Source organism: Pteronotus mesoamericanus, unplaced genomic scaffold (genome assembly GCF_021234165.1).
Source record: "Pteronotus mesoamericanus isolate MK-2021 breed Mesoamerican mustached bat unplaced genomic scaffold, CSHL_Meso_final scaffold_167, whole genome shotgun sequence".
NCBI lineage: Eukaryota > Metazoa > Chordata > Mammalia > Chiroptera > Mormoopidae > Pteronotus > Pteronotus mesoamericanus.
In genome coordinates, this window is record NW_026555308.1 from 14,639,501 (window position 1) to 14,748,687 (window position 109,187).

At 45.9% G+C, this 109,187-nt stretch overlaps 1 protein-coding gene across 1 annotated transcript; it reads right to left on the minus strand.

Annotated features, from left to right (window-relative positions):
- Nucleotides 1-7,304: 7,304 nt before the first annotated feature.
- SYT17 (synaptotagmin 17) lies at nucleotides 7,305-74,753 on the minus strand. Its single transcript, XM_054589244.1, has 6 exons — nucleotides 74,605-74,753; nucleotides 68,655-68,803; nucleotides 66,439-67,058; nucleotides 42,730-42,850; nucleotides 37,249-37,404; nucleotides 7,305-7,848 (listed from the first exon to the last, which is right to left on the minus strand). The coding sequence occupies exons 2-6, from the start codon at nucleotides 68,800-68,802 to the stop codon at nucleotides 7,652-7,654; spliced, it is 1,242 nt and encodes a 413-aa protein (XP_054445219.1). The 5' UTR covers nucleotide 68,803; nucleotides 74,605-74,753; the 3' UTR covers nucleotides 7,305-7,651.
- Nucleotides 74,754-109,187: the final 34,434 nt, after the last annotated feature.

A 109,187-nucleotide genomic window follows, 5' to 3' on the forward strand; every position in this document is an offset into this window, starting at 1 on the left:
GTAGACGGTACTTGGCAAGAAGAAGTGTCAACAAAGAGAAGCAATGTTATCATTAATAATAGTTTTAGTGTGTGATTTGCTCAGACTTACAAGCCTTAAATCCGCTGGTGTTTCATGGGGATTTCACTGCATTTATGGAGAATTCATATAGCTAAAAACCGGTGTTTTCCCTGCCCTGGCCGGTGTGGTTCAGTTGGTTGGAGTGTCCTCCTGTACGCGAAAAGGTCATAGGTTTGCCTGTCTTGTAGGTTCGGTCCTCGGTTGGCATGACTGAGAGAGGCAACTGATAGATATTTCTCTTTCTCTCTCCCCCTTCCTTTCTCTCTAGAATATGTGTGTGTGTGTGTGTGTGTATGTTAATCATGTAACACAAATTTTAGCGTCAGGTTTATATAAAGCAGTGCCTTAAATTAAAACAAACAAACAAAAAAAAACAACAGACCAGTTTTTCCCTGAGTTCGTGTGTCCTCAGGCAAGTCACTTTGGCTCTCTGAGCCTCAGTTTCCTCCTTTATAAAATAGAGCATGGTAACTGCACCAACCTCACAAAGATTAAATGAAATAATTTGTTTATAATAGTAGAGATGCTGGAGAGTAGTAGATGTTCAATAAATGATAGCATGTTTTGTTACAATTATCACTGATCCTGTGCAAGCCTTTTTCTGCCCCCACCCAACACTCCCGACCCTGCACTGCCCCCTTCCTTTCCTGAAACCCTCAGCCAGGTGCTTTGACACTTGGTGCACCGGGCATTCACAGGGGGGATTTGAAATACCCCAGTCACGTCTTTTCTCCCTGGGACTCTCACTGGTGTGCCTGCAAGAAATAACTTAACCTCTGCCCATGCAGGGCGCGTTGTTCTGCTGGCACTGGGGCTGAAAGCCTGCCTGGCAAGGCCTGACTCAGGCCCACAGCGCGGCTCAGGCCCCATTTCAGCAGGCGGCATGCCTCGTCACCAGTTGCCTCAAAACTTCATGCTGGTGCACATTTATTATTTATAAATGATAAACATTTATCCTAGAAATGATGTGCATGTGTTACCTACTGTACTAATATACTATGTTTGTTATAAAACACCTTTCCCCCAAACTGACATTTTTAAAAGTTGGTACAGCCCTGGCTGGTGTGGCTCAGTGGATTGAGTCCTGGCCTGCGAACCAAAGGGTCACTGGTTCAATTCCCAGTCAGGGCATACACCTGGGTTGCAGGCCAGGTCCCCAGGAGGGGATGCGCAAGAGGCAACCACACACTGATGTTTCTCTCCCTCTCCTTCTCCCCGCATCCCCATTCTAAATACATACATATATATATATATGAACAGATAAATAAAAGTTGGTACAAAATATAAATAGACAAGAAAGTTTGGACATTCTCTCCTCACTCCCCATCAGCTGTTGTGCTCTACTTTGGGGGCCCTGCTATCATGGAACTCACTCTCTGAGTGTGAACAAACTAGGTGGGAGAAGGCGGGTAGTCAGACAGACAGGCTGCTGGAAGTCTTTTTGAAACATGAAGAATCCTTTGATTTGGCAAATAAACCTCCTAAATGATCAGTGTTGATGTGCAATAGCTGAAGGTTTGGTGAATGGGTTCCTCTCTAGATGGAAACACAAAGAACTTGTTACATGCTCAACTGCAAGTGTCTGTGGACCAGCAGCATCAGCATCGCCCCAGAGCAAGTTAAACACGCATGCTCTTAAGCCCCAAACCAGACCTGCTCAATCAGAAGGATCTGCTGTGTGACTAGGTCCCAGGGGGTTGTAGCTGCGTTAATGTTTACAAAGATTTGCTCTAGACAGGGAGAGGCAAGCTTTTTAAAGATACTCTATTTTTTAATCCTCATCCAATAATACTTTTTATTATTGATTTTAAAGGTAGGAGAAGGCAGGGAAGGGAGACAGACAGACAGACAGACATCAATGTAAGAGAGACACATCTATTGGTTGCTTCCCATATGCTCCCTGACCAGGAATCAAACCCACAACCTAGGTATGTGCTCTGACTGGGAATCAAATCCTCAGTCTGTTTGTATATGGGACAATGCTCCAACCAACTGAGCCACCTGGCCAGAGTTAAATTCTATTTTTTAATAAAATTGTATATATTTAAGGTGTACAACAGGATTTGTTATACATGTACATAGTGAAATGATGCCACAGTCAAACCAATTAACATGTCATCTCTTCATGTGGTTACCCTTCTTTTGTAATGAGAGCACCTGAAATCTACTCTTAGCAAATTGCTAGTATTCAATATGGTGTTATTAACTATAGTCACCTGCTGTACATTAGATATCTAGAACTTATCATATATAACTGTAACTTATCATATATAACTTAAACTTCTTCTGTAAAGAGCCAGACAGTAAATATTTTAGGCTTTGCAAGCCTTACGGTCTCAGTCACAACTATTCAACTTGGCCAGAGCCTACAGGAATGGGCCTGACTGCGTTCCAATAAAACTTTATTTACAAAAATAAGCAGGATTTGGCCCATGAGCCATAATTTGCCAACCCCTGCTTTAGATCTCAAATTTACTGGCCAGAAAGTAGACCATTTTTTCAGCATATATTTTCTGGCTTCCTAAAATTGTATTTATCATGTGATGGCATTACCTGCCCTTCCCCATTCCACACACACACGCACGCACACACACTTAATCACATATGCACTGTACTAATGGTGGTCTGAGGTTCAATTTCCTCCCCTTCCTTCCTTCCTGTCTTTTCTTTCTTTCTCTTTATTTTTTTCTTTTTCTCTTCTTTCTTTCTTTCTTCCTTCTTTCTTTCATCTATCTTTCATCTCCTTTAATTTCTTAGCTTTTAAAAAATGTTTTCTATTTATTAATAAAACAAAGTCCCCTGCCTCTCACCACCATTATAAAACAATAGAGGCTAGTTCATTCATGGCTTTCAACTCTGGCAGATCTGTGTTCAAATCCAGACCTGCTACTGTGTGACCACACACTGATAATTTTATCCCTTTAAGCCTCAGTTTCCTCATCTGCAAAATGGGAACAAACCAATACTTCCCTCACACAAGTACTTAGAACAATGCCTGACACATGATGAGCGCTCAGATCACTATTGGACCCGCAAAAATCCTGCATAGGATGGTATGACACTGAGTAGCAAAACAAATTCCTGAAGGATAACCCTGCCAACCTTTAGGACAATGCATTCCAGTCTTCTTTCTTAGGCATACATTTTTAGTTTTTACACAGTGGCGATCATTCCTGAGTTACTTTAAACAGTATTTTTTTTAACATGGAAAAGAACAAGTATCCCACTGGCCATGGAAGACAGTCCACACAGAAAGAAGAATCTTTTCTCTGTCCCTTGCAGTGATGCCCAGCTTTCTGGGAGTGAAATGTCAGTGCCCAGAAGAGCTGTTTGTGGTGCCCTGGGGACCATCATGTCTGAGCAGGGCTGGGCAGAGGTCATAGTTTTTGTCAAGTCCCAGGGGGTGGCCTGGAATCCTGAGGGGTCTGGAGTCCCTAGAGATGAGAGGGCCCAGGGACTGGCCCTGGGAGAATAGACAAGGCTTTAGGACTTCACACCACCACTCCTATCCCGCCTCCTCCTTTGAACTGAGGTCCCAGCACCCCCAAAACGGTATGTAGGTGGCCTGTGCATCTCCTTTCCCATCTCCTAGATGATGAGGAGGAGGGATGTTAACTAAAACGAGTGGGAAGCCCACAAAAAAGCACCTTGGGCCCAGGTTTCTATAGAAACCAAGTCACTCTCACTTTTCAATGCATTTCCCTGTTTCCTGACAGACTCTAGCCTAGGAGATGTGGACACCTCTGACATCTATGCTACTCGTCCTGTTAGTCAGCCAGCAACACTGCCTGATGTGTGCTGAGTGGGAGTAGCCTTCGAGTGCTGTGTGTTAAGACTTTGCAAACACGATTGTGGCTAATTCTCATGTCAACCATCAATGGTATGGGGTAAGAATGGTTATTCACACCAGCTCTGGATTAGTGACCTAGGGCTGCCACAGCGAAATACCAGACTGGGTGTCTTTAAAAACAGAAATTCATTCTCTCAGTTTCAGAGGTCAGAAGTCCAAAATCAAGGCATCAGCAGAGTTGGTCCCTTCTGAGGGCCATGAGAGAAGGGGCTGTTCCAGGTCATTCTCCTTGGCTTGTTGATGGTCATCTTCTCCCTGTATCTCTTCACGTCATCTTCCCTGTGTGTGTCTGTTGGTGCCTGTGTCCTAATTTCCCATTTTTATAAGGACACCAGTCGTATTGGATTAAAGCCCACCCTAATGACCTCACTTCGACTTGATGACCTCTGTAAAGTGTCTGTCTCCAAATAAGGTCACATTTTGAAGCCCTGGGGGTTAGGACACAAACATACCTTTAAAAAAATATTTATTTTGAGAGAAGGGGCAAGAGGGAGAGAAACATCAATGTGTGAGAGATACATCAATCGGTTGCCTCTTGCATACCCCCAACCAGGAACCTGGCGTGCAAGCCAGGCATCTCCCCTGACTGGGAATTGAACCAGCAACCTTTTGGTTTGCAGGCCAGCATTCAATCCACTGAGCCACACCAGCCAGGGCAAACATACCTCTTTTGAGGGGTATGTTTGGACACAATGCAGCCCAAAACTGGCTCTGGAGTCAGAGGGGCCTGGGCTGGCATTCTAGCTCTATCACTTGCTGACCACTTGATCTCATCAAACCTTGGCTTCCTTCTTTGTTGAAAGAGGAATACCATCTCCCGCACGGGTTGCTGTGTAAGGACTAAAAGATATTTGGCACTCCACCCACTGTTAGCTGGCCCTGTTGTCATTGTCAAGGGCGGTGGATACTGGGCATGCCCCACCTCATCGGCCCCAGCCCACCTGGGTCCTCCGGGGCTGTGGCGGACCTGGCTGGGCACACAGGCACTTACCTGATTCAGCACGTGCACCTCGTTCTCTGCCTGGGGATTTGTCGGTGCTGTGGGAGCTTGCTCAGCCCACACAGAACAGTCCTAAAGCGCCAAACATTTAACGCCTCCAGGGGCAACCCTCAAACCCCAAGGGATGGGGTCAGCAGTTCAATACTCCAGCCTCCCTATAATAATTCTCATGTACTCCCCATGGGTCCCCTCATGATTGAGCCCCTGCTGCCCACAATGGTAGTTAATGCAGCCTTCATCTACTTTTCAGCTTCCCCTGAATAAGCCTTCCATTTTATGCTTCCTGCAGTCACCTCCCAAATAAACTCTCTGCATTCAAGTCTTTGCCTCAAGGGCTGCTTTCGAAGTATTCTGAGAATGAAGAGTTAAGGCTCAGAGAAGTTATGAGGCTTGTGCAAGGGCACACAGTGAGGGAGTGGTGGGCCTGGGATTTGAACCATGACTTCTTTGGCTCCAAAGCCCATGGGCCCAATCAGTGAATTACCTCAGCTCTAATCCTGATGCCTGTATGTATCGGTCTGTACCTGTCTCCCCTCATTCTGTTTGTTCTCTCATACTTTCATGCTCTGTAAGAAAACCATTTTATAGAAAAGGAAAACCCTTCTCCTTTTCTATCCTGACAAGCATAACCTATCCCAGACCTCCTGCCTTTCCCCCTTGACCTCCATGCCACCTCCACTCCGCAGTGGGAGACACCAGAGGGCCACGAGAGGACCCTGCAAGGCCCCACGCGGCCAGGAGCAGAAAAGTCATCTTAGCTAATTTCTCAGCTGAGGGGCATTTACGGGGGTCAAGCCCTGAGCTGCGCATGGTCAATAAAAAGCTGAGTATCCATGGATCCTGCCCTGAACAAAGGGGCAGTTTTGTAATAGAAAAGAGCCTCAGTTTCCTCATCTGGAAGGGATAATAAGAGCTCTTACATCAAAAGGTTGTTGTGAAGACTGGTAGTTGTGATTACAAGAGTTAATAGAAACCTAAGGTTCTTGCTGTACGGAGATAAAATTTAAGCTGGATATTGATGAGGAGTATGAGTTGGGACTCTGAAGCTGCTAACCATGCTGTTCACTGAATGGGGAGAGCCTGTGCAGGAGGTGAGAGTGATAAACAAAGCCCTGACGACCTCATTTGAGCATGTGGATTGAGTGATGCCTGGAAGCTGGCCTTCTTTTTTATTTTTTCCCTCTTGTCCCTTCTCTCTCAAACTAGTTTGTGTTAAGACCTTGTCCTCTCTTTGTATGGGTTCTCTTGTCCGTCGTCAGATTAATATACTTTAATGTTTTCAACTGTTCTTCCTTCTAAGACCACGTGCTGTTACTGACAATGTCTAGCATGCCTGGCTGTCTGGTTCTACCCACTGAGGCCCTTGAGTTACGGCTGAGGGCTTAGGTACCCTGGAGCAGAGACGAGCCATCCCGGATGCGTCTGGTCTCACTTCTTGACCCACAAAACCCATGAGCATAATAAATATAGGTGCTTTAAGCCATCGGGATGGTTGGTTACACAGCAGTAGTAACGGAAACACCCTCCCATCCCACCCTCTATGCCCCATGTTCCTGAAGAGAAAAGATACCTCAAATACATGGCACAAATAAATAATCTTTAATTTCAACAAATAGCTCCCCAGTATACCAGACAATAGGCTGTGGGAAAAGATACAGAAGCATCCAATAGAGAGAGCTATTCTAACTACGCTAATTCCTTAGCACAAGAGAAATGACTTTGGTTCACACACAAATATAGAAAGCTCCTCGGAGTGTGACAAGGAAGGAGATCATCCTGGATGAGGGTGCGGTGGCCGTTTTAATCCATGTCACTGTCCTGCGCAGGTCTTCTGAGAGTCACAATCACCATGATTTAGGCAAAAAAAGGTTGCTTTTGCTCTATCATATTCTATTTTCTTGACATACACACACGCTACTGTTACTAGAGATGGGGTCTTGCCAGACAGGACACTGGGTGAAATTTCACTGACAGGAGAGGCAGAGGAGGGAATGCTCAGGATTGAGGTCCTGGCCCACTGCCTTGCTCACCAAAAGGACACACAGGCACACGCTCACGTTCACCTGTAAGGGCACACGCACGAGAACATCCACATACATACCCACAGGGAGTGCCCAGGAATAGGCTAACACAAGGAAAACTCATTTAAGCCAGAAGAGGTTTCTTACACTGGAATATTGTTTTGTTGCCAAGTGGTTCTCCAAATAGTCTAATCTATTTATCATGTCCACGAAAGAGAAGACAAAGTACTTACACTTTGGAGGAAAGGAATCAGGTTCAAAGAACCCCAGGGAACAGCAGCCTGTTCCAACGTCACCCAGTGGGTATGCATTTTGGGCGTGGGGGTTGGGCCTCCCCCACATTGGCCAAACTCTTGGAAAATTTCATCTTGATGGAGGCCAGCACCCTTTGGGAGGCCTATTCCCTGGCTTGAAGGTTGAAAGTGCATTTGGGGGGATATCAACAAAAGCAAGCACTGCCAGTAAGTCTCACAGCAGCGCCGCTCAGGTTGCGGCATATGATGGGGCTTCCAGAAAGTTCTCAGGCCTCGCTCATGGAGGGTGCCCATTTGTGATAAATAGACAGCTTCTTCTCAGTTCTGAGAGAATATGGGGTGAGTATACATGTGTGTGGTGAGTGTGTATGCAGGAGTGGATGTAATAGGTAGAGGACACATTTTTTTTTTATCTTCAATTTTTTTCTTTTTTTTCTTCAAATGACACCTGCCTTCCCTGCAGCCTTCAGGTCACCTCCAGTGAGGCAGGAGACACACGGTCACACTCGGCCCGGGACCTTAGGCTGTGCCACTGCTCCACGGCCGTACGGTGAGTGTTGAGCATCCGCCGCCAGTGGTTGGATTCGGAGGGGCCTGAAGAGTACTGGCCGATGACAATCCTGCCGATGAAGTCGTTGCTGCTCTTCATGTTGTGACCGAACACTAGAGAGTCACAGAGATGGGGGTGGGGTAGACGAGGAAAGGGGATGGAGGGGAACAGAACAGGAGGCAGGAACAAGACAGAGGCCATTAGTCCACACATTCCTCTACTGCAGACACAGGGTCCTTGCTTTTAGGACATTGTCTGTTTCTTTGAATGGCGAGAATTCCCTGATTCCCTCAGTTTGTTCTCCCACAGGTTCTGTGTTCCCGTGGCACTGGGTTTCCTGTTGCCTCACACTGTGCCAGGCGTGTCCTGCCTCCCAGCCTTTCTCTGTATTAGCTGTTCTTTCTTCTGGAAAGTGACCCCCTCACTCCCAGCACGGCAATATGCAATTTGAAACTTATGGCCAGTTGCCACACTGCCTACGGAGCTCAATAACTAGCTAGTTCTAGTGGACACTCAGCCATCACGGGAGCCCAGTTAAGGAGTTACACCAGATTAGTCACAACACGACTGACATCTGGGGCTGGATCAGTCTTGGTTGTGGGGCCTCTTCTGCACCTCAGGCCTCTACCCAGTAGGTTCCAGCAGCACCCATCCCCCCAGTTGTCAGAACCCAAAATGTCTCAACACATGGCCAACTATCCCTGGGGTGGGGCAGGGCAAGTCATTCCAGATGAGGACCACTAGCTTATGCTGTGGGCCATGGGGCCAGACATCCTATGTGAATCCCGGCTCTGTCATTTGACTAGCTCTGGGACCCTGAGGCACACGAAGGAACTCCTCTGACAGTCAGTTCCTTCGATGGTTCAGAAGAGAGAGAGAGAGAAAGAGAAACATGGACTTATTATTCTACTTACTTATGCATTCATTGGTTAATTCCTGTATGTGCCCTGACCAGGGCTTGAACCGGCAACCCTGGCATGTTGGCATGACACTAACCAACTGAGCTACCCGGCCAGGGCAGTTCGATAGGAATCTTAATAGTTCTTTACCTCACAAGTTGTTGTGAAGTTTCGATGAGTAACACTCTCAGCACACAGTGCCTACCTAGCACATAGTAAGCGCTCATTTAATGTACTGCTATTTCGAGTCTATATTTCTGTTGACCTTTTAAAAAAGAGACTTCATATTTCCTCTGTTCTAGGCAACAGAGGTGAGTTTCTTGAGAGATGGCTACAGCAATTTCTTCTATCTCTTGTTGTACTGTATGTCTCTTTGGAAGGCTTTTCTGTTAATTCCAGTGCAGGCTTAATTTGTGTCTTTCAAGTCTAATGAGATAGTTAGCTTGATTTATCTTCCAAGCCAAGTTCCGCCTAATTCTTTATCTGTGTGTGGGTAGTCCAGGCATGCCATCTCATTACCGGGAAAGCAGGCTGTGTCTGTGTTATAAATGAAGGGCTACAGAACGGGAAATATCACAGATTCACCCAGCGTGAGCCCAGCAAAGGCGGGCTGCATCCCAGGAGGGAAGCCATTATCAAATAAACCAGTTAAAATATGCAGCCCCAAACAGAGCTTGAATGCTAACGAGCCTCTGTTCTCCCCTGTGGGGTTCACAACAAGAATTCCAAATGATAAAAATGGGGGGTGGATGGAAAAACAAGAAAACCTCATCTATTGTCTAAAAACCGAAACGACTTAAGAGTGAGTGAGGCTGAGGGAACTAGGCTAAGTGAAACGCGGTACATCTCAGTCAAGAGTGTCCCGTACCTGCCAGCTCCAAGGACAAAAATTGGACCATGTATATTTTTTGTACATTTGGTAAAGTGTTAGGTATGCACTGGTGGATCTCATTTACATCAAAATTAGGAATGGAATCTTTGCTTATAAAGAAAATTGTGCCCTGGTGGGTGTTGCTCGTGGACTGAGTGCTGGCCTGCAAAGCAAAGGGCTGCTGGTTCGATTCCCAGTCAAGGCATATGCCTGGGTTGCAGATCAGGACCCCAGTAGGGGGCGTACAAGAGGCAACCACACATTGATGTTTCTTTCCCTCTTTTTCTCCCTCCCTTACCCTCTCTCTCTCAAATTAAATAAATAAAAATCTTTAAAATAAAAATAAAGAAAATTGCTAAGGAACTCTGATGCATTTCATAAAGAAAAATTGTTTTTGAATGAGTAACACTCAGGGCTGTTTTGAACCAGGGCTGGTGGGCAGTGTAAGGTTTGATCTCACCAAATGAAAACAAGTTTACCAGAGTCCCCTTTCTGTGGGCCTTAAATCTAAAGCAAGATACTATTACTTATTTAGCAAGATATTATTATGAGGCCATTTTAGACCTATTTGGTTTTCTTCTCTGGGGGCAAAATATCCTCTTCCTCTGCCTCACCAAGGCTCAAATGAAAATGCAGAAACTTCTTGGTAAATAAGCATAAGTTCTGCTTCCCTGGGGAAGGGATTTTAAGAAAAGAAATCTCAAATGCTCTTATGCATTGTTGGTGAAAGAGGAAGGTGGTTCAACTTTTGGGGGACCTTCATGGTATCTGCTCAAAATAAAAATATTTTAACTCGTGATCCAGCAATTCTCCTTCTAGGGATTTACCCACAGAATTATCTGCACAAAGGGACAAAAGATATACATATTTTCTGCAGCAGGGGTCGGCAAACCAGGGCCTTCAACGAAATCTGGCTGCCACCTGTTTCTTCTAAGTTCTGCTGGAACCCAGTCACAGCCGCTTGTTCACATCGGATCCCCGGCTGCCTCTGCACAGCAGTGGCCCACCTGAGTAGTTTCAACAGAAATCATGTAGCCCAAAGCGGAAAATATTTACTGCCTGGGATTTTGTGAAAATGTTTGCTGATCCCTGCTCTGGAACATTGTTTATAAGAATGGGAAACGGAAATGACAAGAATGTCCGTGAGGAAGAGTGGCTGAGGCTGTTGGTGCCTGCCCACCCCCTCAGCCCACCCTGCAGGCCACCAGTGGACAACGTCCTACCACCAGTGCCCACCATTCTCTGCCTGTGCCACACTAGTCTCTGCTAATAGTGTGATTTATGGTGGGGACCCTTGGGCCACTCAATATCCACTTGACTTTGCAAGGGGTGGGAGACTAGGGTAAGCCACTTGCGCGGTCAGCCATGCCTCCGCGACCGAGCCCACGTCAATATTCTGAACACCAAGGCTTGAGCAAGCTTCCCTGGTCGGCAGCACTCTGGGTGCGTTGCCACGCACTGCTACTGGGGGAGTTAGGTGCTGTCCATAGGACCCCCCCGGGAGAGGACGGCTGGAAGCTTGTGCCCGGGCTCTCCCCGACTCTGCCCTGCACACCCTTTCCCTCTGCTGGTATCAGTCTGTATCCTTTTGCTGTAATAAATTGTAGTGAGGGTGACAGCTTTTCTGAGTTTTGTGAATCCTTCACATCACTTAGCCTGACGGTGGTCTTAGGACCTCCTGAGCTGCAGTTACACACTCATCAAAAGTCCCTGACTGGCCTGCCTCCCTGCCCTACTGACTGACCCTTGCTTTTTGGGACAACCTTCTCAGCAGCCTGCCAGCACCCAAGTCACTGCCTTAGGATTGGATTTGGGAGGCACCCAGACTTAGGCTGGAGGGGACTAATTTGATCATTTCTGATGTAACAATAGCATGGAAACCAATGTCACTGTTAAAAATGAGAGAGACCTATATATACAAACAGGAAAACCTCCAAGACCTACTATTGCTAGGAGACAAAAGCAAGTTGCAAAACAGTATATGTAAACACAATCTCTTTTTGTTAAAAATATATTAATATATAGAATAGAAACAATATCTGGAGAAATGTTGACCAAACTGTTAAGAGTGGTTCTTTCTAGGGCGGGGAAACAGTGGGAAGTTTTCACTTCTTATCTTGTGTTAGTATGTACAGTTTAAACTTCTTACAAATGCATATTATTTTGGAAAAAAATAAGTCTCTGTTAGAGAGTCCACATCTAACTCAACAGAACAGGAATAAGTCTAGAAGCACGTCATAGCCTACGCTTCTTATCCCAATCTGCAAAGTTACTTGTCTTGGTGAATCACTCGGCCCTTGGAAGGTGGGAGCTTCGGAGTGAATCAGCCTGTCTGACTGAGAGCAGCCGCTGCTGTGGCCATCTGAATTAATTGGCAGGCTCTGGCACTTGCAAATCACTTGGTAAAGTTGTGGCAATCTTAACAGTCTTTCAAAAACCAAACATTTAAAATGCAAATTATAATAAGCTGAAGCTGCATAAAACTAATGACATCTATTACAAAAGCTGCCTGGGAGAATAACAAGATTTGCTGTCACTGTAAATTCTAGGGAGTGTGTTGCTGGAGAGGACAGGGGATGAAGGCTGGATGCCTGTAGAATACAGAAAGGGGCTCAGAGACAGTGGGCCAGGTACCCCTGCCCCTCACCCCCGACTTCACAGAGCTGGCTGGTGATAAACTTGTAGTATTTGCAGCAGATGACCTTGTAAAGGAAGCCAATTGCTCTTACCTAGATCCCTCCAATCCTCCTCTTCAGAAACAATCCCATTAAGAAATTTTGCTGTAAGGCACCCCAAATATCCACACTGGCTGTGACGGAGAACTCGTTTTACTACAGTCACTAGTATATTACTGACAATATACGTACTCCACGCACCCTGGTCATCTGGAAGAGACTTCCCAACAACCTGTACAATCCAGAGGGCGGCAAAAGGCATCTGAACAGTCAGAACAGATGTCACATAGTCCATGCACGAAACCCAGGAAGAGGGTTCCTCACATTTTCTCTAGGACTCAATGTCCTATTCGTGGATTTAGAATAAACCCATGATTTATTCCAATTTTGTATAAGTTTGGTCATCTGGGTCCCCATTTGCAGTAATTTAAATTAATTTAGTGGACTGTGACTACCAGACAGATACAGAACTTAAAAAAGAACAGTAGAATGCGGCCCGTTTGGTGATGGGCAAACACCCTTAACTCCTTCACAGAGCCCAGGGATAGTGACTGTGTGACCAGGCTTTGAAGAAGTGTGGAGAGTTACTGCTTTGTTAGGCACCTACTTTGTGTATGGCCCAGGGCTAAGCAAGCACAGCATGTGGATTAACTTAAATCTTCACATCAACCCTCTGGAGCAGGGATCCTCATCCTCAGCACTACCGACACCTTGGGCCACATCATTCTGGGTTGAGAGGGGCTGCTCTGGGCATTGTAGGATGTTTAGTAGTCCATCTGACCTCTACTTAGTAGACGCCACTAGCAGCCCTCTTCCCAGTTTTGACAATAAAAGTTATCTCCGGACATGGCCAAATGTCCCCAGGGAGCATAATCCTCCCCCTCCCACCTTCATAGAGAAGCCCTGCTCTAAGGGAGCCGCCATCACCGGTCCATTTGTGGGTGGGAAGACCGAGGGCCTGCGAGGCGCAGGGAGAGCACTCACTGCTCCAGGTACGACGCAGTTGCCCTGACTGAGGCAGGGGCAAGCCGAGTCTTTCACAAGTTGATATTTGAGTAAAAGTGAATTTGTTCTTCGCTCTTAGAGCTAAACTCTTTTGCTTTCTAAATTAGTGTGCCAAGATGATTCTGAAGGGGAAGCTGGATGAGTTAAGAGTGTGGGTGAGATAAACACAGCAGATTAAAAGGGAAAAGAAATCTTTATCTTTACCAGTGGGGGACCAGACATGACAGCTCTCCATTTTGCATGTTTGGTTCACAAGGTGATGCCCCATATGCAGCTCTGGGCCTAACAGCACAGTGCAAGGGTGACCCCAGATCATGCCTGTCCCCCATAATCTACCTCTTAGGTGCTGGGTTGAGCTGCTCCCCATTTCTGAAAAGATGCACTAAGCCGGCAAAACCCATCCTGGGCTGTTTCACCGCGGAGGGATCCCCAAACTCTTTGGGGTGTTCATCGGTTATCTCAACCCTGGGAGGAACCCCAGAGCGTCTACCCATTCCTGCTTCCCCCTTGCCCGCCCCACAGGCCAGCTCTGACACACCCTGGCAAAGGTGGTGCCCATTCTTTTTCAACTTTTGCTAAACTTTCCCAAACTACATCACTCCCTCTTTTTTCTTTTCTCTAGAAGCTGTTTCAGTTTTTTCTTCAAAACAAGGTAGATCACACCCCTTCCCTGGGCCTCAGTTCCCCCACTTATACAATGGGTGAATGTCTGTAGGTTTTAAGGTTCCTTTTAGCTATGATGTTTCTTTGGTTCTAAGGATCTTCATCCATGACTTAAGGGTGATGTGTTTTAAGTTCTCTGGGCTCACTTTGTGATTTATAGCAGCTGCTAGGAGAGAACTTTTTTCTCCATGTTTTTTCTTCCAACAGGCAAAATGACAATTTAGACAGCAGTATTATAATAATTAAAAATCAGCAACAGTGAATCCTGAGTTCTGTAAACCAGTCCCTGGCCAAAGTACTTTATGTAACATTTTTTGACTTAATTCAAACCACAATCCCATTAGAGAAGGTACTGTTTACATCCTCATGTTGCTGATGAGGAAGCGGAGGCTCAGAGAGTAAAGAGGGTGAGGGCGCAAGGTCACACAGCCACACGTGGCACAGCAGGAGCTGCAACTCAAAACTCAGCCTCATTTTTCCTTCTCCTGCCTCAGAAAGAACTCTCTTCCCCTCTTCCCTTGGCCCTGACATGTGGTTAAGGACAAGATTAGGAGGAGAAACTTGTACCTGTGTGTGTTTGAAGGGAGTTAGATCCTCAAGCCAGCATGTAAGGCAGAGGTGTCAACAGCCAGAGTGGCCCCCAAAAATCCCTCACAAAGGTGCCATGTTGGAGCCCTTATGCCCCATCTCTAGGGTCCAGGATGGTCAGGTTTGCCTCCGATATCTGAATGGATGGCTGCTTTTTAAAGCAAGCAGCAGACCAGGAAGTTGCCTTATGTTTAGGGACTATTGATATGAATAAAATGATAGAAATAGGCACCTAACAGATAGTGCTTATATGTGTTTAATCTACTGAATGACTCGACTTACAAGTTAAGTACTATTATCTCCTTGGGCCTAGAGGACACATGCTGGCATCATGGCGGCCTTTCTGAGGATGGGCCTAGAGAAAGCCCTGAGCAGGCCCTAGAAACCAGCTTGGGTCATTCAGGTGGGAAATTCTGGGATCCCAGAACTTGGAGGTGATCTAGAAAGGAAGGCATGGGCTCCAGGTGGGCATGTCTGCTTGACTCCTTGGCCTCCCTGTCTTCAGGCCCTCACCCCATTGAAAGCACAAGGTCCAGGGCAGAGGCCCCGTTCACCCAGGTCTATGCGCAACACTGGCTTAGAGTGAGCTGGATTCCTTTCATGTAGTGGTTCCCAGCTATGGCCAATTTTGCCCCCAAATTTCGCAGTGAGGAGACATTTGGGCTGTTGCAATTGGGGGTGGTGGTGCTATTGGCATCTAGTAGACAGAGGATTATATACTCTACCAAACATCCTACAATGCACCAGACCAGCCCCCACAATAAAAAAATTATTTGGCTTAAAATGTCAACAAGTGCCCAGATTGAGAAACCCTGACTTAAGGGAAAGGCATGTGTGATAGAGTTTCCTTCCATTAATACCTAATCCTCTTCCTCCTCTTCCACCACCACCAAAGGAAAGTCACTGAGGACTTCCGGCCAAAATGGAGGTGTAGGTAGACACACTTTGCCTCCTTGCACAACCAAAAGAAGGATAACAAATTAAAAAACAAAAAACAACTGGAACTGCCAGAAAATTGAACCGTATGGAAGTCCAACAACCAAGGAGTTAAAAAAGAAACATTCATCGAGACTGGTTGGAGTAGGGGGAGACAGGCTGCTGGGGCAGAGATGACCGCTGCAAGGCGGAGGCTGGAGGACCAGGCAGGCAAAGTGGTGGCTGGCAGTCCCACACTTGCATGTGGATAAACTGGGAGGAACAACAGAGGAGTGAGAGAGACCACACAACCCAGGGTTCCAGTGATAGAAAAGAAAGCCTCAAAACCTCTGGCTGTAAAAATCTGTGGGGGTTGTGGTGGTGGCAGAAACTTCCAGCCTCACAGGGTCCTAGTCCGTTGGAGAGGCCCACAGGGTCCTAAAACGTACACAAACCCACCCACCCAGGAATCAGCACCAGAAGGGCCCAATTTGCTTGTGGGTAGTAAGGGAAGTGACTGAAAGCTGGCCGAGAGCTAAGCAAGTGGCATTGTTCCCTCTCTGACCCCTCCCTCACATATAGCATCACAACGCAGCAAAGTGGATTCCCCCCCCTCCGCCATGAATACCTAAGGCTCTTCCCCTTACAACATAACAGGTGCACCGAGACAAAGAAATATGGCCCAAATGACAGGACAGATCAAAACTCCAGAAAAACAACTGAGTAAAGAAGAAATAGCAACCTATCAGAAGCAGAGTTCAAAACACTGGTAATTTGGATGCTCACAGAAATGGTTGAGTATGGTCACAAAATGGAGGAAAAAGTGAAGGCTACGCAAAGTGAAATAAAGAAAAATATACAGGAAACCAACAGTGAAAGGACAGAAACTGGGACTCAATTCAACAATCTGGAGCAGAAGGAGGAAATAAACATTCAACCAAAACAGAATGAAAAAACAAGAATTCAAAAAAATGAGGAGAGGCTTAGGAAACTCTGGGACAACTTTAGATGTTCCAACATCTGAAATATAGGGGTGCCAGGAGGAGAAGAGGAAGAGCAAGAACTTGAAAACTTATTTGAAAAAATAATAAAGGAGAACTTCCCCGATCTGACCAACGAAATAGACCTCTGGGAGATCCAGGAAGCTCAGAGTCCCAAATAAGTTGGACCCAAGGAAGCACACACCAAGGCACATCATAATTACATTACCCAAGATTAAGAGGAGAGAACCTTAAAAGCAACAAGAGAAAAGGAGACAGTTATCTACAAAGGAGTTCCTGTAAGACAGTCAGCTGATTTCTCAAAAGAAATCTTGCAGGCAAGAAGGGGCTGGCAAGAAGTATTCCAGGTCATGAAAGGCAAGGATCTACATCCAAAATTACTCCATCCAGCAAAGCCATTATTTATAATGGAAGGGCAGATAAAGTGCTTCCCAGATAAGGTCAAGTTAAAGGAGTTCAACATCACCAAGCCCTTAGTATTTGAAATGTTTGATCTAAGAAAAAGAAGATCAAAACTATGAACAGAAATGACAACGAACTCAACTATCAACAACTGAACCTAAAAATAAAAAAAAACAAAACAAAAATGGAAACAAACCAAGCAAACAACTAGACCAGGAACAGAAATGGAGATCACATGGAGGGTTATAAGTGGTGAGGGGAAGGAGGGAGAATGGGGGAAAAGGTACCGGAAATAAGCAGCATAAATGGTAGGTACAAAATAGACCGGAGAAGGTTAAGAATAATATAGGAAATGGAGAAGCCAAAGAACTTAACATGTATGACCCACAGACATGAACTAAGGGAGGGGGAATGCTGGAGGGATGGGGGGTACAGGGTAGAGGGGAATAAAGGAGAGAAAAAAATGGACAACTGTAATACCATAATCAATAAAATGTAGTTTTAAAAAAAAGTAAGTCACTGAGAACCTAGAAGCTTTGCTGATCTACTGGGAAAAACAGCAGGAGACTTGGGGATAGGGAAGTTGGGAAGTCACATCATCTGAGCTGGAGAGGGTTTGGGTGCCCAACATAGATGAAATTCCAGAACAAATTCAGGGTGAGAGAAAATTGCGAAGTGGAGGAAGGAGCTTCTGAGAAATGCTGCTGTGGCTTATGAATGCTCTCTCTCCTCAAGACATAAACGTCAAGTTTGAAAATTCTTTTGAAATTCCTTTGCACCTTTGCTGGACCACTTCTGCACGCGTCTGTGTGGAAACGGCCATGTGGAACCTGCGATTATGAAGCCAGCATATGGTTTGAAGAATCACTTTCAGATCTTTCAGATGGTGAATCACACCATCTTGGGGGAAGCATTTAAAGTGTGACTATAAAGTAATGTGCTTGTTTTTATATGAACAACCAAAATTTACGTATATGAATGAGGATCGTCTTTGTACATCTGTTTTAGAGATGCTGGCAGGGCTTTGGGGGGAATGTTCACCACAAACTGTCTCCAGGACACTGATCGAAGCTTTATGGGGATAATCAATCAAATCTTCCCCCTCCATCTTCTAAAATAATTGAGAAGATAAAGTAAACATGTCATGAACATGAAAATCACTTGTGTGAGAGGTGACATGCAGAGAGCCATATTAAAATTGAGCCAGAGTAGCCAGTTCATAGAAACTGCCCATCACATCTTATTTTCCAAACTGGATTAAACTGCCATGTTCTGACAAGTCAGTAAGAATGAAAACAGCCTGACAACACCAGACTCTGTGATGACCAAATCACTAACCACTCAGTGAAGTAGAAATCTAGCTTTTTGCCTGAAGGCCAAATCTCAAGCCAATGAACAAATTTAACCTTACCTCATCTTTCACCAATGAACTCTTCTTTAAAGCAACTTACCTCATTTTCTTCCCTTTTTATCATAAAAACCCTGGGCCCCACTCCAGCAGGGACACTACTTGGGTTTCTCCCTGAATCTGTCTTTCCAGAATCGCAATTCCTTTGATCCCAAATAAATGGTTTTTGTTAGACTATTACCTCCTAGATATTTTGGTTGACACTTGGAAGACTTTTAAAAAATACCAGTGCTGGGGTCTTATCCCAAGAGGTTCTGTTGATTGGTCTAGGGGTGAGGGACTTGAGGTTTTCAAATGCCTCTCAGGCAGTTGTCAGGTGGTGAGGTTAGATACACTGCGTTAGATGCAAATCAAAATATTAGTTGGATTGTAGAAAGGGGCCTGACCCTACTATGTGCTCTCCTTGTATTAAACTTCTCTGAACTACAGAGTTAAGCCTGACCAGTAGGCTCGCTAAGGAAGTGACAGAAAATACTGCTTTTGGTGGGCAGGTGGGGCCTCGAGAGAGGAGGGGGACCTTTGACACCTTTCTTGTCCATCAGAAGACTCTGGACCTCCAGGTCTGAACTCACCTAGTTCCCAATCCGATAAGTCAGTTCTCCCTGGGAAGAGTGAATAAAGGCTAGAAGAGAATAAATTAAATAATAAAAGAGAGCCCAGAGGTGTTACTTCAGGGCATGGATAGGCAACCTCTTTCCATAAAGGATCAAACAGTAAATATTACAGGTTTGCAATTACTCTGCCAGAATAGCAGAAAGCTACTATATTAGCCACAGATAATATGTAAATGAGTGAGCGCAGCTATGTGAAAAAATAAAAATATGAATATTTGGCCTCTGCTCCCACTTCCTGGAACAGAGCTCCCAAAACCCTTGTAATTTCCTGAGAGACAGGGGTGAGAGACCATCTTTTGTTATATTTGGTCTTAGTCCCTGGTTCATGACACAAGAGCTTCTAGGACCCCCAGATTCCTAGGAGTGATAAGACTATCTTCCGGCCCTGGCTGGGTGGCTCACTTGGTTGGAGCACTGTCCTGTACCAAAAGGTTAGAGGTCTGATTCCAGGGCGCTGGCGCGTGCGTGCATGCATGTCTCTCCCCACGTCCAAACTCAATAAACATTCTAGAGTGAGGGTTTAAAAAAGGAGAATGTCTTTTATATGCTAACGAGATGACTGGTGGCTGGGTCTCCACATAGTTTCGGGATGGAGGCTGGTTGCCAGAAACACCAAGACATGATTAGGGGTTGGAACCTTGAGCCCCGGCCCCCAACCCCACCTCTGGAGAGAGGAGAGGGTCCAACATTTTCATCAATCATGGCTATGTAATGGTTTTCTCTATGTGTGTATGTTACACTTCGACCAAAAAGCCAACTTTAAAAAACAAACGAATGGGACTAATACCTGCAACTGACCTTGATATCCATGAAAAAAAGTGAGTTGAGAGGTCAATAGAGGATAGATGTGTGATAAAGGAAACAGGACAATTTCATTGTAGAATCTAGGTGTTCTGAATAATTCTTTCAGATTTTTTAAGTTTTTTAAAAAAATGTTGGGGTTTTAAAACTCGAACACACAAACAGCCAAACAGCTCAAATTGTCCTACTTTTATAGCCTTTACTTGCTTCTTTGTGCCACAGAAATATCAATTTCCAGGCCTATGCTTGCTACTCAGTTCACAGGCTGGCCACAGAGGGCGGTTGGATCCTAGAGCAGGAAGGGGACTCGGTGAACCACTGGGGACATGGGAGTGAACAAGAGAGGCCTATCTAGAGAGATGGTGAGAAGCTCCCAGTGGGTTCTGCTGGGCTATCCCACTGAGCACAACCACCAAAACCACACATGGCCAGAGACACTGCCCTGGGCCTGAACTGAAAGATCTTGCACCCTGATTTTGGTCTACTCCCAACACCAAACAAAAATTTCAACTCTTCTTTGGACCAATGAACATACTGGATCCTGCTCAGAGTGTGCCCCTGCCTCCTTCTACATAAAAAATATCCCATACCACGAGTCATCGGAGAACTGCAAATGAAAAGCACAACCTCTTGTTTCATTTTTTAAAAATTTGCCCTCAATGTTGTTTTCTAAAGTTGTATTTGTATGGAATAAAATCCATCCACTTTAAGTATACAATTGGATGAATTCTAATCATTATATACAAATGTGTGACCACCATCATAATCAAGGTATAGTTCTCTCCCTAAAAAAGTTCCCTCTTGCCCCTTTCTCCTCCGTCCCTCCCCACCCAAGCAGGCCCTCCACCCAGGCAATCACAGATCTGCTGTTTTCTGTCACTATCCTTTTTTGCCTTTACTAGAATTCCATAAAAATCAAATCATACATTATACAGTCATTTGCATAATGTTTAAAAAATTCACCCATGTGTATTTGTATTGGTATGTCCTTCTTTTTTATTGCTGGGTAGTAGTTTAAGGTATGGATGTATTACAATTTGTTCAGCCATTCGTAAGTTGATGAATATTTGTATTGTTTACATTTTTTGGCTATCACAAATAATGCTTCTAGAAACATCTGTGTACATAATTTTTTGTAAACATACGTTCTCATTTCTCTTGGGTATTTACCTCAGAATGTAATTGCTGGCTTGAAAGGTAAATGTATATTTAAATATATACGGCAACGGCACACAGTTTTCCAAAGTGGTTACAGCATCTTGCATTTCCACTCACTTTATTACTTTTTCACTCATTTTAGTAAAAAAAAATTCACACCCCAGTCTTTGGAAGCCTGCAATCATTGTAGAGCTGCTTTGTCTATGCCAACTAAGAAATAAAACCTAATGTCAAATCTGAAGCAGATCTGGGGGTGGGGAAGGGTCTATGGCTGCTTGTGATTGTTTTTCTGTACATTTCCACATTTGAATTATTATATAATATGTAGTTAAAAATGAGAAATATTTCATTTTTAAAAATATTTTATTTATTTTTAGAGAGAAGGGAAGGGAGGGAGAAAGAGAGGGAAACATCAATGTGTGGTTGCCTCTTGTGCGCCCCCTACTGGGGACCTGGCCAGCAACCCAGGCATGTGCCCTGACTGGGAATCGATCCAGCAACCCTTTGGATTGCAGGCTGGCACTCAATCCACTGAGCCACACCAGCCAGGGCAAAAAAATAAAAAATACTTTAAAGGTTAAAAAAGAATGATTAAGAAATCACCTCATACTTGTTCAGCACCTAATAATATTCAAAACTTTTATTTCATCCTTACAAGAATCATTCTGGAGGGGACCAGGAGTTGGGGCCTCCCCAGGCCACAAGGGGCCAAAACATTTGCCCAAGTCATCTATTTCAATCGCATGCTTCAAGAAGACACAAAAGACTAAACAATTGTGCCAGTTTTTGGAATTGCAAATTTTGACACTAGCTAGCAAAACTGACAAACGCATATGCACTTTAACGGAGCAGTCCCACTGCTAGGACCTTAGCTCATGGTACACTTGGACACACAGGCAGAGACGTGCACAGATGCTCACTCCAATAACGTTTCTAACTGCAAGTAACAGGAATTAACCTCAATGTTAACAACAGGGGACTGATTAAATAAATTGTTCTTCAACTCATAGGCTTAATGGAACATCATGCAGCCATTACAAATAATTAGGGGGCCCTGGCTGGTGTAGCTCAGTGGATTTAGTGGATTTAGTGGATTTGGGTTGCAGCCTACTGCGAACCAAAGGGTTGCCGGTTCAATTCCCAGTCAGGGCACATGCCTGGGTTGCAGGCCAGGTCCCAGCAGGGGGCGCGGGACAGGCAGCCACATGTTGATATTTCTGTCCCTCTTGTTCTCCCTCCCTTCCTCTCTCTCTGAAAATAAATAAATAAAATATTTTTTAAAAAAATTAGGGGGACCTACACTTCACATCAGCCACACTGATCTCCCTCCATTTCCCCCATGTAAGGGCCCTTGCACTTGCCATTCCTTTTGGCTATAAACATCCACATAAAACATCCCTCATCTCTCACATCTTGGCTCAAATGTCACATTCTTTGTGAGGCCTTTCCTGGCCATCTTTTGAAAGATTGTAACCCTTCACCCCATCCCTCACTATCCCCTTTCTCTGCTTTTGTTTTCTCCTTAGCGTGTAACATCATCTCTGCACAGCATAATTCAGTTATCTGCTTTGTCTATTGTCTGTCTTCGCACATTCAAGTGTTAGCCTGCTGAAACTGGGATTTCTGTCTAATGTGTTCACTGCTGTATCCACAGTGCCTGGCTCCTAAGAGGTTCTCAACGAATATTTGTAGGAAAAAAACATATACATATGCTGATATGGAAAAACATGCAAGATACATTAAGTGAAAAGGACAAGTTGCAGAAAAGTATACATATTTTGGATGCTAACAACAGAGGATAGAGATAGATACATATACACATACAGAGGCACACATACCACATATATACCTATATATGTACACACACACACACACACACACACACACACACATATACATAGGAGTTCAAATGTTTCTGGAAAGAAGGCTACAATAAATTGTTGAGAGTAGTTACCTTTAAGGAGGGGGAATTAGGGATTTTTACTTTTGAATTCTACTCTCTCCTGTATGGTTACATAATATATATCGACGTACATCTTTTATAATAACAATACTGAAAGCCATCAGTCCTCCTTTTCCTATGTAACCCCTTCACGTTACCACATGCACCCATTAACCACCTGCCCAGGCCACACACCCGGGACACGGGACTCGTTTGCAGAGCAAGATGTTTCTGTCTGCCCAAACTTTTTTTAAAAAGATTTTATTTATTTATGTTTAGAGAGAGGAGAAGGGAGGGATAAAGAGAGGGAGAGAAACATTGATGCGTGAGTGACACATCGATCAGGTGTCACTCACCGGATCCCTGGTCAGGTCCCTGGCTGGGAAGCGTGAGCGAGGCAACACATCAACCGGTTGCCTCTCTCACACGCCCCAACCAGGGACCTGACCTGCAACCCAGGCCTGTGCGCTGACCGGGAATGAAACCAGTGACCCTTCTCTTTGTGGGACGATGTTCAACCAACTGATCCACACCAGTCAGGGCTGTCTGCCCAACATTTTATGGGCAGAAACAAGGAAGTCATTTGAAAGATCTGCCCAGGCGAGCAGGAATTCACTACAGGCTCTGCCTCTGAATTCGGCACACTCTGGCAGCTAAAGAGAAACCACTGGGAATGACGAGAGGTTAAAATGCCATAAGGAGAATAAACAAGCCTCAAATAGGCACATAACAAAAGCCACTGGCTCTGAGCCCAAGCCAACACGCCTCTCACTGCTGCTGGCACTGCCCCGCCCCTCCAAATTCCAGGAGGCTCCCGCTCAGGGGGTCTCAGCCTCAGCACCCCCCGACATTCCATTGTGGGGTTGCCCTGCGCACTATAGGATGTCTGGCAGCATCCATGGCCTATATCCACTTGCTGCCAATGCAACCAAAACTGCCTCCAGACATTGCCAAATGTCTGCTGGGAAACAAAATCAGCTCTGGCCGGCAGTCACTGGTATAACTGCGTTTCAGTGTAGGCAGGTACCTGAGGCTTGCCAGCCAAAAGGTATTTGGGTGAATTTTCTGCAGGGACAGCTCTTGTTGGGCTGCATTCCCCAAACCTGGAGTTTGGTGGTGTGGAACCCCCCATGTTGACACTAATCATGAACTCAGAGGCAGTGGACACTCAGGGAGGCAGTGGAGCAAACTAGTCCAGGGTCCAGGTTGGCTCTTTGATTTGTCCCTGTGGGTACCCGTGGTACCTGTGTCTGTGTAGTCACCAAAGCCTTCTCTTCATGGACAAGTCGCTGGACTACATTTCCCAGCCTCCCTGGCAGGGAGTTGTAACCAATAGAGCCTGAGTGAAGTGGAAGTGATGTGAATAACGTTCAGGTGTGGCCTACTAAAATTTCCCAAGCAATCCTCAACTCCCTCTCTCCCCCATCCACTGGCTGAAGGCGAAACCCGCCCAGGCCCGAGAAGATGGCAGAGCGATAAGATGGAAGGGGTCTGGGTCACTGAACCATCACATGGAAGGCCACTCATAAAAGGACCCACAAAGGACCATGTGCAAGCAAGAGGCCGCTAGTGTGTTAAACCACAAAACCTTGGGGGCTGATCTATTACACCAGCTAGCCTTACCTTAACTAAGACGGTGACTTTCAGCAAGTCACTCAAATGCTCTGAGCTTTAGTTCATTCCTCTATAAAATGGGGATAATGCCAGCTCCTACCTCATTTTGCTGTGGTGAGGATCAACTGCAGTAGTGCTTGGGACAGTGACTGGAACAAAGATGGGCTCTTGTTATTTGTGGGAAGAAGAGCTACCACAGAGTTCCTGTCTCTTCATTATCCCTTTTCACTTCTTTCCCAAGTCACACTCACTAACTTGGAAAAGAATGATTTGTCCCCATCTTCAAATGCCCTAGGGACACAGTGGGTTTTAGGGATAGTTAGTGAAGCAGAGAAACCTTATTTTATCATATGGTTGGATCCTAAAGGGTGTGGCCAACAGTTAAGCCCCCAAGACTCTCCCTGCCCTGGCCAGTGTGGGGCACCTTCTTCTAAAGACAGAGGGAAGGCCAAGCTCTTTCACTCATTGCTTATTCTTCACCCAACTGTTCAACCTACGAACAGGAAAACTGAAAATGACACTGACATGTGCTATGTGCTGAGTGTCCTTGCACACAAGTCAGCTCATCCATCCTTCACGAAGGCAGGAGGCACATGTGTCCTGTTCACTTCCATTTCCCCAGCACCTAACAGCCTTCATAATAGGTGCTCAATAAACACCATCTAAGCTCCTTACCATGGACCCTACTTGTTGCTCTGAATTCATTGGTCTTCTTCCTCTTCTTTGAATGAAATTAGCTAACTTTTGCCCCAGGCCTTTGCACTCGCCATTCCTCTGCCATTCCTCTGCCTAGAACGCTCCTCTCCCCTATCTTTGACAGCTGGCCCTCTCTCAGCTTCTGTTACCCAGTTTAAAGCAATGCTCCAGGTCCTCTCTGTTGCCTTCTTCTACTATTATTTAGGTGTTTATTTCTTGTTTGTCTCGTCCCAACTAGAATGCCAGCATAACAATGGATGAATTATTCCTGTCTTTCTGCTATTTCTCCAGCACCTAGCACAGCACCTCAGCATAGAAGGGTCTTCATCAATATTTGAGGCTGTGTAACCCAGAGACTGAGAGACCAGATTCTGGATTCAGGAAACCTAAGTTTGAATCCTGGCTCCAGGATCTCAGGCAAACTACTTACCCTATTGTTGCCTCAGTTTCCTCATTCATAAAATGATGATTCCTACATCATAGTGCTGCTATGAGGATTAAATGAGTGAATTCATGTGAACTACCTGGAGCAGGGCCTGGCTCGTAGGAAGCACTGTGTATGTGTTTGCTATTATTGTTAAAAACTGAATGAACAACCCTGAGGTCCTTCATTTATGATATGCATTTGAAAGATGGAAAACGGGTCCTGCTCCAGATGACAAAGCAATCGAGCTCTGGGAATCTGGTTTTCTGATTCTTAAGCCACAGTGCTTTTTCCTACACCAGAAGGCTTCCCTGAAATGTATGGCAACTGGTGACACCACCACTTGTTCCCTGAGGGCTCGGGCATTTTAAAGGGGAAGCACTCCCCCCCCCCCTCGCCCCCCGCCGCCCCGGGCTCACAGGCAGCTCTGGATTGATGAAGTCAGGGCCGGGTGGTGAACAGAAAGGATACTCTGGGTTTCTGATTTTATCCCATGCACAAGCCTTCATCTCACGCCCACCCGGATGCTGGTCTTGGCTGCTGAGCACGACTGCTTTTAGCCAGTGCTGAGGCACAAGGCAAGGCTGAGCACGGCCTCAGCTGGCTCCCTTTCCCACAGTATCTACCTCAGCCTCTGCGGGGACATGTGGGGTTGGACAAATGCCCAGTGCCCTGAGGTTCTCTCCCACGAGGATTTGCCTGGAATGAGGCTCCATCCAAAGGCACCCAAATCATTAGGCAGCTATGAAAATGGGACAAAAATCCCAGGAGTCCTGGCAGCTGGTCCAATCTTCAAAGCCTATCATTGGAACCCAAAATGAATTTTGAAGATTCAGCCAACTTTTACCGCCTGGGTGGACTAGGGCAGCCTCAGGGAGCTCTCTGGACGAGAGGCTGAGGTGGGGGTGCCACTGTGGGCTCTGTGCTCTGTCAGGAGGGCTCCCCAGGTCGACAGGTCTCTGCTTTCACACCCTGACCACTTGGCTGGAGTTCTGCCTCTGCCCACATCCAGGTTCGGTGCTGCAATCCACTGAGCCTCTGCAGAGGTGGCACTGTGCTAGCACATTACACGCATCATTTCCTTTTGTCCCCAAAACACTCTGTGAGGTGGCAACTGAGATCTCCAGACAAGGAAATCCTGGTTCAGAGGAGTTAAGTCACTTGTCAAGAGAGGGAATGGTTCTTTACAACTAATCCACCAGCATGCTCTGCTGAATCTTCCTCCAGTATTATATCCCACTGAGTTGCTTCTCTGAAACCCTTTGCCACCTCCCTGGTCCAAGCCACAGTTACCTTTCTCCCCGACCTGCACCATGGCCTCCCAGGTGGTTACTGGCTCCCCTCACCCTTGCTGTTCTACAACCCATTCTCCACTTGACAGCTAAAACGATGTTTTAAAACACTATCCAGATCATATCACTTCTCTGGTCAACATTCTCCAAAGGCCTCTCACTGTACTTAGAAAAAAATACATACTTCTTACCCTACAGGTTCTCCTCGATCTGCCCTCAGCTACTTCTCCATACTCACCCTGCCTTCCCTGCTCTGGACATACTGGGGCAACACGGGAGGACAGAGGAAGGGCCTTCTTGCCAATCAAACTGTGGTCCTCAGACCAGCAACAGTGTCACCCAGAGCTTATAAGAAATACAGATGCTCAGTGCCCCCACCCCGGACTTACTGACTCAGAATCTGCATTTTAATAAGATCCCCAGTTGATCCATATGCTTGTTAAGTGTAGTGGTTAAGAGTGAAGAAGGTTTTGACACCAAATGGCTTGAGGTGAAGCTCAGCTCAACCACTCACCTGCTAGATGACTTGGCCTAAGGGATGAGTTACTTCCTGTGTAGTGAAGAACTCACCTAACCCAAAGAGAGGTCTAGTCTTTGCTCCTGGCTCCTGGGAGGTGGCCTCCAGGACTCTGGGATGTCCTGCAGAAGAGCCTCTGTCTGCCTGTGGGCTTTGGCCACTGTACAGTCTAACAATGTGATTTATGATGGCAGCTTGAGGGCCATGCAGTGTCGGTTCAGACCTCTGGAGAAACTAAAGGTATGAGGCACTGGAGACGGAAAGCCAGCTGCTGGACAGTATGTGACTGAGTCCCAGTAAAAACTCTGGACCCCGAAGGCTCGGTACTCTTCCTTGGTTGGCAATACTCTGTGCATAATGTCCCACATAGTGACCAGGAGGAGGTAATGCCGCCCCTGCCTTCTCAGGGAGAAGGCAACTGGAAACTCCGCATCTGGACCCCTTGTCCTGTGTATCTCTTTAATGGGCTGGTTTTAATTTGTACCCTTTCACTATCATAAAACTGTTGTTAAAGTAGTGCTGTCCTGAGTTCTGTGAGTCATTCTAGTGAATTACTGAACCCCAGGGTGGTCACAAGGGCCCCAAGTTTGTAGCCATCTGGCCTGGAGAGTGGTTCTGGGGACCCCTGAATCTACAGCTCATGTCTGACATGAGGCCAGTCTTGTGGGGACTGTTCTCTCAGGCTTTGCAGTTTCTCTGATCTCCAGTTTCCCCAACTGAAAAGTAGGCATAAAATACATCATGCCTTATGTGTTTGCTGAAAGATTAAATGAGATCATGAACACACAAGAGGTTCATGTTAAATATAAGTAGTACTGTTCCCATCATTCGGACAAGGAACCTGAGGCGCAGAGATGTAATGTACTCTGCGCATGGTCACACAGTCTGATGCCAAGTCTGGCTGACTTTGCCCTCAGTGCACTACTGCTTCCTCATGACTTGCTACTACCTTCTGGAAAGGGAAGGGCAATAGCGGCTCCCCTGAGCCAGGCACCCAGCAACCTGCTAAAGAACTCAGGGGTCCTCTGGGGGCGGGTCACCACCACCCCATCCCAACGCTTCCAACTGCTTCTCTTCTTTCCTTCTGGGACCCACGTGACAGGAACATTGGACTTCCTGATATTACTCCATAGTTCTCTTTTTTCTCTTCTGTTATTCTTTCTCCTAACCGTTTTACTGTCTGTTGCTTAGATGCATAATTTCTCTTGATCTGTCTTCAAGTTCTCAAACGTCTGTCATCTCCATTCTGCTATTGAGCCCATCCAGTGAATATTTTATTTCAGTTATTGTACTTTTCCATCCTAAAATTTTCATTTGGTTCTCTCTCTATATATACATCTTCTATTCCTCTATTAATCTGCTGATATTCTCCAACTTATCATTCTTTTCAAGAGGGTTCACCCTTACTTCTTGGAGCATGGTTATTGTAACTGCTTTAAAGTCTTTGTCTAATAATTCCAACATCTGGGTCATCTTGTGGTTGGTGTCTACTGATTATAGTTCCTCTAAGAATTGCCAGATTCTTCTGGTTCTTCTAATTTTGGATTGTATTCTGGACATTTTTAACATCATGTTACAAGACTCTAGGTCTTGTTTAAATCCTATTTAATATATTGATTTTTTTAGTTGTAGCTGGCAATTGACCAGGTTAGTTTCAGACCAGAAGTTGTAACCAGCCTTCTGTACGCTGTTGTTCCAATGCCAATTCAGTTTTCAAAGCCCTTGCAGGCTATTTATATCAGCCCCCGCCCCCCGCAGGGCCAGAACCTGGGTGGTGGTCTACCCTGTAGTTCAGTTCTCAAAGTCTCTGATGGACTGTTGAAGGTCATCCATTCACATGTAGCTCAGAAATGGGCCCAGCAGTTTATATGTAAATGCATGGGGTCCCATCTTGAGCTGCCTCCTTTCTGCAATCCTCCCCACACTTCTGGCTCTTAGGGGCCTGCCTTCATGCCCCTTTGGCTAGAAAGCAGAGGCTTTTGTGTCCCCGCTCTGCCTCTCACTTCCCGTGACCGGGTCTGGGCTTGGAGCCAAGTGCCTACTGCCAACCCCTTTTGCACACTGCCAGGACACTGCTGGGAGCACAAAGTGGTCTGGTTCTGTGGCTGGTTGGCACATCTTTAGAGTCATTCCCTGGCTCCTGGACACTATACCAGCTGGCAGCTCTGGGATGATGGTGATGAGGTGAGAAAGACGCTAGGGAGTCAACCACAGGCAGCTGGGCTGAGCTATTAATCTCAAAAGTGCCAGCATTTCAACTCTCGGACACACTGCAATTATTAAAACAGCAAATACGATTTTCCAAGTGACTACTTCTGGGATGGACAGGTCCACATGCTGATTAACCTTTAATTCCCTTCTTACGAATCATCTGCTACATTTTATACAAGAGAAAGTTGAGACTCAGAGAGGTGGAGTCATTTCCTTGAAGTCACACAGCTGGTTAACAGTATGGCCCAGGTGCAAACCCCAGTGTGTGTAATTCCAGGGCCTCTGGGGCAGGGTCTGTCAGTATTATCACCATCACCATCATCATCCTCTTTGTCGTCGTCGCCGTCATCCTATCTGGTATTTCCTGAGCACTAACTGTGTGCAGGGCAGGCCCTGCCTAAAGCTTTTTATCTGAAGTATCGAGATTGGAAATTTGTAACAGAGAAGGAAACTGAGGTTCAAAAAAGGGATATCATTCACCCAAGGTCACACACACTTGCTAAGCGGTAAAGGTGACATTTGAACCAAAATGTATCTCTCTCCAATCCATGCTTTGAATGGCTGTTCAACAATGTCTATAGGAGGCAGAGCTGGACCTGGTACTCAGCAAGTCAGGCTGGGAGGGGATAAGCCAGAGGCTGCCGGAAGGCTGCAGAGAGGAGGCGTGGCAGGGGCAGGCTGAGGCCAGATGTGGGGAACATCTGTGCCCCAGCACGAATCCACAGCATCTCTTGATCTCAAGGGAGCTTCTGGCTTTCGCAGAATGGCTATACCCCTCTCACACCGGCTTCCTGTGCTGGAAAACCTCCGCTTCTCCACTGCCCCACTTCCCAGGCCCGACACTTCTTCAGCATGTTCGCCGATGCCCATTCCATCCTGGGGTTGTCCCAGGCAAGAGGGTGGCAGCACTGGGCCCCAGGCCTCCCATCCCATTCTCCGCCACACCTCCCTCGCCAGCTCATCTCACCAGCAGATTCAATTAACTAATTTGATGCTACAGCTGCAGAAAGCCAAGCAATTATGGAAAACAGACCAAGTGCCTTGGAACTCACTCAGAGAGGGGCCTGAGAGGCCTCCAAGCAGACAGCCGGGTGGGGTGGAGGCAGAACAGTGTAGGCAAACACTTGCCAACCCAGGCTGCACAAGAGAACCGCCTGGGAGCTTTGAAAGGTACAGCCCCTCCCCCCAGTGCAGATGCCCTGGCTGATTCAGTTGCTCTGGGCTAGGACCTCGGCATCAGGATTTTTAAAGTCCCCACACAATAATACGAACGCAGAGACATTCAGATTATGTGGGTTAGGAAGTCTAATGATGTGCAGAGGGAGGGGTCACTGCTGGACAGTCTGATTCTAACAGGTGGAATGCCTGTCCCCCTGCTGCACTCCCCGGGCCTTCTATGTATTGGCTTCCGCACGTGTGGCCGGCCGACCCACAGCATCAGCATCACTTGGGTGTTGTCAGAAATGCAGAGTCCCAGGCCCCACCCCGATTGAGTCAGAATCTGCATTTCAGCAACCCCTGGGAGACGCCTATGCGTGTTAAAGTTTCAAGTGCCATGTTCTCTGGTCCTGGCTGCAGGTCTGGGCTTGTAAGGAACTGGGCCACACAGCAGGAGGTGAGCTTGAATGTAATGCACTTGAATCATCCCAAAACCATCCCCCGACCCTGGTCCATGGAAAAATTTTCTTCCCTGAAACTAGTCCCTGGGGGCAAAAACGTTGGGGACCACTGATCTAGTGGACAGTGCCAGGCATATAGTAAGTGCTCAAAAAAATTCAATCTTTGGGGATTGACACGACCTGGTCAGCTCTTGCCGCAGAGGACCGGACCTGCCCCCACGCCCCCACCATCGGACGTTGTCTGCAGGCAGCAAGCCCTGATTCCTGCTTCCTCCAGGCACTGGGAACCTTTCCGAAGCAAACTGCCCCTTGATCAAGATCACCAGATAAGTAAGAGCTTTGAATGCTTTTCAGAAGGCCAGGGAGCCCAGGGTACTTAGTGGAAACCAAGGGAGGTTCAGGGCTAGAGAAGCATGACATGCATTTAGTTCCTTCTAACCTCACGATTTCCCCAGAACTTCACCCCCAAGCAGAGAGAGGGTCTTCCTCTGATGCTGGGAGGGAGGGGAGCAGGAAGACAATATCCCACCCAGGTAGGTCTGTAAAGTAAGTTTTCCTTTCCCTTTTGGGGTTTCCCACAGAATCTCAGGCTCTAAATTGACAAAGTTGGTAGAATATATTATTTAGTTATGTATGTATGCCCCATGTTCTTTCAGAAAAGCCTTAAGGTGATCTCTGGCTACATAATTTGGAGTCCTTTGAGTAATAATAATAACAGCTAATACTTACAAAGCACTTTCTGAGCCAGCACCGCTCCGAGCCTTTACACATATTAAGCCACTTTGGACTTGACAACAATCTGCAGAAGCAAGGACCCCATCCCCATTTTATGGACGAGGAAGCCGAGGTGCACAGTGGCCAGGGGAAGGGCCAAGGTCACAGAGTGAACCCCAGAGGGTCTTGCCCCAGCCTCTATACTTACCCTGTTAGAGTGGCAGTGAAACAACAGTGACTTGTCTTGGGGAGGACAGTTTGCAGGGGTCCAGCCTCGGCATCCAGGTACCATCCTCAACTGCTCAGAGGAATTCTGGGTTCTGTGGACCTCGAGCTGCTCCCCTCCCTCCCTCCCTCCTTTCCTTTCCTTTTCTTTTTCAAATTGTAGTATGATGCATGTAACATAACATTTACCACTTCAACCATTTTTTTAGGTAAACAATTCCGTGGTATTAAGACAATTCACATTGGTTGTGCATCCATCACTGCCATCCACCTCCGGAATCTTTTCGTCTTCCCGAACTAAAACTTTGTACCCATTAAACAATAACTCCCCATTCTCCCTCCTCCTCTCAGCCCCCGATAACCTCTATTCTACTGTCTGTCTCTATCAATCTGACTACCATTAGTACTTGGTAACTCACATAAATGGAATCATACAGTATTTCTGCTGTCATATCTGTCTTATTTCACTTAGCATAACATCCTCAAGGTTTATCCATGTTGGAACAGGTGTCAGAATCTCATTCCTTTTAGGGCTGAATAACATTCCACCATCTGTACAGACCACATTTTGTCTATCCATCCACTGATGGACACTTGGGTTGCTCCCTCCTTTTAGCTATTGTGAAAAATGCTGCTATGAACATGCGTATGCAAGTATCCGAGTCCTGCTTCCAATGCTTTGGGGTGTATACCCAAAAGAAGAATTGTAGAATCCTATATGGTAATTCTATTTTTAAAAGTTTTAACAGCCATCAGCAAGCTGCCTTTCTTTTTCTTCCTTCTTTTCTTTCATCTCCCTACTTCCAATCACAGCCCAATAACCACAGTGTAAGTCTACTCCACATTCCTGGACACTGTGTTGCTGTCTCAGGAGTTGTAGAGCAACTCCCCCCTTTTTCTCTTTAAGCTTCAGCTGCAGAAATTACCTGATTGAAAATTACAGAAGAACCCTCGTCCCACACAGGAAAGGAACTGCTCAGAAAGCCCAGCCCACCATCTAATTACAGGCTTTTACCAGGAGTCTTGGCAAACGCTTAAATTGCACATAAACCTTACTTTTGTTATGAAGTGTTTGGAAACAGGTTAATGGGCTGGGTTTTCAGATCCTTAGCTTGGAGGTAACAGCTCTTTCCCCTAGTCGATAAGTAAAGCAAGTTAGAATGTTAAGGAGCTGGATTCAGAACAGTAGCTTTGTCTAGATATGTATCAGCTCAGTTCTTATTCTTTCATTATTCCAGCCAGTGCCCCTTATGAAAAAATGCTACCCCAGCTGGGATTTCCACTTAGAGCTGTGGTTCTGAACCCAGACTGAGCATTAGAAATATCTGAGGTACTTTAAACATATAGGTATCTATAAAGAGGCCAGGACCCCAGCTTGGTCCAACTGAATCAGTCTCTAGGGTAGGGGCATGGCCATTAGAAGCATTTTAAAGTTCCCAGCTGATTCTAAAGTGCAGGCAGGGCTGAGAATCCTTATAAGGGGACAGGGAAGCCTGCAATCAATCTCTCCTTGTCTACATTTTTAAGTTTATTGATTTTTAGAGGAGGTTGAGAGAGCGAGGTGGAGGAGGCGGGGAGAGAGAGACAGACAGACAGACATCAGTATGTTGTCCCGCTTATTTATGCATTCATTGGTTGATTCTTGTATGTGGCCTGACTGGGGATCAAACCTGCAACCTTGGCATATCAGGACAATGCTCTAACCAACGGAGCCACCTGGTTAGGGTCTATACAAAATATTTTCAATGGGCTTTTAACTTGAAGAGAGGGAACCCTGAGTTGGGGGCCCAAAACCTCAATGTTTAAAAGAGAGAAACAGGTCTTCCAGGAATGGAGTGCACAGATGGGTGCAGCTGACAACAGCCACCTCAAGTTCTGTGGGTGGACTGAGAGATGGGTGGGGGGTGAGCGGTTGGGAGTGCCGCTCCAGTTTGAGGCTTCTGCCTTACTAGGTTCACATATGGGGTTCAAGGGCTTCAAAAAACCTCTAAACTATATGCAAAATTTTCTGTTCTCCTGCCTATTTCTCTAAGGAGAGTCCTCCGGATATCATATCACATTCTTTAAAGCTCTGTCATACACCCCTCACCACCCCCCAACACTGATGAATAACCTCTGCTTTTATCATAGTATTCCACGCAGTGGTATTTTAATAATGCTCTTATTAAAACTAAAGAGTTAGATGCTCTGTATTTACATTCACCTGAAGGGACTGAATACATTCATTATTAATGACACAAAAACAAGTTTCAGAGTGATGTCCACAGAATGAATAGTCTGGAAACACCCACAAGAGCAGGGATGATCTACTTTAACTTTGTTTTTTTTTAAGAGATAGGGGAAGGGTGGGAGAAAGAAAGGGAAAGATGAATGCAAGAGAGAAACCCCAACTGGTTGCCTCCCACATGCACCCCAGCCAGGGGACTGAACCCGCAACCCAGGCATGTGCCCTGACTGGGAATCGAACGAGCGACCTTTTGCTTTGTGGGATGACGACGCCCAACCGAGACACACCAGTCAGGGCAGTGATGGTCTGTTTTGTTCACTGCTATATTCCAGTACTTGGGAACGGTGTCTGGCACAGAGAAGGTGCTTAATACACACTTCTCGAATTAATGAATACATTTTTGAAAGAACTGAATCCACATGTGGATGATGATTATGTGAACAAGGACAAGTGTGTGGAATGATACACATCAGGACCTTAAAGGTGCTGACTTCAGGAAGAAGGGACTGGAAGGAGGATGATGAAGACAGTAAAACTTCCTTTTAATAACAGTTAACAGTTATTAAGTGCTAGCTGGTGCTAGGCACAGTGCTCAGCATTGATTATGGATTCCCTTCATTTAACCCACATAACAATCCTTGAAGTGCTCTTGTACAGCAATCTCCATTTTACAGATGATAAAACCTAAGCACACAGCATCTCGTGCAAGCCCACAAAGCCAGGAGCCACACACAGCCCCTGCCCTCCACAGCCAAGCTGATTCCTTGTCCTTACACATCTTTGGGTTGTGTCACACATTGTAACAACCATGTGCTACACTTTTCATGACATATAACAGTCAGAGCTTTCCACATGGGCTCTCAATACCCCCTCCCGCCTCTGCAACCCTCCTGATCTAAAGGTGTAACATTAAATCCTTTGTTCTCAGTAGGGACTTAGGAATCAACATTCCACGCTTGGATCCAGTTTTGGTAAATATAGAGTTGACCCTTGGACAAAGCAGGGGTTAGAGGCGCCCACACAGTCGAGTGTAACAAGTCAGCCCTTTGCATCTACGGATTCCTAACTGTGGATTGAAAATACAGTTGACCCTTGAACAGCACAAGTTTGAACAGCATAGGTTCACTTATTATGCAATTCTTTTCAATAAACACTTATTGACTAAAGTATAAATACTAAATACTTATAGAAATCAGTAAGTATTTATTTAATAAGGTTCCACTGCAGTTTCCACTGTCTGCCCTCCACCACTTACTGATTCAGTGAAATCACTGTCTTTTGTCTTGACCTAAAATCTTGGGAACGGTGTCTGGGAACAACAGGGTCCTTGCACAGCAGCCACACAGGCTGTGCCACATAGAGTCCTTATATCTGCTTAGGGCAGGTGACCCCCAACTGGTTGCAGACTCTCCCAGTGACAGGTCCTAAGGAAACTGAGAACCGACCTGCCGGGTCGGGGCTCAGAGCACTGAACATTTGCAGTCTTGATGATGAGAAGCAATAAGCTCGTGAAGAAGAAGCCATACATGCAAGAGGTTTTCAGCATGGCCTGATTTCTTGGGAGGCCTGCAGCCAAAGATTTTAGCCTAGATCTAAACAGATGAGAGCTTGCAATTACCCTGGAGCAGGACTCCTCAAAGTATGATGTCAGATCCCCAACGCCAGCACTACCTCCGTGCTTGAGGAAGTGCAGATCCCTTGATCTTAGGAGCTAACAAGACCAGGGCTTGAATCCTCTCTCTGCCAGCTTGAGATGTTGAGTGGGTTGTTTAGGTTTTAAACTTCAGTCCCTGGCCCTATAAATTAATGAGGATAATACTGACTTGACAGGGTAGGTTCTAATGAATATTAGGAATAATACTGGTGAAGCCCCTGCAGTGAATAGGACCCAGGAGATAATAACCATTACCTCTATGAACTCTAACCTGTTGTGGTGGGCAGCTTCTAAAATGACTCACCATGGGCCCTTATCTCCCAGTATTCATGCCCTTGTGTAATCCCCTCCCCTTGACGGTGAGCTGGACCAAGTGAGTTGCTTCTAATGAATAAAAGGGATAGGATGTCATTTCTGAGATTAGGTTACAGAAAGACTCTGGCTTCCCTCTTGCTCATTCTCTTTTGTTCCCTCGCTTGCTCGCTCTGATGGAAGTCTCCTGCCATGTTGTGAGTTGCCTCACGGTGAAGCCTGTGTAGTGAAGAACTAAGGAAGGTCCACTGGCCCGTACTCAGGAAGAAACTTGGGCCCCCCAGCCTAATAGCCTGCAAGAAACTGAATTCTGCCATCGACCGTGTGAGTGAGCTTGAAAACACATCCCCCGTGTGAGCCTCAGCCAAAACCCTGATGGCCGCCTATCAGAGAACTTTGGCCAGAAGCACCCAGCAAAGGTATGCCTGGATTCCTGACTCATAGGAACTGAGATAACATATGTTCACCATTTCAAGTCACTAAATTTTAGGGTGATTTGTTATGCAACAGGGGATAACCTATATACCCTGGAAACAACAGATTAAACTCAACTACAGTAGCACATGGAGCCTCTACTTAAACACTAAATCCTCTCGAATCCTTTCAAAATCCTCCTCTCTGAGGATTCTAAGGCCCCTATTTTCTCATGCTTCCCTAATAGGCTGTAAACTCCTTGACGAATATCATGAAAGCTTATAGAGTGAGTACTTATTATTATTCCAAAGTTGTAAGTCATTTAATCTTTACAAAAAACCGAGAAAGCAAATACTATTATTACCCATATCTTACAGATGAAGAAACTGATGCTTAGCGGGGTTAGGCTGCCCAAGGCTTCAGTAATTATTAGAAAGTGCCAGGAAATGTGGTTCCAAAGTTTACATTTATAACAATTATACTATGTGACTCTAAGAGTCTTGCTCAAGTTCACAAATGGTTAAGTAGATTCAAAGGTAGGTAGCTGACCACCAGACATGAAGTTTTAAAACATTATCCTTTTGGGTGCCTTATACACCTAGGATAGTAAGTTGAACACACCTCAGCTGGGGGGTCAGCAGGGTCTACCTACCTGTAAACACTAGGCTGGCGTTTTCCAGTTCTTCTTGGGGAACTTTGAAGCTGAAGGATTCATTATAGAAAGGATCAATTGTACCTCTTAAGAAGGATGTCTTCTTTGTTTTCACAAGCTTGAGTCCATGTACCAGCTGGATTTTCACAAAGGGGTCTGAGAATTGGATACAACATCACAGAATGTTAGAGACCATGAAACCCAATCCATCCATCCATTCATCCAATCAGCTTCTCATCCATTCATTCTTTTACTTATTCATTTTTCCTTCCTTCTTGCCATCCATCCATCTTCTCATCTGACAGCCCAATCACCTATCCACACTTTTATCTATTTTTCCATCAATCCACCCATTTTCCTATCCACCTCCCCTTTCATTCATCCATTTTCCCACCTATTTATCTACTTTTCATTCCTCCTTTTCCCTTCCTCTCTTCCTCTGGCCCTCCGATATTTATGGAGCTCCTCCCATGTGTTAGGCATTTTACAGATAAAGAAACTGAGGACTCAAGATGAGAAATTACTTGCTTAAGATCTGGCTAGTGGAGAAAGAGCCAGACCCAGAGCCCGTCCTGGCTTTCTGTCCTGGAAACCCATTATCATGTCATTGAGTCCACAGCCCATACACCGAATAGAGGTGGCAGAGTTATACCTATCATTTGTAGATCATTTTATAGCTTACAAAGAGATTCATATACATTATCTAACTGAACATTGTTTAAACAGCCCAGTGAGATGAATACTGTTATTATGTCCATTTTTCAGATGGAGAAATTGGGGCTTTTAGAGGTTAAGCAACTTCCCCAAAGCCACATTATTTGCCAGCGTTGGAGAATGGGATTTGGTTCCGGGCAATTTGTCTCTGAAACCCGTAATCATTTTATCATATTGACTCTCCCACTGTGGTGAGTCTGAAACTCTGCAGCCTTAATACCATTTCTTCCACTGGCCCCTTCAAAACCTGTTTTCTGTAAAGTGATTTTTGAGAATGCAAGCTGTCTTCTAAATTCAGCTGTCACCTTATAGCAAAAGAAATGTATTCTAGCTATTGCACTTAGAGAAGACAGTATTTCCACCACTGGGCTTAAGAGATCCCAGAGACCATGGCTGCTTTCATGAAAATATCCTTGCTGTCATGAGAGAAGTTACATACAGATGGAATGTAATCTGTTCCATTAATTAAAAGTCATGTTTGAATTTGGTTTGCTATAAAATAGACACTTTAAATATAACAGTCTTTTCAGAGCTGGGATTTGTAAAGATTTATGGTACACTTGAAATGAACTGGGAAAAAAACCCTTAAGGTGTGTACACCACTCTCACTGATTAGGATGCATGGACAATGCACACTAACGCCTCCTGGAGGATGGTGTCTCTATTGCAGGCATAGCAACTCGGAAGGCAAGTCACTTCCTCTGGGCTGCTTGTGTACAAAGAAGATCTAGATTTCAGTAGTTGTCACACCTGGTCTCAGTCAAATCCCCAATTCAAATGGGGTTATGAGGTGGCATTGTTAACCTGCCTCATTTTAAAAGACATCTGATTATTTTTCCTCTTGAAATAACGTCTAGTCCTTTAACAGGGTGCAGAGTAAGGAGTCTCCAAAGTCCCCACAGCTTATGGCTGGGGGATAGAGGAAGGAAATGATACAGCTTTTAAGATAATTTGCATAACAGAAAGGCAAGCTAATAGCTGTGCTTCCGCCCCAAGCAAAAGTTGCCTAGGTGACTCTGAGAGCATCCTGGCTATGACACAGCCAAGGGGGCCGAATGCCCTCCCCAGAATCCCGCAAGTCACAGGAGGTCTTGCCCTGACTGATAGCAGCTGAGAGAGGACAGAAGATACGAGAAACTGGCAAATGTAGCACATGGTGGGAGGAGCCAGATAGGAGGTCATGTAGGGAGCTCCGGGTCAGGATTTAAACTAAGGGCGGGCAGAGAGAGGAAGGCTGGTCTGCTAAGAGAGCTGAGTGGGCAGGTAGCAGCTGTGCCGGGCTGTAGTGAAGAGGGCCATGTGAGAGATATCCGGCCATGCTGCTTGTAATGAGAGAGGAGTTACGTCTGTTCCTCTGAGGATTCGGCCCTGTGGCCCGGTGTAGTAAGGGAGGAGGCATGCTGCTGCTGCTGCTGCTGCTGCTTGGATCGTGCCCACTCTGGCTGACTCTGAAGCCATCAAGGACTCTGCCTTGGAAGACACTGACCTGCTACCTCACAGACCTGGATTCTTTTTTTTCTTTTCTTTTTTTAGAATAGTTAAGAAATAACTGAAAAACTTTTATTTTCTTTCGGCTTTAATTTTTAAAAAAATCATGTTTATTCTATTACAGTTGTCTCAATTTTCCCCCCTTTGTCCTCCTCCACACCCTTCCCCCCGCAACTCCCTCAGTCAATTCCCACACTTTTGTCCATGTCCATGGGTCATTCATACATGTTCTTTGTCTTGTCCCTTCCCCTTCTTTCCACCATTGTCTTCCTTCCCCATCCTCTCTGGTCACTTTGAGTCTGCTCCATGTTTCCACGCCTGTGGTTTATTGTTTGTTAGTTTATTTGGTTGAATAGATTCCACTTACAGGTGAGATCATACGGTATTTGTCTTTCACCAACTGGCTTATTTCACTTAGCATAATATTCTCCAGTTCCATCCATACTGTCGCAAAAGGTAGGAGTTCCTTCCTTCTTTCTTTCTTTCTTTTTAAATGTAGGTTGATTTTATTTATTTTTTAAATGTCAAAATCCATTTGAAAATATTAAAGAATTTAAATCCATTATAAAATCTCAGCAATTAAAACATGATACCAGCACAGAAATAATCAAGTAGATCATGAAAATGAGCATTCTAGAAACAAACATATGTATCTGTCTAACAATGTAATATATGATTAAATGTATATTTCAAATCAATGAGGAAAATAAGGCTTACTCAACAAATAAAGTGCATGGACCACTATTACTTGAAATAAAATAAATACAGAGCCCTATTTCACACAAGATACAAAAAATATTCAGGTGAGTTAAAAGTCAATATGTAAAATCTAAGGAATTGTAGGAGAAAATACAAAATACTATATTTCTTACCCCGAAGTAAAACATTTAAACCCAAAAGCTATAAAGTAAAATATTGACAATATGACTATATTGAACATTAAGACTATATAGTAATACACACATAAAAAAGTTAAAGGACAAGTAATAGAATAGGAAAGTATTTGCAACACATCTAAAAAAGGGTTAATAGTTTTCTTTTAGGGAAAAAAATTCTATAAACATTTAGTCAAAAAATGGATAAAGAATACCAAAAAGTCATTCAAAGCTTTTTAAAAATAATAGAAATAGGCAATAAATATCCAAAAACAGGTTTAGTTTCAACAAATAATAAAGTAACAATTAAAAAAACACATCATTGTCAAAACTGATTAATAAGTATGAAAAATATTGGTAATATCAAGTATTGGTGGCTATGAAAGGAGCTGGGTATTCATAGACTCTTTTTCTTCATCTTCTTAAAGCAGTCCCTTAGCATATCTTGCAGTGCTGGTTTGGTGGAGGTGTATTCTTTTAGCCTTCTTTTGTCTGGGAAACTCCTTATTTCGCCTTCCATTTCAATTGAGAGCCTTGCTGGGTAGAGTAGTCTTGGCTGCAGTCCTTTGCTTTTCATGACTTGGAATATGTCTTGCCATTACCTTCTGGCTTGTAGTGTTTCTGTTCAGAAGTCAGCTGCTAGCCGTATTGGGGCTCCCTTGCATGTTACTGCCTGTTTCTCCCTTGCTGCCTTTAGGATTCTCTGTTTGTCTTTGGTATTTGCTATTTTAATGATGATGTGTCTTGGAGTGGGCCTCCTTGGGTTCCTCTTGAATGGGACCCTCTGTGCTTCCTGGACTTCCGTGACTTTTTATCTCCTCCAATTAGGGACGTTTTCCATCATTACCTTTTCAAACAGGTTCTCTATCCCTTGCTCCTCTTCTTTTCCTTCTGGTATCCCTATTATATGGATATTATTACATTTCAGGTTCTCCTGCATTTCCCTGAACACCTCTTCATTCTTTTTGAGTCTTTTCTCATTTTCTTGCTGTTTCTGGGAGCTTTTTTCTACCTTATCCTCCAGCTCGCTGACTCGATCCTCTGCTTCATTAAGCCTGCTTTTGATTCCTTCTACTGTGTTCTTCAATTCAGAAATTGTATTCTTCATTTCCTCTTGTGTCTTATTGGTAGTTTCTATGTCCTTTTTCATGCTGATATAGTTTGCAGTAAGTTCCTCGTAGTTTCCCTGTAGTTTTTGGTAATTCTCTCTGAGCTCACTGAGTTCACTAAGCTTCCTTAGAACTGTTGTTTGGAACTCAAAATCTGATAGTTTACTTGCCTGTATTTCAATTAGTTCTCTTTGTGGGGATTCCTCCTTTCCCTTCGACTTGGGGGTATTTCTTTGTCTTCCCATTATTTGAGACCCTTCTTTTTTGCTTCTGCTTCTTAAGCTGATCTGTCTTGATTTCCTGACTTTGTGGTGTGAACTTCTATGGTAGAAGACCACTGTTTTTTCTTTCTGGATCTGCCTCTGATGATGTCAGATGTTGACCCCCAGACCTGGACTCTTATCTGGACTCTTGGGACTCAGCACAGAGAGGTCATTCTCTTGGGACTTGTGCATTCCTGGACTTCACCATGATCCAGTGCAACAGAGCACGTGTTTTCCTGGACTATTACATACAGGCTGAGGACAATGTACCCCAGATCCTGAAGGAGAGAGCTGATGCAAGAGGATGGTGACTCTGAAATCCACAACTGCACGTTCCAGAGGGGATGGAGAACTGTTTGCTTCCAGAGGGGATGGAGAACTGTTTACACAGCTGGCCTAAGAACAGGTAAGGAGATGGGGAAGTATTGGGCTTGGTTTTGGCTTATAGCCTGGTGGGGAGCAGGGGAAGTGCTCGGTCTTGTGGGAGAACAGGGCTCTGAACAGAAGTGCTCTCAGCTCCCCCAAGGTTTCACTCCTGTAAATAAAAACCTGTTTCCTCCAACACTAATTGTTGGGTCATGCATCAGGGGCCACATGCACAGGCCCCGCTTCCCTTGGTTACAGTGCTGGATACTATCTATCCTCACAGGGTCTTATCTTTTTTTTTTCTTAATCCTTACCTGAGGATATGTTTATTGATTTTAGAGAGAGAGGAAGGGAAAGAGAAAGAAACATCGATGTGACAGAGAAACATTGATTGGCTGCCTCCCATACCCACCCCAACCGATATCAAACCCGAAACCTAGGTATGTGCCCTGACAGGGAATCGAACCCAAAACCTTTCAGAGCACTGGATGACGCTCCAGCCAACTGAGCCACCTGGCCAAGGCAGGTCTTATCTTATTAATAGTATCCAGGATGCAGAAAAAAAGAAAACTGGGTCCTTTGTGTGAAAAATAAAAAACAAAGAAAAAAGAAAAAACAGATGCTCCATTGAAGAAATGGGGAAGGAGGTAGGGAGTCACACCTCACCTGAACCTTGGCTCACATCTGTCTGTAGGAGTTGCTTGGCTCGAATGACATCAACATTTAGTCTCCCAGCACTTGGGAGATAGTTCAGTGACAGAAGCAGCTCCCCGAGCTCCACTTCATTCTGCAAAGAAAAGAAGTAGTCAAGAAGTTGCCTTTTTTCTTTTATTTTGCACCTACCATGCAGGAAATTGATCCCAGAAGCTCACAATTGGGCTTCAGTGGATGGATCAGTTGACAGCGGGTACCTCTCTTTTGACTTCTTTTAGACTCTGACCCTGATTATTTTTTTCTATCTTAGGAAGTTTCTTCTGCTCTTAGAACACTTAACAGCAGCAACAACATAGTAATGACAAAAGCATCAATAATGATATTAAGTAAATGTTACGGGGCAATCGAGTACTGTGCTAGACACTTTACATGTAATAACAGGTTTGATCTTTATAATGAGTCTGTGAGACATGAGTATTGTCCCATTTAATAGGAAACAGGCTCTGAAAGGTTAAATACTTGTCTAAGGCCAGATAGCTGGAAAGCCGCGGTGCTGGCATTTGGACACAGGGAGACTTAATTGCATGCATTCTGACCACTATGGTTAATAATTTGGATTTCTAAAATAAAATAGTGAGGATTCTCCTTACAAATAACATTACCCTCACTCATTTGCGTTCCTGGTTTTGTGTGTTTGCTAAGTGGGAAAGATAATGCTGACTTCCCACTTGGGCAGAACTGGCATGCGCTCTGGCCCCCTTGAAGCAGAGTATTCCCCTCCACTTCAAATAAAGAGAAATATTATTTTCTCACAAGAATATTTGGGATATTTGGTATTTCAGAAATAATACTGACATAATCATTGTGGGAAACTTAGACCACTGCTATGATTTACAATTGACAATTATTATCTTGATCGACATATGATAAGCTCCATAATCTTCAGGGCTTAGGGTATCAAGGTCATATTTTAACCCAGCCCTGGAGAAAGTGGAGGGTCCTCTCTTTCCCTGCCCCCGAATGTGTGACACACAAGAACAGCAGCATCTGCATGGCATCAAAAACTGCAGCTCTAAACATCCTGAGGGCAAAACTGCTCCTGAAGAGCTCCTGAAGCCAGTGTCTTTTGGTCTCCCTTCCCTAGAAGATGCTACATTTAAAAGCTGACCAGCAGCCAACTGGTAAGAAACTTAGGGTATGGGAACAGAAAGCAGGACCAGCTATTCCCCAACATGGCCCCTCCCCAAAGGACCATGGAATTTCTGGCAACCTTTGTGGACATTTATGAAGTATTGGCACAGTAAATTTACATGAACCTGAGGCAATTTTATCCCCCCACCCCGACTTCCTACCTCCAGGCACATTTGGCCATGTCTGGAGACATTTTTGGTTGTCACAACTGGGGAGGGGGCTGCTTCTGACACCTGGTGGGTGGAGGCCAGGAATGCTACTAAACATCTTACAAAGTACAGGGCACCCAACCCCCCAACACGGAATGATCTGGCCTAAAACTTCAATAGTGCTGGGTCTGAAAAATCTTAACTAAACCATGAACCTTGGGCTGGTTCAGAGTCTTCTCTTATACATGATTTTAGCCTGAAAAAGTGTTAATAGCAACCAAAGGCTGAATTTTTCTCCAGACCAGAAAAACTCAAAGCACCAGCTCCAAGCCAAAGATCAAGCTTCAATTTCCATCCCTCTGCTTCCTCCTTAGGGCTCCCTTTGCTGAGAACAGAAACCCAGGCACCAGACAAAATTTCCCGGAAAGTAGGCTCAGCTGCTCTTAAAGAGAATGGATTGCTTATTCTGAGAGGACCTCCAATTCTTTGAAGCCTCCCTTCTCCTATCCAGATTTAGCCTGATAAGGTTGTCCTGTATGACCTGGAATAACATGGTTCAATACTCTTAGGTTTATAGAGGAAAACTGAATCAGGCCATTCTCTCACTTTCCTGCTTAACACCTTCATCACTCTTAGAATGAAATCCAAAATCTGTGGCCTAGTCTGCAACAGTGCCATTTTGGGCTGAATCATTCTGTGTTGGGGGCGGGGGGTGCCATGTGTGCATCGTAGGATATTTAACAGCAGCCCTGGTCTCTACCCACTTGATGCCAAATGCCTACTACCCCCCAACTATGACAATCCATCCAAAATACCTCTAGACATCATGAAACGTCCCAAGTGAAAAATCGCCCAGCTGAGGACCACAGGTCTGCCAATATCGAAATAATTTGGCCCTGCCTACATCTCAGACCTCAACCAGCAGCCACATCAGTCTTCTTTCTATTTCTCGAAAACACAAGGTCTTCTGGCCTCAGGGCTTGCACCTGCTGTGCCCTCAGCTTGGGAACCTCAACTGAAATGTCACGTCCTCATGTAAGGTTTCCACCAACACCCAATGGAAAAAGAGTTCCCTGCCTCCATTGCTTTCCGTCACATCCCCATTTTATTTCTTCCGTGGAACTGTGTCCTTACTGGATATTTTTTCATTTTCTATAAAAGCAAAGACAGCGTCCATCTCTCCACCACTACGCTCACAGCACCCGAACAGCTTCAGCGGATGACCATGGGAACCAGCTTTGCAGCCCCAACACGGTGGCTCCACTGCCGCACACGGTGCCAGAGGAGTCATGGGCATGGCATCTGTCACCTGCCCTGTCCAACCTCAAGAGACTGGAAGGAGAGGTGGAAGAAGGAACTAGGTGCCACTTCTACTTTTTCCCTTCTCAAGGCAATTTCACAAATAAACAGCCGTCGTTTCCTTTTTCAAGATCTTGATGAGCTTAATTTGGTTGAACCACGCCGGGTAGCTTGGGAGAACCGAAATAGACTGTAAATTACTCAAATGAATCCAGAAGGCACCCTGCAAGTTCCTAGCAGCCGGCTTGTGCAAACGCTCCACTCTCTTCCCAGACAAAAATTCTCTCTCCCTGCAGCCTTTGAACACAGCTAAGTTCTAATCAATAAAAAGGGAATCAAAGAAAACCATCTGGGACAAAAGGCACTTTCTGGGGAAAACAACAGCCCGGCTCTCCTCCTGCCATACTTCCTTTGAAGTGCTTCTAAAGAGCAGGCTGGCTCTCTCCCCAAGCAGAGGGTTTCAGGTGCCTGCGCACAACTTTACCCCTCTCTCGCCTGCCTTTGTTCTCAGGGTTGGGAGAAAGAGTTTGTCTCTTCGTTTACTGCACTGACAACATTAAAATAGATATACATTTTTAAAAAACAAAACCCAGTCACAATCCTAGCACTTTACGCATTTCCTCAAATGCTCTCTTTCCTCCAGCCCACGGCCACTCGGGTGTTTTTCTAGTCCTTGTCAATACGTCAAAACTGTATTTGCATAGCTGACAACACAGGCGAATTTTGAAACCTCTCCATCCCCTTTAAACTTAAATTGACACACATTTTCCATGTCACTACTTAGATGTGTAACGTATCATTTTAAATATCTACACAGAATATTCCATTAGGCTGCAACTATAACTCACTTTAACCTCTTTCCTATTGTTAGGTACTTAGGTTGTTTCTAATGACCTAAAATTGGGCACTTTGGTACTGTTTTTTAGATTACATCATCCTAATAAAACCCCTGTGATCACTAGGCTAAAGAATGTATCAAGATATATAAAAAAATACCCAGATCTTTTTCTGCCACTCAGTATGAAATGACAGAGCATTGGCCAAAAGGGCTAAATGAACTTCACAGCTACTAACAAGGGGAGAGAACAGAGGCAGCACTGGGTATTAACATTCTGACAGATGGCCTTGTCAGTGTGGTTGTTAAAATATTTTTTGTTCGCATTTCTTTGAATATCCAGTCGTATATCCATTTAACTGCATTTCCTGTTTTGCGTGGAAAGGTTGACTTTCTGATTTTCGGTGTGAGGTCAACACCTCTCGTCAATATGTACATGCTGTGGCTACAAGATTCATCTCGCACTGGATTGTTGTTGTCTGTTACTGTCCGGCTTTCTAATTATTTCTGTCCATTGGCTATTTTATTGTGATTTAGCTTGTGTCTCCCTGACTGCTTGAAAGGTTGAGCATCTTTTCATGCTTATCAGCTATTCTCTCCTTTAAAAAATTCTGTTTTCATATTGCCTCGTTGGCAAATATCTATTGGATATTTGCCTTTCTTTTATTAATTTACAAAAAGGCTTTTAAATATTATGAATACTAGTACATTATTCACCAGTTATGGGTTGAATTGTGTCCCACCAAAATCTATGTGTTTAAGTCCCAACCGCCAATGTCTCAGAATGTGACCTTATTTGAAAATACGGTCTTTGCAGAGGTAATTAGATCAGATGAGGTCACGCTGGAGCAGGGTGTGCCTCCAATCCAACATGACTGGGGTCCTTGTAAAAGGGGGAAACTTGGATAGAGATGTGCACACACGGAAAAGACCATGTGAAGACTGGGGTGGTGCTGCCACCAGCCAAAGAACAACCACAAGCAAAGAGAGGCTGAACAGACCCTTCCGAAAACCTTCAGGGGAGCGCGGCCCTGCCGAATCTCCAACTGCTAGACAGGAAATTTCTGTTTAAGCCACTCCGTTGTGATACTTTGTTACAACAGCCCTAGCAGACTAATATATGTGTGTACAAACATATTCTCCCAGTTTGTGAGTTGCCTTTTAACTTTTTTTTTTTTTTTACCCTCTTTTCTGACGAGTGGAATGTGTAGTTTCATTGCAGAATGCATCTGTTCTTTTCCTCTGTGGTCCACACTTTATGGCCTTTCTACATGTGCTTCGCTACATTAAAGTCTTAAAGATTGTTTCCTTTTTATCCTTCTAAAACTTAGTTTGACCTTTTAAAGGTAAGTCCTTGGACTACCTGGACTTGATGTTGGTGTATGATGTGAGATAAGGCTCTGTTTTCATTTTTGAGGTAGCAACCTTCTTTTCTCCTGTCTTTCGGCCCCACGAGGCTGTGTGCTCCTTGAGGGTAGTGACCTTACATTGCTTCCTTCCGTCTCCCCAGGTACAGAAAACACCCCTGGTGAATGCTGGCCAAGGGAAACATTTGTCCATGCCCTTCCTAAGAGGCTATACCTTCGAGGGAAGATGCAAGAGAAGCTTGATATTTTGATGTCGGAGAGTTTATGTCTAGGACTCAATGGCCATCCAAATTAGATCAACCTACTTCAGATCCACTCAAGCTTCTCGAAAGAGATATTGATTCCAACCTCAAGTGGGCTCCCAGTGTGGCAGAGATAGCTGTTTAGCAGAGATTGCTCCAGAACCTGCAATGTTTTAGTCCAAACTAAAATGACAGGCACGAAGCCTTGCCTCCAGCTACCCAGTGTTCATAATGAAGCACCAACAGAGCACAGAGGATGTTAGGGTGAGTCCCCCTCGAGCAGTAGTAGTGGCTGACAGGATGGACCAGGGCATTTACGAAGAAGCAGCTGGGAGCAGCTCTGCCGGCTACAGGAGGGCTCTGCCAGCAGAGTCCAGCCCCCAGACTCGTCTTCCATCCACTCATTCCATTTCTGCATAGAGAGCCCCTTATGTTTCTCTGTGTCTTACCCAACCTCAGATCCAGCCCAATTACCCAGTCAAAAGATGTTTCTAGAGTACCTCCCACATGTCAGGACAGGGCCGGTACACAACAGGTGGGCCATAAGGATCTACCGACTAGGTGACTGTACGAGGCACAAAGGGCAAAGCAGTGCACAAGACAGGCAAGGTCCCGGTGATGCAGCTCCTGAGAGTAACCATTATTTAATTATTATGCATAACTAATTATGAGGTGATTGAATCAGTACCATGGTGGGCACTGTGGGAAGTGACCTTCCTAAGCCTCCCCTGCAGGAGCAGGAGCAGGAGTTAGAGGGCCCAGGGGCACAGCACACACACCCAACAACTGAAAGGGCCAATATGGACAAGTGAAGACAGGGCAAAGGTGCGTGGGCTGGGGTGGGGGCAGGGGTGCGAAGCTGAGGCGGGGAAACCACAGGCCTTCGTGCCAGGTAAGGAGTTTGGACTTACCCTGAGGAATAGGGGCCTCAGAAGGCTTTAGGCAGAGAGTCACATAATGAGACATGCATTTTTAAAAGATCCCTCTGGCTGCACCTCTTTCCTCTTCTGATGGTTCTAGCCATCTTTCCTTCATGTTGTAATTATTCACTTCTCCGTGGTTCTCACAGCAAACTCTTTCAGGAGGCTATTTTACTTTTCACGCACTATAATTTCTCCAGGGAAGGACTGCATCCTCTATGTTCCCACCCAGCTCTCCTTCGTGGCCTCGTAACTGAAAGTGGCACGGTTGGTGCGGGTTGAATTCTGTTTCCCAAAAAGATATGTTGACGTACTAACCCCTGGTACTACCTATGGATGTGACCTTATTGGGAAATACGAATTTTGCAGGTGTAATCAAGTTAAGATGAGACCATGCTGGAGTACGGCACGCCCTAAATCCAATATGACTGGTGTCCTAATAAGAGAGACAGAGAGGGAAAGGGAACACCATGTGCTGACAGAGGCAGAGATTGAGGTGACACAGCTACAAGCCAAGGAATGCCAACAATGGCCACACCACCAGAAATTAGGAGAGAGGCATGGAACAGAACCTCCCTCACAGCCTCCAGAAGGAACCCACCCTGCGGACACCTTGATTTTGGACTTCCAGGCTCCAGGGCTGTGAGAGAATCCCTGTCATTTTAAGCCACCCAGTCCGCGGTGATTTGTTATGGCAGCCCCAGGACATAGAGTGGCGACTGAGCAAAAGGACTGAGCCACAGACTGTGCGGAAGGCCTGGGAAATAGTATTTTAAACAAGTGCCCCAGAAATACTGATAACACAGGTGTTTCAAGCTCTGGATCTGAGATCACTTAGGGGTCTTTAACCTAGTGCACTAGAAATGTCCACGTGGATATACCATGGTCATCCTTAACACCCCATATCCCAAACTAAACTACTCATCACCACCCCCAGCCCGATTTCACCTGCGCCTCCCACTTCACTGTCCAGAAGCACCAACCAGCAAACCCATCAATGTGGCAAACTAAGTAAGATCCTGGGAGGTTCCCTCTCCTGCTTCCCTCCTGTCACTTCCAACTCCTAAAAATCCTCAACTCCAAGTCCACCCCCTGACATCAGTTCTACCTACCCACCACAGTCAAAGGTCACCTGTCCTCACATACCTCTAAAACAGTGGTTCTCAACCAGGTGATTGTACCCCCAGGGGACACACGGCAACATCTGCAGACATTTTGGTAGTCCCCACTGGGGGAGGGGGTGCTACCGGCATCTAGCGGACAGAGGCCAGAGGTGCTGTTGAACATCCTACAATGCTCAGCAAAGCGCCTTCCTAAAGAGAGTGATCTGGCCCAGGATGTCACCAGTGCTGAGGGTGGATCTAACTCATCTTGTCTAAATCCAGCTCACACACTGCCCCAGATGGGGAAATCTAAAGTGCAAACCTGACCAGGTTTCTCCCCTTTTTATCTTTTAATGGTTCCTGCCCCCTGCAACTCCCCCCGCAATAAACATTGTCTATGAGGTTCTTCATCCCCCAGCTTTGGTTACCCTCAATCTCATGTTGTGACATTCCTTACGTGGTCAAATTATGTACCAGGCAAAGGGAACGTACAAGACTGCTCACTCTCCCTCCCGCTCCTGTCACACACCCACAAGTAGGGCCCAGGTGCCCCTCCCCTGTGCTCCCACAGGTCTCAGACTTGCCTCTTAGAGAGAACGCTACCAACAGGTCATTCCACAAAGAGAAGCTCTATTCTGAGCCAAGTACTTGCACAGCACTGGGGGTACAGTAGTGAATGAGATCCCCAGGAACCCTATCCCAGGGAGGTGTCAGCATAGGGCATGACTTAGGACTTTGGGTTCTAACTGTTACCTTCTTTCTAAACTGTGAGCCCACACTAGAGATGACACATGGGAACCCTCCTGGCATGTTCAATAAATAAATAACCACAGCAGAAAATAATGATTAAGTACTTCTGTACCACCCATGGGGATGAGCATTGGGCATGCATTATCCTATTCAGTTCTCAAGAATCCTTTGATACCGATGATGTCAACGATGGTGTTCATGATGATAATGTTGATGACTGCGCTGCTGCTGATGACATTGATGATGGTGCTGATGATGACACTGATGTTGATGATGATTATGATGATGTTGATAATGATGATGTTAACGACGATGATTATGATGGTGCTGCTGATGGTGATGATGTTGATGATGGTGTCAATGTTGATCATGGTGTTGATAATGATGATGATGTTGATGATAATGATGGTGTTGATGATGTCGATGATAACTGATGATGCTGATGATGATGGTGATAATGATGACAATGATGATGATAACCAACATCACTGAGAGCATATACCACCTGCCTAACACAGAGCATTGAGTGCTTTCTGTCATTTTTCCATTTAGTCTTATCTTCACTACAACCCTCTGGGAGAGGGACTATTATTATCCTCTGTGTACATATGAATAAACCGAGACACTGGAAGGTTAAGGTTCATGTTTTACATCACACAATGAGCAGGAAGCAGAGCCAGGGGGTGATACAATAATAATAGGACAAAAATAAAAAATAAATAAAGGTATTGTGAAAGAAAATTTAAAAAAAAGAATATATGAGGCTATGTCCAGAAAGTATCCAGCTATGCACTATGAAAAAGAGACATTTATTGAAGAAGACACAAGATACAATAAATATTGTACATAGGACAGTGATGCCTCAGTCCCTTTCAAAGTAGGCACCTTGGGACCTCACACAGTTCTCCCAACTGCCATCAGTGGCCCCATCGTATTTTCCTAAATATCATCCACGGTCTGAAATCGCTTCCCTTTCAAAGGTGATTTTAGTTTTGGGAAAAGCCAGAAGTCACAGGGCGCCAAATCTGGGCTATAGTGGGGCTGCATCACCTGGTTGATTTGATGTTTCACCAAAAAACTGCACAAGATGTGATACATGGGCAGGCGCATTGCCATGATGAAGCTGCCAATCACCAGCTGCCCGTAGCTGCAGCCTTCTGAATCATCTGAATAATTTCCATGGAGGAATGTTTAAGTTAATGCAAAATGTGATGCAGATTCATTGCTCTGCTTGCTCAGTCATTTTGAATACAATGGCCACATAGTACACATGCTCACTCAACAGTGTCTACAGCTCCCACTGACTAGTACAGTGAAGTCATCATTATTCACATATGCACATTCCAGTACACTCTCCTTGGCTGCCAAGTTACATCGATGTCACACAAACTGTTCTTGCTGTATTAATAATGGCTGGACTTTTTCTGGACAGACCTTGTTGTATTTGCTCTTTGTCTTCAGTTCCTGGCACACAGCTCCTAAAATCCTTGGAATCTCTGGAGTGATAAGTAAGAGTGTCTTCTGTATGCTAATAAGATTACTGATGCCTGGAGGTTTCTAGGTAGCCTCAGGACGGTGACTGGTCACCAGAAAGACTAGATCATGATTAGAGGGTTGGAACTCTCAGCCCCAATCCCCATCTTCCAGGGAGGAGAGGGGAGCTGGAGACTGAGTTGAATCACCAATGGTCAGTGATTTAATTAATCATGCTTGCATAATGAAGCTTCCATAAAAGCTCCCAAATAACAGAGTTTAGAAAGCTGAGTGAACATTTAGAGAGCTGGCACTGGAATATGCCCAGAGAGAGAAGGGGAGCTCTGCACCCATCTCCCCTAATACCTTGCCCTATGCATCTCTTCCATTTGGCTGTTCCTGAGTTGCATGCCTTATAATAAACTGATAGTAGTAAGTAAAGTGCCTTGCTGAGTTATGTGAACCATTCTAGCAAGTTATAGAACCTGAGAAAGAGGTCACAAGAACGCAAGTAACAACCTAGGACTTGTGATTGGCATCTGAAGTGGGGGCAGTCTTCTGGGACTCAGCCCTTTCTCTGTCATTCTGAGCTAAGTCCAGGCAGTTGTGTTAGAATTTAACTGAATTGTAGGACAACCAGTAGTGTCTGGAGAAATGGGGAATTTGTCGGTGTGGAGAAAAAACCCGTATGTTTGGGGTCAGAAGTGTAAAAGCAGTTCATGGGGTATGAACCTAAGGAGGCTGACTCCAGTTTGTACACTCTTTATTGAAATTTGTGCTATTTGGCTTTTATCTTCACTTTCCCCCAGGAAAGCGGAGGCTTGGAGATGTCAGCTAACTTATCTAAGGTCACACAGTAAGCGTCCCCTGTGGTAATACTACTGCCCTGCCCAGGTGCTCAGTAAATATTTACTGAATAGATGAAGGTGTAAGTGATCAAATCAAGGTTTGAACTGATTGGTCAGACGACAGAGCCTACCCTCTTACCTAGTCCAGGGACTGGCATGTGGTAAGAGTCTAATTAACAACTAATTGATTTAAAAGGAAAAAAGAAAAGCACAAGCCATCCCCCATAGCTACTTATCTTTCCTATATCTGTTGCCCTTAAAAGCCCCCCCAGTTAATGAAAAACTGCACTTTCTATCTATTCAGAATCCCTGCCCCTTTCTTCTGGAACCTCTTTAGAATGGTTTGGGTGGGGCTAACCCTGGGCATTTGACCCCCCTGGCTGGAGTATCCCCTCCTTTCCCTGGCCAGGTGATTGGCTTACACATGGCCATGTGACCAAACCAGCCAATTACAGTCCTCTCCCATGAGGAGCATGGGGCGCCAAATTCTAAGATGACTCCCAAGACTGGAGCCTTCTGGTACTCACCTACACTGATAACAGCCCCAGGTCACACCACTGGAAGTGAGTGGCATGACTGTGGCTTGAGGATTACGGGACTGCGGGGCAATGCTCCTGACTCCATAGGCACCACTGTATACACGTGCCAAGTTCTGTGCTTTGAGCCTCCCGTGAACTAGCTCTCTGACCGCCAGGCAAACCCTCTGAAGTACTACCATGACCAGTGGTGGTGCTGGTAAATGTTTAACTCTCCAGGGGGCTGGAAAAGGCTCTGATTGGTAGCATTTGTCAATTTCATACGCAAGGGCTGATTTCAAGCTACCAATGGAAACTTAGCAGCCTGAAAAACACCCAAAATTTTAACAATGGGCTCTATGAGCAAGTACAAGCTAGCTTTTGCACACAATCCTCATTTTATAGAGGAAGAAACTGAGGCTTAGAGATAGTAAGTTAACTCTTCCGTGCCCACACCTCTAGAGGGTGGCAAAGCTGGGACTTGAACCCAGGTCTGTATGACTATAGGGCCTGTGCTCTTAGCCACAATAGATCCCTTCCCCTGGGGCGGGGTAAAAGCTGTGTGCACAGCAGCAAGACCTCCCGCCTGGAAGGCAACCTAACTCTAGTCTCACTTCCTTCACTGAAAGCTGTGTGACCTTGCACAAGTCACTGAACTTGTCTGTGCTGCAGGTGTCTCATCTATAAAATAGGGTTGGTCCAAATCACCTCTGACTCCCCTTCTGGTTCCCATTATAATTGGAAATGTAAAGCTCATGTTGAGGACTGAAATGTAAACTCTGTTTCTATTTCAGGAGAAGGAAAACAAGGGCCACATGAAAAAAAAACCACAAAAAACCTGGTAGCTTATGTTGCCTTTTAAGGTTGGGGCCTAAGCCCAGGCCGGACGGCACAGTGTTGCCCAAACACTGCTATTCACCAAAAACCTGGGCGGGAAACCTTTTAGCACACACACAGTGGCCAGGAGTCTGCCAAGAGCGTCAGGGCCGAGAGCAGTTCCGGGCAAGTGAGAGATTCTCATTAAAGAAAAACTGAGGTTTGCCTTGTCAAGGGCCTTGCCTGTTACAGTATCAGGTGGTGAATGATCTCAAAACACAAAGGCCACGGGAATGAGTCACACCAGACAGTTTCCAGGTACTGGGCCCAATCAGCACATAACTCTGGGTGCTTAGAATCATCTACAATTTTCCTTTTAAAAAAATGTTCCAAATTCCATCTGTCTTCATCTGTCTGGGGCATGGTTAAGGCCAAAGTAGCCTATACGGAAAGGCAAGTAGGATTCTAAGGCCAATTCCTCATTCTCAATTGCCTGCAACCTCACCTTCCTCTTTTTGATGTCCTCCCATCTCAGTTCCCTCCCCCACCCTCCAGCAGCCTCAGCTCCCAGTCACCACTCAGTGGATGATTACACACCAGGAGCTTTGCCTGCCCGATCTTGGTTTACCAAGAGGTGATGCAGTGGAACCAAACGGGTAAGGGCACAGACTCTGGCGCTGGACAGCCTGGATTCAAATCCCAGTTGCAGCCTTGCACATGTTACTTAATGTATGCCTCAGTTTCCCCATGTATAAAATGGATGATAGCTAATACAAGATCATCATCCCAACCGTCATGCCTGGCATACAGTGCGTGTTACGTAAGGGACAGCTATCATTACTGTCATCTTCACATACTCCCCACCTCCCCGTGCAGTGAGCAATATCATCCCCAATTTACGGGTGAGGAGCTGGACCTAAGTTCACGCAGCTGGTAAATGGTGAGGCCGGGCCTTAACCAGGTCAGTGTAACTCAAAACCTAGTGCTTTTTACATAATATTTACTCAATTCAAAAACCATCTACCAAGTTCTTTGCCAAAGATACTGAGAATAAATAACAAAAAAGCTGACGTTATGGAGGGTCTGGCCAAGCCTTTAGCTGTGTGTTGACAGGGTGCACAAGGGGACTTTTCCAGCTGACCCCAAAACTGGCTGCCTGGGCCCAAAGCTGGGGACGAGGGAGAGGTACCAAGGAACCAGCAACAACTGGGGCAGCCCTCAGGAATTCTCCACAGGGTGGAGACCAGGTCCTGCAGTATTCACACCATCCTTGTTCCTCGCCTCTATAAGAGGGGGAGGCGCTGGCTGAGAAAGGAGAATTGGAGATTGTCCTTGCCCACCCAACAAAAGCTGACAGTGGCTGCAGGGTCACTCACAAAAAGCAGACGCTTCTACAGGAAGCGGGGACTGGAGCTATTTCTCTATGGCGATCTGCTTAGCCAGGGCCTTGCCCATTGCTCAGCACCTTCCCAACCAGAGGAAAGCAAAATGGAGAGGTGGCCAGCAGAGAGAAGGAGGAGCACGGAAGACACTGCACTTGGAGCCCTAGAGGTGGCAAGGGCTGGGTGTGATGATGCTGAAGGTGCAACTCGAGCCCCAGCCCTGACCCCATCACTGCCGAGACTGCCCGCCCTGCCCGCCCCTCTCGCCCTGAGGAGTCTCTCTGGCCACCGGAGTCCTTGCCTCTGGTGTCCATGAGGCAGGCGGGAGGAGCCCGGGGAATTAAAGGCTCCTGCGCCTGCTGAGAGCTGGTGAATAAACACCCCCATGTGCTCACCCCTCAGGCAGGCTACACCGAGTACCCAGGGGGACGGAGCACCACCCAGCTGCTCACAGTGGTCATTTGCCTGCTAACATGCCTTTCATGATAGGTCTCATTTCCAACCCCCCTTCCGTTCTGATTTTTCTTGGCATCAACCACCCCTCCCCCTTCAAATAAAATACTCGCACTCAAATCTTGGCCTCAGGGTCTGTTTCTAGGGGAGCCCTGCCTAGGATAATAGATGACTTTCCCATGGGTCGCTGAGTCCCAGAGAAGGTAGCTGGGTTTGGGCCATCTGACCAGGGCCCAGCCTTGATGGCTGCTCCCCTGCTGATGGGACCCCATAGTAAGAGGCCATGGGACACACTCCCAGCACCAGGGCAAACCCCATCCACTGCCAGGACCTTGCAAATAGTTGACATCTGCCAGCTTGTGAACCCCTGCCTGCCAAGGTGCTCCAGTGGGGATATTTGCCAGAGAAGCGGCAGCAATAACAAAGAACGGCAGTGGGACAGCTAAATAAGGAGACCTCCACCCTTTTCCCTCTTAAACCACATTCCCTCCAACTTCAAGGCCCCCAGTGGTGAACCCTGGCTGGACCATGGATGTGGTGCAAAGCCACCTTCCGCCATGCGGATGTGGGTGGGACTCGAAGGAGAAAAGATCCACGACATGAGAATCCTCCCTGGGCCTGGAACTCTCGGAAGAGAGGATCTCTTCCCTACCCATGCGGCCGGGCTGGTAGGAGAGAAGCCTGGCACAACTCCTGGCCATTTGTACTTCCCCATGGGAAGTGCCCTCCTGAGAAGAAAGGCAACAGAGGAAGGCGGGGCTGAGAAACCTTCCGGCTGAGGACTCCCAGGGCACGATCGGACCCCAGGCCCAGCGGTGCCTGAAGCCCACAGGACCACAGGCCTCCTTCCTCCAGCCAAAGCGAGTTGGGGATGGATTCTGCTAGTTTTAATGAAGATTCCTCATAAAAATAGACATTTTGTAGGGGGTATAAATTATAGCACAGGGAATAGGGTCGATAATATTGCAGTAACTATGTATGGTGCCAGCTGGGTACCAGAAAATCCAGGGGGAACACTTTGTACAGTATATGATTGTCTAACCACTCAGCTGTACACCAGAAACGAATACAGAATAATACTGAATGTAAGTTATAATTAAAAAATTAAAAATTTAAATTGAAAAAATGAATGTTTTGGGGGCCACCCAAGAAAGTAAATCTCTTCACTTCAGAATCATACAATTCTTTTTTTTTTTTAGGCATCACTACCCTTTGATAGTTGAAGCTTCTTTTTTAAATTTTTTTTTTAAGAGAGGGAAGGGAGGGAAAAAGAGAGGGAGAGAAACATCCATGTGTGAGAGAAGCATCGACTGGTTGCTTCTTGCACACACCCAAACCTGCGACCCTGCCTATAACCCAGGCACGTGCCCTGACCAAGAATGGAACTGGCAACCTTTTGCTCTGCGGAACGTGCCCAACCCACAGAGCTGCATCAGTCAGGACAGAATCATACAATTCTTTTTTTCTATTCTTCAACTAAAACAGCTGTTCCCACACTGACAACTATCTTGATTACCAAATCCGACTGTCCTTTAGCCATTTCCAAAAACCCAATCAATGTGGTGTTCCCGAGGACAGCCACAAGCACACCCATCAGGCTCTGAAGGCTTTCCTTCCTAAATGATAGGCTCTGAGCAAACGCAGAATTCTCTCTACGGGAACAGTTCCAAAAGTGGTGGAAGGAAAAAAAAATACATGTTAATATAAAAATGTGAACATACTTCTGAACAATCAGTCTTAGCACACTCAAGTTACATGGGGTAGACCAATTTACAATTCCTCAGACAGGACTTTCCCTAAACAGATTATTGCTTTTCTTTTTTTTTTATATCCTTCCAAGGACATTTTTAAATTGCTTTTAGAGAGAAAGGAAGAGAGAGAGTAAAGGGAAGAAGCATTGATGTGAGAGAGAAATACCGATTGGTTGCCTCCCATGCACATGCCCCGCCAGGGTATCAAACCCACAACCTTTCAGTTACAGAATGACGCTCCAACTGAGACACACCAGCCTGGGCCCTCAACAATTATCATTATTATCATCCTCACTTGAGGACATCTTTTCATTGCTTTTAGAGAGAGAAAGGAAAGGAGAGAGAGACAGAGAGATAGATATCGATGTGAGAGAGAAGCATTGATTGGTTGCCTTCTCGTATGCACTTGATTGGGAACCAAACCCACAACCTGGGTATGTGCCCTGACTGGGAAATGAACCCGTGACCCTTCTGTCTACAGGATGATGCTCCAACCAACTGAGCCATACCAGCCAGGGCTTACACAGATTATTTCTAGCAGTCATGGGTATGGGCTTGGAGTCAGTCTCAGATTCAAGTCCCCATTCTAGCTGTGCAACCTTGGCTAAGTTCCTCACCCTCTCTGAGCCTTGGGGTCCTAATATATAAAATGCAGGTGCCATTACTATCCATCTGGCAGGGTAATGTGAGTACTGCACCCAGTAATGTGTTCTGGTGTGTGGTGAGTACCGAAACACATTTATTGCTACCATCTCTGAATCTTGGCAAAGGCAATGCACACAGGCTTCAGTGCTAAGTCACAGAGCCATGGATTCTAAGCATCCAAAGTCTAAAAGGTGTTCCTTTGGACTGAGCAAATCTCAGGTAAAGCAATTTTCCGAAACATAAATATCCAGCATTCCAAAGTGCAAATGCCACTTTTGACTAAACACATTTTCTTCTTCTTTGCCCAAATCAAACATTCCTCTTCAGTGAGAATCTGGCTTGGTAATAAAAGATACTACACCCCAGATGACTCGGAACTATACCTGAAGAACCTCTAAAAACACTTAACCTGAGCCTGCTCCTTCCCTGAGTAACTCCATCAAACATAATCCTCATGGCAGCCTGTACAGGGCACTCAGGCAGCCACGGTGGCTCATTCAACCACCTCGACAGCCCACCAGTGGGGTTCACACCCACCTGGCCTGCTCCGACAGCCACACCCTTTCTGCCTTCAGCCAGCCAACCACCTGGTGTTTCTCAGAATGAGGTCCACAGTTCACCTGCATTAGAACCTCCCGTAACATTCACTAAAGTGTAGATTCACCCAAGACTTAGGAAATTGGCGTCTGTAAGGCTGGGGTCTGGGAAAACCCGTGGTCACAGCTCCCGGCTGATCCGGATGTTGTGAAAGGAAGAGGCCAACAGAATGACCGAAGTCCCCAGTCTGTCCAACAGCATGTGTTTATAAAGCCCCTGAAGCTTGAGTTTAATGTCTACGGGCTGGTCCTGGGCATCAAAGGCTCTGCCTACAAACTGCTTCCCACGCTGGCCCCCTGTCCTGTCCCTGATACCCAGGTCCAGGACATCACCACCTCCCCCTAGGAGACGGCAGCAAATGACTCCTAACTGGTGCCTCTGCTTCTTCCTCTCTTTTGCTCTCAACATTTTATTTTGAACATTGTCAAATACAGGAAAGCTGAAAGAACTGTACAGCAAACCCCTTTATATATACATCACCAAGATTCTACAATGAACATTTAATACTAATAATCCTAAAATATTTTTAAGATATGCAGTATTCGCTTTATCACATATCCAATGATCTCTTTTGAATTTTGAATGCATTTTAAAGTAACTTGCAAACACAGTGCACTTCCCCTTAAACACTTCAGCAGGCATATCATTAACTAGAGCTTAATGTTTGTTTTTGGCTTTTTCTCAGATAAAATTTATATACAATGAAATGCACAAACCTGAAGTGTTCTAGATGAGTTTGACAAATGCATACATCTGTGTATCCCGAGCTCTATTCAGATGTGGAACAGCACTGAAATTATTAGTCCAGAAATGTCCCTCTTGCCTCTTTCCAGTCAGTCCCCTTCCCCACGCCCCCAGTCACAACCACTGTTCTGATTTTTTTCACTGTAGATTAGTTTTGTCAATTCTCAAACTACATATAAATGCAACCATATATATGTGCCTTCTTGGGCCTGGCTTCTACTTGGCATAATGTTTGTGACATTTATCCACGCTGTTGTGTGCATCCATACTTTGTTCCTTCTTATTACTGAATAATGTTCCATTATATGAATAAACCATAATTTGTTACTCTTTATCCTGTTGATGGGCACCTGGCAACTTCTAGTTTGGGCTATTATGTGTAAAGTTGCTGTGAATATTCATGTACAAGTTTTTAGGAAGACATAACATTTTCATTTCTCTTAGATTAACACCTAGGATTGGCATTGTTAGATCACGGGGTAGATAATGTTTAGTTTTACAAGAAACTATCAGAACTTCTTCCTAAGTGGTTATACCACATTATGTCCTCATGGCACTGAGAATTCCAGTTGCTTCATGTCCTTACCAACATTTGGTGTTCTCAGTCTTTGTAATTTTAGACATTCTGGATATTGGATGTGTAATGGTATCTCACTCTGGTTTTAATCTGCATTTCCCTAATGATTGATGATGTTGAGCATCTTTCCATGTGCTTAAGGACAATTTGCGTCTTCATTTGTGAAGCATCAGTTCAAACCTGTTGCCCATTTTAAAATCGGGATGTATCTTTTATTTTTGAGTTGTTGGAGTTCTTTCTATATATTTAGATATAAGTACCTTGTCTCTTTAAATGTGTCCCCAATGATTTCTGTCCAGGGCTTCCCTCCTCAAAACTTTCTAAGGCTTCTCATTGCACTTAGGAATAAAAGCCTACCAGATGGATGGGAAGCAACTTTTTATACCAATTCAACCTCACCTCCTACAGCTTTCCCCCTTACTCACCCTATTCCAACTGTCAACATGCCACTCCAACTCCTGCCTCAGGGCCTCTGCACCTCCTGTAGTCACTTACATGTCATCTCCTCACCCATCTAAAGGGCTTCCCCGTTCTCACCACCCAGCCAGCCCTCTCCAGCCCCTTATCCTGTTTGATTTGTCCTCTTGGCACAGACAATGCCAACACGGCATCATTTGTTAATGCATTTGTTTGCTGCATATCATGCGCGACTAGAGTGTAAGTTCCATGAGGCCAGGGAGGTTTTTTTGCTTGCTCTAGAGGACCAGTCTAATGTCTTGGTTATGGAACATCATTTTTTAAGCCGAAGAGCCTCAGTTCTACCATTTAGTAGCAAGAATAAGTTACTTAACTTCTCTCTGTCCAGTTACCCACTTTGTAAATGGGTCCTTGTGAGGATAAAAGAGTTAGCATATGTACATCATTTAGAGCACTGCTTGGCTCATTGAAGACACTGATGTATAACTATATTAGTAGCCCCAGCCTTTGGGCTGTAAGAATAAGCACCTAACAAATATTTATTAAGTTAATCAATATTTTTATATATACAATATTTTTATATTTATTGTCTACAATATATTCATTATTGCCCTCAATTTGGGGGACTTTCATTTCCAAAAGCTACTTTCTCCAGAGAAGATTTTATATCTCTACAGATGCACTGCAAGGAGGGAAGGCAGTAGGTACTATGTCTCCACTTGACATGAGCAAACCAAGACGCACAAGGTTACATGATTCCAGTCACAACTGAACTGGTGGAAGGTCTGGAACAAGAATTCTTGTCCTCCCCAATGCTCTGTGAGGTTCCCTCATGTCCAAGGGGCATCTAATCTCTCTCCCTCCCTCATCCTTCTTCCGAAAACCGTGATCTCAACAGAAAATGAGCTACCTGAATCCCGGATATATTTCTGGCTCAAAAAAGAGTTGAATGAAGAAATACGTATACACCCACGTTGACAGCAGCGTTATTCGTAATAACTGAAATCAATGGATGAATGAATGGGCAAACAAAACGTGGTTTACACATTCAATGGAATATTATTCAGCCTTCAAAATGAAGGCAATCCTGCCACATGCTACGATATGGATGAACCCTGAGGACATCATACTAAGTGAAATAAGCCAGTAACAAAAAGACAAACATTGCATGATTCCACTTATATGAGGTACCTAAAGAAGTCAAATTCATAGAGACACGAGGTAGAATGGTGTTTGCCAGGGCCCGGGGGAATGGCGAGTCAGTGTTTAACAGGGAGAGTTTCAGTCTGGCAGGATGAAAGGGTCCTGGAAATGGGTGGTGGAGATAGTCGCACCACACTGTGAATGTACTCACTACTACTGAACTATATACACTTAAAATTGGTGAAGATGGTAAATATTATATGTATTTTACCACAGCTACTAATAATTTTTTTTAAAGAGTTGCACCTACATGGGTTTCACGTCCAATGGCCAAAGCATCAGTTCACCTTGTCCTGCTTGGCTGAGCAGACTCTCTCTTTGTGACCAATGTAACCCGACACCTATGTCAATCACCCCGCGCTCTTCATATTTCTATGTCTTTATTTCCATTATCTTATCAGTGAGACCAAAAAATATGCAGTAGCTTCATTAGCTGCTAATTTCTTGAATGCGAAGATCAAAGACACAACGTTCAAAGGCACAAGACGTCTGGGACATTCTACTATGAGCCAGAGGATGCCTGCATGCGGGCCCCACCAGCCGCCCAACCGCGGGCTCTCCAAGGCAGAGAATTAGAAGTAGGCCCTAGGAGTTAAGTTACTCTGATCCCAGACATCACGAAGTCAGGATGAGCACGGAAAACTAGTCTCGGCTTCTGCCCCGTACAAACGGCATCTTACCCCCCCATTCCAGGGACCAACCAAGCTGACGGTGAAGGCGGACGCTGGTCTCCAATGACAAGCAGCAATGACATCCATTCTAATGGCCTCAGAGCATTGTGTGAGGATTCTGTTTTCTGTCTCCAGAGCAGGCCTGTTTTGCTTGATCTGGATTTTTGTTCAGAACCAGTATCATCTTTTCCACATAAGGAATGAAAGCAAAGCAGTTACCTGGATATCGCCTCCTCACACCCTCCATCCTTGGCTCTCCCACCAACAACGGACTCTCCCTGAAAAACCCTCTGCACCCTTCAGGGACCATCTTGCCTGCTCTCACTTTGCCTGTCACAGCAGATCCTGCTGCTTGTCCCCCAACCTCCATTCCCTGCTTCCTCCACAGCAGGATTCCTCATTCCGTGTCAGAACTGTTCACATTTTTGGTTGGATCATTCTCTGTCGTGGGGGCCTGTCGTGCGCATGGCAGAGGTGTTGCGGCGTCCTGGGTCTCCACCCACGAGATGCCAGTAGCACCTCCCACCCACCAGACCCAAAATGTCTCCCAGCACTGCCAAATGTTCTGAGGCGCAGAAGTGTCCCTGGTCCAGAACCACTGTTAATAGTATAGGAGCTTTAGGCAGGCCCATGGTTGCCCGGCTGAAAATCAGATTTCCTAGTCCTGTTCACAGCCAATGATTGACTCCCTTGTTTGACGGAGGAACAATACTGCAGTGCACCCATGGTCCGCAGTCCCTGCTCGAGCACAGATCAAGCTAACACTAGGCCTTCCTTGACACCTGGCTGTCACCCTTTACCTAGACTGCTTCACTTTCTCCCCTGCAGGGTTTTCTCTTGAATCTTGTTTGGGGTTGAATTGTATCCGCCCGCCCAACAAAAAAAAAGATATACTGACATCCTAACCCCCAGTATCTCTGAATATAACCTGATTCGGAAATCACATTGAAAATGTGATGATGTAAGATGAGGTCATACTAGAGCAGGGTGGGCCCCTAGTCCAACATGCCTGGTGTCCTTGTAAGACGAGAAGAGACACAGACACACAGAGAGAGAATACCATGTGATGGCAGAGGCAGAGATTGGAGAAGTGAGCTTCAAGTCACCATGGTCTGCCTGCAACACAAGAAGCCAGAGAGAGGCAGGAAGGATTCCCTTATGGGTTTCAGAGGGAACACGGCCCTGCTAACACCTTTGAGCCTAGACTTCTAGTTTCCAGACCGCGAGATGGTAAATTTCTGAGTTTTAAGCCACCCAATCTGTGGTGCTTTGTTACAGCAGTTCTAGGAAAGGAATGCACACTCACATTCCTACCTCAGGCTCTGCTTCAAGGAAATCCAAGCACAGACACCTGGCCTTTCCACTCAAAGTGCACAAACGCCAGAGCAAGCCTGAGGCGGGAAACAGGAGTCCCTCCCCCTCAGTTCCCATGAGCCTTTCTTTGTGTGAGAAGGAAATGAAGAAAGAAGGGAGGAAGAAAGGAAGAGACAGAGGGAAGGCAAAGGGGTGAGAGAGGGAAGGAGGGAAAAGGGAGAAAAAAGAGAAATTCACTTTGGGGAATCCTTTCTTCCTTCCATCCTTCATTCATCCAACAAATAGCACTGAGCACTACCGCAGGCCAGGCGCTGCTCTAGGTGCAGGGGATAAGACACGAACACGAGAGACAGTATTTCTGCCCTCATGGGGTTTACCAATGAACATGGAGGGCAGACCCTAAAGTGTATGGTCTATGGGATGATGATTAGTGCCATGGAGAAAATAAAGCAAGGGAGGGCCATGTGGAGTATCCAAGGTGGAGGCAGACACATAAACAGGGTGGCACAGCGTACACAGCCCTGGTGTCAGCTACAGACGCCCCCGCAGTCCTGCTTGGTGTGGTCTCAGCTCAGGCAGAGAGCAGGACACCTGGCCTTGGCCTCTTTCTCTTTTCTGCCCCAGCCCTTCCCTGAGGTTTGGGGAGCCCAGCTGGCCAGTGTGCAAGGGCAGAGTCCACGCTCCAGCAGACTGAAAGTCCGCGCCCACCCCGTTGCCAGAATGGAGACTTTAAGAACAACCACTGACCATCAACATTCCCTCCTTCCTGTGTCCTTCTTCTCAGCCCTCACTCCTGCTTCCCAGGATTACCTCCCAAATAAACCCACGCCCAGGTCCTTGCCTTGGCTGCAGCATTCAGGAGAACCAAACCAGGGCAGGTGTGCCAGGGAGGCTTCGCTGAAAAGAGGATATCGTAGCCAAGACCTAAAGGGCAACCTGATCTGGTTGTCCAGGTTCTCTGCATCCCCAGGACCTCCCACTGATGGGAAGAATGAAGCCCGGCCATAAAGGAATTATTTTGTTGAGTGTAAACTCTCTTGACAGGTGAAAAGCCACTGATATCAGATACTGAGAAGGATACATGGAAAGCACCCAGTGCATCCTGATCATGTGACAGGAAGGAGGATTTGGCATTAGAGCAGACACTGTCAGCACCTGGCCCACTGTCTCCTGGCCATGACCACTTCTGTACACACAGGCCTGTGTCTGGCTGCCAGCAAGTGCACTTTTTCGCATTTGTGGATGTCAAAGGTCTCCTTATCTGACAGTGTAATAGGCCAGAAATGCCCGGAACGTGCCTCCGCGTCCCTCAACAGCCCTCATTCAATGGCTGATAGTAGTGTATAAAACCCCCGGCTCCCTTGCCCCTCAGACGGATAGGCTCTCAGGTGCGTGTCTGACCTGGCTCCCGGTTTTCCCAGCAGGTTTCAACTCCAGTGACCCACAGTGCTACCAGCCCCAAAATGCATCCTTTCTGTGACTTTCCTACTACCTTCCGGTGTTCCCTCCAGTGTCATATCCCTAGTAAATGATTTCCCTTACCTCAAGGTCTTCTTCTCGGGGAATCCAAACTAAGAGATGGGCAAACCGCCTCCCTGTGAAGATGTGGACAGACACACACACTGACAGGGGCAGGCCCTCCAGTCTGTACCCCAAATGGGATGCTGGATCATTAAATCTCTGGCCAGTAGAGATCAGAGTTAGGTGTGTTTGATGCAAAATAACCCCACCTATGTTATACAGGGTTGTTGTCTGTAGCATGGATGGGCTAGACCGGCCTCCACTGGTGGGGTCTTTTCCTTCCCTTGGGCTCCCACCACTTTCTGCCCCCAGAGTGGGTGCCCTATTGTCCTTCAGCCCACAGAACGCCCAAGGGAGGGACTCTTAACAGCCACTGGGGACAGGGCCTAGTCCATGGGTGGCGTCTCAAACAGCTTTGCATGTCCCTGAGCTGGAATCTCACAATTTGCCTGAAAAACATTTACCTATCATCCTGCTGTTCAGTCCTCATTTTATTTTTCCCAAATCAATTTCTGAAAGTCAAAATACCCAGGACAATCACTGTCCTTATTAAATAACCCAGCATCAATGACGCAAGAGTTCCCAGAGTGGTGGTGGCTACCTGAGTCTATATATGTGATACCATTTCATCGAAGCGCATGCACACACAGCAGTGCATGAAGAAACTGGTGAAAAGTGAGTAAGTTCTGTAGCTTAGCTGCCAACATCCATTTCCCAGTGTTGCTAATTACTCCGGTTGTGTAAAATTTATCATGGGGTTGCTGGATGAAGGGTACATGGGAACTCTCTGTTTTGTGTTTGCAACTTCTTGTAAGCAGAAAATTATTTCAAAATGAAAAGTTTTAAAAATGCAACATTTTAAAAAAATAAAATAAAAACTCTCATTTAAAAAAATAAAAAGAGCCCTCAGAAGAAGACACCACAAACCCATCCCTTACCTGGGAACTGGGAATCAGCGCCTTCCACCAGTGCCCGCCTTTCACCAGGTCAACCTCGCACAGAGGCACGGACACTTTCCCAATGACACAGTGGCGTGAGAACTTATCGAAATCCACCACGGTGAGGAGCAGGGTCCTCCTCTGCGCTTCTAGGAAGGGGATCTCGAAGGTGTAACGCTCCTCAAACACGGGCTTCTGGGTCTTGCGTTTGACCCCCGTCTGCTTAGAGTTCTTCTGGTCTGGCAGGAGGCAGATCTTGACGTAGGGGTTTGAGTGAGCCATGTCCTGGCGCGAGCCATCTTGGGAGATGGGGGGCGGCAGGTCCCGGGCCTCGATCACCCGCACCGTCAGGTGGTTGTGCAGCAGGTCGTACTGGGTGCTGAAGTGCAGCATGCCCAACTGGTACTTGGACAAGATCTCCTCGTCCGTCAGAAAGTCCACGTCATCGTTGTTGGAGTCGAGAGAGTACAGCCGGGGCTCAAACTTTCTGAAATAGTCATCTGGGGTATAGGTCCGTCTGAGCACTGAGGGCTGGATGGGCTCCTTCTTGGCACTGAGGACGCCAAACTCGATAGGTTTAATATCGATGAGCGGGGAGCTGGGTCGTCTGGACTCAAGACCTAAAGAGCAGCCAGAAATAACAATTAACATCACCACATAGGGGACAGGACCTGGGCCACTTCAGGAGGTGGGCAATGTTTCCCAGATTCTCACATCATCCACTCTGCTGCACAACGCTCTTGACCACCTGCTCTCCACACCTTGAAAGCCTCTTATTTATTCTCTGAGAGGCAGCATGGCGGCAGCATCAGCTTCATCACATAATCGCTGCAGCTAAGCGCCAGGCACTGTTTAAATGCATATATCAAGTCATCTAGTCTTCACAAGGTTATTCGCTAATGACTATTCCACAGCTCATCTCCCCATAGCCATTTTACAGATGAGGAAACACAAACTTGAATTAACTCCCCGAAGGTCATACGACTAGTAAGAGGAGAAGCCAGGAATCCAGCCGGGCCCGTGTGGCCCCAGACACTTGATTCTAACCTTTACCCTATACTGCCTCTGCTTTCAGAATGGGACTCTGGGGCCAGAGTGCCGGGGTTAAATTCCAGCTCAGCTACCTACTAGTGAGCCATGTGACTCTGGGCACATTTTTAAAACTCTCTGGGACTGAGCTTCCCCATCTGTGAAATGGAGCTGATAACGGCACCGACCTCAAAGTACCTGTTGTACTTCTTCAAGGATCCTGTTCAGGAGTCCTTGGGTTTTACCCTCCTTCTTCCTCCCCACCCAAATCATGCCATTTAGCCAAACACATACAGAATATCAGAGGGGACAAACTGGGTGGTCTGTGGGCCAAATTCAACCCATAGATACATTCTGTTTGTGTTTAACAGAGTTTCACCCTGGCTGGTGTAGCTCACTGGATTGAGTGCCAGCCTGCAAACCAAGGGGTCACCGGTTCGAGCATGAGTTACAGGCCAGGTCCCCAGTAGGGGGTGTGTGAGAGGCAACCACACATTGATGTTTCTCTCCCTCCCTTCCCCTCTCTAAATAGAAATAAATAAAATCTTTAAAAAAAAAAAAAAAAGGAAGAGAGTTTCATATGAAAACCCAGATTGCCAGTTTCTCCTGAGAAAAAAATCAGGCAACCCTGGGCCCGCCATCCCACAGGGCTACGGCTGAAGGAGAGCAGCTTCCCTTTCAACAGCGCATTAGCTTCCCAGTTGGCCACACCCTGCCCCACCCCAGGACCTCTCAACCCAACCCACCTGGATCCTGGAGTCACTAGAATTTGCAGGCCCTTCTGTGTAACATGGTAACACTTGTCTTTTGGGGTCTGAAATAACAGATGCTGATAATGCCAATCAATTAAGCCAATTCAATGAAAAGTGATCAGTGAAAACAAAAATCAGTCAAAATGATCGCTTCTGCCTGAAGTCGGCAGACCATCAGGTACAACGCACTTCTGTCACACTGTCCTATCTGTCATCCTGTCTCCTGGACTTTCATCCCGCTCTGCCCCCTCCCCAGGGACAATCTTGTCCTGGGCATCTTTCCTTGGGGGTGCTGCTGCGTGTCTGGGAAAGTCGGCTCTCCTCTTCTGTCCTGGGAACCCAGCTAACAGGATTTTAATTCATGGACTCTGAAGGCAGGTTAAGCGGCACAGGATTGCGCAAGCCAGGCCCCCCAGCCACAGCAGAGATGCTCACTTGAAATCCGCCGGGTCAGGCTGTACGTAGACTTCGATGTGTCTGAGGACGAGCATCTTCGATCTGGGGAGTTGGTGCGTGGGGTCAGCGGGACATCACTGGCTGTGTGGACAGAATCCCCATCCTTCTCACTGCTCCTGCTGGCCATCCTATGGGAGGGAAGAGGTCTCAATGGCTGTCAAAGAATCACCAGGGACTGGCATCTCTGTCCTTTGGAGAGGAGACCCATGAGGAAACAGCTCTCAGGCCCAGTTTATGCAACTTGGAATAATGCAAATTTGAAATACTGTGGTAGCTCTAAACTCTGAACACTGTCTTGCCTTTTGCACAAAATGTGAAATGACATGAATACATATTTCCCAATTTAGAACAATCAGTCAAAGCTGGGGCTGGGGGGAAGGGATACAGAAACTTAGGATATGGCCAAGGTGGTGGGGTGTGGGGGCCACTTTGACTAAGTCAAGAGAAGACCCATCAACCTTCAGCCTGGAGGAACCATGTGGCTGTTTATGTGCATCTCAACTTTTGCAAGTGGCTCTTAGTGAGAAATGCCCTGCTATTTCAACGCTGTGTCTATAATTTAACATCTTTTAGAAATATCCTAAAACAATGTCACTCAAGGGTTCTTTAGTGGCAGGGCTATGGTTACAAGATAGCCCAGAGAATCAATGATTGAAGAACAACACTTTGAAGTAAAGAAACAGGTAGGAATTAGTGGCAGACACGCTTCACCACGCTCCCAATGAAAACATGAAAAGCCCTCGGTTGGAGGGTGGGGAAATACGGAGCAGTAATTAAGGTGCACAACCTCTAGGTCTGAACCCTGGCTCGGTGGCCTTGGGCAAGTCCCTTCCTCTCTCTATGCCTCCATCTCCCCATCTGTAAAATGGGAATGATAATAGTGCCCGCCTTGCATGGTTGCTGTGAATACTGAATGAGTTCACACATATAAAATGTTTAGAACAGTGCTCGGTATTTCGTAGGTAGGTGCCAAATATATTTCAGCAAGTAGTGTTATAACAGGGGTGGCTTTAAGATTCCTCCAATATTCACAATGCTACTAGGTTAGGATGCTGGGGGATGGGAAAGGGAATAGGAGGGGGAAAAGCTGGCCAAGTGGCCATCAGATGGATTCTGCTCACAACATGCCTCAAGCTATCACGGCTGTGGATTGATACGTTCTGAGACTGCATCCCCCAACTTGACATTTAAGCCTGCAGGGAAACTAGTCCTGAAAAATGCAAGTTTTGAATTCTCTGAGGTTTTCTGATGCATCCTATGCATGAAATGAGACAGATTTGATATACTTCCAACGTGATAATAAGGGTCACAGTGAGGACAAGACCGGATGTGTTACAAGAGGAGGAAACACACAGTCCTCGTCTGCCTCCTGCTCCTGGTCTCTGGAAGGTGAACAAAGCAGATGAAATGCGGGGCATGGGAAGTAGGGGAGGGCACAGAAATAGGATCACATTGTACCAACCATTCTTCTAGCTCTCACTTAAATGAAAGTTGTAGCATCTTCCAAGGAAGGCAGCACCAAACATTACGGTCACTGAGGCACCTCCACCTGCACAGCCTGTTTCCCGGCTGTCACACCTCTGTGGCGGTCACTGCCAGCTGGAAGTCCCATCCAGCCTTCAAGGATCAGCTTAAACACCATCGGCCCCTGAAGCCTTGGATGAGCCCTCTCAGACCCAGGACCAGTGTATGCCTGAGCCACCCTGTCTCCTTCGCAACCACCGGGCCTCCCTGCCCCTCCTCCAACACGCCGAGCCATGCTCTTCCCTCTGCCCGACTGCTCTTCCAGTCCCCATCACCTGTTCGGTTCCTTGTCCTCATTCAAGTCTCTCCTTTAACAGCATCTCCTCAGAGAGGCCCCACCCTGTCCCCTGTCACCTCCTCTCACCCCTTTCAGCCTTATTCCTGTACCTGCTTTTTTCCCTCTTTGACACTGCACACAACTTGTCTTTAGTTGTGGCTTGCTTGCTTTTCTTCTGCATCTGACACCAAGCGGTAGCTCCATATATGTAGTGACAGTATCTGTTGTAGTCTCCACGGCCCACCTTGCCCTGGTACGTGGCATGTCTGGAGTGTTCCACTTTTCTTAGTGAATGAATGAGTATAACCTTCCTGTGATTCTTATTCCATTTATCTTGTGTCACAATGATCTGAGTGCATGTCTTTTCACCCCTCCTGTAGCTGGGCACGCTTCTTAATGGTGAGGTGTGTACTTATTATGATCATAGGTACCAGGTGCTGAGTGCCTACTATGGGCCAGGCACTGGGCTAAATGTATGTATGAACCATCTCATTTCACTTGTAAAACAATCTGGGAATTAGTTGTTATTAATAACCCTGTCCCTTTTACAGGTGGAGAAATGGAAGACCTGGAGTAAGGTAGGGGGAAGGGTGGATAATTAATTGACAGCACTGTTAATGGAAGAACCCCGACCGGGTCAGGCAATAACAGACTCTGGTCACAGCTCCGCACTTCTGAGCTGGGCATCCCCCGCAAGGCCTGTAGAGCTCTGTACACAGTAGGTACTCAGTACATGCTTGTTGGACAAACAAATAACTTGACTTTAATTCACTCTTCAGTGAGGGTCTTTCTGGCATTGCCCCAAAAGGAGCCAGCTGGATTATACAGTTTTTCTGCCTCTCACCAGGCCAGTCCAGCCAAGGAAAGCTTGGGACCCACATGACAGAAGCACGTGTGACAAAATAGTGGTATGTCCCCTACACAAACAGCTAGCTCATCTGCCACCCCTGTGGTTCTGAGCTCAAATGTCACAGCAGGAACAGTATTGCAAAGCCTGTACACTTGACATTTCTACTTCCTGCCTGTTTGATAACATGCCACTGCCCACTTGGTAAATAAATCTGGGGAATACACAAGTTGTAAATTCGCTTTCTGAATGATTTAATGTGCTTCCCCTTTACAGATTTCTCTTAACATTTTGCACTGTGCTGAGAGGTAAAAGTGCACTAAGTGATGCCCAGGATTCAAGGAAGGCCTGGCCCAGCCCGGGCAGCACGCAGGTCACACACAGCCGCGCAGGCTGCACAACTCCAGGAGGTGCCGTTCCCAACAACCACCCCGTGAGGGCCGCCTCCTGAAGCTCTGCTAGGAAGTTTCCGATTCACTTCTCTAAATGTGGCAAAACCAAAAGGGCTGCCTCCTCAGAGGGTCCCATCCTTTGCCCCCCAAAAAGCGTCCTTTGCTTGCCCAAAGGGTCAGCCGCCTGTCAAACACAACTGCCATCCAACTCAGAGGCTGGGCATCTGTAACACTCCATCTGGGTATCAGGGGGCAAACATGTGATTTTCAATGTCCATTAGTTCAAAAGAAAATCCAAATTCCTTAATCTGGCATTTAAGACCTTAGACAATCTGCTTACAGGCTCATTTTCTACAATCCCCACAACAATTCCGAGATGTACTGTCGGGTGTTTGTCTGCCCTGGATCCTGTTATAGCACACAAATTGTCTATTACAAAGGTCAGCAAACTACGGGGCCAAATACACTGCCTGATTTTGTAAATGAAGTGTTACTGGAACACAGCCATGCCCATTCATTAATGTATTGACTATGGTTGCTTCTGCACTGCAACGACAGGGCTGACCAGGTGTAACAGAGACTAAGCCCATGAAGCTGAAATATTTACTAACTGGCCCTTTACAGGTGAAGTGTGACAACCCCTGTTCTACTTGCTCAGTTCATGTGTTTCAGGTGGGGAGGACCCTTTTCCCAGTTTCAGGATGGTCAGGCAACCCAGGCATGATCCTACCACCATTTCCTCAAAGGAAAAGTGACCGGGTTGTGTATCTGGCACATTTATATCAAGCCAGGGCAATGAGAGCCTTTCCTGGAGTTTCTGCTGCCGCTGTCAATGAGGCAAAGAAGAAAGCAGGCTTAAGAATAAGGCCAATACAGAAGAAACAGAAAGAAAGAGAGAGAGTACATGCCATGTACACCCATGACATCATTTAAGCCCCTGGATCCAGCTATGCCTGAAGCCAGTCCCCCTGGATTTTTTTTTTCCATTAAAAATCTCTATGCAGGACTGTCCTATGGAAGTACAGGGTGTGAACGCACAGCTCTGGGGGTGACGGGACTCATGCATTCGCCTTATCTCCTGTACTGGATTTTAAATCCCCTGAGCAGAGTAATAGGACGCCATCAAGCCTGTGTGTTCATGGTGCCTGCAGGGAGTGTACTCAAGAAATAACTACCAAAGAAACTAAGTAACTTTTTAATTGGATGACTGGCACTTTCAGGATTCAATTTCTGCCTGTAGGTTAACCAGTTGGTCAGCAATTATTTTTTTGGAGTAAGACAGATGAAAACCCTGCCCTCACAGAGCCAGCACTCTTCTGAGCGTGGCTTTAAAGAAAAGATACCAGATGGGCTAAGCCAACCTCTTCCCCGCAGGGCACTGGAAAACGGGACTGAGCTCTTTATTAATGAATTAATTTCACCAAACAGTTCAGCTCTACACACACCTGCAAGATAAAGGCTACAATCTATGAGTAACGGAAGAGCGTCTTGCCATTGCCTTTAATCAGTTTAAAGAATCCCTATCAATACCAAATAATGATAGAAATGAATCCTTACTAGTGCAATAAGCATGGTACATGCATATCTCATTACTCTTAATAACAGCCCTACAAAGGAAGTCCTATTACTGTTTCCACTTTCTAGACAAAACCGAGACAAAACAGGGTAAAAACACTCTCATTTAGGATTGCCAACCAGGTGTCAAGCATTCGTAAGTCCTTTTCCATATCGTAATTCATGCAATCACCACAACAACACTACTACTATTTTTATCATTCCCATTTTACAGATGGGAAAGTCAAAAGCACAGACAGCTCAAGTAACTTGCTCAAGATCACAGAATTTTAAAAAAGTAGAAGACATGGGATATCAACTCACAGAGCCTGACACAAAACCATTTTGTTGTGGAAATATTCGATACTTGCTTCTAAAGAAAACAAGAGGAAGGACTGAGGCATGACCCCCTGATATGGAGGGAAAGATTGGGCACCAGAGTCTTCTGGAACCTCAGCCCAAGGATTTAGCGGATATAGCACTGGGTCCCCACTGTGGCTCCAGCTGTGGGCCCTTGCACTGCCTCTCTCCTCTCTGGGTCTCCTCCTCTATAACATGAGAAGTTGCACTCGATTATTCCCAGACCCTCAAGGCTCAACCGAGACTCTCTGTCCACATTCCTCTCCCAGCCATAGAGAGGTGGACCAGACACATGGCTGAAAAGCTTCAAAACCGTGTTCCCAAAATATCTGAGTGACTGGCAGATGGAGACGTTGTATGCAGGCGCGGGAGGAGAACGAATTGGAAATAAAATGAAAGATGCCAAAGAGAACATAAACAGCGTTGGAGGACAGGATGGAGCCTGGAGATGCTTTTCGGCTTCTCTATTTCTGAAGCTCTTGGTCAGACCAGCTAAGATGCACTTGCTTGTTCATTCTGTCTCCCCAGCCATGCAACAAACATTTACTCAGCGTTTACTATGTGCCAAGCACTAGGTCAGGTGTTAGGCCAATCTGTCATGCTGACTCAGATGGACAGCTCTGGCATTTGGATATGCCTTGAAAACTATAGGTGCTCACGGATCTCTTTTTCCGCTTGCAATGACACTCAATGTGATTACAAGTGCCCACATGTTTAGCATTACACAGTTCACATCTCAGAAAATGTAAAACTAGCTGAACAAAAGTTCCACCACCAGCTGGTCTCTCCAGCTTGCCGAATAAAATGAGAAGCACAGAGCACACCCGCATCAGCAGCAAAGGAGTCAACAGGCACTCTGCCTTTCCTGCTTTCATACCCTAAATCCTCTTTCCCTTGGCCCGACCCCCTCTCAGAAACTGAGGGAAAAACAGTCTTGAGATTGCCATCCAGGAAGTTCAGAGCAGTATTACTTACAGCCAGGGAGGAGTCTGGGCAGGAAAAGGTCCCAGAATTTCAACTTCATCCTCACTCGACTGGCAACAGCTGGACTCATAGCACTTCTGACAGCAGTGCCGGCAAGTCCATCTGCACAGCAGCAGATCGGAGATTCTAGAAAGAAAACCCTGAGGCCATTGGGGGAGGTGGGAGGGGGAGGGGGAAAGAGGGGGCACAGGAAGGGTGGAGAGGAGGAAGAGGAAAAACACCCGAATTACAAGCAGCCCATCCCTGGTGAGAAACAACGACATTCAGGAGGTCTGTCTCTGCTGTCAACACTTGGAACAAAATGTTTTCCATTTCTATTTACCAACTGCAGGCACAAAGATGGCAAACACCAACTCACCGGAGCCATTAATAGCGAGCAAAACATTTGCAGGTAGTTTCTTTTGTAGTTTATGGGAACGTCTTTCTTGACATGTGGGCGGTATACACAACATGGTGAGGGCTATACAATATGTTCCCAAAACACAATGAATATTAGTCTGTCTTCTTGAAAGCAAAGCAAAAATAGTTTTGTTTTGTTTTTTTTTTTAAAGATAATCTCAGTGACATGAAAGGAAACAGAGATAATCAAATGAAATAAGTAGGGGGTGGGAAGGGAAACCTATCTTGTCAACTAGTGTCTTTTCACCGGGATCTCCCTGCCATAGAAATTCATCGAAACTGTGCCCTTATCAACGTCTGGTTAGTGTTTAATATTCAGTATTCCCCAGAGCCTCACAAAAGACTCCAAACAAAAAGCAAGCATTTCTTGATTAGAAGCCAGATCAAATGAATCATTGAATTAACCCACCTCGTTTAAAGGTTCCAACTGCCCTTTTAGAGATCCAAGATGAAGCCACGGGGTGGAAGGGGTGGGGGGTGACAAAAAGAGAGAGACAAAACCAGTTTAGCAATATTCCAGCAACTCAAAAAAGAGGAAAAAAAAAAAAAAAAGCCCTCGATCTTTCCACTTACCATCCTGGGAAGGGAGCTGACTTCCTAACAAGGTGTTGCTATCTCCAGAGCTGCTGGTAGCCTCCTGGCTAACCAATACCGAATAAATGGGAAACTTTAGCATTTCGGTTTGATTTGCACCGTATGCTGTTATGAATCAGAGCGGGTGGATAGATAGTCATGCTATCCAATGCAGCCACACTTTAGAAGAGCAAACCTTCCTATACAGAAATAGCCCTGAAGCCAACCCAAAAGGACATGATTAGCTAACATGCAGGCAGGCACAGAGTGGATGTGACTTGGCTCCCCCGCCCTCCTGGAGGCCCTACGTCCCAATTCTGCTCCAATGGAGATGGTGGGGAGCTTCATATGACCACCCACAAATAGAGGGAGCCAAAAGGGAAGCCATAATCTGGTCGTTGGAGGAGGGACATGCTGCCTCCCTTCTTTGGCCCCACCCCACATCTCATTTTCTCACAGGTTCCCAAGACATAGGATCCCTCCCCTCTTCTAGGGAAGAGTCCTGATGGCTTTCCAAACGGGCCAAGTAAACCAGGTAGGTTAGGAGGCGTCCTGCATCTTAGCCTGGGACATCTCCCCAGAGATGAACTCAGGTGGGACTTGAACTTAAAGCTTTGAGGGAGAAAGTTAATTGTCTTTTTCAATTCTCTTGCAAGGAGGAGAAAGACTTGATTTGGTACCAATCTATGTTAATATCTTTCTAATATGTGCAAATATTCCCCCCTCCCCCACTCCCCACAGAGAGAAGACTCCCAGCTCAGAGCCTTGCAGAGAGCCCTTTACAGCTAGAATCTAAGAATGTGGCATTGCTGTCATTGTGTTTCTTTTTTCAGTTGCTTTCTGTTTATAGGAAGTGATCCTGGTTTTCTATTATGGTATTGACATAAAGTTTCCCTTTCATATGGGTTTTTAAAGTAAAAAAGGAGGGGGCAGTTCATTCATTGAAAAATTAAGTAAATAACATTACAGGTGTTACTTACACAGCTCATGAAAAATTCACAATCTTTGAAGTGGTAAGGCTATGGCTGCACCTTGGAAAACAAGGTCTCAGGCGCTAGTCACAAACTCTTCCGAAAGCAAAGCTCAAACCAGAACAAGACCTTACAGGGTGAGGTGGTGGTGGGGAAGGCATACAAAGAGCTGAACCACTTGCCGATCATGTGCATGGGGCCACTCTGAGCCTTGGTTACTTTTTCTTTTTTAGATTTTTATTTCTGTATTTTTAGAGAGAGAAAGGGAAGGAGAAAGAGGGAGAAACATCAATGTGTGGTTGCCTCTTGCGCACCCCCTACTGGGGACCTGGTCAGAAACACAGGCATGTGTCCTTAGACTAGGAATCTAACCAGCGACCCTTTGGTTTCAGGCCGACACTATCCACTGAGCCACACCAGCCAGGGCAAGTTACCTCTTTACTTTAATGGAAACACTAAGCTAGGGCACTGCCTATGAAAATGCTTGTGTGTTGCCCAGCTGCAAAATATCTGCCCCCTTTCTGTGGCTTATGAGAACAAGGTTATTTGTCAAGACCAGCTGGAATCTACCAGGCACCAGGAACTGTCCTGGCCAAGAAAGCAGTGAGCAAAGCAGCGAAAAGCTGTGTCTTCATGGAGCTTACAAGAGCAAACACTTTAAAATGCTTCCGATAAAGTGCAAGGATAAAGTGATGCTTTTTCACAATCTGTGCCCATTATCTTCATTTAGGGAAGCATTTTCTCAATGATCAAAAGAGAACTATTTATACAACCATGATGAGCAGAGATAAGGTCACCTCAGGGTCCCTGCGAAGGAACCACCATCCAGCCTTCTCAAGACCCATGTGCATGATAAGTGTCAGGGCGCAAAGAGAAACCAAGGAAGATGAAGAAAGAGGAAAGGGAAGATGTCTGATGCTACCGGGCATGTTCTGTGAGCCTTTCCTCCACTGGTGCCACTGGGTTCGTGTGTTTGACCCAATGGAGGAGAACTGATTCAAGCCAGAGGAAGCAGGATGAAAGCAAACCCAGACATTCTACCACAGGGTTGAGAAATTCGGCCTGCAGCCTGTTTTTGTAAGGTACTTCAGCTAAGAATGGTTTGTACACTTTTAAATGTTTGAAAAAGGTCAAAAGAAGATTAATACTTCTTGATTCATGCAAAGTACATGAAATTCAAATTTCAGTGTCCACAAATAAAGCTTTATTGGAACACAACCACGCCCATTCATTTACTATTATCTATGGCTCTTCAGCACTATAGTCAGAGTAGAATAGTTGAGACATAGACCTTGCAGCCCTCAAAGAAAGAAATGTTTACTCTCTGGCCCTGTATAGAAAAAGTTTAACAACTTGTTCTAGAAGTTAAGCCAACATCACCAGGCCTTCCTCATGATCAATGCTTAACAAATAGCCCACTGATCCCCACAATCCCCCCTTTTAGATCTCACCACAACCCCCGAAGCAGCTGTGCGGCCTTGCGCAATTCACTTAATTTCCCTGAGCTGAAGGTGGTCATTAAGAACTGTAAAAGCCTGTTCAAATGCTCTTCATGTCTCACTAGATTGTGCATTCTGAGAGGCAGGGACTGAGCTGTTTTCACAGCTGTGCTCCCAGTGCCCACACATAGTAAGTGCCTACCCAACTGTTTGTTGAGTGAATATTGAATAGTCGACCTAACAACATCCAACACACAGTGGGTATAAATGTGACCTTCAATGAACTTGAAGAGATGACCTAGGGATTTCATGAAAAGGAAGCCAATGGAGCTCATCTAAGCCAGGAGAGGGATAAGGAGGCTATCCAGGTGACAGCGCAGAGCTCCTGGCAGACTGAAAAGTGTAAGGACAAAATGAGGGAATTGTGAGCTAGAGGGAAACCAGGGGACCAGCAGCACCTCCAACTGTGGCCGAGGAGGTGAGAACTGAGACCAGATGCACCCTGAATGTGGGAGCCTGTTTGCTTCTCTGCCGGGTTCAAAGGAGCCAGTCCCAGAAGCAAGCAGCTTAAAGGGTCTGACTGCGTGACCTTGGCGCTGACCTGTCACCACTTTCAGCCTTGTATTAAGGAGAAAGTTCTCTTAGTCAAGCCGAACACGTCCCCCCCCCCCCCCCCCCCCGCCCACAAAACACGCTTCGAAGTTATTTCAGCCCGATAATTCTTAGGGGAGTTTCCCCCAAAAGATGGGGGTCCACAAACCCTAACTCCAATGCAATGGCCTAAAGTAACCGGCTGCCCTACCACCCGCACTACTGCCAGCACCACCACCAGCATGCCTCTGGTGTGTCCCCCATCCCTCAGCTCCCAGTGCCCGGGAGAGACAACGTTCTGGTCCCTCCCGGCCGGAACAGCAGCCTCAGGCTCCCTCGGCCGGCCAATCAGTCCCAGCCGTCACCAAGGCAACCGCAGCTGGCGGGCCGCGCGGCTGGCGTGCCCCGGGCCGCCCTCGCCGCGGCCCCTCCCCTGAGGTGGGGTGCAAAGGAAGGGGGAGGGGGAGTGGGGAGAAAAGTCCGTCTAACCCCCCATTCCCTCCCCAAGAGGCGAAGGCACTAGTACAGAGTCCGCAGGGGACCCTTCATTCCAGGGGTTTGGGGGTCCCCCAGCCTCTTCTCCTGGGGCGCACAGGTTGCTGCGCTCGGGCACCCTTTTTCCCGAGGCAAGTTTGTGGGAGCCCCGCCGCGTGCCCTCCTTTACACGAGCTCACGGTCGAAGGGGTCACGGCCCCCCCACCCACACCGCGGACCTGGCCCCCAAGCCTCAGCCCTACCTGGATGTACGCCATTTTCGCCCGTGCGGCTCACTCCGGCCCGGGCATGGCGCCGCCACGGCCACTTTGCCCTCGCCAACGGGAGAGGGGGGAGAAAGGAACGGGGGAAAGGAAGGAAAGGCGGCCGGTGGCCCCAGACGTGACTGGCGTGGCTGATGAGCGGCGCCCGCCCCTCCGCCGGCCGCCCCGTCCTTGCCTTTCCCTGCGTTTCGGCTCCGGGAGTCGGGGCCACCTCCAGGCTGGAGCAGCTGAGGTGCCCAGGACCCCCGCCTCGGCCTCCCTCGCTGTCCCGCGCTCCCCCCGAGTCGCTCCCCAGGCTGGGGTGAGGCCAGGGTGCCAGAGGAGGGAGCTGGGGGCAGCTGCGGGGACTGCAGCGACCCCGGCGCAGGCGGCGCCGGAGACGTAGGGGCCGGTGCGCGCGAGAGGCGGGGGAGGGGATGGGGATGGAGAAGCGGGTGGGAGAGGGCGGTGCACGGGTCAGCCCATCCGGTCGGCGCCAGGGCTGGCATCTACCGAGAGCAAAGCCCCCGGGGTGGCCATGAAACCGAGGGGGTACAATCCAGCCCGCCATAGAGTCTGGAGCTGGGAGGGTCCTCCCCGATCCAGCCCTCGCTCAAACCAGCTTGGAAAAACTTTATTTCCGCCCCATCCGACGCGCCTAGAACTGTTGCAGTGCAGAATGCAGAGGCCAAATGAATGGGAGCCTCAGGTTAGGGTGGGGCACGGGGCACGGGGCACCCCAAGGGAGATGAGCCTGGGACGCAAGGGACTCGCGGAAAGAGCGGAGGACCCCTTTACCCTAACCTGGTCGAGTTGCGCCCTTGGCGCAACAGGTTTGGCGCGGGGCGGCCCGGCAGCGCCACCCAGCGTCGTGCCCAGAGTCGTGAGCGCCTCTACCCGCTCGAAGCTCCACGCCACCTAGCGCGCGCCCTAGGGCGTGTCCACCTGGTAGCTTCCTCAACTGGCTGGGACGCCCTGGGCCCTGAAGCTTCCCCCAAGACGATCCTCCCACTCCAAGGGCACAGAGCTGGGGGCTGGCTCTCCGCTGGTGGATCTGAGGTAGATCATTGCCTTCCGCCGGCTCTCTTTTTAAATGCCCAGCCATCTGCAATTGCCAGTCACGAGTTTATCAACCTTTTAACCTCCCAGCGCCTCTGTCTTTTCATGGGTAAAAAACGGCATAAAATCTCTGCCGTGCCTATCCTCCAGGGCGGTTTTGTGGGAATAAATGAGGAAATTAACGCGGAAATCATAAAAGATGTGCTACACATGTTTATATATTTTGTGTAAAAATCTAGCATACATGTACATTGTGAGTGTGGTATATCTCATTTGGAATACATGGCATGTAACACATGCTGAGCGCTCATAATTCGGCGGGCACTGTACTCAACACCCACAAGCATTACTTCATTTCATCTTTCTTACTCACTCCTATGTGTCTAGCACAGTGCCTGAGCAGAGTAGGCACTCATTCAATGTTTTTGTTGTTGCTCTTGACTTGACTCAACTTTGAGTGAAGTGCTGCAATTATCCCCAATTTACAGATGAGGAAACTGAGGTGCAGAGAGGGAAACCGAGGCATGACAGCTGGCAACTGGTGGCACTGGAGTTTGAACCCACACCTTCCAAACTCCTAACAAGTTTATGGTATTTATCCAGTGTTTCTTTAGCACTAATGGGAAGAGGTGATTTGATTGGTGGGAAGTGGGCTTCGCGGAGGAGAGGTGCCTGCTGGGATGGATACTCCTTGAGGGGACTTGCCAGAGGTGGAAGAATTTGCCAGGTGTTCCCATGAAGAATAGCTAAAGTGTTTTGAGACTCTGTGTCTGAAAGGTGGTTTTAAAGCCTTTTACACAAATTCAATCTTCTAATTCTCTGATAATCGTGAAGTGGACACTCTTACTATCCCACTCCTTAGATGAGGAAAAAAGGAGGCATAAAGTGAAATAACTTGCCCAGGGGGTATGCAGCATCAAGGAGTTGGGCTTCAGACACAGCTTAAGCTGGATCCTTCCCCTACCACTGTGCCTGGCTACCTCAGTGCAGAACTGTGAGAGGAAAAGGGTGGGTGCGTGGGAAATCTTTACGGTTAGTTTGGGATCTTAGTTCCTAAAGACTTTTACCTGCCTGAGAATACCAAGCACCCCTCCTCCAAAGGAGCATGTTATTTTAAATGGGGATAATAGAACCTACCTCTGGGGGTATCAAATGCTATCATGTACATAAAGCACCTGGCAGGCAATAGGTGCTTAATAAAGGCTTGTTGAAAGAGTTAATGGATGGTAACAGTAGCTAATATGAACACTTCTAACTGGAGTTATGAGGACTGCGGGCTGAGCACTGCACGTGCATTCTTGTTAAATCCTCACCAGAGCCCTGCAAGGTGAGTACTGTTATCGTCTCATCCATTTTACAGGTGAGGGAGCGGAAGCTCTGAGGGGAAGTGAGTCACCCCAGGGAAACAGGGAAAAGTGACAGGGGCGGGAGGAAAGTGCAGATCTGTTTAGCGAAGGCCCCGCCCTTCGCGGCTGCGCCATCTGCCTCACATGGAAGAATGAATGAGAAGTCAGTCCTAAGCCATTCATCAGGGGAGTGTCAGCTGTCACTCCAAGACTGGAGTTCAGGGTCCCCCGCTTGGTGAGCCCCTCCCTGCCCTTCTTGGGGTCCCACAGTCTGGTTTTGAGGTGTGAGGTGGACAAGGCAGCTGGCAACTTCACAGGTCTCAGAGGAGAAGCCCACTGGCCAGGAGACCAACCAATGCATGGAATTGCATGGGGCCTGTTTTGTGGTAAAGGGGGGCCGGCAATCGGTGGGGGTACAGAAGAGGGGACCCAATTTAGTGTGTTTAGGGTCAGAGAAGGTTTTATAGAGGAGGTGACATTAAGCCAAATCCCAAAGAACAAAAAGTGGGGAGATGATTCTAGAGTCTAGTGGTGCTTGACTCGGCCAGGCCTGGGGAGGCAGGGGGAGGAGGGCCAGGGGAGTGCCCATGGGTAGAATTCTGGAGGGTCCCTGAACTTAGAGAAGAAAAAGGTTACATCTCTATAGTCACTAACTTCTACCTAAAATTCACTATCTCCTTTCATTATGAATGCAGGAAGCAATATTAGTGCTTACCTGGGGCTTTGTCGCCAGTAGGAATTATGAATATTCATACCACATTACAGTTGTTGCAAATAACTTGAAATTTCTCTTACACTCTTTACTGCTTGAAAATTACAACTGTTATTAGACCCACCACTGGTTCTTTCTACGTAATGCATTAATGGAAAAGCACATATATTACCATAGAAATTCATTTTGATATTTTGACAGCTAGATAACAATATAATTATAATTTCATTATCAGCTTACATATTTTACTCTATGATTTTAAAAATATTATTTTGAGATATGGCCTATAGGCTTCTGCAGACTAGCAAGGGGTCCTTGGCACAAAAAGGATTAAGAACACTTGAAAGTAGCATGTGTGTTAGCTTAGACGTGAGTGTGTGAACTGCAAGTAGGTCCCCTGCTGGAGCCAGGAGAGGGTGGTGCCAGGTGAGGTTTAACAGGTAGGAGGGGCCAGATGCCACGTAGCTTCATAAATCACCCCATACAAGAGCAGAAAGGATCAGGTTTAGAAAGAAAGGTGTTGGCAGGGGGCTCTGTTTGTGTGCACGGAACAGACAAGCCTGGAGGCAGGAGGCCGTTGCTGCAATCCAGGTAAGAAGTGTAGCACATCTGAACCAAGGTCCTGGCGGTGAATAATGGCTGTAACTGAATGAGCAGTAATGAGGTTGTGAAAGGCAAGGGAAGCTAGAGGAAAGCAGTTTCTAGAAGAGGAGTCAGGGTTTTGTATTTGGATATGTTGAATATCAGGTGTGTGTTAGTTAGGGTTCCTGAAAGAAACCCCATTCAATCCAGCTTGAGCAAAGAACTCATGGGCTCATTAAGTGGGAATCCAAGGGCTAATCCTATAGCTGTGGCTGGATTTAGGGATGCTGTTGACGTCATGAGGACCCATGCTCGCTCTCTCTCTCTCTCTCCCTCTCTCTCACTTTGTATCTCATCTTTCACAGCTTCTGTCTGAACATTAGATTTTTTCCTCCTAGAGTAAGTTTGCTTCACATGGCAGAAAAATGGCCACTAGTGGCCTTGAGCTTGTATTTTAACAGCTTATGCTTCAAATAGGAAGAGAGTCTTTTTATGAAACCTTAAGGAAAAATTCTAATGGGTCCTGCTTGGATCATGTATGCTCTGGACCAAGCGCCAAGGACTCAGCACTCTGCTTGAGTCTGCCTGGACCATGTGATCAGGGATGTGTGGGCATCAGGAGCCATGACCGTACAAGGACCAGGTAGAGATGGAGAGGTGTGGATTCTCTAAAAAAGAGAGAGAGAGAGATTCTGGGAGACAAAAACAATGCACCCACTATGATATGGCTGTGGAACCTCCAGGCTGAGATGTTGGATGGGCAGATGAGAGGGCTCCGGAGTTCAGCCCATCCTAAACACAGAATGACAGGGTTGATGATCAGGAGATGAAGCTTCAGTCACATCCTGATGGCATTTCTGGGCTTATCTCAGTTGACAGTGTCTATATGGAACCTGGCCTCTCATCTTCTCCCCTCCTAGCCCCAGCTCTGGAGGGCAGATGCAGACACATAATAATGGTTTTCTCTGCAGGTCCCTCAAGATGGCAACACAAACCACAGACCTCAGGATGCCTATTATAATTAAAAAGCACCAGACTGGCAAAAAGCAGTCCCTGACATCCATACAGGCAACACACATCTGGTTAGGCGACTTTCTATTTCTGCCAGACAGGCTGACAGCACTTGCCTCCAAAGTCAGTTTTACATATACAGCTTCTCAAACATGCCATTTAGATCCTGTTTTAGCTGTGCCCGTAAACCTGGGTAGTGTTTCTGAACACCCTGGAAGTAAGAAGTCTCTGGGCTAATTAAACAGCTGGTCTGGAAATAGGGAGGGCAGCCACCTGTTAAGTGTAATCCTCAAGGCTGACGTAAACAAATAATCCAGTATCAGACCCCTTTCATCTCTGTCCCCACCAGCGGCTCTGTGATTTGACAGCGAGAGATCCAGCTTCTAGTCCTGCCCTGCCTACTAATAGCTGTGTGGCCAACCCATTTTTAATCCCTGGGAGCCTCAGTTTTCCTCACCTGCAGAATGGGTTTAATACTTCTTCCCAAAGCTGGTGTAACATGAGGCAAATGAGAAAAATGCATGTGAAGCACTAGTGCAGTTTTAAATTAGCGGTTTCTCCCCGCCTCTCCCCACCCAGCATATATTTAATCTGTGGCCAGGTGCCTCTTATCCCATTTCATAGCTGGAAGGGAAATGTGTCAGGGAGGAGGAAGGGATAATGTGGAGGTTAAAATCCTGGCCTCCAGCGTCAGCCAGGCTTGGGTCTAAGTCGTGTTGCCTACCACTCACCAACTGTGTAATGTAAGACATGTCTTTGTGCGACTCAGCTCTCTCTTCACTGAATGGGATATTAACAGTCACTATTCCAGGGAGATGAGAATTCCACAAGCTGTTCTATATTCATCCCTTAGCACAGTGCCTGCCACCGAGGAAGTGCTCAAGAAATGCTCACTATTATGATTTTTAAAAATTTATTTATCCTCACTTGAGGACATTTTTTTCATTATTTTTAGAGAGGAGGAGGCAAGGGAGAGAGAGAGAGAGAAAGAGAAACATCTATGTGACAGAGAAACATTGATTGCTTGCCTTCTGTATGCACCTGGACTGGGGATCACTTCATCCTGCAACCTTTTGGTGTATAGGATGATGCTCCAACTGACTGAGCCACACTGGCCAGGGCGCTAGTTTTTCTTTTCAGTGTATACACACACCACACAAGCAAGTCACTATTATTACTAGCATCTGTACTGGGTACTTTATTTACCCTAAATTGTTTCCCTTTTTATTGGTGGCCAATATTGAGAAGAGAAAGAGCCATATCACACACTAGGACAGTTCTCAAACTTGATTGTGCATATATGCAGGGGTAGGGGAGGTAGGGGTGAGGCTGTCTTGTTAAACTCCCTAGTCTCAGACTCCTCACCCAAAGGTTATGATACAGGAGGTTTAGGAGTGGGGTCTCAGGACCTGCTTCCTAACAAGCCTCCCAGAAGATGCTGATACAGGTTACCCAAAGTCTGACCTTGACCTTGGCATATTAGGACATCATCTTTGTGACATCCAGACACTTCCTACCTAGGAGGCCGATCACCACCCGCCAGCTTGCCCCATGAGTTCCATGCTGTTGGTTAGAATGGGTCGGGATAGGAGGCTCCCCGAGGTGGGGGTGGGCCTGATGGTACCCATAATCCCTAAAGATGTTTGACTCACCTGTGATGTTTGACCTCCAGCTGATTCTTGCACTTCACCGGACACCTCCTTATGGTGCATGCTGTCTGCTGGCATCACTTCTAAGGATGTTGCTTAGGTGAAGGCGTCCAACCTTTGAAGCCCACATCGTATCTTCCGGCCCCCACACTGGTTCAAGAGTTTCCACCACGTATGATCCTGTCAGAGGCTGGTAACTACAGTCAGCCAATCCCTCTCCATCTCATGATTCAGAAGAGGGTAGGTAATTATTTAGTCTTCAAGAAGGAAAAATCTGAGGGCGATTTAATAATGGCCTGCAAACATATGAAGAGTTATCAGCAGAGAGCTGGTGACCACCTGTTCCCGCTCTCTGCACAGCTAAGAGAAACAGAGATGGGATTTAAGTGCAGAAAGAGAACAGAACATCAGCCTAAGCATGAGCAGGAGGGCACTGATATGGTTTCCCTGAGCAGCATATGAAATCAACCTTCCTAGGGTTATTATGAGAAAAGAGCTTTGGCTCTGATATCTTGTATTTCCCCAGAGGCTGGAAGAAAGGCTTGATACTGGGAGTAACTTCAAGACACGGGTTTTGCCTTACTCAGCCGTGAGCCCTGGCACCAAGTGAACTGTAGACCAGTGGTTCTCAAAGCATGGTGCCTGGACCAGCAGCATCAGGTTCACCTGGGACCTTGCTAGACATGCACCTACTGAATCAGAAACTTGGGAAGGGGATGGGGGGACCGGCAAGCTGTGTTCCAATAAACCCTCCAAGTGATTCTGATGCCACTAAGGTCCCAACTTTACTGTGCCTTCTACTTAGCTGGGAAATTTTATTAAATGCAGATTCTGATTTCGTCGGTCTGGGGTGGGGCTCGAGATGCTGCATTTCTAATGAGCTTTCAGTGATGGCAATGCTGCTGGTTCACAGACCACGATTTGAGTATCCAGGATCTAGAATAATGTCAGTTCATGTCATTTCTCGGCTCAAAACCCTCCGGTGATTCCCATCTCATTCAAAGTAAAAGTCAAAAAGGTCCCACATAACCTGGCCCCCGCTACCTACCCCTCTGTCCTCATCTCTACTCCCTGACCCCTTGCTCAGTCCATTCCAGCCACCCTGGCCTCCTCACTATTCCTTCACCACCCAGGCAAGTCCCCACCCCAGGGCCCCTGCACTTGTCCTCCTGCCTCTTACACTCCTCCCCCTGAGCTCCCCGTGGCTCACTCCTTCCCCTCTTTGGCAGGCAGCTTCCAATATGGCCCATACTGATCCTGCCTGCTGGTGCTGACACCCTTGAAAAATTCCCTCCCACTGAGTACGGACAGGACCTATCACAGGTGACGGGATGTCACTTTCGTGATTAAGTTACACAAGGCAATAATCTCTGTGCTGGTAGCAGACTCTTTCCCTCGCTGGCTTCAATGACACAAGTTGCCATGTTGGAGAGACCAATGTGGCAAAAAAACATGAGGGTGCCTCGCTAGGAACTGAGACCCTCAGTCCAACAGCCCTCGCAGAACTAAAATTCTCATAACTGTGAGCGTGGAAGCAGATCCTTTCCCAGTTGAGCCTTTGGCTGAGATCCCAACCCAAGCCACACGTTGATTCAAGACTCGTCAGAGACCCTGAAGCAGAGGACCCAGCTAAGCCACGCCCAGACTCCTGACCCACAGAAGTCGTGAGATAATGAGTGTATGTTGTTTTAAGCAGCTAAGTCTGTGGTAGTTTGCTAGATAGTATTAGATACTACAGCTTCATTAAGGTTTTGCTGAAACATCACCTTCTCAGTCTGACCTTCCCCAACTTTCCCCTCTTTAAAATAGCAACCTCTCCAATCTCCAAGGAACTCCCTACTTTCCTCCCCTGCTTAATTTTTCTCTGTAATATCACCATGTGACATATCTTATATTTTCTATGGCCCGTCTCCCCAGTTAGGAATAAGCTCTAGTGGGGTTTTTTTGTGTGTCTGTTTCTTCCACAGCTATATTTCTAATACCTATAATAGTGCCTAGCACCTAGAAGGCACTCAGTAGTATTATTAAATAAGTTCTGCTCACAGTCTCCCTCCACATAGTGAACAAGACTAGTGAGTGACAAATTTACATTTTCCCAGCATAGCAACCCCAATGAGAAAAGAGATTTTTCTAGACACCCATATACACCAATCAAGGGAAGGACAAATTGGCCCCATTTGGGTCTTGTCCTACCTTTTTAAGGGAAATGTGGGGAAATCCCTTATGTAGGGACTGACATCCTCTATAACAATTTTGGCTTCTAAGAGTAGCAAATGAATTTTATTACCCTGTCCATTACTCTCAAGCAAGGTTCACGAGGTTCTTCCAAGAAAGAGCTTGCCTCTCTGTGGTGAGGAAGAAGAATCCAGTGTTGTCTGAAGAGCCATTGCTCTACATGAGGCCTCGTGTGTAACCATTCAAAGTTGCATTTTTCATGATTTCCCCCAAAGTGGAAACAACCCAAATGCTCCTGAGGGATGAATGGGTAAACAGAATGTAGTGTAGGCATATAATGGGGTAATTTACAGCAATAAAGAGAAACAAACTATAAGCCTATTCATACAGCTACAACATAGATGAATCTTGAAAATATTTTACTAAATGAAAGAAGCCAGACCAAAAAAGACCACATATTATATGGCTCCATTTATTAAAGATATCCAGAAAAGGCAAACTTATAGAGATAGAAAGTACATTAGTGGTTGCCAGGGGCAGGGGGTGGGAATGGGGAACGCATGCAAAGAGGCACAAGCGATTTGAGGGAGATGAAAATGTTCTAAAACTGCGCTGTGGTGATGGTTGCCCAGCTCTGTAAGTACTAGAAATCACTGAATGGTACACTTAAAAAAGTGAGTGAAATGTATATGCCAATGAAGGTGTTTTTTAGAAGAAAATAAAATGAAAAGCCCTTGCCAACAGTTTTGTTTGGTTCTATGTTTAAAGGATTTCCTCTTAAATTCTCTTTGAAAATCATGCTTCCTCACTCTTTAGGATATGTTTCTATGGAAGATCAAAGAATAGCACCCACTGGAGTCCCAAATAATGTAAATGAAGGTTAGAACTAACTAAATAAACAAAAACAATTTAAAAAACCCCAAACAAACAAATAGGCCTTACTTCTTCTCTAAGGCAATAAAAGGGGTGATATTCTAGCCTTCTGGAGTGGTTTTCTGGTCAGGTTTGCTGGTCCTCTGCTGTCTGACCCTCACTGAGGGAGCTGCACCAGCTCCCGGAATCTGTGCCCATCAGAGCAACTGATGACCCCACATCTGTTCATTCAGGCAGTGGGAACAGTTGCATTGTGATCACGGGGATTAAGGAAGAGTGAAATACTCTGATTAGTCTGTCTTTCAGTGACCTGCAATTTCCATTTCAATGCAATCAAAGCATCATGGTAGTAGTTGCAACTTTGGGAGCCCCTAAATGACCACCCCGGATCAATCGCAGATGTGAGGGGGGATATAGCACTGTGTTTGGGCCAGCCTGGGTCGCGTGTCCATGGGCCGAGGACAGCGCACTATGATTAGCAGCCCCATCGGAAACACATGGAAAAGAGAAGGGCACTTCCCGCAAAGGAAGGTAGGATGCTGAGAAGGCAGAAACAGCAGGTAGCCATTATATCATTCCCATGTGCAGAAAAATCGTAGTAGGGAAAAATGTCCCACAGGCGAGGGCAGCCAATGCAGACGAGACGTCAAAGAGCATAAAGCTGCCGCAGGTGACAGTCTAACAGCCATGGGGGAATGCCTTCCTCGTTATATTCAGATCCGCTTTGATCAAGGGCAGCAAGATTTTCCATTGTCGAAGCTACCCCACATACGTCCAAGCCCTCTTTCCACTCAAGGGGATTTGAAAGTGTTGATTCTGGGATAGCATGTGATTTAAAGGTAAGGGTCACTGGACAATCCACATGGGCAGGAAGCTCAGGGTGCATTGACTCCCACTCTTCACCCTTATACTCATGCAGGATGGGCTACACATAACTTTTAGAGTTCAGTGCAAAATGAAAATGTCGGGCCCTTGATTAAAATGATTAATAATTTCAAGGTGACAAGGACAGCAGAACATCGAACCGAGCGTGGGACTTTTCTGAGAAGGGGTCTGTGTCACTCACTGCTACTAAACCTGCCTTGTCTTCATGACCTGAAGTTCTTCTTCCTCATTCCACCTGGAGGACTCCAGGACCTCCTCTCCATCCCTGAGTCCCTCCTGCATCCCTCTTCCTTCAGCCCAGCCCCACTCTTATCCACTATTAGAAACCAAAAACAAAACAAACCAAAATAATTAGGGAAACCACCTCCCCCTGCAAGTTGAAACCCAAATATCTCTGAGGCTAGAGACTCTGGGAAGAGAAAGAGGTTTGCGATTTAAGACTTTTATCCTTAAAGTACGTCTTGTAATGTTTACCCTCATCTTTGCCCAGAAATAGGCCCAGTAGTTATTGTGGACCTTGGGCTGAAGAGGATGAGTGGCTTTCTGAATGGAGCCCCAATTGCCAGGGCCGCTGCCACTTGATGGTGTTTAATAATAACGATTTCCATTTACTGAGCACTTACTACATGCGCAAGCACTGCCCTGAACACTTAAATACATGTATTTCAGTCCATCCTCACAACAACTCTGTAACCCAGGCACAGAGACAGTACCCACTTTTCAAGAAAAAAACTGAGGCTAGGACATATTGGCTAAGGTCAGACATCTCGTAAGTGGCAGAGCCGGGATCTGAATCCAGGTGTAACACTGAGCAGAGTTCCCGCTCTTTCCACAACATCAAACAAGGTTTGACCATTCCATTTCTAACCCCGCATTCTTGGATACCGGACACAGGGTGAATGAAGGCGCTGTTACCTTAAAGTGCATTTCGATGCATTTTGCAGTGCTCAAATTCAATTACAATTGATCAACTTGAAGATTATCATGAAAAATAAAAATAAAAAAAATCAAAGATATGCCAACCAAAGCGCTTTCAGTGAGGACCAACATCAAACCTGACTTGACCACTCACTGTTCTAGATATTAATGAGTTCAAAGTTAAGATGTATGAAACTCAAGGCACTAATTTTCCTGAATAAACCTAATGGGTGATCGGTGGAAATGAGTAATTGCAAAGCATCCTGCAGAAAAAGGATGGGTCGAAGATTGCTTTAGAGTGCTGGAGAAGAGGCCATGCCGAAATACCAAAATTTCCCCCGCCCCTCCTAAAACACTGCTGGGACCATTTATTCCACCAAGTGTAGTGCACACAGATTTCTATGAGCCCGGCACCATCTAGGGTATGGAGTCTGGGGAGAACCAGGCATTCCATGGCTCCCATGCCTGCAGGATACGTACCAACCCCTTGGCCTGGCATTCAAGGCCGCCCCTGACCTGACTTTATCCTGTCTTGCAGAGAGGATGCACCCAGTACATGGGAAGCTGGAGAAGGGGAGAGACTGTAAGGGGAGAGCTGAATGAAAAGAATGAGGTCTGGCATTGGGAAGGGGAAGTATCTCCTGGGAGTCACACTTGGGATTAACAGCAGCTCCTCTCTGTTGCTGGGCTGACTTCACTCTCTGGGCAACCGCATTCTGTCTCCCTGACCATCAGAGCCACAGGCCTCCCTGATCAGGCTCGCACCGCAGTCTCAGAATGGACGGCATCCGACACCAAGCTTGTATCCCTTGTAGTGGAGACGTTGAGTAGATAACTCTAGGTATTTCCCTGGGTGTGGCATGACCCAGACTGTCCCTGCCCCTTGAGTCCTCTCCCTCCCCAAAGAAAATGCTGCTGAGACAGTAACCATGTAATTATTGAGTGGGGCTGGTCTGCTTGATTCCAGACATGCTCTCACAGCATCGGTTCAGCCACCTTCTGGAGAGAGGGCCACCCACCACTATGCCTCATTACATCTCACTCAGACCTGCATTAGGCACTTAGTCTCCTACCAAACCCCCTGCCCAAGCCTTGTAAGGCTCAAATTCTTTCTTGTCTCAGACAAGCCTTCATTTCTCAAAACCTTTTGATGTGCCTTATATCAATTGTGAAATACCCCACAGCAAACTTGACACATAGGATTCAGTTGGGCAAAATGAGCAAGTTTCTTTGTTTCTCATCATTCTTCTCACCTGGGTCTGAAACTCCCTTCCTAGGGCAAGAAATGTACCCTTTAAAGATAACCCATTCTCCTCTAATTTAGGAGTCTTTCTCCAGGAGACAGAGTGAATAGAACTCTTTCCCTCAGCTCAAGAGGTGTCCGCTACCCTGACCTTCCTCCCAAGATGGATGCAGGGAACCTGTAAGAATCCAATCAGCATTTTCAGAAGACCGTTGAGTCTGTAGGACCTGTTTAGGGTGATGGGGGAGGTCTTGTGCCATTTATGTGTGGGCGGTGTCTGGGGCTGCAATCGGTGCTGACACTGCACTTGAAATCCTTTAATTTTGTGTCCTAGGTGCCTCACGTGCCTGACCTTAGTCGCAGCTCAGCTTCTGTTCTTGCTGCCTTCTGCTGGGGCCGAGCAGGTCCCCGCTGATCCGGACTGCGCTGGTTCCTGGATTTCATGCTGGACTCCATTACTAATGACTGTGGGTCCCACTCCTACTTCCATCCTCATTTCCCTGTGATTACTTCTTCCCGGATCCAGGTCTGTGAAGGTTCACAGTAACCTTTGTGCCCCTCGGGGCAGTTTCTACAGCCGTCAGGACGCTGGGAGGCAGGTTTCAAGTCCACTCTCACCCAGCCTTTGTTCATCTCCCATCCCCTTGCTGCCTTCGCCGTGGCGCCTTGCCAAGAAGGCTTCTGTAAGAGTCCTGCAGTCTCTCCAGGCCATGTCATGGGAAGCTAGATACCACCTCTGATTTGCTCAGATCCCCCAGAACCTTTCAGGACATTTCTACAACTCACTGGCCTTTGCTACTTCCTCTAGGAAACTAGGAGTGATGACTCTTAAATCTTATCTCTTGCTTCACTTCCTCTCTCTCTCCATCTCTTTCCAGCCCAGGTAGACATTCTACTTCCCCATTATGTCTGGTAGAAATCCTCTTTCATCATTATTACCTCATAACTGTTTTTTTCCTGCACAGTAGTTCCCAAATAGTGGTCCCCAGACGAGCAATATCCACATCACTTAGGCACTTGTAAAACATGCAGAATCTAAAGGCCTAACCCAGACCTTCTGAATCAGAAACTGGGAGTGGGACGCACAATCTGTGTTTTAAGAAGTCCTCCGGAGGACCCTGATGCCCACTCCAGTTTGAGAGCGACTGCTTCAGGGTCTCAATCGTTGGTTCTCCATCATGGCTGCATTAGGGTTAACAGGGAAGCTTTTAAAAATGACTGATTGTTAAGCCCCATCACAGACCAATTATACCCAAGGCCCATGAAGAGACCCAGTCAAAATCAGCCAGCCAAGTCTAGGACCTACAGACATGTCAGCAATAATAAAAGGTTGTTGTTTTATTATCTAAATACTGGGTGAGTTTGTTACGTAACAGTAGCTAACTGATACACAGTACATATGTGACAGTGGTGGGACAGTGACTGATCTTTTTATTTCCTCAAACTCAGTCCTCAGTTGTTTTCCGTGCCTGCTTTCCTAGCTTCTCCAGCCCCCGGGACAGACCGTCCCAAGGGGCCTGCCCTAGCATGGGAACCAGTCAGGAGCGGATGGAGGCTCCAAACCAGTGCTGGCCAATAGAAATACAATGTGAACCATATATTTAGCTTTAAATTTCCTGCTAGCCACATTTTTAAAAGGTAAAAGGAAATGGTTAAATTAATTTTAATACTATATCTTTTCACATATTTTATTTTATATTTTCTTTAACCCAATATATCCAAAATATTGTCATTTCAACATGTGGCTCTAGGTACATGGGAAGTGTTGACTAGCCACATGCAGCTAGAGGTGACTATATTGAACAGAACAGCTTTATGCAGATTCCCACACATGTCCCTCTCAGGACAATGACCAAAAAAAGTAAGAAACAGAAGGAGCAGGAAGAGCTGAGCCTCTGCCAGCCCCATGTCACACTGAGCAGTTATACCCAGAACACTGCCAGGTATAACACATCTGCTGATCCTGTCTCCTTGCTCTGTACTTCCTCCTATTCTGCCTGACTCAGCTCAAATGACACCACGTCCGTGAAGCCTTCCTTGAATGTTCATAGCACTAACTTCAAAATTCTAAAATAGCTCTTAGTGGGTTATCCCAATACCAGCTATCATTTATTTAGCACTTACTATGTGTCAGGCACTGGGCTGAGTGCTTCACCTGAATTATACCATTTGATGCTGACATAAGGTAAGAATTATTACCCTTCTTATATAGACAAGGAAACTGAGGCCCAGAGAGGTAAAGGGACTTCCCAAGCTCCCTCAGCTAGTAAGTGGGGAAACTGGGATTTGAACCCAGGGATGTCAAGCTCCAGACTCTGGCCCATGCTTTCAATGCCTGGCCCCTTGATAATTAAGGTGTGGTCCTTAGACCAGCAGCATCAGGATCCCCTGGGAACTTATGAGAAATGCAGAGTCCCAGGCTCTATCCCAAATCCACTGCGCAGAATCTGCATTTCAAGGACCCCCAGGTGGTTCATGTGAATATTAAATTATGAGAGGTGCTGGCCAAGGCTAGCCTGTCTGTGTGTTACTTGTTTATGTGTCTGTTTCACCCCTTGGCGGCCAGCCCCTCAAGGGCAACAATCACACATTTTCACCTCTCTTGTTTCCCGAACACCTACTACAGAGCTTGGCACAGTAAACTCTGCCAGGACTGGTTGCTGAATTGAGTTTTTCTTCACCTACCCATTGGAGTTTCTGTAAACTAGTCTACTTCTTTTATGTATTTTTTTTTTTAATTTGCTTTAATTCCTACCTGGGGAAAAGAAAAAGATTACACTGTGTACTGACAATTTACAAACATCTGCCCATGTCCTCAACAATAACCTGCTCCATTTTAAAAGTGCAAGGCGTGACAACACCCTGGGGTTCCTGGTGACTGAGATAAACTGCCCTGTGGCAGAGCCAACCCCCAAAAGCTGTTGGAAGCCAGCGCCAGGACTTGGCTGTGCCATTCTGACAATTGCTTTTCAGGAAAGTATTTTTTTTTTCTCCAAATGGAACCCCTCCTGCCCTTTTAGGAAAGTGTAAACCTTTGGGGACTGCTCAGCAGAGGTAGCCCCAGAGTTTTTATACAAGGAGGAGCTTGGAGTTGGGACTCTCATAGGAAAGACGACTTGAGAAGGAGGATGTTTTCCACCACGTCAGTTTAAGAAAATGCTACTGGCCCATATGAATGAGTGGGGTGGGCTGATAGAAACTGGGCAACAGGGAAAGTTAACACCTCCCAGGGCTCCTTGGGGCCACCCCTGGGGTTCAGTTTCAGGAGAGGAAAGCACAAACTCTTGGGAAGATGGAAATTTAGGGTTCAATGTTGATCCCAAAAATTTTAATAGAATTTTAGCATCTTAGAACGTCAGAACTGACTGACATAGCACAAAATGGGTGTTTCTGAAATACGTGTTGAAGTTTAGTAGGAATTGTCTGGGGTTGAGATTTTGCTCACCTTTTTGATGCTGTTGAGACCAGAGATCAGGGATGCCTGAATCTTGCCTCTGTCGATCTCCTTATACCTTCCCTCTCACTCACCCTGCTCCCAGAGTTCCCCAGGGAGCCATATGAAAGGCACAGTAGCTGGATTGGGATCTAGGCCTTCTTTACGAAAAGTTGAACTTGGACCTAATAATCACCAGTGCAGAACTCTCTAAAAAAGTTAGATTAGAGCACTTAGTTTAATCTGTAAACTAAAACAGCCTCTCTAATCTCCCACCCCCAAAGATGAATATAAATCTTAGGGTCTTACCAAGTTTAATATATCCCAACCCAGTGGTCAATGTATATAGGAATGTGCAAGATCTCAGGTGGGTGTTAGATCAGAGCCCTGCCCAGCCTTGTGAAGTGGGGGAGGAAACAGAGCACAGCTGCAGCCATTGCGACACAGTGACCTTTCCTGCTAGGACACATGACCCCAAGAGTGTCCCAGACTCTGAGGGAGCCACTAGCATCTTCCCCTTGGAGAGGAGCTAAAAGGGTGATGGGCAGTGAGTGGCTAGGAGTGAGGTCTGAAGAGAACTCTCTGCCTATGTAAACACGTAAATAAATAACTCCCAGGCACCATCCAACCCTTCTCACTTTATGTGAGAAAATCAAGATCCCCAAAGGCAAGCGGCCAACCCCCATCATACAACAGGGCCACTGGCACAGATGGACTCTCTTCCCAGCAGGCTACCACCTTCAAGATGTATCCAATTCTTTAAAAAAGTAAAGTGGACTCAAGTGTAATCAAATCTCTTGGAAATGAAAGCAATACTCTCATTGGCCAGAAAAGATTACTTGGCTACCCCTAGCTGCAGAGGAGTCCGGGAAAGCAGGAATGGGATTTCAAGATTGATTGACATCCATGATCCATAGTGTAAGGCAAGCCCACTCCTACCTAGAACAAATCCAGGGTAGGCAAAGAAGTCGGGGGTGGGGGCCGGGGTGAGGGGAATGAGTAATTTGTCGGTAACATTGTCCCACCCAGTGATAGTACTATGTTCATATTACAAATGAAGAGCCTGACGTTAGAGGGCTGAAGTGATCTGCCTAAGGTCACAGCTAATTAAGAGTCAGATCACATTTCTGCCTGATTCCAGAGTCTGAGCTTTAAGCTGCAATGGAATCCTGACTTTCCAAAAGAAAATAAAAATATGAGACTCTTCAAGAATCTGAGAATCACACTTTACAAAGCTATGCTAACCTTCTTTAAATCACCTCAGTTGAATGATACTTGAAATTTATACACATTTTTCATTCAAATCAACAAGAGATCATTTTGTGCTCACAATGGAAGCAAATAGGACTATCCCAGGAGGCGTCATTCACATGGAGCCATGTTACTAGAGCCCTCTAAGTTGTGCAATGTGCATCCTGCTCGGGCACAGACGTTACACCATGCTGGGTTTAACCTGTCTGGTCTCCAATGTCCTCATCTGCAAATTGAGCTGGCTGTTCTTCAGTGATTCTGAGGTCCCATGTGAGACCCTATGATACTGTGGCAAACCATGTGTATTCACACAAGAGAACAATAAACAGGCAAGAACACCAAGGTGTCTTACTGTTGCTTGGCCAAAGTACAGCCAAGAGATGGTCTGGAATTCCTTGTATTCCCCCTAATACATCTTTTTTTTTTTTTCTTTTTGGTTGCAAAACACTCTCATCAACAATTTGGGGCTTAATTTATCTCTAGAAGCTTAATTTATGAGAAACAAAGAGTGTCCTTACAGATCCATAAAAGTGTTCTCTCTCTTCCTTGTCAGACTAACAGCGAATAAGGCACTGATCCGTGAAGGACACTGTTTATGGGCATTGTGACCACTGTGAATAGGCATGACCTTTTTTTCCCTCATATCTGTCTAGTCCCCCGAGGAACTGACCCTCATATTACATTTTCCCAGCCTGGAGTTTAGCTCCACAGGCAACCTCCTGTCATTTGTTTGTCTGAAGGGTATTATTTCTTCTAAGAATCTAATTAGGATCTTTTAAAGGCTTCAGCCTGGGAGTGAGGGAATTAAATATGACTCAGAGTGTGTGCTTCTCAAAGCCAGACAGAAAGTGAGGTGATCATTCATTTGCTTTATTCAGTCCACGCATCCTGACATGCACCTTTTTGGTGCCCGCCTCTGCTGGAGGTTGCGACAAGCAGATGGAAATGGACGATTTCCCCCTTGGAGTTTAGCCACACATCACAGGCATGGTCCACTTATAAGAGAGTCATTAAACACATGAAACGCAATGCCATGTGTTCACCAAGCCCCCTCTCATGTTCCCCTTTTCTGGGGGTCGCAGAAAGTTATATCTCACAGCCCCCTTGCAGCTAGCTGAGGCCATGTAACTAGTTCTAACCAAAGGGCTGTGGCAGAAGTGACCGGTGTCTTTAAGAAGCAGGCAGGGTGTGACCTTCATTCTTCTCTTACCCTGCTTGGGGGGACCAAGAATGCAGAAGGTGGGTGTTTGAACATTTGTCAGCCAGAGTCTCTGAGTGGAGCAGAGCTGCACCCCGGCCCCCACTGCCCTAAGTTAGATGTGTAGCAGGAATGAGAAACATTTGTTTGCTTAAGCTATGGAGATTCAGGAATTCATTTATTACCACAGTAGAACGTAGTCTCATGTGACCAGTGAAAACTCTAAACTTTTAAACCAGTTAAACTGGTGGTGATGAACATGAGGGAGAACAATTATATACTTCATTCATTTGCTAAATGTTCGCAGAGCACAAACCGTACGTATGCCAGGCACTGTGCAGGAGTTACAAAAGTGACGAAAGGATTGTCTCTGCCTACACGGGGCTCCTCGTCTGATAATAATAAGACCACAATGTCTGGCACATACTAACTGCAGCTCAGATACAAAAGACATTCACACACATGCAATTCCCGCCCATCAACACATCCAGATTGTAACAAAACCAAAACTTGTTAGGAAGTAATCTGTGTCTCAAGGTTTGCTATGGTTCTCCTACTAACATTTTGCTGGCCTATGAAAATTGAAAATAGTCATTTTAAAAATCTCAAAAAGTTGCACTTTTATAAGACAAGTCAAATAAACACACCCAACCTTACTTCCAAAAATATGGCACTTTAAAAGAAAATCAGTTATTAAATTCAACATGGTATGCTGGACTAGGTCCTGGAACAGAAAAAGGACTTGAGTGGGAAAGTAGGATAAATCTGAATAAAGTCTGGTTTTTAGTGAATCTTCCTCCTGTACCAATGAATTTCTTAGTCTTGAGACATGCAACAGGGTTTTGTAAAATGTTAATGCTGGGGAACTAGGCAAAGAGCATACTGGAACTCCCTGCACTATTTTTGCAACTTTACTGTAAATATAAAATTATTCCAAAATATAAAAATTTTTTAAAAATCAGTGTTAATGTTTTCCAGGTTTCTACTCTAAAGGTAATATATGTGAGGAATGTGTATAGGGTTGTCAGAAAAAAAAAATACATGCAGCCCACTTAAATTTGAATTTTGGAAAAACAACAATTATTTTTAGTATAAATATATCCCAAATATTGCATGAGAATATTTAAACCAAAAAGAATTTATTGTTCATCTGAAATTCAAATTTACCTAGGGTTCTGTATTTGTATTTCTTATATCTGGCAACCCTATTCAGATGTACCATTGATAAAGAAGCATAAATAAACTTTATTATTTTAAATGGTAGTACATAGGTTTTAACATGTTATTATTGGTATGAAAAAGCATTATTGAAGATTTTGCTTATCTGATATTAATTAATTCTATGATCTTAATTATAAAATGATTCTATGAAAAGAGTGAGTGAAAGTAAGACTGGAAAGAGAGAAAGAAAGAAAGAGAGAGAGAGGGAGGGAGGGAGGAAGGAAGGAAGGAAGAGAAAGAAAGAAAGGAAGGAAGGAAGAAAGAAAAAGAAAGAAAGAAAGAAAGAAAGAAAGAAAGAAAGAAAGAAAGAAAGAAAGAAAGAAAGAAAGAAAGAAGAGAGAGAGAAGAAGGAAGGAAGGAAGAAAAGGAAAGAGAAGAAAGAAATGGGTGGGTGAAAAATAAATGAATGAATAAGTGCATAAGTGAATGAGTATCCCCAAATTCCAAAGAGGTCATAGTAATTATTATTAATGTTAATATTAATATGAATGATTATTCTATTAAATATTAGAAATATAACAGGGCTCTCTAAAGTACCTGCAATCCACTTTGTAAACTGAGATGCAACGGGACAAGTCGGGCATCAGAGTTCCGTCTGTTTACCGTGCCATCACCACGGCTACTCGTTGCTCAGGAAGCAACAATCAGGGGCCCGGGGAAACTCCTCTGAAGATGGCACTGCAGTCTCACGCCCTTGTCCAGGCCTCTTGCCACCTTGTCTAAGAAACCGGTGTACCCCCTCCTCCCAAAAAGAATGACTGTTTTGCTCAGGCCTTTTACTCCCAACGTCTGATCCCAAAATTGTCCAAACATGCTAAGAAGTTTAAACATTTTTTACAGTGATCATATAGACTTTACCACAAATATTTTGCTCCCCATACTTTTTCACGAATCTACCCACCCCGCTTTCCATCTGTTAATCCATCTGAGTTTTGATGCACTTCACAGGAAGGCACAGACATTGGCTTCCTCCTCAATACTTCACCAAGATTACCGCTCCCCAGAGTCATATTCATTCACAGGTAAAAATTATTTACAGACAGCAATTTGCACAGATCTTAAGCATCCTATTTAATAGGCTTTGACCAAGGCACACAACAGTGCAACCCCAACTCCTGTCCAGACCCAGGACATCACCATCACCCCCGAAAGTGTCCTTGTGCTCATGCTTTTTTCAACCCTGCAGGTCTTCCACCTTAGTAAACGGATCTCTGTGGGTAAGATGAAAGGCAAATGCATGTAATTCTAAAATAACAACTCAAAGTCCCCCAAGCTATGGAGGGAAGCCGGCAGGGTGGGAAGTGTGACTCATTGTGGATCCGAGGAATTCTGGGGATTCTGGGCAGGTTTCTCCTTGGAAAGCATTGCATAACCCATCCTTTCCCTCAGACTCAGGGGGATACAGTTGAATCAAGTAATGGAGAAAGAGGCTACATCCTCTATTCCTGTTTGCAATCTTCGGTACTCCATTATAAGCAAGTAGTAACACCTGCCACATCATGACTCACAGTGAGACTCTTCATCCTCACGTCCAAGGTGTCAGGATATGTCAGGTCCTTTCTCCCAACACACAGTCACCCAGCAATCACTGGACCCGCACCGTCTCCAGGCCAGACCTGGGATGGATGTGGAAGTTGCAGAAATGAACACAATGTGGCCCCTGACATCTAGTATTTCTCCATCCAGCACGGGAAACCAGACACTTAGGTCCCCGGGTATATCCTGGTCCCTGACACAGTGCCTGGTGCTAAATCCTAGCTCAGATCCTGTTGATTGGTTGAGTGGGTGCATTTCTCATTCATTCGAGATATACTTATTGAGCACCTAGTATGATTTAGGCATTGTGAATGCAGCAGTGAGTAAAAAGACCAAAACAAAACAAAACAATCCCTGCCCTCATTGTGTGGCAATAAACGTATAAATAAGCAAATATATGCACTTCCAGATACTGGTAAGTGTTAGAGAAAAACGAAGCAGAGAAGGGAGCTCAGGGGTTCAAGGCAAGAGGAAACAGGGTTGCAATTTTAAAGAGGGTGGTCAGAACTCTTTGCTGGCAAACACCTGCACAAGGTAAGGTATATATGAAAGTATGAATGAAGAAATAAGCTGGGGCTGCCACGATGAAATACCACACACTGGGCATCTTAAATAACAAAAATTTCTTTCTTAAAGGGCTGGAAGTCCAAGATCAAGATGTCAGCAGGTTTGGTTTCTCCGGAGGCCTCTCTCCTTAGTTTGCAGAGGGTCGCCCTCCCACCCTCTCCTAACGTGCTTGCCTCTCCATACCTGTGTCTGTGTCCTCCTCTCCTCTCGTGCAGACACTGGTCATACTGGCTGAGGGCCCACCAGAAGGAACTCGTTTTACCTCAAGTATCTCTTTAAAGGCCCTATCTCTAAATACAGGGTTGGGCAAAAATAGGTTTACAGTTGTGAGCATGCAAAACACAGTTTATTTTTGTATTATTATTAATTATTGTATTATTTTCCATATGGACAACTGTAAATCTACTTTTGCCCCACCCGGTACAGTCACATTCCAGAGGACTAGGGATCAGGACTTCCAGCATATGAATTGGGGGAGGGGGAGACAATTCAATCCATAACAGGAAATGTAGGAATGAATGAATAAATGAACAAATGAACCAGTCCGCTGCTTTGTTTCTGGGTGGCAGAGTGAAGGTAGTCGGGGGCACACGAGGACTGAAGGAACAGTGGACCAGGGACAAGCAGCCACATCAGGAGAAAAGCCAGGGATCTGACATATGTTATTTTTCAAATCTCTCTTGGCCAATTCAAAATGTGTGTTTTTTCAGCTCTAGCTCTTAACTATTTCCGGAAACAGCTTTATGAACTGCTGGCCTGCAGCAGGACGTGGGGGAGGAAAAGCCCTGAACTCAGAGCCAGGAGAGCAGAGTTCTCTATCTGCTTAGCCTGTCTGAGCCTCTTTTGCTTAATTTATAACATGGAGATGAGGATCCTGTCCCTCACAGAACTGCCGGAGAAGTGAAGTGAGGCAATTAGCAGGCAGATGAGGGCATGGAGCACTAGGGCTTAGTAAACAGGGAAACATACTATAAATAAAAACGGAAGGTATTACTATGAAGCTTGCAGTGAAAACCACTGTAGACAGCTTGTAGCTGGGGCCGTCTGGCCATTTCAAAGGAAGCTTATTTATGAAACTCCAGCCACTGTCCTGGTTGTTTCCCCTCACCACCCCCACCCCCACCCCCACCCCGGCAATCCCCTGGGGAAGTACGGGGCTGGGGAGAAGAAAATCTTATAAAAGGGGGAAGGGAGGTCCTGTTCCCTCGAGGATTTTTTATCTGTATCTATACAGATATTTAATGTATATAACTTGATGCGCTGGGAGATGAGTATTCACCCATGAAACCATCATCGCTATCATTTAACATGAACATTTAACATGAGATCTACTGTTTTAGCAAATTTTTAAGTATATAATAGTTTTGTTAGTCGTAGGCCCTATGTTGTACAGTAGATCTCCAGAACTTATTTTGAACAACTGAATTCTGTACCCTTTGACCAACATCTCCCCTTTCCCCCTCATTCTATGCATATAACACATTTTCTTTATCATCAAGCTTTCTTGATATTGAGAGCACATCAATGGTCACCCTCCTGGCCAGATGATGTGCTAAACTCTCCCCCAAAACAACTCACGGTATCCCCACAGCACCCCCTGAGGCTGGTGCTATTACTTGCCCATTTTTCAGATGAAGAACCTGAGCTTTGAAGGAGTTAAATAATGGCCCAGAGTCATATGGCTATTAAGAAGCAGAAGAAGTGAGCCCAAATCAGCCACTTTCAGCTTTGACCTACATCCCCTCACAATTACACAAAATGCCCTAAAGTGTGCCTGACATTTGGTAGGTGCTAAAGAAATTTAAGGTGTCTAAATTTTCCTGTTCAGATCCCAGCCCTGCCACTTCTCAGCTATGTGACTTTGGACAAGGTTTTTGCCTTCTCAAAGGACTGCCCTGCCTGCCTGTCAGCTCCACTGCTGGCCAGGGTGAGGTGACAGTCGTCACTTAGCCTCTCGGAGCCTCAGTTCCCTTACTTACAAAAATTGGGGATACTAACAGCACACGTCCTGAGTATAAAACAATCCTCTCAGTACCTGGCAGCTATCATTTAATGACAGCAACAACATCATACCTATACCAATACCCCATTCGAGGCGAGGAATAAGATCAGAGATAAAAACACAGACTGAAAGCATAAATTTAAAAATTTTCCATTCTGATCCTTTCAGAACTTAGAATCAAGACAATAGTTATCTCAGCTAAAAACGTGCCATTTTCCTAATTAGAAAACAACAAATTGTGTGGTGCATTGTATTTCTACTTTTGCTTTGGCTACCCAAAAGCTCAGAGCTAAATTTAATTCTTACTAATAGTAACTTGATGAATCTGGGCTTGATCTTCCTTCATGTGACACATGTTTTAAAATTTCTGTTCTATTGATTTTATTGTTCCTGTTATATTTATTTAATTTAAAAAAAATTGTTATGCCAGCTGCTTGAAAAATAGGTGAGGTAAAATGATCAAGACATATTGTGTCATTATAGTTTAAAGCAGTGCATTTTAAATCAAAGCATCACCCTTTATTTGAATTTTAGATAAAAATAAAAGGCCTGGAAATGCCAGGGGTCAATTTCAAAACGGAATTAGTTCACATGAAGCATCCTGAGACATACATTGTGAATCATCCCCAGAGCTGTCAGTCCGGTCTGTAGACAGAAGAGGGTCACTCTAGGTGTATTGTACCCACCCCACCATTCTTTTGGCATTGTTTCTGTAAGTGCTGGCTCTGACTAAATATGTAGCTTGTAGATGAACAGCATGTTTGTAGAAGAATCTTAGGAACTAACTTTAAAAGATACAGACTCTGACTTTCAGGAATCTCGGCTCCGGGAGATTTGCGGACCTTCAACCGTGGAGCCAGGATAACGTGAAGCCAGGATGACTAAACCAGCATGACGCACACTGGACCACCACTTGCCTGATCGTAATGGACTGTGCTCGCCTGCGCGTAGAGAACTTTTCAACTTCCTCCTTTGATTTCTTTGTTCTGTTTCTCTCTCCCTCCTAATAAAAAAACCTTGGCCTGCACTGCTAGGGGGAGATGGCCTTTGAGATGTGAGTCTCCCATCTCCCTGGTGGCTGGCACCTAAAAATAAGCCCCTTTCCTTATATCAGCACCTGCCTCTGGAGTAGTGGCAGGCAGCCGGACCTGCTTTCAGTTACCCGGGGCCTCTGGGGCCCGCCCGGGCTGACACTCTGATTTTTCAAGTCCTTGGTCTCAGAGGATCAGAGGCCTGCCCTATTTTCCCAGGCAGCCAGGGATTTCCTGTTTATCTTTCCAGATCTTGTGTCCACTTGCGCAAGATGTGAACCTGTGGCAGAAGCCAAGATGACAGGAGCTATTTCTGTGAGTCAGTTCTATGTTCAGCATGCTGGGTGAAGGAAATTCACACTTAAATTTTGGTCATGTTTGCATTGTCTGGAATCTCCAGAAAGAGAAACCATGTGTTAGAGAGTGTTTATATGTTTATATATAAATATGATATTCTCTCTATATAGACTGTGACGAGGTTTCTTGTTCTGACGCTGGCGTAATGATTGAAAGATTATAAACTATATAAAGTTACTCAATGGGAACTGGTAAAATGATGCCCATGGGATGGGAAGGATGCAATCAGTAATGAAGACCGTGGGCACAACCACTTCGGAAAATAGTTGGGCAGGATCTAGTTAATCGGACCCAGGGTTTCTCACTCTCCATCACTCAGAATAAAATCCAAAGTGCCCAGCCTGGTCTACAACAGGCTGTCTCAACATCGGCACTACTGACACTTGGGGTTGGATGTTCTCTGTTGTGGGGGCTGTTGTGTGAGTTGTAGGATGTGTGGCAGGATCTCTGGACCCCGTGCACTACATGCCAGTGGCATTGCCTCTGCAAGATGTGACAACCACAAACATCTTCAGACATTGCCAAAATGTCATTATATGCAACAACGTAGATAACCTGACACACATGATGTTTAGCCAGAGGCACCAGAGGCACACACGATGAGTACAAATTATTTATGAAGCCATCTTGACAGGGAGAAGGAAGGGGCAGGCAGGGGGTTTCTGAGACGAGGGGAACATTCTGTTTCTCATTTTGAGTAGTCATTGATTATCCAGGTGTTTTTCACTCTGAAAATTCATTGTGCTGTGCACTTTTCTAGAATTATGTTAAAACTCAATAAAATGTTTTTTTTTTAAATGAGCCATCTCAAGATGAGTTGCTATGAAAGGAGCTATCTCCAGTACACATAGTAAGTGAAAAAAAGCGCATCTTTTGATTCCATCTGTTTGTAAAGGACCTCCAGGAGCGCGGGGAAGCACATGCGCTGATGGAAGTGTAAACTGTTAATCACTGCAGAGCGCCCCTGTTCTCCATTATTAACACTGAAGTTGCCCACATCTTACTCCTCAGCATGACTGGAATGTACTCCAGAGAAACTCCTGCCCATTGCCTCAGGAGACGGGGACAGGAATGCTCACCAGAGTGGCACCAGGACAGCAGACTGAGGCTCAGAGGCTTTAAGAAACTTGCTGAAGATCACACAGCTTGTGAATCAGAAAACCAAGATCTGATCCCAGAGCTTGAGCTCCTAACCACTGTACTATGTGACTGCTCCCTCATGGTGAACCATGTCAAGAACAACATGACCTCATTGTCAGCCTACTGAGCAGGCTCGAATTGCATCCCAGTGACATGTGCATTAGTGCTTCACTTCAGTGGGAAGTCCATGCATGAGGTGGGAGAGACTTCCCATGTCCATTCAACTCACCGCTCTTAGCGTGGGCCTCCCTCCTGGTCTCTGCCAGCATCTGGAGCACCCAGGCCCTTTCTCCCGCCATCGCTAGCATGCGTCCCAGGGCTCTCAGACTTGCAAGGTGGGAGAGCTGGTACACCTATCCACCAGCCCCATCGTCATTACTGGAGGGGTGCTCTGGGGCTCTGAGTCTCCAGCACTTCCGCCTGGAGCTGCGCACAGGGGGAGGGTTCTGCCCACAACTGGGTAAGAGCCCTCCGGCCTGAGGTGCAGGTGTTCCCAGGAGGCAGCCGTTAGAGAGAGGAGGTGAGTGCAGCATCACTGCACATGCTGAAGGTGACTTTTGCAGCATGGCCCCCAGACCTCAGTATGCAGCAAGTGTGTCTGTCTCCTCTCCAGCCTTCAGTTATGCCACAAAATGCCCTCCTTTTGCTGCCTCTTCCTTGCGAGGTACCAGCATTAGGGGAATGAGAGCACAAAGGAAAGACCCACTCTCCCTTACTCTGTGGATTAACCAGGAATCCCCCCGTCATGAGTGGTCCTGGCAGCTCTGTCCTCAGCCTCAGTCCCACAAAAGAGCGACGTCAGGGAGGCTGGGGCTGGCCAGATCGGGGGCTGTGGGCAGAAGCCAGGGGTGGCCCTTGTCTTCAGGAAGGGAGAAGCTGAGCACTGATGGAAGAGGTCAAAAGCAGCTCCATCCTTTACAGATGAAAGGAGCTGCCAACACTTTTAAGAGAGAGAGGAAATTGTCTCTGGGCTGAAAATAAAAGTTGCGCACAGACAAACTCTTGCTAGAGTCTGAGCTGTTCCCTACTTTCTCTTCTGGTTTTGGATCACCCATTAAAAAAGTCAAATTCCTTCCCATATTGATGAAGATCCGGATGGTAACAATAATAACAGCGGCACTCACTACTGAAACATGTGAATGCCACTTGGTATTTTACAACTAGTAATTCATCTAATCTCCCCACTTTCCAATAGCCTAAGAGGGAAGTTCCATTAGCCCAGTTTTGCCAAAGAGAAAACTGAGGCTTGGAGAAGGCGGGTCAGGAATCCAACTCAGAGGCGGACAGGCAACATAAAGGGGGAAGTTGGGTGGATGTAAGAAGATATCAATTGTATTTAGTGAGGACCGTGCGACCCGGAGATGGGAGCTCGTGCCCGGGATAAAGGGCCCTCCATCCCCAGTGTGGCCCCGTGGGAGTTGGGGCCCAGTGTGGCCAGAGCTTATTTTTCAAGTGAAGGCAAATGTTTGTATTTGAATGTGATATCTTCCCACTTTTTTATAAGCAGCTAAATCAGTTAGGGTTAAGTTCCCTCCTTATAACAAAAAACCTGAACATAACAAGACTGAAATAAAAGTTATTTCTCTCACATAAAAAAGGAGTTGGAGAATCAATATTTCCAAATAGAGTTACATTCTGATTACGGGGGATTAAGACTTCAACATATGACTTTGGAGGGGGGACATAATTCAGCCCGTAACACTGTCCGTCTCCCTCACTCACCTGAAAGCTCCATGAAGGCGGAATTCACGTCTGGTCAGAGAGACTCTTGTGTTTTTAAAAGATTTATTGGGGTGACATTGGTTAATAAAACCATACAGGTTTCACATGTACAACTCTCTAACACATCGTCTGTATACTGCGTCATGCGCTCACTGCCCAAGGTCAAGTCCCTTTCGACCACCATTTATCTGCCCTTTGCCCACTTCTACCTCTCCCCGGCCTTCTTTCCCTCTGCTGATCACCATACTGTTGTCTGTGTCCATGAGGGGTTTTTTGCTTAATCCCGTCATCTTTCTCACCCAGCCCCCACCTCCTTCCCCCACAGCTGTCAGTCTGTGTTATGTATCTATGAGTCTCATTCTGTTTTGTTTGTTAGTTTGTTTTATTCATTAGATTCCACATATGAGTGAGATCTTATGGTATTTGTCTTCCTCTGACTGGCTTATTTCACTCAGCGTAATGTTCCCCAGGTCCAGCCATGCCGTCGCAAAGGGAAAGATTTCCCTTTTTTTTTTTTCACAGCTGACTAGTATTCCATCATATAAATGTGCTATAGCTTTTTTATCCACTCATCTGCTGATGGGCACTTGGGCTGCTTCCGGATCTTGGCTATTATACATAAGGCTTCAATGAGCATAGAGGTGCATATATCCTTTTGAATTAGTGTTTCAGGTTTATTTGGATATTCCCAGAAGTGGAATTGCTGGGTCATAAGGCAGTTCCATTTTTAATTTTTTGATGAAGTACCATTCTGTTTTCCACAATGGCTGCACCATTTTGTGTTTTTTTTAAATAGCTGAATATATGTATAATTGGTAGAATATATGACATACGTGGTTTACTTCATTAGATGTTTAATGATAAGAAAACTATATGTCACTAGCACAGTAAACCAATCATTTTACAGATGCTATTTGGAATGAGGCTAGAGGAAAAAAACATTAAGAAAAAAGATTAAATACATAAGGTACACTGATGTAGCAAAAACTGTGATGGTGGTACTTCAAAGGCTAGAATTGGGGAAATAGAATACCGAGAGCTGGCTCTAAAGGCACATGAACTTAAACGTCTTTATTAGCTCCTGCTCATTGGCTGTAGGACCCTAGACAAGTCACTCAGCCTTTCAAAGCCCTGGTTTATTTATGTATGGAATGTGGATTCTAAATGCTTGGGCCCCATATGGCTGTTCTGAGCATAACATAAGGCTTATGAAGAAGAGCACGAGGCTTGGAACCAGGCACCAGTCCTGGTTCTGATGCTCACCGTTGTGTGACCTTGGGCAAATTATTTTACTTCTCTGAGTCTGCTTTCTCTTCTATAAAAACAGCATAATGGTACTGTCAACGTAAGAAATATCCAAACCTGTAGAGAATTTTTATGAGTTTATTTGAGCCAAACAGAGGACAATTGTTAGGAAGCAAAATCTCAACAGATTGAGAAAATGCTCTGGAGAATGGCAGTTTTGCAGGTTATTTTATTTTACTTTTTAAATGACATTTTATTGATTATGCTATTACAGTTGTCCCAATTCCCCGCCCCCCTTTGTCCCCCTGCACCAAGCATCCCTTACTCCCTCAGGCAATCCCCGCACTATTGTTCATGTCCATGGGTCATGCATAGGTTCTTTAGCTACTCCATTTCCTATACTGTATTTTATATCCCCATGGCTATTCTGTAACTATCTATTTGTATTTCTTAACCCCCTGACTTCTTCACCCATTCCCCCAGACACCCCTCTTATCTGTCAACCATCAAAACACCCTCAGTATCCATGATTCTCTCTCTGTTGTTCTTGTTTGGTTAGTTTGTTTTTTAGATTCAATTGTTGGTAGATATGTATTTGTTGACATTTTCTTGTTCATAGTTTTGATCTTCTTTTCCTTAAATAAATCCCTTTAACATTTCATATGATAGTGGTTTGGTGATGATGAAATCTTTTAGTTGTTTCTTGTC

Excerpts from the sequence above, each read along its gene's own strand:
- SYT17 (XM_054589244.1), bottom strand. The coding sequence starts at position 68,802 with ATGGCCAGCAGGAGCAGTGAGAAGGATGGGGATTCTGTCCACACAGCC. Across the intron at positions 37,405-42,729 it reads AGATGTGAGCCAAGGTTCAG|ACCCCTTTGTGAAAATCCAG; the intron begins GTGAGGTGTGAC and ends TCCAATTCTCAG. Across the intron at positions 7,849-37,248 it reads CGCCAGCCTAGTGTTTACAG|TGTTCGGTCACAACATGAAG; the intron begins GTAGGTAGACCC and ends GTGACTCTCTAG.